Source organism: Littorina saxatilis, linkage group LG2 (genome assembly GCF_037325665.1).
Source record: "Littorina saxatilis isolate snail1 linkage group LG2, US_GU_Lsax_2.0, whole genome shotgun sequence".
Classification (NCBI taxonomy): Eukaryota; Metazoa; Mollusca; class Gastropoda; order Littorinimorpha; family Littorinidae; genus Littorina; species Littorina saxatilis.
Window position 1 is genome coordinate 93893599 of NC_090246.1, and position 144179 is coordinate 94037777.

Below are 144179 nucleotides of genomic sequence, written 5' to 3' on the forward strand. Positions count from 1 at the left end.
GCGAGCATGCCAATATGCGTGTGCTCTTGTGTTTATTGTCTATTTATCACGTGCTCAAAAGCAGTTTGTCACCTACGTCCAAGAAAAGCCAAACCCCACAACCAGAAGAGAGACAGAAGCATTACCCACAAAATCACACAATTGTCTCGCATTGAAACACGAAACACAGCCACAAGAGCAAATACATCCTGAAATAGCGTGACCAGATACATAAAAGACATTGAAACAACTCGGTTTGCGGGTGGAGAGAAAATAGACTAGACGCGAACAACGTCACTAAGGTCACCTCAATCTCCCCTGGTGAATGAACGGTGTTCTCATGTTTCCATTCTCCCCTAAAAATACATTGCTTTTCTTCCTACTCCGTCATTAATCAAATACTCACTCTGGAAATAATCCAGCGTAAGTTCTTTGTGATTTTGTTTAAGGCCGACATCGAATCACTCACACTCACAAATACTCGAGGCTCTGGAAATATACCAGTGTCAGTTCTTTGTGATGCTGTGTAATATGGCATTCCGTTTGTCAAATAATTATTTGGATACTTTTTCATGTTTTTTTCACCAGTTTTAGCTAAATAATCATTATTTAGAAGCTCATGTGCTAAATAAGTAATTGTTTATAAACAATGTAAAACAATTCTAAATAATTTTTTGTTTACGTAAACAATTCATTATTTACCTAAACAATTCATTGTTTACGTAAATAATTCATTGTTTACGTAAATAATGATTTATTTACGTAAACAATATATTATTTAGTCTTATATTACATTGTTTATAAAGAATCAGCAATGTTGCTAAATAAATCATTATTTACGTAAACAATGAATTATTTACGTAAACAATGAATTGTTTAGCCAACACATTTTCCATTATTTAGGGGTTTCTAGGATTCGCTTCTGAACTAAGTTTTATGTCTTTCAGTGATTACTATAATTGAATACAAGGTCTCTCCACACACTCTTATCTTAAAATAGCTGTTGTTTGGATATTATTTTATTTATTTTACAAGCCGAGTACGAAAATAACTGATCTCATACACAGTCAACGGTCAAGGTCAATTAAGGTGTTTCCCTGCCGGGAGTGTTTAGTGTTTGCATTTTCTTGCTTGAAGTTGTTGAAACACAGTTTTTTCCCCCTTATGTTCTCTGTTCTGTTTATGTCCCAACAACATGCCTGTCTTTCCATTTCTCTTCCTTTCATCGTTTCATTTCAAAGAGAAAAGTAAAAACAGCTGTGAACCGTCCGTTGAAAAACGGGAAACAATGCCTCCGACGCGTTCCGAGAAGACTCTGGAGTGACTTCCCTTGCCTCATGCACAGGCCTCATGCAAAACATTGCGATCGGGCGAGAAGCGAAAATATTCTGAGCGATTGTTACCAGAGGAGAGGCGGCGATACCACCAGAAGATTTTGGAGATTGACGGGAATGATCCGTATGACATTCTCAACCAGGTGCTGGTCAGCAAATCCGGACGATCTGCCAGAGCTGAGTTACATCAACATCGTAAATTATTTTGTGCTTGGCAAGAGTGCATACACTGTGAGCAGCTGAAAAGCTTACAACAGTTTGGATTCCTACCGACTTTTTGTCTCTGGCTGGGTGAGGGATGTCAAGTGCTACAGCCCAGAACTCTGTCATTTCTGCAAAGGTAAGAATGTGCTTTCAGTTTACAATGAATGAACGTGAGTGTTCTCTGTCTTGTGTTGCTGATATCACAAGTTGCAGTTCAGGATATTGTGTTGAGGCTTTGTCTTTGATATATTCTTCGCTTCAGTTTGTATTCTGGACTACGACAAAAGCTGTAGATAGTCTTGAATATATTTATATTTTGAAATAGCTTGCAAAATATTATATAAATTTATAATGAGCTTCATGTTCATATTCAGTTAAAAATCTGTTGTTTACTTTTCATTGTTAAGGTTATTGTAAAGCACGTTATGTGCGTCTTAGAGTTATATTCATTCGATTGACCTAGCTGAATGCTGATTTGTGCGACCTTCAATATATTTTTCAGATTCTTCATTCACAACGCCTTAATGAACCAGCACTTTCTCCTTGGATCATCGCCACTTCTGATGGCAACATACTGGCAGCACACTGTACCTGCATGGCCGGAGTTGGAGAAACCTGGCATGGCCGGAGTTGGAGAAACCTGCACACACGTCCCTTCACCTTCAAGGAGTCAGCTGTTGAGTGTGCTGTGGCAGACCGCCATTTCTGTTTGGAATCTAACAGTGAGGGGATGCTTTGTCTGCGCAAAGACCACCCATACTTTAGTCAAGTACAGTGCCAGATTGTTATGACCAGTTCCTCCTACTGCGATTTCATGGTGTGGACTACTGTGGATAAAGTTATTGTCCGAGTATTGCCTGACTGTGATTTTTGGGCAATGTGTGTGGAGAAAGCTTTGAAAGTGTTCAGACTCGCAGTTCTTCCAGAGCTAGTTGGAAACTGGCTGGACAGAGAAGCTGAGCCTCTACAAGCAGTGGATGTGAACCAGGAGCAGCTGCAAACACCAGCCGTGAAACGCAGCAAGAAACAGTGACAATGCCAGACTCGCTTGCTCATGTGTGTGGGAAAACAAACATCATGTATGACTGTACACATAGAAAGTGGCAGTAGTAAAGTTGTAGAGAGGGAGAGAATACATCGAACGCAGAAGAAGAAGAAGAAGAGAGGGAGAGAAAAGAGAGCATGTAATGTTTTAAATCACAGTTCACACTCACAGAGAAGTTATTAATTGTTCCATTCTTGTTTCATTTTATTCTTAAAGTAAAATCATGCACAGATGTACTCATGTAGACATACATTTTGTTTAGGATCACCGACCACAATACAAAATCAAGTGCTACAAGTATAAATTATGATGCATACAGGACCTTATTTTGTGATTGTTTTACATCCACTGCTGTGAATAACAAAGAATCATGAGCAGTTTGATTATCAACTTATTCAGCCAGGTATATTGTTCATTCTCCTTGTTCAATGTTTCCAGTGACACGGATTGGCTGCTTGATTTAGGGAACAAATAAGAGTGTGTGGTCCAGCGTAGTTCTGCATCAGTACAGTCAAGTAATACAGTGTTTAAATTGGCAGTGGAACTGAAAGTTAGTTTCTATTATCAACTAGTTCTGTTTTGATGACAACAAAATTGAACACATTTATTTCTGCAAAAAAGCGCACAGGTCTTTGATCATAATGAATAGTTAATGACTCACATACCCACAGTATGTTATTTCAATTTTGAACATTTAGTGAAAGTGTTCTCTTCACTTTGGCTTCATACCTGCAATACTGGTAGTGGTATGTTCAGTGTTGCTTGCAGTTGCATGTTATTGGTAGTTTAAATGTGTGCTCGCATTTCAAGTGTAGGCCATTTAATTTTTCAATGCTCCTTATCTTGTTTCCTGTGTAGCTCTTTTGAGGTTAATCAGCATAATTCAACCTTTGTCAGTTGTGTCAATACATGTCACATTTATGCAAAATGATTTCAAAGTGTACATGTTAAAGTGGTGTGTGTGTGTGTGTGTGTGTGTGTGTGTGTGTGTGTGTGTGTGTGTGTGATAGAAAGAGTGAAATCTGCTCTTGAATTGGAAGGAAATGGCAGCAGGTCAGATCATACACATGTATATTCAAATTCAAGATTCCATCCAGTGAAAACATGATAACAGACAAGAAGAGCAAACGCTCGATCGAGTCACTTTCGCAGTTCTGAATATTATATGAGGCATCAGATGGACAGGAAGAAATTGCTATTCACAACACAATACAGATGTAAATAATTTGATGTAAAGAATAATCCTATAAAGTTTGAATCAAATCCGATGAATAGTTTCAGAGATATGATATTTCAATTTTTTTCCTTCAAGACATACCTGTGACCTTGAAAAAGGTCAAAGGTCACCAAAGCAGACGTCAAAGTGTAGAGGTCACTGGGAGTCACGTTCACATAAAATTTGAGCCCGGTCACTTTTATAGTTTCCGAGAAAAGCCCAACGTTAAGTTGTGTGTTGCCGAACAGAAAAGGCTAGTTATCTCCCTTGTTTTTCTGATAACGTTCGTAAAAGGCTACAGATGTAAATACTTTGATGTAAAGAATAATCCTACAAAGTTTCAATCACATCCGATGAACTTTGTCAAAGATATAAAATGTCTAATTTTTCCTTTGACGCTGACCTGTGACCTTGAAAAAGGTCAAAGGTCAACGAAACCATCGTTAAAGTGTAGAGGTCATTGGAGGTCACGACTAAACAAAATATGAGCCGGATCGCTTTGATAGTTTCCGAGAAAAGTCCAACGTTAAGGTGGTGTCTACGGACGGCCGGCCGGACGGCCGGCCGGACGGCCGGCCGGACGGACGGCCGGCCGGACGGCCGGCCGGACAGACTAACACTGACCGATTACATAGAGTCACTTTTTCTCAAGTGACTCAAAAAACTGTTGCTACTGCTCATGTGAGACACCTGAATCAGATACATGTACAATACACCACAGTTTAATTAACACATTCTTTAAACAATGCCTTCATCTTCAAATTCAAGATTCCGTCCAGTGAAAACATAACAGAAAGACTATTGCTACTGCTCATGCTTGACATCAGAATCAGATACAATACACCACAGTTTAATTAACATATTCTCTAGTCTAAACAATGCCTTCAGTTCACGAGGCTGTGTTTATGCAGCGTCACAGCAAGAATCACATGATACCAGTGCAAACATTGACAAGCCCAGATGATACAGTGACTATTTTGTCCAGTGTTACCACTTCTTCCTCTTCCCTTGCAAACAAAAGATCAGTCAGAATATCAGAGTTCAGAATTTTGTACTTTCCACAAAGAATACCGATAACTCGTTCAACATAAATTCTCAGATTAGCTAGTTTGCGTGCTGTAAGCTGACTCTTCCCTCTTGTAAAGGCAGGGATTTTCACTTGTGCACCTCTCATAGCCACTAGTTCATTAATGTCAAATCCCCTGTCGGCCAAAATCACATCATTTTGTACAATATTGTCTAGATACCCACTATTTGCAGTGATGTGCTTGTCACTTGAAAGCCCACCCCACCCTTTAGAAATAAAAGAATTATGGCCTTGAGGTGTAATTGATATTAGGTATTTAATTGTATTGTTGTGCTTGTAGTTTGACCAGGTGAGTGCACTAGCATCAACACTGGAGGGTCTCTCAATGAATATATTTCAAAACAGTCAATAATGGACACTACTCTGCATCTTGAACACACACGGCCAGTACATGTACTGTGCAACTGACCTTGCCACGGAACGATCCAAGGGGGGCAATCTCAGTCATCTCAAAGAGGGAAATCCAAACGCAATCCGCTTTGTTCGATTTTACGGGCTTGGACGATAGAGAAAAATAAGAAAAGCAAAAGCTGGAGTCCAGTCTGGACGAAACTGCTATCAAGAACGCAGAATTAATTTCTTCTGAGTTTTTTTTTAGCCGTAAGCGCCATGTTAAACTGCTGTTCACAATGCGGCCGCAGTGAAACCAACAAAGGGGCCTCACTATGGAAGAGTTTCCTGCTCCGATAAACATGGTGCTTACGGCTAAAAAAAAACTCAGAAAAAGCAATTCTGCGTTCTTGATAGCAGTTTCGTCCAGACTGGACTCCAGCTTTTGCTTTTCTTATTTTTCTCTATCGTCCAAGCCCATAAAATCGAACAAAGCGGATTGCGTTTGGATTTCCCTCTTTGAGATGACTGAGATTGCCCCCCTTGGATCGTTCCGTGCCAAGGCCAGTTACACGGTACTGGCCGTGTGTGTTCAAGATGACTACTCTGTTCCATGGATAGGGAAGGAATTGTGGCGGTAGACTTGTCTTTATACTTCGCCTGTCTGTCCAGAAAACAAGTGGCTGCAGTCTGTGGTACATGATATGCACAGTCTCGTGAAAAACTTTGCTGGCAGTTGTTCTTGACACAGAAAAGATGTATGCCAGGTGTTGCAGAGGTGTGTTAAGGCGTATATATGCATGAATGAGAGCTTGAAACTGTGTCAGTGCTCTGCGCGAGTGTGTTGGCAAATGCCATGCAAGAAAATCAAATAATGTAACAAGTGTGAAGAAATTAGAAATCCCAGAAAAATATCGTACAGTATCGTCATTGTCCCTCAAAGAATCAAGTGTCATTTTTTTTCTTGGCAAGTTCGTCTTTAAGTTCCCGAGTTTCTAGCACCAGCCTGTTTAGTTCATCCCGTTGCTGCTTTTCTTCATCTTTAGAAATCCAGGCAAAATTGTCATAGGTTTCAGTCTGGCAGTAAGTACCGCCACAGTCACCTCTCTCGGGAAGAGGAGCAGCCAGTTCTGCTGTATCCGAAGTACCTTCACTTTCGCCATCAACAGCATCCTCTGCTAAATTAGGGTGAGAAGGAGTTGACTCACTCCCCACAAGCTTCTTCCTCTCCTTGAGTCTCTGGTACTGTCCTTGTTGGGCTGTCAGGCTGTGTCCCTGCACCGTACCCAAGTTTCAAAGTAGGTGTTTACTTCTCACAGATGGTTGCCCTGCAGAAAAAATCAAAGGCAAATGTATTGTAAATTATGGATTGGGAGTTATTTTAAAAATAAGTCACCCAAACAAAATGAATGAGTAAATCTAGACACAGATCTACCCTTTAAAACTGAACTATAAAGTTGTATCAACAATGACCATTTAGTGTTCAAATAAATTCTGATTATCAAATCCAAGTATTTCACACCTTCTCACAAGTCATGGTTTTGGGCAACCATGATAAGTTGTTATACTGAGAGTAAGTGTAAGACTGACTCACTCAGTCATAGACTGCACTCGGTGCATGGACTGACCGACTGTCTGCACACTACCATCACAACACAGCTTGCATAAAACACAGACTAACCAAGGCAGGTGAACAAAAGCATGAGTACTTACCATTGACAAAATGATCAGAGCACACGTATCTCCTAGCTGTTGATTCAAAGTTCAAATTCTTCAGCTGAAGCTGTGCCAACCATTCTCGCCCGCGTCGTGCAGTCAAATCCCTTGTCTCTTTGCCCTTTCCGTTGACAACAAATGGAACAGAAAAGAATCTTCTGTCCCTATCTCTATCTTGTCTGTTATGGCAATGTTTAACACTACAACTAGAGACCATGTCGATAAATGCGGAAGATTCAGAGTGCAGATTTCGCGTGTTGCCTTCTCGCGAGTTCCGCCGGAATGCCAGAGGCAAGGCCGGACAACTCTGCACACGACTGTGTGACGTCATCGCGTCAGAGCTCATACCAAGTTGTGTTGTGTTGTGTAACCTACAGATAAAAAAAAAAGTGTAATCATGCAGTAAGAGAAATGGAAAGAGAAAGTTTTTGTTGAGACAGAACAGAAAACTTAGGACGGAAAACTTTTTTTCAACAACTTCAAGGGAGAGAATGCAAACACTAAACACTCCCGGTTATGACCTTGACCTTTTGTTTGTTTTCGCATTCAGTTCTTTTCGTACGGCAATTTCAGCTTGTAAAATATACAAATTTACGAACATTTTCTGATAAATAATGTTTGGAGATACCTTGTATTAAATTATAGTATATACACAAAGAAAAAAAATGAAGCTTAGAAGTCAATTCTTGATTCCCCTAAATAATGAAAACTGCTTTCCCTAAACAATTCATTGTTTACGTAAATAATTCATTGTTTACGTAAATAATGATTTATTTAGCAACATTGCTGATTCTTTATAAACAATGTAATATAAGTCTAAATAATATATTGTTTACGTAAATAAATCATTATTTACGTAAACAATGAATTATTTACGTAAACAATGAATTGTTTAGGTAAATAATGAATTGTTTACGTAAACAAAAAAATATTTAGAATTGTTTTACATTGTTTATAAACAATTACTTATTTAGCACATGAGCTTCTAAATAATGATTATTTAGCTAAAACTGGCGAAAAAAACATGAAAAAGTATCCAAATAATTATTTGACAAACGGAATGCCATAGTGTAAGGCCGACATCGAATCATTCACTCTCACAAATACTCGCTCTTGAAATATAACAGCGTCAGTTATGTGTGATGCTGTTAACCCGTGATTTGTAAAAATGTAAAAACATTTTACAAATCACGTCGAACCTAAAACCGCGATTTGTAAAAATGTAAAAATATCGCATTCCACAAAGTAATGCATGCCTTTTATTATTATTATTTTTTCTTGTTTAGAGCCTCTACGCATGAGTGGTGGGGGTGGTTTTAGATCCACATCCCATTTTGGTGCAATCCCATTTTGCCACCGTCCCATTTTTTGCCCCATCCCATTTTTGCGACATTTCACAAGCCTAGCGTCATTTTACTAACATGTCACAACAATAGTGCGACATCCCATTTTGACACCATATCCCATTTGGCCGCCATGCCGTTTCACCGCCATTCCATTTTGCCCCCATCCCATTGTCGCGACATTTCACAAGCCAAGCGTCATTTTACTACCGTGTCATTACAATAGCGCGACATCCCATTTTGACACCATCCCATTGGCCGCCATCCCATTTTTGATTTATTCTTCTTGCCAAGCCTCACTATACTATTATACTGCGTTATTCAACTAGGAAGACATTCCGTTTACGCGAAATCACATTTTTGCCACAATCCAAAATGTCGCGAAATAGGGATGGCGGCGAAATGGGATGATGGCAAAACGGCATGGCGACAAAATGGAATGTGGCGCTAGTGGTATGACACGGTGGTAAAATGACACTTGGCCAGTGAAATGTCGCAAAAATGAGATGGGGGCGAAATGGGCTAACGGCTTCTTCTTCTTGGCGTTCGCAGAGGTTACACAATTACTCCAGCACTGGTGATAAATGTTGTCGTTTTCTCCAACTCCTGTCGACTGCCGTATAGTTTGGTCTGCAAGGGAGTTGGTGACGGCCACACTTCTTTTCGTTCCTCATCTAGTAAGGGACATCGCTGTAAGATGTGTTCCGCTGTTTGGTCTTCTTGACCGCAGGCACAGGTTGGTGATGGCGCCAGCTTGAACTTTCGGTTCATGTGAGCATTGAGCCTGTTGTGGCCAGTACGCAGCCTGATGAGTTTGACTTGCTGCTCTCTGGACAGTGTGTGGTAGTCATCTCTGTTTGTCCTTGGCCTCATCAATGCCTTGATGATTGTCTTCTGCTCACTAAAGCTGACACTGTTTTCAGGTTGGTCTTCCACGGCTCCTTCTTTCGCCAGCTCATCTGCCCTTTCATTTCCTGGTATCCCACAGTGTGCTGGTATCCACTGGAGGACAACTCTTCTGGTTTGTCTGACCATCTGTAATGCTTTGGCCAGCTGTGGGAGTTTGTCGTTCTCTAGGGCCTGAAGGACTGAAAGGGCGTCCGAGAGGAAGACAACTTGGTAGCAAGGGTCTGCGGAGTCCTGAACCAAGGAGGCGGCCTGCATGAGAGCTTCTGCTTCTGCTTTATAGTTTGTGCAGTGTTTGCCAGTGGCAACGCTGGAAGTAGCTGTATGTCCCCCAGGGAACTGGATGAGAATGCCTGCACCTCCATTGAGCACGGCGTTAGTTGCTGATCCATCGGTGTATACATGGATCCACGCCTCTTTTGGGTACTGTTCGTCGATCAGGGCTAAGGTGAGTGCCTGTCGAGCTGTGTCATTCTGATCTTCTCCTGAGGTAACATGTGGAACACTGGTGCAGATCTGGATGCCTGGTTTCTCTGTTGCCTTGGGGGTTTCCTCTTCTTCTTGGGTCAGAGGTAGAGTGTTCTGTGGGAGGACTTCCTTGTACTGTCGAGAAAGTCTCTTGCTCTCGTGTACAAAACTGCTCCGTTTGAGCCGGTTCTTGGTGAGGTTGCTCAGTCTGTGCTTCATGGGGTGGTCGGGTAGGCACTTGAGCTTCTCGGCCTGTACCATAGTCTTGGCTTCTCTTCTCTGACAGAGGGGTTGGATGGTGGTAAGCTTCTCCATTTCCTTGATGGGCGTGGATTTCATTGCACCAGTGATGAGTCGGAGGGCCTGGTTTTGCACACGGTCAAGGGTCTGCAGGTTTGTCTTGGCTGAGGTTGACCACGCTGTGGAGCCGTACTCGAGGTGGGGTCTGATTGTTCCCTGGTATACTGTCTTCAGTATCTTCTCGTTCGCTCCCCAGGTGGTACCTGCCAGCTTCCTGAGTATGGCTAGCTTGCGCCGGGCCTTCGTCTCTGCCTGTGCAATGTGTGGTTTCCAGGTCTGCCGTCTATCAAAGGTGACACCAAGGTACGTTGCTTCTTCATCCTCTCTCAGAGGAGTTCCACCAAGCCTAATGGTTCCGGCTTTCTGCTTTGGCGACAGTGTGAATAGGGTGGTGGAGGATTTCTCCTTGTTGATGGAGACGCACCAATCTTCTGCCCAAGCGTTCAGCCTATCTGCCGCTTGCTGCATTCTGTAGGTGGCAGTACTTGCGTGCTCCTCCTTGCACCAGATCACAAGGTCGTCTGCGTAGAGAGCAGCTTTGATCCCCTTGGGCATCTCAGACACCAGATCGTCGATGAAGAGAAGGAAGAGTGTGGGGGAGAGGACTCCGCCCTGAGGGACGCCATGACGAAGGAGGAACTTCTTGCTTTTGGTCTGGTCGACGTTAACTCTTGCCCTGCGGTTATAGAGGTAAGAGCGAATCCACTGGTACATGTTGCTGGACACGCCTTTCCTCAGCAGTTTTACAAGGAGTCCATCTTTCCAGACCTTGTCAAAGGCCTTCTGAAGATCTATCCAGGTGACGAAGACCAGCTTCTGTTCCTGAAAGGCATCTTCAACTTCTTGCGCCAGGTAAGTGACCTGATCTTCAGTGCTGCGGAACTGTCGGAATCCAGCTTGTTCAGGGGCGAGGAGGTTCCTGGATTCCAGGTACCACCTGAGGCGCTCGTTCACAATTCTCTCCAGGGTCTTCACAACACAGCTGGTGAGGCTGATTGGGCGATAGCTGGTGGCCTTCTTTGGATCCTTCCCTTTTTTTAAGATGGGGATCATGATCGCTTCTCGCCAGAGTTGTGGTAGCGATCCTTCTTGCCAGCTGCTGTTGAAGACCTCGAGTAGCTTGTTCTCTGCTGCACTACCAAGGTGGGTTAGCATCTCGTTGGTGATGCCGTCTGGGCCAGGGGACTTCTTCGCCTTTGACTTTTTCAGAGCTGAGTGCAGCTCGTGGAGTGTGAGTGGTTGACTCATGGCGTCCACTGTCGACTGTCTGGCAGGTCTCTCTCTTTTCTCTCTTCTTGCTTCTCTCTGTTTCTCGGGGCTAACATGGAGGTTGCTCTCAGCTGCATAGCTTTCAGCAAATTGGTTGGCAGCATGCTTTCCAGTTAGCACCTTCTCGTTCTCTTCTAATGTGATCTTTCCTCTGCTGGTGTTCTCATCATTCAACTGCTTGGTGAGCCTCCAGAGCTTTCTGCCATCCTTCTCAAGGTTCAGAGAGCTTGTTTTCTCTTGCCAGCTTCTCCGTCTTGCCTGTAGCTTCTTTTTGAGAAATTTGGCTTTGGCTTCCTGGAGGCGGATGTTGTTGTTTTGTGACGGGTTGACTTCTGCTTCCCTTCTGGCGTCTGCCAGATCATCATCCAGTTCCTGCAATTCATTGCTCCAGTAGGGCTTATAGTCTCTCCTGGCACCCCTGGGAATGGACTCACGCGCTGCTCTGAGGATGCTCATGTTGAAGTCCTTCGCCACCATGTTGATGTCTCGACCCTCGACTCTGATGTCTTTGGTGAGTTCGCTGGTGCGATGTCTAAAGAGGAACCAGTTCGCTCTTTTGTAGTTCCACCGTGGGAAGGAAGCTTCAGTGCAGGACTCCATGCCCAGGGTCAAAAAGACTGGCCGATGGTCACTTCCACCTAGCTGTTCTCCGACATCTCTGCTGGTTAGCTGGTGCATGTCTTCCGTGCAGAAGGCTAGGTCAGGGGTTGATGTAGTGTGCCATCTTCTGGAGTAGAATGTAGGGCAGTCAAAGGGACTGTTCAAAAGGATGAGACCTTTGTCGTCCTGCCAGTTCTCCACCTCTTCTCCTCTCCGATCCAGGTGGTCATATCCCCAACTCTGTGAATGACTGTTGAAGTCACCCACCACGATGAAGTTGGAGGCCTTTGCGGGGATCGTGTCAAGGGCGAGGTGTCTATCATTGGGGCAGTAGAAGTTGACAAGATGGAATTCTGATGTCTTCGTCTGGATTCGAATCACCTGATATTCGGAGTCCTCCATGTGCGTTTCTATCAAACAGGCATTGATGTTGTTCCTGATGAGGGTCAGGATTCCTCCTTTGCTTCGGTCTGTTCTGTCGGACCTAAGGCATTGGTAGCCTCTCACTTTGAAGGACTTTTGGGGTGTCAGGTGCGTCTCCTGAATACAGCAGATGTTGATGTTCTTCTCATGCAGGATATGCTCCAACTCTGTCTTCTTGTTCAGGATACTTTCTGCGTTCCAGTGCATGACCTGAAAAGGTCGCTGCTGACTGGGTTTCTTCCCGGTTGTGGTGGTGCCAGTCACTTTCCTCCCGCGTCCCCTGGCGTGACAAGACGGACGGGAGGGACCTCCAGTAGTTGGGGCTGGGTCCCTATGAGGCATGGGACCCGACGCTGCTCCACCCTGGGGGGTCCTCAATGGGCGAGCGCCATTTCCATCTGTGCTGGTTGATTGTGTCATCATTTGCGTAAGTGCGTGTACCCGTGGTTTGTTAGAATGCGCCGTGCGGCCCGGGTCCTCCGTCTTCAGCATTCGGGGTTTTCTGTCGGGGTTACCTCACCCTTAGCTCATGGCCCGTACGTCCTACCCTGAGAGCACAGGGGGATTTGCCGGGATCCCACCCGGAGCCAGTTTGGTCCGCGGCCGCAAGCGGCTGATCTCCATATCTGAAGACCGTTCCCCTATCCGCCACCCGGGGACGCGCTGGGTTGGGGGTGGTCGCCCCACTGAAAATCCCACACTGGGTTAAGAAAGATCAGCCTGTCCCAGTGGGCTAACGGCGAAACGGGTTGCGCCAAAATGGGATGTGGAGTTAATGGTACATGACATGGAGGTAAAATGACACTTGGCATGTAACCGGCCCCCGTGGCGCAGTGGTTAGCGCATCGGACCGCGGGCCGGGAGATCGTGGTACGAATCCCATAAGGGGTGCGTGGGTTTTTTCGAGCTTCGATCGGCTCCTACCCAGAGTGGAAGTGTTAAAGGTGGTCGTCTACATTTTTGCTTTTTTTTCAATAATCTTATGGTTAGATTTCGCTAAAAAGTTATGTCAGATGATGAATGAACCATGGGGAAAAAAGTTATAAAAAAAAATATAGAAAAAAAGATTTTATTTTTGGGTAGCGTGACTCACGCTTCCAATATTTTGTTTTCTGTTTGCTGAGAACATGTGCTTTGCCTAAAAATACTGACCAATCAAATTCATGTCACTATGCTTATTGCCACGCCCAAACAAGTGCAGCAACAGTTTGACACTGGAGCGTTGTCCACGCTTTTTTTTAAACGCACGAAATGCACGGGGTTTGAGAGGAGTTTTGCGCTTGGCATTTTCCAAATAAGGATATCCTACTATGAGTACTACGCTGGAATACTACAATGAATTTTCAAACGGCTACACTGGCTTCGTCTTTCCTGATCGAAAGGGGGTGTATTGTTGATATTTGTAGATAATAGACTCTGCATTTTAATGGTCAAATGGCGATTTCGGTATACAAATGTAGACAAGGACCTTTAAAGTTCCAATGGGAAGGCTGGGATCACACAGCCGAGTGTCATTCACTCCACGAATGCGATTGAAAAAAACTTGACTCGATTCTTGTGACCCTGCTCAGGGCTCTCATGGTGACCTTGGTCCCAGTGTTCCTGTTCCAGCCATCCCTGAATATTCTGCTGCCGGCCTGGGATGCTCCAGGGGGGTCGACGGAAGGACGCAGTGGCGGTCTGCTCTCTGAGGAGACGCTCGCTCAGTCTGGCTCCGCGACTTAACAGTCAGTGTCGTAAGTAGAGGGCTTAGTAGGTAGCGGTGCCTGTGTCCCTGGCCAGGAACAGGACCATACGGAACACCATCGAAGTGACTCAGCAGGAACAGTGCAGTGTCATCTTCCGAGGGTAGCCTACCGCAGCGGCCTGACATCCTTCCCTGGAGTGTCTGTAAAATTAATGATGGTGCCCAGGTGTCTGACCAACATGTGATGCTGTTAACCCGTGATTTGTAAAAATGTAAAAACATTTTACAAATCACGTCGAACCTAAAACCGCGATTTGTATGTATTTGCTCTTGATTCGACAAAGTCTGGCGGCGGAACGAAGTTCGGGGGCGGATGTTGCAGTGAGTGCTGGGACGGGGCGGCCTGGGAGCATACTGGGAGAGGGAACAAGCGTCGGGTTCAAGCAAAAGAGAATAAAAAAATAATAAAAAAAAATAAACAAACACTTGGCCTGTAAAATGTCGCGAAAATGGGATGGGGGCAAAATGGGCTAACGGCGAAACGGGATTACGCCAAAATGGGAAGTGGAGCTAATGGTACATCATACATGATATGGTGGTAAAATGTCACTTGGCCTGTGAAATGTCGCGAAATGGGATGGGGGTGAAATGGGATAACGGCGAAACGGGACTAATAGATCCCTTGATTTTGGGGTAGTGCGACTCTGTCACTGCTAGCTTTCCACTGGGAGGAAGCGACCGGAATTTCCCAACGATGGGACATCCTAGTAATGAAAAAATTTAAAATTAAAAAAAAAAAATCTTAAAATTAACAGTCATGGGATTTCGTTTTTGTCCCTTGACTTTGGAGATGGCAAGAAAATATCGGGCGCAAAAACGTGATTTGTAAAAATGTTTACAAATCACGGGGCGCGCCCCGCGATTTGTAATTTTTTTTTACACATTTTTACAAATCACGAGTTAACAGATGCTGTGTAAGGCCGACATCGAATCACTCACACTCACAATTACTCGCTCTGGAAATTTACCAGCGTCAGTTCTGTGTGATGTTGTTTGAGGTCGACATCGACTCCCTCAGACTCACACAATCCTCCCTGCGCCATCTGGCGTGAGGCCACGGCAGGGACCTCCATGTGGAGTCTGCCTGAGCTCTGATACGGCTGCGTCGCCAAAAATAACGGTCAACAAGGGATGTGTGAAAGAGAAGAAAGGACATGAGTGCCATGTAAAAGGAGCATTTCTACCAAACCCATATATTATATACAAAATGTGACACTACCAGCCTGTTTGAGGGTTTTGAGCTAGAATGTTTTGTTTTGGCATATTGACGTTGCAGTTTCGGAGCAAACGATCCAAGCAAATGTCTTTGCGATTTTGTATTCAAATGTGTTTTTTCTCGTAATCCAGCTCGAAAAAAATGGTCAAGAACAAATCTACGTTACTTCGAAGAAAGAAGCGTTGCACAGAACAAGCGCCCTTCTATCATGACGGTTGTCTCTTCTATTCTTAACGTCCCTCGCAACAGTTCGACTACTTCTGAGAAAAAAAAAAACCGTCCGCCATTGACATTGTAATCCTCAAAGAAATCTAAAAAGAGGGCGTCCAAATCATGGAGGACTAGTCTGTTTGACGGCTTGAAGGCTACCGGTCACGTGTACTGTTTGGCATTTAACCAATACGATTATATGACCAAAGATCTGAAATAGGCCAAAACAACACATTGTATGCGCAAATATTATTATTCATCATGGACCCATGGAGCAACGTGCTGAATGTGAGTGACAAAAACGGCCCGCCAGAGTAAAAATTGACATCCTCAATAACACCCAATAGACGGCCATTTTCAGCACGAGTGAACAGGGTTTGTAAAGTAACTGGATATTTCTCCACTTGGTCAGGAACTGATAGAAATGATAGTCCTGTTTTTGCCAAAACCAGAGATGTGGTTGTCCATTCTTGGTGGCACGTTGAGCTAGGTTCATTATAGACTGTTAACAATTTTTGAACGAATCTCAACGGCAACGTGTGATTTCAGTTTTGTGTTCGTGTTCCCGTGTGAATTTGTACTTACGTGCATGAAAAGTGCCTGAAAACGTCAGTAAAATAAAACATGTCGTGACTCGAACGTTGTTTTACTCCTGCTCATTTCGTCTACTTCTACGTTCGAGGGTGCAATCCCCACGTGCACTTTTTTTCAGTTAGAATATGCTATTACGTATAACCCCCCCTCTCGTCCCGCCGTTTCAGGCAGGCATACTCCGTTTTCAAGTGGCTGGAGGGGTGTTGCATGCTGGTTCTTTTCCACTAACATGGATAACAGGATCCCCCTCCTTGATTGAATGCTGTCTGACCTAAAGAGGAAAATAGCGACTCGTTTGCTATAAAACACAGAACGTTTAATGAACTGCCCACAGAAATTAATGAAAAACTAGAATAGGATGATGTTTTTGCCTCTGAACTAAATAAAGGAAGAAAGAAATTAATAGATTTGGTTTATTGAGACAAATTTTTCAGCCGTTAACGCCTTATGTTGTACTGTCATGCAGGAACACCACTATAAGCTTCTAGCTTGTTGCTGTTTCTGTGAACTTTGTATACATGTCATGATTGTAACCTTTGTTAAAATAAACTTATGTTGTACTGTCATGCAGGAACACCACTATAAGCTTCTAGCTTGTTGCTGTTTCTGTGAACTTTGTATACATGTCATGATTGTAACCTTTGTTAAAATAAACTTATGTTGTACTGTCATGCAGGAACACCACTATAAGCTTCTAGCTTGTTGCTGTTTCTGTGAACTTTGTATACATGTCATGATTGTAACCTTTGTTAAAATAAACTTATGTTGTACTGTCATGCAGGAACACCACTATAAGCTTCTAGCTTGTTGCTGTTTCTGTGAACTTTGTATACATGTCATGATTGTAACCTTTGTTAAAATAAACTTATGTTGTACTGTCATGCAGGAACACCACTATAAGCTTCTAGCTTGTTGCTGTTTCTGTGAACTTTGTATACATGTCATGATTGTAACCTTTGTTAAAATAAACTTATGTTGTACTGTCATGCAGGAACACCACTATAAGCTTCTAGCTTGTTGCTGTTTCTGTGAACTTTGTATACATGTCATGATTGTAACCTTTGTTAAAATAAACTTATGTTGTACTGTCATGCAGGAACACCACTATAAGCTTCTAGCTTGTTGCTGTTTCTGTGAACTTTGTATACATGTCATGATTGTAACCTTTGTTAAAATAAACTTATGTTGTACTGTCATGCAGGAACACCACTATAAGCTTCTAGCTTGTTGCTGTTTCTGTGAACTTTGTATACATGTCATGATTGTAACCTTTGTTAAAATAAACTTATGTTGTACTGTCATGCAGGAACACCACTATAAGCTTCTAGCTTGTTGCTGTTTCTGTGAACTTTGTATACATGTCATGATTGTAACCTTTGTTAAAATAAACTTATGTTGTACTGTCATGCAGGAACACCACTATAAGCTTCTAGCTTGTTGCTGTTTCTGTGAACTTTGTATACATGTCATGATTGTAACCTTTGTTAAAATAAACTTATGTTGTACTGTCATGCAGGAACACCACTATAAGCTTCTAGCTTGTTGCTGTTTCTGTGAACTTTGTATACATGTCATGATTGTAACCTTTGTTAAAATAAACTTATGTTGTACTGTCATGCAGGAACACCACTATAAGCTTCTAGCTTGTTGCTGTTTCTGTGAACTTTGTATACATGTCATGATTGTAACCTTTGTTAAAATAAACTTATGTTGTACTGTCATGCAGGAACACCACTATAAGCTTCTAGCTTGTTGCTGTTTCTGTGAACTTTGTATACATGTCATGATTGTAACCTTTGTTAAAATAAACTTATGTTGTACTGTCATGCAGGAACACCACTATAAGCTTCTAGCTTGTTGCTGTTTCTGTGAACTTTGTATACATGTCATGATTGTAACCTTTGTTAAAATAAACTTATGTTGTACTGTCATGCAGGAACACCACTATAAGCTTCTAGCTTGTTGCTGTTTCTGTGAACTTTGTATACATGTCATGATTGTAACCTTTGTTAAAATAAACTTATGTTGTACTGTCATGCAGGAACACCACTATAAGCTTCTAGCTTGTTGCTGTTTCTGTGAACTTTGTATACATGTCATGATTGTAACCTTTGTTAAAATAAACTTATGTTGTACTGTCATGCAGGAACACCACTATAAGCTTCTAGCTTGTTGCTGTTTCTGTGAACTTTGTATACATGTCATGATTGTAACCCTTGTTAAAATAAACTTATGTTGTACTGTCATGCAGGAACACCACTATAAGCTTCTAGCTTGTTGCTGTTTCTGTGAACTTTGTATACATGTCATGATTGTAACCCTTGTTAAAATAAACTTATGTTGTACTGTCATGCAGGAACACCACTATAAGCTTCTAGCTTGTTGCTGTTTCTGTGAACTTTGTATACATGTCATGATTGTAACCCTTGTTAAAATAAACTTATGTTGTACTGTCATGCAGGAACACCACTATAAGCTTCTAGCTTGTTGCTGTTTCTGTGAACTTTGTATACATGTCATGATTGTAACCCTTGTTAAAATAAACTTATGTTGTACTGTCATGCAGGAACACCACTATAAGCTTCTAGCTTGTTGCTGTTTCTGTGAACTTTGTATACATGTCATGATTGTAACCCTTGTTAAAATAAACTTATGTTGTACTGTCATGCAGGAACACCACTATAAGCTTCTAGCTTGTTGCTGTTTCTGTGAACTTTGTATACATGTCATGATTGTAACCCTTGTTAAAATAAACTTATGTTTAAACCAACTAAACATAGATTCCTACTGACAGCTCAGCAATATAATCTTTTGGAGCGTCAGGACAAAAAACCCATTTGTGTTCTAGTTGAGTGTGTAATCAGATGGAGTAAAAATAAAGTGTTCAAAGACTAGCATTGATTGCTAAAATAAATAATTATAATAGAGAAATAACGATTGTTGTTGTTGTTGTTGTTGTTGTTGTTGTTGTTGTTGTTGTTGTTGTTGATGTTGTTGTTGTCGTTGTTGTTGTTATTGAACGCACCCACGCTTTACACTTGCAATGCAGCTTGGTACAGAGAAGTTGACTCTTTCATCAAATGGGAAGATATCGTGCACGATCGTTTTCAAATCACTCCGTCATATTATATGAAGTCTTATATCGCGCGCGTATCTCCAGACTCGGACTCAAGGCGCAGGGATCTATTCATGCCGTGTGAGATGGATTTTTTTTACACAATACATCACGCATTCACATCGACCAGCAGATCGCAGCCATTTCGGCGCATATCCTACTTTTCACGGCCTATTATTCCAAGTCACACGGGTATTTTGGTGGACATTTTTTTTATCTATGCCTATACAATTTTGCCAGGAAAGACCCTTTTGTCAATCGTGGGATCTTTAACGTGCACACCCCAATGTAGTGTACACGGAGGGACCTCGGTTTTTCGTCTCATCCGAAAGACTAAGCACTTGAACCCACCACCTGGGTTAGGAAAGGGGGGAGAACATTGCTAACGCCCTGACCCAGGGTCGAACTCGCAACCTCTCGCTTCCGAGCGCAAGTGCGTTACCACTCGGCCACCCAGTCCACACATATATGCAGAACCACCGCTGTTTTGTTGCATACTTCATGGCATGGTAAGATGGTTAGTCTGCGTGGTACAAGACTCCATTTGGCTTCAAGTTTCCTTTTCTAAACACATTTAAAAACGCATATCCCTGCTAACTAAATCAATGAGTAATTTCCGTCAAAGAGATTTTGAGACAAAAAAGATATATTTTTGCCGGAAAATCCAAGGCATTTTTGAGCCCACAAAAATACCAGCCACCATGTCGTGTAACTGCTCTTGGCAGAGGCGCCCGTCCCAAGTGACACCCATCGCCTCTTGGTCAAAAATGTGGATCAATGTTGAGTTGTCTCTTAATCTCTGATCATCTTGAATCTGCACGAAATCGGTCCTTTTTGTTCGCAGAATGATTGTCTCTGATTAAGACGATTGACACCTTGGATATTGACTGTGCTGTTCGCTGTGTGGCCATGAGACGCGTTTCTTCGAGCTCTACAGAACGACGATGTAGTTTTCACTGGAACGGAATAAAAATCTGCTTTCGAAGTTAGAGATTCCTAAGAGCTGTTTGAGTCTTTCATAGAAAAATAGACGTTCGAATCTTTATTTCGCGTTGTTGTTGTGAACCTGAAGCTAATTTTTAGCATGATATTTTTGCTTTCATTTGAAACACACACACACACACACGCACGCACGCACGGACGCGCACACGCACGCACGCATGTACGCACACACACACACACGCACACACACACGCACGCACACACATACACATACACACGTACGCACGCTCACTTAGAACTCGATCGAAATCCATAGCACCCAAAAAGCAATCACAGAAATGTAATCATATTTTTATTTCACGAGTAAATACAAAACAAAACAAAATCTTGAAATTGTTAAACTGTTTTCCCCTTCTTGATTATTGTTATGAGTGAGGTCGAACCTGGAATAGAGAGTATGAGTAATTTGTGAGTACATCATAGATTTACAAAACCTATTCGTAACAGTTGTGAATACGTTTTTTTCTGACAATCATTTTCGTAAAGCTTATTTACTTTTGGCTTTATATGGCTTTGAAGATAACCCACAAAATGACAGTTTTACAAATACAACTAACTTTTTTAACTGCTTGCCAACCATACTAAAACTCAGAGAAACGCAGCACTGAGAAGCCTGGAAAGATAGCACACAAAATGACAACTTTTACAAACACAACTAGCTTTCTTTGTTGCTAGCCAACCATACTTACTCAAAGAAACGCAGCACTGAGAAGCCTGGAAAGACAGCAGTTTATTATCAATATAACTGCACGGGAGCCTGAGGACACAGCTGTCCCGCGTCTTTAGTGTGATGCTGATAATCATGGTTCGTCATGCTGACAACGTCTTATCTTGTCAGGGTCGTCTGCCGTCTCATTTCCTTGGCACCAGACATTGCGTTGGAGGTGAAATAGTACGGGGGCAAAGGCTACTTATTTGCGATGCGGAAAGCAGGCTAATTTCCACGAAATTTTAGCGAGGTGCGCGAAGGCAAAAGCAGGGTTATTCCCACGAAATCGTATTGAGTGCGTGAATGTAAAGGCTACTTATTTTCCCGACAGAAAGCAGGGTAATTTCCACAGTTGAAAGTTGACCTGCTCGTGTTAGCTGTGTGGAAAACGAGGAATAACTAAATACTACTCGCTAGGTCCGCAATTTGTATTGTTACCAGCAGACACAGCAAAGTGTCAATCACTGCTGTTGGTCAATTCTTCCCCAGGTGCGAGGGACACCAAGAAGATGAATGGTTGTACCTGGAAGTGACGTCAGCAAAAGAAACACAAATTGACCCCTTATTGTATAAATACTATGGGTTCGACGCCGCCTCCAATTTCATTCAGAAATGCACCCTGGGTGACCGGTAGAGGAATAATTTGTTTACCGCATCACGATGCTTTCCTATCCAAGGAACTAGCCTACATTCTCCTGAAATTGAAGTCAAGGACTTCAGTCCATGCCCAGGCGTTTGTCGTAATTCAGAAAGACTCAAATTGACGTGTAGCATGTACGGTAGCATCGCCCTGTGGCACTGTGTGGTCTAAGAAATAGTCGTTGGGCGTGATTTCAGTGATTAGGTGCGACTCTTTGGTCCGGGAAGCGGGAAATGTCTAGAGTCTCGGGATCGGGAGAAAAGAATTTCAGCGGTAAATGATGGCATGCCAGAGGGACAACTCTCATTGGTCAAGCGTGAAGTAATCATTGTCACTACGTCGACTCGCAGTCTGATTAGAAGTCACCGTTCCTTTCTGAATCATGTCTGAGTTGAATGATAAATAAAATCGCTATCTGCGACCCCCCCTCCCCCCCCCCCCCCCCCCCCAGTCACGTTATTCTAACGAGGATGTATTTACAGAATGTTTAATTTTAGCAACCTTCCTTTTCAAAAGAGAGATGCTTGACTTTGACTTCTGATACTGCTGGGCTCCAGCATATGACGTAACATGTCCGTCTTTTTGAAGTTTGCTCCATAAATCAAATGGCGGAAACGTGTATTCGTTTGATTTCTGTCATCAAAACTCTAGCTAGTTAATAATAGAAAAATTAAAAAAAGCCTCCAAAGAATTCAATTTCTGTCTTTTATTATTTAAACAAAATCATTGTCACATCCTCTGGTTTTCTATGCTATGCGAGTTAAAGGTTTATGGCGTCACGTGTCTCAATAGACACTCGTCAAGCCTCAAATAAACGGACAAATAACAACGGTTGTGAAAGATTTTCCCTTCTGTACTTTAGAAACTAGAAAATGGATGTGTAATGAGATCCGAAACGCTAGTCATTCAACTCTCAATGACCTTTGATTTTGAAAGTTTTCAGAGAGCACCTTTTGACATTGGCTCATATAAGAATAGACGTATTGAACACAATCCTAGTCTTGCAGCCTATTCTTGCGGCATCTGGAACACAAAAACAAATACTACTTATTTACGTATTTGACGTTATTGGCCTTGTCTTTTCCACCAAGAAAATTGCAAATGGCGACTGCTTCATGTCGCAGAAAATGCGCGAGACATGATTTTCCAACCAGACTGCGTAGTTCTCATTGACCTTGGCACAGGTATTTTCTGAAGGGTTTACTGCATCTTCTGCCATTCTGTAAGTAATCAGTATCTCGAGCCCGCAATCAGTCCACTACCGGCACGGTTAGCCTAGCCTAAGACTTTAAAATTGGCAATCTAGTGGCTGCTCCGCCTGGCGTCTGGCATTATGGGGTTAGTGCTAGGACTGGTTGGTCCGGTGTCAGAATAATGTGACTGGGTGAGACATAAAGCCTGTGCTGCGACTTCTGTCTTGTGTGTGGCGCACGTTATATGTCAAAGCAGCACCGCCCTGATATGGCCCTTCGTGGTCGGCTGGGCGTTAAGCAAATAAACAAACAAAAATCAGTCCACTGTCACTATTATGCTTCAAAATCAAAACTATTTCATAATACTTTTGCAGAGACTTTTCTTTCCGTCTTTTCTTTTCTGGCTCGTTAAGATAACGACAGTGTAACTTAGAGGGCCACCCTCCTATACAGGGTCTCTGCATGTCACGGTTTCAGTGACATGAGTGGGAAAAGAACTCTTTGTGGGGCGCCTTTCCCAAATTGCAATGCAATGCGCCTGTGCTGGCAGCCGCATTGCGGAAAGGTTCTGCTAAACGATCACGAAATTCACGTGGAAAGTGCCGGCGTGAAATCCGTGCGGGGAAAATGGGGTGATTCTTCGCTCACTATTAAAACACGTGTTCCTAGCATGCTATACCTGCGTATGGTAGGCGACCAGTGATTGGTCAGGGAGATCACTTGTTCTGGGACAGGCGATCGCTGATTGGTCGGGGAGATCACATGGGTTTTCTTTTCCCCGTCTTGCGCTTTTTTCGCTACATGCTTTGCAGACGGAGGTCTGGTTTGTTTCCGTTTGGCGCCAAAACCTCCACTACAACACCCTCCCCCCTCCCTCCTCGGTCGCTGTCGGTGCACGCCACTGGCTCCGCCGTTGCCGCCAGACTTCTTGATGGTTGGCGTAGCCCGCTCCCGAAGCACAACTGTCGCCAGGTGTGGTGCTTCGGTCCCCCAGGACAATTTGTCGGCCGCCTGACGCTGTCGATATTCGTCGTCGAAGATGAGCACAGACTGCCAGGTGAAACGGCAGCCTAACTCCCCCACCATCTCTGTGTAGCGTAGATAGGCCGCTACATCAAAGTCTTTATCCCCGGACAGGAGTGTGGCCATGATTCTGGCATTTGCCACAATCCAGGCGGAGGGTGACACCCGATCTAACTTCGGCTTTGTATTGGGTAACTTGATTGTCACCCCTCCGCCAAGAGACACCTCCTCCTCCACAGCCAACGAGAATGAAACAAAATCGATGATTTTTAATCCCTCACCTTTGGGTCTTGCCGGCGTCACTGGCGAACCGTCCATGTTGAGTCGCCCCAACAATTCCGCCAAACTACTGGCACCTCTGGCGGTGTCGTTGCTCATTATCATGGGGCCTCCCCCATCTTTTGCTTGCAGGGTTTTTATCCCTGCCCGAAGCAGGGCAAGATGCCCCCTTTTTATGTTGGCACTCAGGGAGTCCAAATCCTCCGGCTCGACACATTTGAGGGCCGCCAACGAATCGAACCCCTCTTTGACGAGGACGCTGGTCACCGCTGAAGGAAGGTTTGACTCCTTACACCATTGTTCTATTTCGGACATGATCACCAAATAATGTTCAATTTCCCACGCGCGCACTTCAATGCTGCTGCTGCTGCTGCCGCTGCTTTGCCGCTAATGCAAGAGCGTGTATCCTCTGGCACTCCCTTGCCAGAAAGTTTGGCGCCAAAACCTCCACTACAACACCCTCCCCCCTCCCTCCTTACTTCTAGGCCCCGCCCACATCCGCTATCTCCATTCCTTCCCCCTTCCTCACCATCCTTGTCCAGCCCTAAATACCATCGCCTCACCTTCAGTTTAAAAACAATTTATCGTTCCTCTAAACTGACACGTTGACTAAGATTTGGAGGATTCCAACGCGTTGCAAGACTGGGTTAGGTCTTCCAACGGGCTTCTAATGTTAGTGCAATACACAGAAGGCTTAGGGCGGAGGGATTTGGCTACATATTTTCGCTGACGAGCGGGAGCCAAATATTCAAGCGGTTTGCTTGGGGCGTGTTACAAGCTGTTGAGGTAATTAGCCGTTACTGTACGCTGGTGACCGGTCAATGTCTGTGAAATGTAAACTCTGTTTTTGTTTCTCCATGATAGCCTATAACTTGCTCATTATAACGCTAAATTTTAATCTGTATATGGTTTTTGCAGATATGGAGAGGAGGAGAAAATGTCTTGAGTTGTTATTAAAAGTCTATTCTTGCAGGTACCACGTGCTCGCTGAAAGGGGAAGTTAGATATGTTAAAAGGGGGGATTGTTGCCATGGTCACTGCACCAACTACTCTGTTTCAGCTTGCTACACGTTTGCTGGAGGTTTGCTACCTTGTTGCTACCTGGTTGCTGGAGACGTGCTACACTTTGGCTACACGTTTGCTGGAGACGTGCTACACTTTGGCTACACGTTTGCTGGAGACGGGCTACACACTCTTGCTGCACGGTTGCTGTTCTACGGCTGTTGCTGCGACTTTCACCTGTATGCGCCACTGCGTTTCATCGAATGGACCCTGGCTACACCGAGAGTTGAGTGCACCCATGCGTAAACGCCCCCCACCTTGTCATCTTTCTAACCCTTTATGAAGAACTTTGAGTTGTGAAAACGTGGAGTGTTAACGCCTGTACAGGCTAAGACTTTTTACAGAGCAGCTAAGTGTTTTCTAACTTTACACGGTTCAGCGTGTTCTTATTATTTCACAAACTTTAACTGGCTTTTGTCAGTTGTCTTTGTTTTACGACTTGGTCGTAAAAACACTTTTGACTTCACGAGAAGAGGGAGGTGGAGAGTTAGTGTATATAAACAGACGTCTAGTACTTTTGTTGATTCTAACTTTTTTGTGTGACTGCGAGAGTGGATCGTGGTGTGGTTAGTCAGTTAGCAGTAATTGACCGTTTTAGGTCATTCATTTGACTTCTAAAACGTGACACTGCACGTGTATTTCATAGGTATTATATGTATAAACTGAAAGTCTTTCATCTCTATGTTGCCTCAAGCTCATTTTCTGACGTGACATAGTCACTAATGTTTTGTAATGATATGATTCGTGGCTGCTGATTAACTAAACTTCAAAAGTTGGTCGGTGAGTAAGTTCGAGTTCAATTCCCAGTCGAGTTTAGAAGACTTGTTTTTTCCAAGTGGGGTGTGTGGCGTGGCATCAACGCCTGCGCCTTCCCGTTCGCAACACTTCGGTATAAGGGGCTCCGCTCACCTATGTAACTTCAGCAGGACCGACGACGCACTGCAGTTTATCCCAGCCCGCTACACGTTGCATGAAAGGAAAACAGGCCAAGAACTCGTCATAATCCCTATTGCGGCATAAATCATAGGCCGTGCGTCATCTGTGCCGCTGAAACTGCGCACCGTGGCACAACCTGTGCTGATTTGATAAATGGGTACATATGTTAACCCGTGATTTGTAAAAATGTAAAAACATTTGACAATATAGCGTCGAACCTAAAACCGCGATTTGTAAAAATGTAAAAACATCGCATACCACAAAGTAATCCATGCGTTTTATTATTACACTGTATTGATATTGTTGTTTAGAACCTCTATGCTAGGTGGTAGGGGGTGGGGTTTGGGCCGGATAGGTAAAATATTACGATTTTTAGCATAACAAAGGAAACAAATCCAGCCTGCCAGTTGGGGAGGGGGGGGGGATGCGGGGTGCTATCGCCCAAACGCCAAAAGTGTACCCGGGGGCCCGGTAGCTCAATTGGTAGAGCACTGGACTTGTGATCGTAAGGTCGCAGGTTCGAATCCAAGTTCCACCCCCGTGTCACCACTGTGGCACGTAAAAGACCTCGGTCATTCTGCCATAAGTGCAGGTAGCTGATTACACCTAAACACGCACACACCTGGGTAGCGCGGCTTTGTTGCTGCTAGCTTTCCACTTGGAGGAAGCAACCCGAACTTCCCAACGATGGGACAATAAAGAAATGAAAAAAAATCTAATAGATCCCTTGACTTTGGGGTCAATCAATCAATCAATATGAAGCTTATATAGCGCGTATTCCGTGGGTACAGTTCTAAGCGCTTGTCGAAGAGTTGTCAACACAGGACTAACAAAGAAACTAACATCTTCAGACGGACACGAACCCTATCACACACTAGCAAACCCTGGTAAACATACAACAAACAACTGTTTAACAACAATGTACACATCAATAGCTAGGTCCAAAAATAATATTAAGCACAAAGAAAACACCTCTCACAGAGCACAGCACAAGAATGTCTTTTGGGGCACAACACATCACGTCGAGCATGAAAGTCGCAGCCAGCTACGGGAAGAACTGAGTCTTCAACCTACTCTTGAACGCGTCAAGAGAGGGGCTTTGGCGAAGCTCAAGCGGCAGGGAGTTCCAGACGGAGGGGCCCGCGGAGGGAAATGCACGCTGACCAGCAGATGCGAGGGATGTGGAGACGGAGAGGGTCAGCAGCAGAACGAAGGGGACGGTCGGAGGGCTGGGTGTACAGGTCCAGGGAGGATTGAAGGTACTCGGGAGCAGAGTCGTTGAGACACTTGTAGACCAGAGTGGACAGTTTGTAGGAGATTCGGGTGTTGACAGGGAGCCAGTGCAAGGAGCGAAGTAGGGGGGTGATGTGGTCTCGCTTCGTCTTCCTCAACGTCAGCCTGGCAGCGGCGTTCTGGACTCGTTGTAGGCCATGAATGGATGAGGCGGGGAGGCCAGCCAGAAGGGAGTTGCAGTAGTCCAGACGACTGAAGATGAGGGAGACAACCAGCTTGACACAGGCGTCGTGGGTGAGGTAGCGACGGATGGAGGCGATGCGTCGTAGGTGGAAAAAGCAGGTCTTGATGATGAAGGAGATGTGTGTCTGCATCGAGAGAGTGGAGTCGAGAAAGACGCCAAGGCTCTTGACAGCAGGGGAGAATGAAACAGTCGCGTCATCCAGCTGGAGGTCGGTCACAGTGAGGGAAGCAATCTTCTGTCGTGTTCCAACGAGAAGGGCCTCCGTCTTCTCACTGTTCAGCTTCAGCTTGTTCTCAGTCATCCAGTTCTTGATGTCAGTGAAACAACTGGAGATGGATCCAAGGAGATCGTCAACGTCCTCCGGCTTGGCGCTGTTCTGGAGCTGCGTGTCATCGGCAAAGGAGTTGTAGTTCAGGCCGTGGCGTTCGATGACCAGGGAGAGGGGTTGGGTGTACAGGGTGAAAAGGACAGGGCCGAGGACAGATCCTTGTGGGACGCCGAAGCGGACAGGGACAGGCTGAGAAGAGAACGAATCAGTGGTGACAGTCTGAGAGCGGTTCTGGAGGTAGTTCCTAAACCAAGAGAGGGCGGTGTCGTGAATGCCGAACGTGGAACTGAGGCGATCGACGAGTAGCTGGTGGTCGATCGTGTCGAAGGCCGCGGAAAGGTCCAGCAGCACAAGGGCAGAGACGAGACCGCTATCTGTTGCGTTCAGGAGGTCCGTGGTGATTCGCAGGGGTAATGCGACTCTGTTGCTGCTAGCTTTTCACTGGGAGGTAGCGACCCGAATTTACCAGCGATGGGACAATCAAGTAATGAAAAATCCCCAAAAAATCTGATAGATCCCTTGACTTTAAAGGTGACAAGAAAATATCGGGCGCATTTACGTGATTTGTAAAACAGTTTACAAATCGCGGGGCGCTAATCACGGGGCGCACTCCGTGATTTGTAAAATGTTTTAAATTTTCACAAATCACGGGTTAACAACATAACATGTAATGCGTGAAACGCTGGATGTTTTCTCTCAAAAGCACAACCCAAAATAACATAAGGACTTATTTGATAGCACAAACCCAGCATGGCATACTATTTTTAATGTGGACTTGAAAGCACGAACCAAGCTTGATGATGTGGATATTTGTAGGCCCATGTGTCAAAATGGAGGAGTGCTCTCTCGTTCCATGTGTCAAAATGTAGGAGTGCTCTCTCGTCCCATGTGTCAAAATGGAGGAGTGCTCTCTCGTCCCATGTGTCAAAATGGAGGAGTGCTCTCTCGTCCCATGTGTCAAAATGGAGGAGTGCTCTCTCATCCCAACTGTGTGAATGGTGCTATACTGAATGAAAGAGTGTGACATGAAGTTCTTGTACATCATTGCAAAGAGTGTGAATGACGTTTTAGTTTAGATGTCAAGCGCTTAGAGCAAGCCTTTTTAACGAAAGTTTTTGATTTAGCGCTATATAAATGTTCTTCTTCTTCTTATTATTATCCCATGTGTCAAAATGGAGGAGTGCTCTCGTCCCATTTAAGACTCTGGCCAGATCTGAAATGTTGAGCCGAATCTCTTGAAGACATAAAACATAAAACATAAAATAAAAGACATAAGGGCCGGGAGGTCGTGGGTTCGAATTCCATCAGAGTTATGTGGCTTTTTCAGGCTACGGCCGGTGTAACACAAGAAAACTACTCCCACGAGATTTGTACTCCGGAGTAAAAATTTCTTACGAAAATGTTACTCCCTTTACGAAAACACTACTCCCCCAATACACGAGAAAATTACTCCCCAAGACAGATGAGTTCCGAGTAAACATTTCGTACAAAAATGTTACTCCCCTGACGAATAAATAACGAATAAATGACTTCACCCTAGCACGACCAATTTAACTTCCGGGCCATGCCAGGTGTACGAAATTTTTACTCCCTTGTCCCCTGTTAGTCTTGGTGGTGGAAGGGGTGGAAGGAGGGTAGCGCGACATTCGTGTGCGCGAGATCACTTATTGACATTATCCCTTCGCCCGCATCCCATTTTTGCATACGATATTTTTACTGGAAGTAAAAAAAATGGGGAGTAAAAATTTCGTGGAGAGAGTAATTTTTTCGTGCCGTGTGGAGTTCTTTTCTCGTACGAAAAGTGTACTCGGAGTAAGAATTTCGTACGAAATATTTACTCCGGAGTAAATTTTTCGTGGAGTAAAAGTTTCGTGTTACACCGGCTCCTACCCTAAGAGTGGAAGTGCTATGGTTCCTATTGGAAGGCTGGGATCACACAGCCGAGGGTCATTCACTTCACGAATGGGACTTCGATGGTGCTTAGGTTCTGTTTATCTGACCAGCACCGCAGGTGCAGCAGTTCTCGGGCCTGGTTGACACCAGGAACTATTATGAAAGTAAGCGTAGAGTGCTGCCCTGTCACGTAGTCTCAAGCCAAATCCGAAATACATAGCATCATCATTATAATCATCTTCATCTCATTGATCATCCAAAATTATAAATTGTCCTGGCTCTTGTGGCCCTTCATGTCCGGAGCTCTCATGGTGACCTTGGTCTGCGTGTTTCTCTTCCTTCCCTGAAAAGTTGTTTTGCACACACACACACACACACACACACACACAGTGACACACACACACACACATACGAACACACACGTACACACACACACACACACACACACACACACACACACATACAAACACACACACACACACACACACACTCACACACACACACACATACGAACACACACACACACATACGAACACACACACACACACACTCGCACACACACACATACGAACGAACACACACACACACACACACACTCACACACACACACACAACGGTGAAAAAACTGAGGAAATATCTAAACAAAGAAAACTTACATGTTCTTCATGCAAAAGCAAGATTCCATGGATGCACACCAAGTTACCAGTGTATCAGCTGTGCTTATTCGTAAGAACGCAGAGAAAGTTCACCTGCGAGGATTGTGCACAAGCGATGTTGGACGAAAAGATTGTGGAGGACGTCAGTGAAATCCTCACCGAAGAAGAAGAATCTCTTGATAACAATCATGCGATTAAAAACAACAATGTCATCCTGCTACATGAGTTGCAGCTCTTGAAACTGGAACAGTCTGAGGGCAAGAGAATGATACAGAACATGGAGAACGCGATTCTCAACTTGGCCGAACAAATCCAGCTGACAAATAGAAGTCACAAAGAAGAGATCAAGGAACTGACTGACATGTTGTCGACACACCCCAAGACGAGACAACAAGATGTGACAACTCAAACGACGTATTCAGATATCCTTACGTACAGCACATCCGTAAAAGAACAACTACATGAGAAAAAACAGAAGGTTCCAAAGACCACGTGCCAACCTCAAAAGAATGGAAGCATGAACCATGACATCAGCATCGAAATGACACCAGAAAAGTCGTGCACAAAACCAATGACGTCATCAGGAATAGAGGTGAATAAAAGGGTTGATCAAGTCAGAGATATAACATTGAAATCGCCATACGAGAAGATGGAAAACAAAGACCATGAAGCCGAAAAGGCAATGACGTCAACAACATCGAACAATCTGACGTCATCAAGAAATCCTCGTGTAAAAAAGAAAAACAAAAGCCCGATCAGCGTGTTGAAAAGACATCGCCGTGAAGATTCTTTTGACTTTGTTGATTCAACAGCGAGTGAGTCCAATTCAGATGAAGATCAGGAAGACGTTGTGTTTGAAAACCTGTCGCGACAAGAGCACAGAGAGGAAGAAAACTCTCTACCAACAGTCTACCTCATTCATGACAGTGTATTGAAACATGTCGATCCAGGCCGAATGCAAAAAACGTACGGTCTGAAGATAGTAAAAAAACATGTAGTGAACATCAAGGATTGCCAAGAAACAGTGGAGAACATTCACAAAACTCCAGATGCAATTATGTTTCATGTCGGGGTGAATGACATCAAGAAAGAAAAAGGTCAGAGAGCGGCAAAAATGATGACCAAATGTGTGGAGGCAGCCAAACAGCGATTCAAAGAAGCCAAGGTTGTCGTGAGTAAGATCATTCCAACTAACGTAATGGATCTGAACACTCAACGAGAGGTATTCAATGCTGTGTGCGCAGCAGACATGGCGGAGACAGGAATTTCCTTTGTCTCACATGAAAACGTATATTCGCTGTCGAACAGAGACGGAATACATCCAACGATGAAAGGCGCGGCAGTCCTGGCAAGAAACATTGGCCAACACCTTGACCATATTTTGTGGGAAAGGCAGGGAAACCATCACTCAGAACACCAAGCTGCCAGACCAATCCAACAACATACGGGTCATTATCATCGCCAATTTCATCACCAGTCTCGCCCACCACCATTTGAACGACGACACCAGCAAACGGGAAGACAGAGAACATGGGAGAGCAATGGAAGATGGAGTGGACATCATCATAGTCCACCAAAGAGAGATTCAGCCTTCATGCATCCTCACATGATGAGACCATGGAACTGGAGTCCACAACCACGACCACGCGATAGATATTTCTTTTAATAATATCGTGATAGATATTTTGTTCGTTAATAACGTATTCGATTCTTTCAAAAATGTTAGTGTTACGACGAAGGTAACTTTTCATACAAACCATACATGTTTGATAGTAGTACATTCAGTATTAATGTTTTGTCATGGAACCTAAAAGGGTATAAAGAAACAATCGACGGACAAACAACCAACAAATTGCAGGATGATAACGTTATACAATCTTTATGTGGATATGACATTATTATGCTGGAGGAGATGCACCTGGACGAGGACCATGCCGAAGAAGTATTTCTATCAGGATTTGTAAAACGTCACTTTTATAGAAAGAGAAGAACAAATGCAACCAGTGCTTCTGGGGGTATTAGTTTATTCATAAGAGAAAACATATCTTCAAACTTCCAAATCCTACAAAAAAGCAGCAGTGACATTATTTGGCTGAAAGTTCAAAAGGATAACAAAGAACACGACATTTATTTAGGGTGTGTATATATTCCGCCCGAATCGTCATCCTTTGGAAAAGATTTTACTGAGGAATTGTGGGACAAGTTAGAGAATGACTTAGATGAATTAATACCCAAAGGTAACGTGATCTTATGCGGAGACTTCAATGCAAGAACGGGTGAACTGATCGATTATCTAAAGTTAGATAGCGAAAGTCTTAGGTATTCTTTGCCATCAACTTATTGCTTTGACTATCTACATGAAAGACATTCTTCAGATAAGGTCATACAAAAACAAGGTAGAAGGTTGATAGATTTGTGCCATAATAATAACATGTATATACTTAATGGAAGGTCCTTGGGAGACTTAAGTGGGCGATACACATGTTATACACCCCAGGGTTGTAGTGTAGTAGACTATTTTCTTTGTTCTCAGGAACTAAGCAAGGATGTAATACATATGAAAGTAAAAGATTTAACTGTATATTCAGATCATTGTCCTTTAGAACTAAGAATTCGAATTCCGTTCAAAAACAAAAATGCCAATGTTAAACCTAACATCAATTGTAAACATAATAAATGTTCAATTAATAACCAAGGAAAAGCAGAAGATATAATATATCAGTGGGACAGCAATTCACAAGTTAAATTCAAACAGGAGTTAGACACACGAGACATGAAACATTTACTTCAGAACATAAACGACGAAATTGAAACAATGCATACATGTGAAGACAAATATTACTCAGACGAGTGTGTTAACAATTTAACAGACAAAATAACAGCAATGCTAAACACGGCTGCAAAAAAATGCTTGAACAAGAAAATCAAGAACCGCAATTTTACGAAAAAGAATAGAAAACATAAAAAATGGTTCGATAGTGACTGTTTTTTACAAAGGAGAGAATTAAAATCATTATTAAATGCTCTAAATAGATACCCTTATGATGTAAATTTATGTCAGAAATACTACTCAAAAAGAAAAAAATACAAAGCAATATTAAAAAAAAAGAAAAGGATTTTTAAAGATAATTTAGTAAAGAAATTGAATGACGAATTTAATAACGATCCAAGTGCTATGTGGAAAACTCTAAAAGATTTAAAGACGATGGGTGAAGTCAATACAACTAAAAAATGTGCAATCAATCCAATGAAATGGATTGATCATTTAGAGAAATTGATAGGAACAGAAACTAAAGTTTCTGATGAAAGAAAATACATAGTAAATGAGGAATTAAAGAAGATGCATACACATTGTTATACACCTATTTTAGATGACCCCATAACAGAGAAAGAATTAAAAAAAGAATGTAAAACGTTGAAAAATAAGAAGTCATCCGGAAAAGATAGAATAACCAATGAAATTATAAAAGCAAGTTTAGATCATATGACTAAAATATTAGTTAATCTATTCAACATTATTCTTACAAGTGGTAACTATCCTACAGAATGGAAGACTGGAATAAGTGTACCATTGCATAAAAAAGGAGATCCAATGAATCCGAGTAACTATAGAGGAATCACTCTTAGTAGTAATTTGGGAAAATTGTTTTGTAAAATCATAAATTCAAGAATCAACAACTTTTTAGAAAAAAAGAATATTTTGATAAAAGAACAAGCTGGGTTTCGAAAAGGATACCGAACGATGGATCAAATATTCATTCTGAAGAAAATTGTAGACGATATTATCAATACTAAAAATGGTAGATTATATGGATGTTTCGTAGATTTTCAAAAAGCTTTTGATAACGTTTGGCATGATGCACTTTTACTTAAGATATACAAAACTGGCATAAGAGGTAAATGCTACAATATAATCAAAAACATGTATATTAATACAAAGATATGCACACAAATGCAAGGTGGATATTCACCAGATGTATTGGTTAAAAAAGGAGTACATCAAGGAAATACATTAAGCCCAACTCTTTTTAATATTTTCATTAATGATATAACAGATGGAATGCCTAACGTTGATTCGCCATACATTAACCAGAATACAAAAATATCGTGTCTACTGTATGCAGATGATCTAGTACTTCTTTCAAAATCAAAAATAGGATTACAAAATAAGTTAGATTATCTAAATAACTATTGCCTACAGTGGGGTTTGAAAATTAACATAGAAAAAACAAAAATTATAGTATTTTGTCATATAAATCCAAAAATGCACACAATATTTAAATGTGGAACTGATGTAATCAAAGTAACAGATCAATATAAATATTTAGGGGTCATATTCAACAAGAATGGAAATTTTGATACAGCTCAAGATCATTTAAGTAAACAAGGTAATAAAGCAGCACATTCCCTCCGCAGAATTTTCAGCAATCAAAACGTGCAAATAGACACAATGATACATTTATTTGATTCACTTGTAAATCCGATATTAACATATGGCGCTGAAATCTGGTATCCGTTTACGTTTAATAATAAAATAAAACAAACAAATACTGATCATTTCTTTGGATCATGTTTATCTAGCAAAACTCCTCATGAATTTGTTCATATCAAATTTTGTCGATTCCTTCTTGGAGTTCATAGAAAAGCTATGTGGATACCTGTACTGGGGGAATTAGGAAGGTTCCCTTTAGGATTAAAAATGTTATCACAAACAATAGCATTCTGGGCGCATATTCTAGACTCCAAACAAGATTCGTATATACATCAATTATATGACTCAATGTTGCTCCATCCGACAGAAACGCCATGGCTACAATTTGTTAGACAATCTCTTTGTAACTTAGGTTTTAGTCACGTTTGGCATAACCAATCTACATTAAATGTACACAAATTAAAGTTTGCCATTGACAAAAAACAACAAGAGGAATATATAAGATACTGGACAAAAGAAAAATCAGATACATATTCCAGACTTAAGTTTTATTCTATGATCAGTAAATCTTACGAAATGCAGTCATACTTAATACAAATTAAGAATAATAAACACAGAAAGATGTTAAGCAGATTAAGGACTAGCACACATTGTCTAAAAATTGAAAGTGGAAGACATCAGAATATCCCTAAAGAAAATCGTCTTTGTATTGAATGCAATGTCATAGAAGATGAAATACATTTTCTAGATAAATGCAATAAATATGTTAAATTAAGGGATGAATTTAAAGAAGATGCTTCACATATCAATATGAAATATGCTAACAAAAATCCAAGTAACTTATTTTTAGAAGACGAAGTTCAAGTTCGTCTTGGCAAATTTGTTACGGATTGTTTTAGCATTGTATAATGCATTATTATTATTTGTTGTTTGTTGTGTCAATAACTTTACTGGTTCATGACAATAAACATTATTCTATTCTATATTCTATTCTATTCACACACACACACACACACACACACACACACACACACACACACACACACACACATGGTGGTGCTACTGATTAATCAGGACTAGAGGAACCCGCTGGCACTACAGGCGCTGATTGTACAGCCGGACGGCGGAGGGCAGGAAGGACTGCTGGAACCGGTTTGAACTGGCTTGGAAACTTCGCAGTCTCTTTGATGAGTCCCTTGAGGTCATTAAGGGGAAGGACTGTGCCTTTAAGAAAAATGTCAGCCTATGTGAGCGCGCTTGTGTGTGTGTGTGTGTGTGTGTATGTGTGTGTGCGTGTGTGTGTGTTGAGAGGGGGGGGGGAGCGTGCGTTTATTTTTCCGTGTCTGTGTGTTTTGGGTAATCCGTTTTAACACGGTTGTTATCTTTTTGGAGGGCTGGTATTTTTACTTTTTTTCCAGAGCATGTCTTTGACGCTTTGTATTGTTTGGTTCCACGTTGTCTTACTTTGCATCAGATAGGCTTACACGTTTTAATAATTTGTTCTGTCTCACAGGTTACACATGTGCAGATGTGTTTTTTCCCAATTTAAAATGTTTAGTCCTGCATTTGTGCTTTTGCTCCTGTGGGTGTACGATCGTTCAGAATACTTCTTTTTCTTCTGCGCTCAAGGACTGAAACTCCCTACGCATTATATGTAACTCGTGTTCTTTGCACGAGTGGGCATTCACGTGTATGGCCGTTTTTACCCCGAATACGAGTTTCATTTCATTTTAGTTATTTATGATACACCTTTTTATGAACGACAGGCTCATGAATACATGCATGGACGCACAGAAAGACAGACAGTCAGACAGTTCTTCAGCTTTCATGCGTTGTCGCTCTTTCTATCGCTGTCGTTCATTTTTCTCACTTTTCTTTCATTGCAAACTTTTGAAACTTTATTGGCAAAATCAGCATAAACATACCTATATACATAATATACATAATCTATATACATGTATATCAAGATACATTAAATTCCTAAAAAACAACAAGCAAACCAAATTAAGATGAATATGAACGCATATTTATTGAGATGAAATGATTCCAAAGTGATTTTTTTTGGTTACATCTTTGAGCATGACAAACCTAAAGACAAATTTATGTATGTATCAAATTTAGATATATTAAAGTTGAATTGAACTGACTTGACTTGACGTGTCTTGACTTGACATCGAATTAAATTACATTGAATTGAATTGAAATGAATTGAATTGAAATGAATTGAAATGAATTGTATTAAATTGAATTGAATTGAACCGAATTAAATTGAATTGAATTGGAGACTTGAAAAGTAAAATATTCTTTACACGAAGACATTAAAAAATAGTGTGTTTTTTAAAGTTTGTGCTGTCAGTAATGGTGGGAATCTGTGCCATGTTGATGACACGTAAAAAGATGAAGTATACTTAGGTCGGCGACTAAAGGTAAACAAATGAATAGATAAATAAACAATTGTTTGTGCTTTCGTTCTTCGCACGATGATGATTATTCTGAAGATAAAGTCTACTTAGGTCGGCGACTAAAGGTAAACAAATGAATAGATAAATAAACAATTGTTTGTGCTTTCGTTCTTCGGACGATGATGATTATTCTGAATATAAAGTCTTCTTAGGTCGACGAATGAAGTTAGACAAATAAATAGATCATAACCCGGCATTATTTCTGCTTTTGATCTTCTGACGATGTTGATTATATTATCCTGAGAGAAAAAAGTCAACTTCGCTCGACGACTCAGATTAATAAATACATATATTTATGAATGAACAACTTTGCGGTTGTTCTTCAGACGATGATGATTATTCTGAAAATAAATGCTACATTGTTCGACGACTAAAATGAATAAATCAATACATAAATGAAAAATTATGTGCTTCGTTCTTTTGCTCACACCGTTAAACTGGTGTTTTGTAAACGCTTGTTAGCAATCATCACATTACACATTCCTCCCGTCGAACCCCCCGAACGTTCACCCAATATCAAGGCTAATTGTAAAATCCCTATAGCCTCTCACTCTATCCTTTTATGAGGAAAACTTGCGTAATGCCTAGTTAGTATCACATTATGATCAATTTCACAACGATAATCTTTTTTTCTTTCGAAAAAAGCGACTCCATTTAGCTTCAAAGGTGGGTTAGTCTTTTTTTTCGTGTAGAGTGTGTTTCGTTGATTGTCCCTCTCAAAACGAAAAACGATTTCACTCAGCATCGAATGTAAGCTACAGTAGTCGGAGTGGGTTTTTTAATTTTTAATTTTTAAAAATTTTTTTTTTTTACCTCAGTTGCATACAGGCTGCTTCAACCCTTCCTTTAACTGTTTCCTTCTCTCTTTTTTTTCCTTTTTTTTCTCCTTGTAAAATAGGCGGTGAGCATCCTTCTTCATTGGCTCACGTAAGTGTAGCCTATGCGATGATAAACTTTGTCTGTCTGTGCGTGCGTGCGTGCGTGCGTGCGTGCGTATGTATGTATGTGTGTATGTCTGTGGTAGAAACTTTAACATTTCCGAGTCTATGGATTACGTCAGTCTCGGTCAAAAGTGTTCGACGTGTGTGATAGAAACTATTTGAAGACGTCACATTATGACGTAAGAGGGTTAGACGTCACGCAAAGGAATTACTGAAAGTCTCGGTCATTGTTATTGTGAGCGGGCCGAGACTTCTTGGCAGATCCAGGGTCTCGCTTTCTTGCATAGTTTCACCTATGCTTACTGTGTGTGTGTGTGTGTGTGTGTGTGTGTGTGTGTGTGTGTGTGTGTGTGTGTGTGTGTGTGTGTGTGTGTGTGTGTGTGTGTGTGTGTGTGTGTGTGTGTGTGTATGTGTGACGGAGTGATTGAGTTTGTGTTACTGTTTGTCGATTTCTTACGTGAGCCTTGAAGGCTTCGCCTCTTGTTGGTCTTTTTTTCTTCTTCTTTTTTCTTTTTAACTCCAACATAGAGTATATTACACTCACGAAACATGGACATTTTCTATTTACAAAGGAAATATTCCTCATAATATTTACAATTCAATTTTTCTACTTAATATTTGAAACTCAAAATTTACAAACAATGATCCCTGACAAGTTGTCTTTCTAAAAATACTAACACACATTTTAGTTGGAGTGTTGGCTGGGTGGGCTCATACCATTTTGCCCCTTTCATGTTTGGTGTAGAAAATAGAGCAATGACGGGAGCCTGTCTGTTTTGCGCCACTGGTTCCTATAGAATGGTTGCTCTTTATTTGTTGACTCAGTATTTACACCCCCGGTATAGGGGTGTGTATAGGTTTCGGTCGATGTGTTTGTTTGTTTGTTTGTGTGTTTGTGTTCGCATATAGATCTCAAGAATGAACGGACCGATCGTCACCAAACTTGGTGAACAGGTTCTATACATTCCTGAGACGGTCCTTACAAAAATTGGGACCAGTCAAACACACGGTTAGGGAGTTATTGGTGGATTAAGATTCTACAAGGACTTATAGAGAAACATATTAATGGTCAAAGGGAAATAACCTTCTCAGTTGGTGGCAGTGAGAATGGGTGCAGTGAGAATGGTTATTTCCCTTTGACCAACGGGGGTGTTTTTCCTACCTCGGAGGAATTTCTTGTTTATCTAAAGATTTTGAATAGGACTACTTTCTCTGCATGCTTCTCGTCGGTCTTTTGGACTTTTCTCTATCTCCCTTTTGCAAACACTACTTGACAAAAAAGTGTCTTTCCCTTGTGGGTCCTTCTCCTCTCTTCCGTTGTTTCCTCCATGGTCCTATCTTCTTTACAGTTTTGCCTTCTTCTCTCTTCCGTTGTTTCCTCCATGGTCCTATCTTCTTTACAGTTTTGCCTTCTTCTCTCTTCCGTTGTTTCCTCCATGGTCCTATCTTCTTTACAGTTTTGCCTTCTTCTCTCTTCCGTTGTTTCCTCCATGGTCCTATCTTCTTTACAGTTTTGCCTTCTTCTCTCTTCCGTTGTTTCCTCTATGGTCCTATCTTCTTTACAGTTTTGCCTTCTTCTCTCTCCGTTGTTTCCTCCATGGTCCTATCTTCTGTACAGTTTTGCCTTCTTCTCTCTCCGTTGTTTCCTCCATGGTCCTATCTTCTGTACAGTTTTGCCTTCTTCTCTCTCCGTTGTTTTCTCCATGGTCCTATCTTCTTTACAGTTTTGCCTTCTTCTCTCTCCGTTGTTTCCTCCATGGTCCTATCTTCTGTACAGTTTTGCCTTCTTCTCTCTTCCGTTGTTTCCTCCATGGTCCTATCTTCTTTACAGTTTTGCCTTCTTCTCTCTTCCGTTGTTTCCTCCATGGTCCTATCTTCTTTACAGTTTTGCCTTCTTCTCTCTTCCGTTGTTTCCTCCATGGTCCTATCTTCTTTACAGTTTGGCCTTCTTCTCCTTTGGACACATTACTGTAAGCTGTCGTTTATTTTCTGCACGTGCCTGTCTCCTTTACAATCTTAACAATCTTGTCTTCTTCTCTCTTTGGACACATAACTGTAACTCTCTTTGGACACATAACTGTAACTCTCTTTGGACACATAACTGTAAGAATACTAAGATGTCGGTGGTTTTCTTCGTTGTCCTATGTTCTTGACAGTTTTGTCTTCTCCTTTCTTTGGACAAGTTACAGTAAGATGTCGGTTGCTTTCTTCGTGGGCCTATTTTCTTTACAGTTTTGTTTTCTCCCACTCTCTTCTTTATTGTTTTGTTTTCTCCCACTCTCTTCTTTATAGTTTTGTTTTCTCCCACTCTCTTCTTTACAGTTTTGTTTTCTCCCACTCTCTTCTTTATTGTTATGTCTCCTCCTCCCTTTGGACTCATTACTGTCACATATCGCTTGTTTTCCTCATGGGCCTATCTTCTGTACAGTTTAGTCTTCTCCTCTCTTTGGACACATTACTGTTTACTTCATGGGCCTATCTTCTGTACAGTTTAGTCTTCTCCTCTCTTTGGACACATTACTGTTTACTTCATGGGCCTATCTTCTGTACAGTTTAGTCTTCTCCTCTCTTTGGACACATTACTGTTTACTTCATGGGCCTATCTTCTGTACAGTTTTGTCTTCTCCTCTCTTTGGACACATTACTGTTTACTTCAAGGGCCTATCTTCTGTACAGTTTTGTCTTCTCCTCTCGTTGGACACATTACTGTTTACTTCATGGGCCTATCTTCTGTACAGTTTTGTCTTCTCCCTTTCGAGCTCATCACTGTATCATTTCGAATGTTTCCTTTTTGGGCTTTTCTTCCTTACAGACTTCTTCTGTTCCTTTTGAAACCAAACCTTTAACAGTACAGTCTATCACGCCGCTGTCTACATTCTTCGTTCAAATAGTAATGTCCCCGGGTTTGGCGCTCAGTCTCACCATCAAGTTCTCTTGCAATTTATTCAAGTGGTGTTGACAACCAACTCTTCGCGTTCGCCAGGCTGGGTTTCGGCTGCTGCGGGCTGCCCGTGCTCTTGCTGTCCATACTTGATGACGTCAAGGTCGTCGACACTGCCGTCGTCTCTCTGGGGGGCCCTCGTGTACGCCAACAGTCTTGTCTTTATGCAGTAGATGGCCACAGCCACGAGGGTGAGCGTGACCGCAGCGAAGACGGTTAGCAGAACGATCAGGGACACAGATGACGTTAGGTGATGACCTTCAGAGTGCGATGGCGTATTCTCAGGCTGCACCGGTAGTGGTGTGTTCTCCGGGCTGTTGCCAAGGTTGACTTTTGTCGTGTAGCCTGTGATTAAGACGAAAATTTGAATGTAAGTGTTCATGAAGAATTTCCGGCCATTTTCGTCTGCACAAAGGCCGACTTGAAGGTATTACCTTTCACCTATGACCTGTGAGCATCGACAATGTTTACAGGCTTCCTTGTGGATTATACAACATTCACCTCAACTGGTTATAATGCAAGCACAGATGACCAGTGTCAAACGAAAAACATTTAAACTTTCAGTCAAATGTGTGTACAAATCAGTCTCCTTTTCTCCGCGACAAAAACCCTTCTACGTTTCATACATGTGCTATGTAATTTTGAACAAAGTGAATTGTCATCAACTCTTTGTTAACGTATAACTTGTCGTTTAAATCTGAAGTTCTCTTGTGCACAGTGGTTGTCAGATGGGAGAAAAAGTTTTGAATGGGCCCCATGCAGTAAGCAAATCAGTAAGTACACGGCAATATTGAACAAGTCGCGTAAGGCGAAATTACTACATTTAGTCAAGCTGTCAAACTCACGGAATGAAACTGAACGCACTGCATTTTTTCACCAAGACAAAAAGCTTCGTCAATCCCCTCGAGAAGGAAATCGCTCACTTCTCGCGTGCAAAACGCAGTGAAATTGACAAGCCAGATTAGCGCGGTAGTGTATTGCGCTAAGCATGAAAGCCTGCTTTTCTGTATTCTTGTTAACTTTCTGAGCATGTTTTGAATACAACGTATCATATCTATATGTTTTTGGAATCGGGAAAAGATAAAGAATAATATGAAATCATTTTGGATCGATTTCTTAAATTTTATTCGTAGTACTTATTACTCTATTTTCGTTAATTCTGATCACACTGTAAGAGTAAACATAACATATATGTATATATTTTTAGATTCAGAATTTGACGAAAAATACGATGCAATCAATTTTAAATTTGTTTGCAAAAATTCGATTTTATTAACAACTTTAATGAGCAAACTCATCAATTAATTTTTAAGCCTCCACGCTGAAATACAATCCCAAAGTCCGGGCTTTGTCGAAGATTACTTGACCAAAATTTCAATTTGGTTGACAAATGAGAGCGTGACAGTGCCGCCTCAACTTTTACAAAAAGCCGGATATGACGTCATCAAAGACATTAATCGAAAAAAAGAACAAACTGTCTGGGGATATTATACCCAGGAACTCTCATGTGAAATTTCATGAAGACCGGTCCAGTACTTTTTTTTAGTGAATCGCTCTACACGCACATACATACATATTTACATACATACATACTTACATACACCAGACCCTCATCTCGATTCCCGGTCAACGTTAAAACATTTAGTCAAAACTTGATTAAATGTAAAAAGGAAAGAATACGAAACACACCTTGACACTTGTTGTTGCATTGCTCTACTGTGCCACGAGCTTCTTGGTGTTCGCAGAGCTCGGCGCAAGGGCTGCAATTCATAACCTGCTCGTCATAGTACTGCTCGGGTGTGCAACGCTTTGCTGTCAGGTAATCTGCAACACAAAGACACATGCATGCACGCACGCACGCACTCACGCACACAAAAATGCACACGCATGCACAAAAATACGGACAGACATACACACAAGGCATACAACAGACAGACACACAGACACTGACGCACACACACACACACACACGGCACATACACACACACACACACACACGGCACACACGGCACACACACACACACACACACACACACATTTCGGTTAGAAATGAAGACATTACGATGGATAGAGAAGATAATGAAGATAAGGTTAGTCGTCACCCTTGTTTTTTCGGGGATTTCCCTTGTAGGCTTAGGCCTTCACCTGTATCAGTTAATGTGAAACTCTACGCATTGGCCATTGTAACGCTATTGTTCAGCCAAGTAGTCATCGAGTCATAAGTTGACTACGTAAGGGGGTTCCCCCTGTCATAATCACGAGACTGAATGTTAACGTGGCACACTTTCATTGGAGTCATTGGAGTGTCTTGTGATTCTGACGTGACGCCGATACCTCGTGAGAACAAGGAATTATAAACTTTGATTTACTTTCATGGATTAAATTGCCAACACTGATTGACGCATTGAAACTGGTTCGTTACCACTCCTCACAAGCTGTTATTTTACGTGCAGGTTACTCAATGAAACCTAAAGAGCTGTTTGGTTAATCGATCGTATTTAGAAAATAGTCTCCCTGGTCTGATTTAGTCATGTGGCCTGTGACAGTGGTTTGTTTTCTGCCATTTTCATAAACGTTCCCTGAGTCATTGCTTATTACTCATTCTAACAAAGTATTTAAATCGCGCACACGACTGGTTTCCTTTTAGTCAAAGACTGCAACAAGCACTGACCAAGGATTTGGTGAAATGGGCCTGTGAAGGCTTGAAGCTTCGTAGTATTTGTTTAATTTGTGCATTCTTGAGATGGCAATGAAGAAATAGTAAAACAAAACAGGGCAATAGGATGACTGACGAATCAGCGTCAACCGAAAACAAAATGCTCAGTTTCAGCTAGAACCAAGCCATGAGAATATAATATCAAAATCAAAAATAGTGAAATACATGTACTTAAAAAATATCATTGATTGCAACTTTAACTACAACTACAATTCTGGTGTAGATTCCTTTGACGCGACAAATTCAATAATACCTACTAAATAAAAAAGCGTTTTGTAAAAAAAAAAAAAAAAAAAATTAAACAAAAAGAAGAAAAAAGGACAATCATTTTAAGTGAGTAGCTCGCGTTAAATCCGCAAAGTTACTATTTCAACACAAATAGGGAAAAGCCTTTCAAATGTAATTTACGAAATTAACAATAAATATGCTTCAAAACGACTTCAGTGGTGCGAGTAAAAGTGAGACATTTGAATTAGTAGGTAAGACTCAGTGAGAGGCAATGCTCACCAGAACAAGAGGTCCTGCACTCTTCTTCTGTTCCTTGTCTTTCAGAATAATCACAGATGTCCCCGCAGTGTTCACACATCTCCGTCCCATGGTCATAATAGGAGAAGAGTTCACATTGTTTTTCCTCGGATTTCAAAGACTTTCCTTCTATGTAGTACAATTGTATGAACAAAACCAAGAAGGCAATAGCAAGAAGGTAATGTTTATGTTCCATGTTCTTTCTCGACCGGATTAGTCAGCTCAGCAGGTCAAGTCACGGTGAACGTAACGACAGATTGAGTGGCCGGTTTGAAGTCAGCAGTTGAAACACTGAATGATCAAATCGAAGACGTCTGTCCCGTCCGAGTTAATACAGAATAATAACTATATCAGTTTTGTTATTCAGGTTTGTTTGTGCGACAATACAGGTAGTGAGCGCAGTCAGTTGATCCGCAGAGGAGGCGTCCAGGCGAGTTTGTTTACAAACATATACTGAATGATGCAATATGTTACTTTTACGCAGGTATATGGGTACGGGTAGGTCACGTGGATATACCCGGATTTCAACAGCGTGATCGCGTCGTGACTGTTATCGGTGTACATAGATGTAACACCCATTTTAGAAGTGATTCAATTTGGGGAAAGAATAAGCATTCCATCCAGTGAAATTTGACCATTAAGTGACCGTCAGCCAGAACACTGATTGTTCATATTTTGTTCATTTGCTTGCTTTGTTGTTTGTTTGGTGCTTCCTAACCAAATATGGGGGTCGGGTTTATCATAATGGGGAAAATCCGATCTATATATATTACATAAGAGGGAAAGGGCACAGTCTGGAATGAAGTGACATCATATGATAAACACATTTACTTTTAAAAAGGATACCTAAAGAGGGCGCGGCCTGTTACACAGACCTACAATTGGCTGAGAGACATAACACCACACAGCAAGGACTGATCGAGCAGAAGAGATGGGCTTACGGAGAGAGCTAGTACACTCTTCAAAAAAAGTTAAGGATCGGTTGAAAAAACGGATCTAATTATAAAACAATGCCAAAAAATTAAACATCGACATAATTGTGCGGACAGCCTCCAAGGTCGCGGGCTGTGACTTCCCTTCCGTTGCCTCTATTTTTGAGTTGCGCTCAGGTCGAAAAGCAGGAAAGATTGTTCGCGACCCCTCCACCCGGCAAACCACTTCTTCTTCTTCTTCTTCTTTCTTGATGTGGACTGGGTTCATCCGAACGTCTGTAGTCCAGCGGCGGAGTACTGAGTAATTGGTTACTGGTGGTGGGTGACCCAATAACTCCGAGAAGATGGTTAAAAGTATAAAACTATTTACACGAAGAGCTGCAGGGTTACTGTGTCAGCGAGGCAAGTCCGTGGGTACGACCCAGACCAGCTTGGAAGGACTCCAGTGAAGGAGCAACTGTGGTCTTAGGGTCGAGCTTGTTCCACTGACGCAGTGTTCGGGGGAAAAAGGAGTTGAAGAGAACAGGATGGGATGCCCTCTCCTGGAACAGTCTCTGGGCTCCTCTGGTGCGGCTGTCGCCAGAGGTGTAGAACTCGGCCTTGTTGATGTCGACTATGCCGTTGTTGATCTTGTAGAGCATAGTGAGGCGGTTGGCGAGTCTTCTGTCGGCGAGTGGTTCCCATTGGAGGGTCTTCAGCATGCTGGTCACACAGCCTGGGGTCCGATCGCTGTAGTTGTTGTGGACGTAACGGGCTGCTCTGCGTTGGACTTTTTCAAGCTCCGTGACGTCTTTCTGAGAGATCGGGTCCCAGACTGGCGAGGCGTAGTCAAGGACCGGTCTGACCATGGCCTTGTACGTAGCAGCTCTGACGGTGGTGGTGCACTCCCGGAAGTTCCGCCGCAAGAAGCCCACAGTTCTGTTGCCCTTGTTGACAGTCGCTTGCACGTGGCTGCTCCAGGACAGGTCATCGGAGATTAAGACCCCTAGGTACTTGCTGGATGGTGTTGTTTCCAGAGTCTGTCCATGGAGGCTGTAGGAAGTTGGCAGGATGGGCTTCTTCTTGTTCGGGGCAATGCGGATGACGGTGCACTTGCTGGGGTTGAACTCCATCTGCCATGTTGATTCCCACTGTTCGAGGCTGGATAGGTCCTGTTGGAGCTGCAGACTGTCCGCTGGAGAGGATATACGTTTGAAGAGTAGGGAGTCGTCTGCAAAGAGTTTGACGCTGCTGAACTGAACGGATTCAGGGAGGTCCAGCAGCGTCAAACTCTTTGCAGACTTCTTCGAGCCTCTTCCATCTGGTAGGCGCTACAGAGCTTTGAAAGCCAGAACTAGTCGCTTTCGCTCTAGCTTCATCCCCCATGCTGTACTGACAACTCCTGTAGAGAAGACGTTGTAATATACTGTAGTTATAGGATTGGGGGGGGGGGGGTTCTTTTGTTACTTAGTCCTTTCACTGCATTCCATTACTGTTCTCATAACTTGTGATAGTGGAAGTATATGCAATGTGGAATGGTCCTTATTTTTTTTTAGGTGCTTCAGTAGTTCTGTGATGGTAGTAGTTTTGTGCAATGTGACTCTAGGTTCAGGTGCTTGAGTAGATCTGTGATAGTCTGTTAATACTGTTGTTTTAAACTGTCTAACTGGCTAGATTACGATTATATAATTTTATGTGATGATCTGACTAAATGATAATAATTACGTGTACTACTTACTTTTAAATGGATTATAATTTTTAGGTATTGTTCTAGTATTCACTAATGTTGCATTGATATTACTGGCACCCCTTTTAAACTGATATGGTTTTTACCTTTACAAGGCGACGATGTGAATTTGTGATGTAGATATGTGGCTGGTTATGTGTGAGTATGTAAATAATTGTGTGTGTGTGTGTGTGTGTGAGTTGTGGCTGTGTGTGCATGACAGTGTAATGTACGTATGTATGCATGCATGGTGATGTGTGTCTGCATATGTGTCTGGTTGGTTTTTATTTTATTTTTACCGTGCCGTGCCAAGATGAAATCCTTTTGCAAAATTGGTGAATAAATATCTTGTATCTTGTATCTTGTATCTTGTAATAATTAAAAGATTAATGTGTTTGAATTAAGAAATGAACAATGAGTCTTGACCCTAGAATTTTGTTTGGCAGGCAGAGTTATTTCCCTTTGTGGGACTTCTCAAAAGCTTCTGCATTTTGGAAGAAAAAGGGTGTTTTTTATAGCCCCATGAAATTTACGGAACGCATGCCAGGGCAAAAGGTAGTGATGCACGTGCTACAACAGGGTCCTGGCTATGAACATCGCTCACCAGCTTGTGCTTAAAGGTTGACACGCTGACACAATTATGCACAGTAGCAACATGCCCCCTTCAAGAAAACTGAGCGATTTGGGTAGAGGAAGGGCAATAGGATGGCTACAAGACGGCACGTGTTGCTGCCAGGCAAGTGGCCCAGAGGCTTGCAGTGGCTCCCTCTGTCATCATCAGACTTATTATTGACTAAAACAGAGATTCCACGCAACTGGAAGAGTGCAGGAGCGACAACGTTCTGGGTCGGCCCAGAGTCACCACACAAAGAGAGGATCGCTTCATTCAGAGGCAGGCCATGCAACAAAGAATGGCTACGGCAAAGAACATTAGGCAACGCATACAAGCTACCACCAACACTGTTGTTAGTGGTCAGACGATCCAAAACCTCTTACACAACTTTGGCTTGCGTGCAAGTCGTCCAGTCGGCCGAGGAACAACCCTGACTGCTAATCACCGAGCAGCTCGCCGAGCCTGGTGCACTCAACATGTGAGGTGGCAACGTCAGCAGTGGGCTCAGGTGTTGTTTACAGATGAGTCCCGCTTTTGCTTGGAACCTGCTGATGCCGTGATGGTCGCATCCGAGTGTGGGGGCGTCGTGGAGAGCGCTTCGGAGAAGGCGCTGTTCTGGATTGACAGCGTTTTGACGGAGGCTCTGTGATGGTCTGGGGAGGGATCAGCACACGTCTAAGGACACCTCTGTACCATGTAGTGGGCAACTTGTCCGCTACCAGAATGAGATCCTGGTCGTTCCAGCCCTCCAAGCGATCGGCCCTCGTGCGATTCTTCAGGATGACAACGCACCTCCCCATCGCTCTGCAGCGGTAAACACCTTCATCCAGCAGGCCAGGGTCAACAGGATGCTGTGGCCAGCCAACAGCCCGGACCTGAACCCCATAGAGCACATGTGGGACGAGCTTTGTCATCGGGTACAGCAACATCACCCTCCTCCTGCCAATCTGGGTCAACTGCTGCAATGGCTCCAGCAGGAGTGGAATGGAGTTCCCAGAGCATTCATATGCAACCTGATCCACTCCATGCGCCAACGATGTGTTGAATGCCTGGCACACAACGGAGGGCACACACGTTATTGACACTGATTCACATTGTTGTGAATTCCATTTTCGAGGGTTGTCACGTTTGACACACTCTAGCTAAATTGTCGCTGCCGCGTTCGATCTTTGCTTTGTTTGTCATTACTCCTTGGTTGTTCAATTATATAATTTTTAAAAAATGAAAGAATTCGGTCTTGTCTGTTTTGTGTGGCGTGCTTGTAAAAAAGTGATCCTTAACTTTTTTTGAAGAGTGTATAGTGCATGGGATATTCAAGAAGTTATTATTGCTTACACAGAAAAGGATTTTTTTGTCTGCGTTTGACAGGAAGAAGCAGAAGAATTCGACCTACGGAAACAACCCAGGGACAGTAAAGAAGCAAACGTCACTTGTTGGGATTTTTTTCTCTCACAGGGATAAAGATGTTTACTGTATTTAAAAATGAAGCCCTACTTTCTGCCAACCGCCATGCTGTTTACTCCTCGTTTCCCTTACTTTACAGTGGAACCGCCCTTTAGGACTCCAATGTAAGACCCTCTCGGCTTTTTTTAAAGATCAGTTTTTTAAGATTTTCTTATCATGCATATGCTCTGCATATTTACCTCCATTTTACGACTCCCTCTCTTTTGAGACCCGTTTTCTCAGATTGTTGGTGGTCCTAACACGGGGGAACCGCTGTACAGGCCTTGATCCTACATGGCTTTATTTGTCATCACTTTTTGGAAGAAAGCAGAATATAAGTGTTCACTGCCTTGTATATTGCATCAGGCTGGGTTCATCATTGCAGATCTTATTTAACAAATATCATTTATGCTTTCTATGTTGTGTGAGGTGAACGTTTGTTTTGTGTATCTGTAGTTTTGTCTTTGCAGCACACACACACACACACACACACACACACACACACACACAGATCTGCACAAACATGCAGAGAGAAACATCACTCATAGTTTGACTTTCTATTTTATTAATCACCTCAGTAACAGCAAATTCCCACAATAAAATGTGAATACAAATCAGTCTTCAACACATTCACAATAACCTTGAGAGAAACAAACCTCAAACATACAAAAATAACCAAATTTGTTAATAACCATATATATACTTTCATAAAAATTATTCCACAAAACTTCAAATGTTTGCATAATACAGTTTTATCCACTTTAATATGAAAAGAGCTGAAGCTGAATAAATATAAACAAACCAACAATGAGCAGAAAAAAATAAGAAAAAAACAACCCCACATTCATTCAGTAGAATTACATATGTATAACATGTAACCCAAAATAGCAGAAACAAAACTTGCATAAAAAACCCAACTTATTTTGAAAAAAACCAACACTTTTGTGACAGTACTTTTTAAGTTTCAGATTTACCATGTGTCATGCTCTGAGAAGCATAAACCCTTTTCAGAGACACCCACACCGAATATAAGAGTAATAAGCACCAAAAGAGTTTAATTTCCACTGAAAAACACAGAATTTTCGATCATAAAATTATCAGTGCTTAAGTGATAAATAAATTAATATATTCTGCTCAAATTGATGCAAGACTGTTTTGTCAATTGAAACAACAAGGTTTATATTATGCAAAACTCAAAATAAGCAATTAATCAATACAACAAAGTTCATGTTAAAATCATCATGTTAAGGTAAGTTCTTCAAACTGGTGGAACATTTGCACACACATCCCTGTCAAAACCGCCACAAGATTACATGACTTTATCAACCAGGTACATGTACATTTCAAAAAGCGTTCATTGAACCATGTGTACACATTGTTCTCAAACCAATTCAAAACAGTGTTAACATAAACCCACAATGTGAATAAATACGTACGTTTAGAAAAGTTGATGCAACAAATATTGCAACTGATAATGCAAACACCAAATTGAATGGTTTTGATCTTCTGAAGTTCACAACACATTTTTAAAAGACAGAAATAAGCTTCAAAAGAAATCATTTGACCAAAGCAAGGGAAAAAGAATAATACACACCAACCTATGCTATTCCCAATAAAAAAACATGCAGAATCTGCTTGCGATAGCAAAGCACAAGGAAAAGAAAAAACCCTTGGAAAGTCAAAACACCACAATGTTAAAACATTGTTAATACACCACACTGAAATATACTCTGTGATAGTAGCTCACTGTAAAATGGCTTTTCTGTATGGCAGCATTATGCCCAGTTTTGATTGAATGGAATAATAAAGAAATGTCATACCCTTTGAAACAATTCAGAAATGTTGCATACCCTGTAATAATCTAAAGCTTGTTTTTCCAACATTTTTCTACTAACCACATTCCCGCAGTGGGGCACTGCGGTTATGAAATTAAAAGCCCCTCCTGTTTTTGGAACCGCAGGAGCTTTCTAGTTTGCTGTTAGGTAGATTTTTGGTTCCTCTTTCCTGTCATGCTCTCTTTTTCTTCATGAATTCTTTTCTTTTTTCTGCCTTCTTGCTCATTCACCTGTATTTTTTCCAAAAATCTCTTCTCTTGCCGCTTGTCTCGCGATTCATGTATAGTTTAATCTGTTAGTGTTCTGATGTAAGTCCAGCAGTAGATAGGTTAAGCCTATTTTAACATACTGGAAACTGGTAATCTTCCAGTAGGTATTAATTTAGTTTTACTAAAGCCTGCTGGGACACAAGTAATGGGTTAGTGCATTTGTAAACAGGAATCGCTTGACAAGTGGCCCCCTTCATCCCCCCCTTCCTCGTCCTGATATGGCTCTGCGTAGTCGGCTGGACGTTAAGCAACAAATAAACAAACAAACAAACAAACAAACAAAATACTAACCACATGTCAATTCCATTTTGAGTGTCAGATTGAACTACTGTAAAAACACAAGAAAAAGAGAGAAATATAAATATTTGTAAGTAAGACGGGACAGACGGATCTTTAGGATTGTTCAAGCATAAATAACATGGACAGGGAGGTTAAGCAAAAGAAACAAATAAAAATGATTAACAATTATCACTTTCCAGAGAAAACAAGTTCTGCTCCTAGCAACATCACAGCAAACACTGTACCCAAATACAGGCGATTAAATTAAACTCCACTTTGTCTCACTGTTTGAGAAAACATCATGTGCTCTTGCATGTCTGTCTATGTGTGCATGCATGTATGTGTCGGCATATGTAAAGGATTGTACTGATAAGATCTGCCAAGCCAAAACGTGTTCCACAGAAATCTTAACATAAGAGGAAAAAAAAGTTTCCACATCACAAAACTACCTTAACCATAATAATCTGACAAGTTTTTACCCACTGTATTTGCAAACAACAAACAGTGTAACATTACAGTAAAGAGAAACATATATAAGCATGCAAACACTGGCAGTGATGTCTGATTTTAGCAATCAACTTTGCTGCAAACAACTAGCTTCAAATTGTTCTGTTTTCTGCTTTTGTGTAAAAACCTGATTTCAAGAACATGCTTGAATCAAGCTAGTCTAAACAATCAGTGCTAAGAAGAAAGTGTCCCATTTATTTGAAAAATATTCCCCCCACAAAAACAAAAAAAGTTAAAACTACTCCTGATCACATATCAAAACAGTAGGATGTTTTTAGTCACAGACAATAACACTAAGTACAAGCTTACATGCTGTTCTACTACACTGTCCAACATAAATCTTATCTTTTTTTAGGCTGGCAAAAGTAAACCTCTGTCAACAAATGTTTTACATGGCACATAACTGAAAGGGTGAAAGAAAATTTAATAAAATGGAACCATCATTTCTATTCTAAAATTCTGCAACAACTACAAACTTCTGCATATTCATCTTTGCTGAGCAAGATGAAAAGAAACTTTATTAAATGATCACATGTAATATCACTTAACAGATATAGCAAAGAGGGTTTAAAAATACACAGAGACATCACAGTTAAGTACAATTTTTATCAAAGAAGCATACAAAAATCCTGTTTTTACATGTAACATCCAGTGCATTGCAAGATCACACAAACATACCCCCATATCAGCACACACACACACACACACACACACACACACACACACACACACACACACACACACACACACACACACACACACACACACACACACACACACACACACACACACACACATTCTTCTATTTCCAAAAACGTTTTTTTCACAAGTAATTAACACATCAGAAACTTAAAAACTTCAAACAATCTACAACATAACTAAAAGCCAAATCAAAGCAGATGCTGACATTGACATTTTTGTGTTAAACCTTAAAACACAATTAGAGAAACCAAAACAATCAAACACACAAGAACAGAAAGGACACCAGAAAGACAATAAAAGAGAGAGAAAAAAAAACCACCCACCCACACACACAAGAAACCCGACAACAAAAGCACAAACAGAAGGGTGATCAAAAGCGACATTTGAATTCTTCCCTGCAAAATGATTTGTTTAAAGGCACATTCCTTCTTGTTGTGGCTTTTAAAGCGCTAAGAGCATCATTCCACTTGGGCACATAGCAGGTGATACAATATCTGTGTATACCAGCCAAAACAAACATTTCTGTTTGTCTCACATTAAAGGCACAATACGCCTCCCGTAAACCATCACAGATACTGTCAGGCTTTTACACACAGTACAAACACCCTTCCATTTGAATGCTCACCAAACGGGAACATACTAGGTGCCCTACGTAAAGAGCGAGCAATTTTCAAAGAATTAATTTTGCGGTTTGTCTGATAACAAAATCGGACCGTGGTGCGTTTTGGCGCTAGACCTAACTTTTAAAATCTAAATAATAAATTGACAGCTTGTTATACAAACATTCTTAAATCATAAAAGAATTCTTTTATCATCAAGACAAGATCAGTAGAATTCGACGTTTTGAAAGTTTAAAAAAAGAAAAGCCCGGAAGCAGGGTCACGCAAGGTCGTGGTTCGCGTAGCAGACGACGGTTTATGCCTATCGCCAGTTCCTCTGAACAGTCAAAAGCCATTGCTAGAGTTCTTGTGAATCACAGCCGTTTGTTTTGTGTAGATTCAGAGGTACATAATAACCTGCTGTTGCAGATAAGCTTACAGCGAGTCGCATTCAAATTACAAACTGACGACTACATTGTGAAAAAAGGAAACTGGATCACACGGGTTCACGGATGGCTCAGGGGCATTAAGATAAACCACGCAAACATAAATTCTTTGAAAATTGCTCACTCTTTACGGAGGGCACTGAGGATGTTCTCAAGCGGTGAGTGTTTAAATGAAAGGGTATTTGTACTGTGTGTAAAAACCTGACAGTATTTGTGATGGTTTACTGTGCCTTTAAGATAATAAAGTTGTATTGAATTGAATTGAATTGAATTGAATATCTCACGCTTCCCGTATAGAGTAAAAATATTATGTATTTGGTGAATTGACATAGGTGCCGCTTATGAAGTTAAATCGGCAAAATGTTTTCACTGTGCACAGAAGGCAGCCAGGCTGTAAACTTGAAGTCTATTTCACTGTGGAAGGATGTTCTTACTCCATGTAAAAGCCTTGAGAAAGGATGCTTTTATTCTGTGTAAAAGCCTTGAAAAAGGATGCTTTTATTCTGTGTAAAAGCCTTGAGAAAGGATGCTTTTATTCTGTGTAAAAGCCTTCCACTTCTGTGGCAGTGAACCTGATCATGTACACATGAAAGAAGGACTGGGTGGCCGAGTGGTAACGCACTTGCGCTCGGAAGCGAGAGGTTGCGAGTTCGACCCTGGGTCAGGGCGTTAGCAATTTTCTCCCCTTTCCTAACCTAGGTTGTGGGTTCAAGTGCTAGTCTTTCAGATGAGACGAAAAACCGAGGTCCCTTCGTGTACACTACATTGGGGTGTGCACGTTAAAGATCCCACGATTGACAAAAGGGTCTTTCCTGGCAAAATTGTATAGGCATAGATAAAAATGTCCACCAAAATACCCGTGTGACTTGGAATAAAAGGCCGTGAAAAGTAGGATATGCGCCAAAATGGCTGCGATCTGCTGGCCGATGTGAATGCGTGATGCATTGTGTAAAAAAATTCCATCTCACACGGCATAAATAAATCCCTGCGCCTTGAATATGTGCGCGATATAAATTGCATAAAAAAAATATTAAAAAAAACAACAACCTGCGCTTAGAACTGTACCCACAGAATACGCGAGATATAAGCCTCATATTGATTGATTGATTGATTGATCTTTAAATATTCCGGTCATAAAATACATAACCCCCCCAAAAAATAAGAAAGGAAACACCAACGTAAGCTGTTGTTTCAAAGTTTCTCCAGAGCTGACCTTATTATATATGAAGCCTGTTAAGAATTTGCATAGGAGAGATTCATCACAAACCGCGAAATTGCATCTGACATAAAATAAAAATTGTATGTATCATTGTTTATCAATACAACTGTGTGTCTACAGCAAAAAGTGCACCTCCATAATCTAAGTGCTGTTGCATTTTAGAAGATCATGCAAAAAATGATGTGTTGCACAACATTTGTAACTTTTCAAAACGATGTCATTTTTACTTGCATGAAAACCTATGTTCTAATAATGAGCCACAATAAAGAAAAGAACTAAAGGGCCACAATAACATAAAAAAAATCAACAACAAAAATCAGGAGAAATTATGGAGAAAGGAATACTAATAATAAACTAAACCTGCATGCTGAGTATTCTCCCTGTTAAAGGTTGCAAATGATATAACACAGTGATACACTGAACTGTCATTAAAATAATGTAAGTTGTTGATTAGAAGGAAAAATATATTATGCAGTGCAGAGAATGAATTTTCAAGGTAAATGATGTCAGGTAAGTGACAGGCATTGTGAAATAATTAAACTGGATATAATCTATATAATGTATTGCAGAAGGTACGCCCCGAAGAAATGAATTGTAATGTACTTAGTGTTTGGCAAAAACTCAAAAGCTGCATATGCAGTAACAAGGAAAAGCAAGGCTCAAATGGTGAATTTTGATATAGTTTTTCCCCCCAAATGGATCACTTTTAAAGTAACCATTCTGTGTTTATTTCACGGGTCCAACTGAGTTGAAGCAAGCACATTTTTTTAATAGGACTAAAAAACAAAAAACAAACACAACAAGAAGAGCAAACGCTCGATCGAGTCACTTTCGCAGTTCTGAATATTATATGAGGCATCAGATGGACAGGAAGAAATTGCTATTCACAACACAATGAGTCACGTTCACATAAAATTTGAGCCCGGTCACTTTTATAGTTTCCGAGAAAAGCCCAACGTTAAGTTGTGTGTTGCCGAACAGAAAAGGCTAGTTATCTCCCTTGTTTTTCTGATAACGTTCGTAAAAGGCTACAGATGTAAATACTTTGATGTAAAGAATAATCCTACAAAGTTTCAATCACATCCGATGAACTTTGTCAAAGATATAAAATGTCTAATTTTTCCTTTGACGCTGACCTGTGACCTTGAAAAAGGTCAAAGGTCAACGAAACCATCGTTAAAGTGTAGAGGTCATTGGAGGTCACGACTAAACAAAATATGAGCCCGATCGCTTTGATAGTTTCTGAGAAAAGTCCAACGTTAAGGTGGTGTCTACGGACGGCCGGCCGGACAGACTAACACTGACCGATTACATAGAGTCACTTTTTCTCAAGTGACTCAAAAACAAATAAAGAATCCTCGTTAAATATCACAAAATACCTTGTGTCTTTTACTTTGAATTTGATATATATATTGCACACAGAATATTCAAATAAAGTGCAACTTGCAAACTTTTCCATCCTTCTTTTGCATGAGAAGTTTGAATGCGCAAATCATTTCTTAAGTACAATGTACCTGATGAACTGACTCAAAATCAAAGTTAAAGCCAAAGGCAGTGCTATTACTTGTATCCTAATGCAAAAACTGTGATTTCTAGCTTTCAAATATATACGTTTTGACCACGCTTGTCAGTTTCACAGACGCACAACCACAACACCCATCATCACATATAGTAACCTTTCTTCAAGTGAACCCCCAAAGTGTAACATGTTCACCTGATAATACAATTTCCCTCAATCACAAAAGAACATCCCACGTTGAAGAGCCCAAGCAAGACCTCTCTATTGCACTTTGCGCTCTTGCCCTTCGCAAAATGATGGATTTCTCTTGTAACATTGAATGTCATCACAGACGTGCGCATACGTTTGGTGTAATGTGTGCACAGAAGGCATGCATGTCAACTGGTTTTGAACCCCACGGTATGTACAAGCTGGAATGTGGCAACGGTGATGGAATGACGATCTACAGCTAACTGCTTGCTGGAGGGGTTCTCGCTTGTGCTCTGCAAGAATAACGATCTACAGCTAACTGCTTGCTGGAGGGGTTCTCGCTTGAGCTCTGCAAGAAGGAAATGAGAATAAAGAGAAAACGAATCAGTATACTAAGGCATAGACGGCATGGATTAAAGCGTTGTCTTTACATGAGAGCTTTGAACTATCACCACCCCCTCCCAACCTGTCTTCCATTGGGTCCCTTTTAAATCTCATCACTCTCTTGTTTTGCTCACTCCACCACTTACTCATTCACACACTCCGCAACCAACTCACCTATTAACTCACTCAATTATTCACTCATCATCTTACTCCATCACTCCCCTGCCCATGCACCGATTCACAGACTCCTTTGCCCACTGTCATTTACCCACCCCCTCCCTCACCACCACTCTCACTCACCAACTCCCTTCCTCACTCACAATCGAAAATTTCTTAATAAATTTTCATTTAATTAATATACTTACCAACTCACATAAATAGCATTAACTTCAGTTTGATGCGTAAGACATTGAAGTACTAACCCTGGAAACAGGGGGAGGTAACCCCCAAATCAAAACAAAACCTTAACAAGGCCCTGGTAGTTACCTCCCCTCACCGGTACCCCGCGCATGCGCGGCACATATCACCGGCAAACTCATTCCCAATGAAACACCACCTTCAACCATTAACAAAAAAACGATTGCGGGGTAGGATGGGAGGGCATTAACTATGTGAGTTGGTAAGTATATTAATTAAATGAAAATTTATTAAGAAATTTTCGATTAAATAACATATTCTTACTACAACTCACATAAATAGCAGATTGCTACATAAGGTGGCGGGAATCTCACTTAACATGATAAGAAACCAGCCTGCTTCAACCATAATTGGTAAGCAACTACTACCATTGCAGTGGGTACTAAAACACGCACAAAAGTAGTAAAGAAAGACGTCTAAACATGACGTCCAAACACCACTGAGGTGCCATACGAGAATTGTCTGGCAGCAGAACCACCGGATAAAGGGTCCAAGCTCAGGCCCCATGAATTCTAGACAACCCAGAGGAAGAAAGAAAGCTCCCCTCCATTTGACTGCCGCACTCATAAGCCTGTTAATGAGTGTAAAAGCCCATCTAGTCAGGGCTGCCTAGCAATAATTTGGTTCTATCCGTTGAAACGCAAGAACCAAAAGGAGCCATGCAAGACAAGTAGTCAAATATTCAAAACCTTGAGCGAGACCCAGAAGTATGTAAAACGCTACACCCTTAAGGGGAAGTGAACACTGACAAAAAGGAGTCTGAGAGCCTTCCTATAAAGAAAGGCTAGCATGTCTCCAAATCTATGGCTCTTAAAAAAGAGCTTAAAAACAAAAAGAAATCCCAAGTTGGAATTAATTTCAAAAGACAAAAGCTTGGACGCAGGGCCCTACCACGCAGGGCGTAGAAAGAGAAAAGTCTTGTCAAGACCTGACGACGTTCCTCCAGAATAACGAAACATAGACTTCCTACGATAACAACAGTTCGTGGAAAGTCTTAACATCCTCCTGAACTGGAGAATGCTAAAGCCTATGCCCAGAATCTAGAACTTGCACTAATGCAGGTGCTGGAGGAAGGGCTGACTGCCCCCCCCCCCCCCCTTTTATTTGCACTCATAGAAAGTTAATGATGGCAAAGAAACCACCAGAAAAAATCAACCTAGATAAATAACCCCTTTCACGTAAAGCCTGTTGAGACCTAAGCTAAGTGAAAAGGCCTAAAATACGCTGTCTTGGTCGTGACTGACGAAAAGAGAGAACAATCTCTTACAAACGGCTAGACCAGAAAGACAGCTCTTAACTCAAAAGAGAGCCGTGCAAGTTCGGAAGACAAACAGATATGTCCTCCGAGGCGAGCGAGTAATAAAAAACGAACCTTTGCGTCTCCCCTCGAAGAGAACAAGAAGTTCCAAACGACCACAAGTGAAACACCCTCCACGGAGTGAAGCACTAAAAGATTAAGGCTTGAGTAAACCACAGCACCATAGTCCAAGAGGAAACGCTAAATGTTCGCAATGAACCAGAGACAATAACTTGCCCCTTGTTCAAAGGATAGAGCAAGACAAATGTCGGAAAACATCTGGCCTTGCTAGACTCTCCCACAAAAGAATCAAATGACTTAAAGCCGAAAACAAAGGCAACAATTTGCAGGTCGGCGAGAATGCAACCTCTCATCAAGAGATGAACCGAGATTGCTCATCAAAACCAAAGCGACTTTAATCGAAAGAGGCAAAAGTCTAACTCAATACTCACTAGCAATAAGCTATGAAATTTAATCGACAAGAAAGGAAGCAAGCATACAGTGGGAGCTAGCTGTAGTGCCGAACGTGGAACGATCAGAGCCTAAGTTTGTCAACACAGAACTGAATAGGACAAACCCTGTAGCGACCGTTAAAACATAATGTCGCTATGTTACACCCTGGGAGGGTGTGAAGCCCGCCAGGCCTAGGAGATGACGTCAGTTCGTGACCGATCTCCTACCGAAAACAAGTGATACCTGAGAAAAAGATATCAAGCCCTCATCGGTGAGAAAAATCTCAAGAACGAGCAAACGTGTTCCTGAAGTACCCAAACTACCAGAACACTCACCCTCTAATGAACCAAGCTGTGAACCCAACATGATCCAAACGGTTAGCCAAAAGTAGGCTACTGCTGGTGCATGACCTGCTTGAGCAACTACCCAATCAAGACCGAGCGAATGACGCAGTAAAACTTCCTGCGTTAAGAGTCCAAGTCTAGCAAAGACAAGCACTCATAACTTCGTGGGTCGTGGCAGAAAGCACCAATGAATGACTATGACTATGAACTGGACCGTCGCTACCCGTAGGTAAGACAAAGTCGCCGAAACCGGCCGTCATGTTGCCCCCAAACTGACTTCAGACGCTTCTTGTCAAAACAGAGGAAGTCACAAGAAAGTCCGAACAACCTCCTCGAGAGGACAAAAAACGATGAACGCTCAAAAACCGACAGCTGTCGTGAACTAAGGAGCATCCTTAAGAAAAATCCGGAATAAATTTCGCCGCCAATCAAGAAACACCCTGAATATGGCCGAAAACCCAGAACGCGTCTGATCCGCTGAGAGACTAAAAGTCAGACGCGGGGACCTACGCAAACAGTAATCATAGATGCCAAAGTGCTACGATTACCTGGAACGTCAAAAAAAACGAACCAGAAAAAGGCAAAATCCCTAGTACAAAACACCCGCAACACCTTGACAGTGTGGGTTGATGCTAATGCGTACAGTCCTTCACTCCGAAAACAGAAGTGAGAGACGGGATACCAAAACCACCAACAACCTGAAACCCAAAGGGTTGACATTGGAAGCCTACTAGGCAAAGAGTCCTTGTTCCCAGAACCATCATTGGCCGAAGCCGTAAATGATTGTCCCCCAACGCAGGAGTGACCTGAAGCGGGGAACTCGGAAGTGCAAAAGGATCAAAAGAATGATTGGGCTTCCCGTTCAGCTTTGGTTACGAAGCATGAAAGACGACGTGCGAGAACAATTGCTCGGAGAAGCCAGCCATGGCTGAACAGACTCCGACACATCCCCATGAGCAGTGAACAGAGGAAAGATGCTAACAGCACCGGAACTCAACACCTTAGCCATCTCATAGGCTACAGAGGGCGACTCCCGAAACCGGAAGTGAACGCTAGTCTCATTGTCACCCTGGAAATCGCCAAATGCGAAAGGTGGTGCCGCTAAACGAGAAGACGAAGTTGTCACCCCTTCTGCAAAGTATCGAGAGGTAACCTCAGCGGCGGCAAACAGCGCGCGCAAGAACCTCCTCTCAACTCGAAAGTTGTGTTCCGCCTCGGAAGAGTCATCACAATCCTCGACAACATCCACATCATCAACAAAGATGTCTGATGAAGCCCGATCATGACCGGAACCATCATTGCCCCGCAACGGAACTGATGAACTCGCCGTAACGGAACCCTGTGTAACCACACCAAGGAGGACCGGCAAAGCCGAGCTGCTACCATTGCCCGGAACCAGAGGTAGCTGGCAATTCGGAAGGGAAGGCGACCGGAAACACACCTGTGCTCCGCCCGGAAGCTGACCCATCCTGTCCCCACCGTACGCAACCGCCTGAGCGGAAGCGTAGGCAGGAAACGGATTGCCGTTACCACCAACGACCGGAACCCCCGTAGGCTGTGAACCGGAAGTCGATGGTAACGATTTGAAAGTGCCACGATCTCCCGAAAGAAACCCTGTGGCCGGAAATCCCTTTGCCGAAGCAGTTGAACCCGAGTACGAGGGACCGGACGTACCAGCCCCAGCGTCAAGGGTGGAATAACCGTCGAGACAAACAACACGCTCGTGTGCTGAGTGCCCCGAACTTCCAAAAGTCTACCCCGGAACCGGCGGACCGGAACCAGCGGTAGCTGGCAATCCGGAAGGGAAGGCGACCGGAACACACCTGTGCTTTACCCGGAAGCTGACCCAACCTGTCCCCCACCGTCCGCAACCGCCTCAGCGGAAGCGTAGGCAGGAAACGGATTGCCGTTACCACCAACGACCGGAACCCCCGTAGGCTGTGAACCGGAAGTCGATGGTAACAAAATGAAAGTGCCACGATCTCTCGGAAGAAATCCTGTGGCCGGAAATCCCTTTGCCGAAGCAGTTGAACCCGAGTACGAGGGACCGGACGTACCGGCCCCAGCGTCAAGGGTGGAATAACCGTCGAGATGAGCAGCACGCATTTGCGCCGAACACCCCGAACTTCCATGAACACGTACCTGATCGGCCGAAGCCGAAAGCTGAGGAACAGCAACGTCCGCCGACGTAATCGTAGCGGAAAGAACAATCCTCGACAAAGAGGAAGCGTTGCCAACCCCTGGAGGCAAAGCTGGAATGGTGGAGGAAGACACACCCCTGTCAGTTGCCAGCATCTCCCTCATTTGATCCTTGAAAGTAGAAAAAAAGAGCAAACAATTCATCGCGCGAGACCGCCTGGGTCTCTTCTCCTGCGGCGACAAAACGGGCAAGCTAGCAGGAGGATCAAACGAAACACGCAACGACTCCTTGCTCACAGGATCGAAAATTTCGCAAAAATAATTGCAAAATACTAAAATGCAAATGGCGGCATGCACCCGTAACACCGGGCACTGCCTACACTAGGTTGAAGCAACAAAAAACTCCAGAAAACGGAGCCAAAAGTTCAACAACCGGCAGAAAAAATAATGCAAATGGCGGCACGTCACAACGCAAGTCCGCCATGTTGACGACTAGAACTCCGTCAAGACGGAGACATGTAGTAAAAAACAGAATACCAACACACAAAGGTCGGCACAGGTAAAGACAAAATAATCTGTAAAAGATAAGTCATAAGACCTAAGCTTACACAACAGATCAAACTGCTCAGCAGGTAACAAAGTACCCTGCCCGACAGAGCTAACGCTAAAGACCGCCATGTTGAAACTACAACTCCGAGAACGGAGAACAAGCTTTAACATAACACGAACAAAGGCGGCGCAAGCTCAACCAAGCCTGTAAGGAGTAAGTCACTAGACTTAAGCTTAACGAAAGAACACACTGCTCAGCAGGGAAACGAAAGTCGCCTGTCTGGCAGCACTACAGTAATAGTCGCCGAGTTAAAAGTACAACTCCGTAAGACGGAGCACGAAGTACAAAGCCATTTACCAACAAATGCAAATGGCGGCACAAGCTATAACAAGAAAACGTTACAGATAAGTCACTAGACTAAGCTTGAACAACAAAATAACTGCTAGGCGGGAAAACGAAAGTCCCCCGCCTGGCAACACTACAGTAAAATCCGTGTAAACAGAACGACTCCGTAAGACGGAGCACAAAGTACGACGCCATTTACCAACAAATGCAAATGGCGGCACAAGCTATAACAAGAAAACGTTACAGATAAGTCACTAGACTAGGCTTGAACAACAAAATAACTGCTCAGCGGGAGAGACAAAACATGTCTGAGAGAGCAACAGCTCTCTCCCGCCCAAGTGAAAACCAAAACAAACTCCGAGAAACGGAGAAAGACATTTTCACAAGTGAACAGTTACCATAAACAAACGTAAACCAGAAAGATCTCACCAACAGCTAGCAAGATGAACCAGGGTCAAAAGGTCGTCCTCACAGGAGACCCAAGGCTGAAAAGCCCAGCAAGTACCAACACGTCTGTACAGCACGGTGTTGAAGAAGGGAATGAGTTTGCCGGTGATATGTGCCGCGCATGCGCGGGCTACCGGTGAGGGGAGGTAACTACCAGGGCCTTGTTGTCAAGGTTTTGTTTTGATTTGGGGGTTACCTCCCCCTGTTTCCAGGGTTAGTACTTCAATGTCTTACGCATCAAACTGAAGTTAATGCTATTTATGTGAGTTGTAGTAAGAATATGTTATTTAATCTCTCTTCTTCATCGACTTACCTTGCCGCTTTTCCTCACTGATTCACACGCTCCCTTCCTCACTCACAATCTCTCTTCCTCATCGACTTACCTTGCCGCTTTTCCTCCCTGATTCACACGCTCCCTTGCTCACTCTGTCATCTACCCACCCCCTCCCCCACCACTTGTTGCACTCTCACTCACCAACTCCCTTCCTCAACTACTCACCCTGTTTCTGCTCCTATCTCATTCACACACTCCCCTGCTCACACTTACCAACACCCACTCTCTTCCTCACCCACTCACCCTGCCTCTGTTTCTAGCTGATTCACACACTCCCTCGCTCACTCTGTCATTTACCTCCTTCACCCCCTCTCTCACTCACAAACTCCCTCCTTCACCCCCTCTCTCACTCACAAACTCCCTCCTTCACCCCCTCTCTCACTCACAAACTCCCTCCTTCACCCCCTCTCTCACTCACAAACTCCCTCCTTCGCCCCCTCTCTCACTCACAAACTCCCTCCTTCACCCCCTCTCTCACTCACAAACTCCCTCCTTCACCCCCTCTCTCACTCACAAACTCCCTCCTTCACCCCCTCTCTCACTCATCAACTCCTTTCCTCACCAACTCACCCTGTCAGTGCTCCTAGCTGCAGGCCTGGGCCGGCCATGGGCAGGGGGGTGGAGGGTGGGGTCTGACTGATCAGCTGAGCTTTCACCTGACCGGCAGTCGTGCTGCCCCCCTCTCCCCCCTCAGACTGACCCCCACTAGAGGTAGACGTTCGGGGAGTCCTAGGAGTCCGTTGGGCACCTTGGGAATAGGGGTTCGAATCTTCCTGGATCTGCATGTGGTACTTGTAGGTGTCCTGTGTGGGGTGGATCTTGCCGGATGTGAGGTTGAAACTCTGGCCTTGGATTTCTTCCTTGATGGGCGACAGCCAGTTCATCACCGAGCTGACCATTGGAATCTGCCTCAGCACACCCTGGGTTGGAGATCAAAGTAACGGTCAAGCATCTTGTCATGAGACCCATGTTCAAGACTTCACACTTCTTAAAACTAAAAACGTTTGTAAAGTACTTTCTGTGTGTTTTTGTGTGTGTGTGAGTGTGTGTGTGTGTGTGTGTGTGTGTGTGTGTGTGTGTGTGTGTGTGTGTGTGTGATAGTGTGTGCGTGCGTGTGTGTGTGTGTGTGTGTGTGTGTGTGTGTGTGTGTGTGTATGATAGTGTGTGCGTGCATGTGTGTGTGTGTGCCTGCCCGCGCATGCGTGTAAGCATCAGATAGGGATAGAGCCAAAGAATCAACAAGTACTAATTCTTATAACAGATGCAAAAATAACAAAACAAATAAAACATAAAACACACCCAGACACGGACACTAACAGACACACACAACATATCCTTATTCATCCAAAGTTTACTGACCTCATGCTGTAGCTTGGTCACGAAGCCCTTTTGCAATTCCTTGTTGGCCTCATCAATGCCTTTACGCACCATCTCGGACATGAACTCCAAGAACTGTGCACACAAAACGTCCACAATCATTTCACACTGCTATTTACCAGGCTGGTTCCACAAAAATAAAGCTGCGACAAAGCTCACAAGATCTGTGCTCGCTCCGCTGACCATGTGGTGCTCATTGTAAAATAATTTTAAGAATCTGAACAAAGTACAAGTTGGTCACTTCAGCAATTTATCATATAACTAGTGGGGCATTTTAAGGATCAATGAGTTGTTGTTTTGTTGTTGAATAGCATTGTGGCTAAATCAATCTGTGTTGAAAGGCAAAGTTTACCCCTCCTCCTAAAAACAACAATAACAACAACAAAACAACAACTATCCCACAGGAAAAACTATCTTCTTCTTCTTGGGAGAGACGGCAAACCGTTTTTCACACCACACCATTATTTACTTGCCATGTAGACAGCAACACGCTGCCTTTAAGGTTGAAAAAAGTACCCATAAGACTCACCTTTGATGATTCCTCCACTTCTTTGCCAGTAGACTGGACCATCTCCACCAGTTCTTCAAGGTCAGTGTCCTCTGTGATCAGCCCGAACTTCATGCACACACTCCCGTCGTCAGTGTGACCTGTGGACAGCGCTACACACTGTTAACTGTCATTGACTTTGCTGGTCATTCAGTACTAACTTCATGCACACACTCCCGTCGTCAGTGTGACCTGTGGACAGCGCTACACACTGTTAACTGTCATTGACTTTGCTGGTCATTCAGTACTAACTTCATGCACACACTCGCGTCATCAGTGTGACCTGTGGACAGCGCTACACACTGTTAACTGTCATTGACTTTGCTGGTCATTCAGTACTAACTTCATGCACACACTCCCGTCGTCAGTGTGACCTGTGGACAGCGCTACACACTGTTAACTGTCATTGACTTTGCTGGTCATTCAGTACTAACTTCATGCACACTCTCCCGTCATCAGTGTGACCTGTGGACAGCGCTACACACTGTTAACTGTCATTGACTTTGCTGGTCATTCAGTACTAACTTCATGCACACTCTCCCGTCATCAGTGTGACCTGTGGACAGCACTACACACTGTTAACTGTCTTTGACTTTGCTGGTCATTCAGTTCTAACTTCATGCACACTCTCCCGTCGTCAGTGTGACCTGTGGACAGGCCTACACACTGTTAACTGTCATTGACTTTGCTGGTCATTTAGTACTAACTTCATGCACACTCTCCCGTCATCAGTGTGACCTGTGGACAGCACTACACACTGTTAACTGTCAGTGACTTTGCTGGTCATTCAGTACTAACTTCATGCACACTCTGCCGTCGTCAGTGTGACCTGTGGACAGCGCTACACACTGTTAACTGTCATTGACTTTGCTGGTCATTCAGTACTAACTTCATGCACACTCTCCCGTCATCAGTGTGACCTGTGGACAGCACTACACACTGTTAACTGTCTTTGACTTTGCTGGTCATTCAGTACTAACTTCATGCACACTCTCCCGTCGTCAGTGTGACCTGTGGACAGCACTACACACTGTGAACTGTCACTGACTTTGCTGGTCATTCAGTACTAACTTCATGCACACTCTCCCGTCATCAGTGTGACCTGTGGACAGCACTACACACTGTTAACTGTCTTTGACTTTGCTGGTCATTCAGTTCTAACTTCATGCACACTCTCCCGTCGTCAGTGTGACCTGTGGACAGCGCTACACACTGTTAACTGTCATTGACTTTGCTGGTCATTCAGTACTAACTTCATGCACACACTCGCGTCATCAGTGTGACCTGTGGACAGCGCTACACACTGTTAACTGTCATTGACTTTGCTGGTCATTCAGTACTAACTTCATGCACACACTCCCGTCATCAGTGTGACCTGTGGACAGTGCTACACACTGTTAACTGTCTTTGACTTTGCTGGTCATTCAGTACTAACTTCATGCACACTCTCCAATCCTGATCTTTTTAAGACCACAAACAATCCGAGAAAAGCAGGTCTTAAAGCGAGGGAGCATTCAAATGAAGGTAAATTGACAGACGTTAAGAACAGACAATATTTGAAAGCAAGCAAGGCCTTAAAAAAGGGGGAAGTCTTAAACGGGGAGGTCTGAAAAGGGGGGTTCAGACCTGGGAACCCCTGTTTTGCACTTGGAGTATTCTCAAAAAAAGTTGGTGTATTTTCAGAAAAAGTTAGCGTACTCCACACAACATTTCCACATCCATGATTTAAACATGCTTCACACGCATCCGTCGCACTGTTAATTAAGTTTACCAATACATTTGAAACAAATGCTTCTTTCAATGGTTACTGACAAAAACTGTAATCATGTGTCATAATTACTGGATCAGCTTCGGGATGCGCTTGTGAAGAAAAGTAGTCTAGGAATTATTCTCGTCATATTTTGGGTCCACTGACCGTATTCTTGACAATCATGTGTACTTTTTCTTCTTCTTCTGCGTTCGTAGGCTGAAACCCCCACGTACACTCGTGTTTTTGCACGAATGGAATTTTACGTGTATGACCGTTTTTACCCTGCCATTTAGGCAGCCATACGCCGCTTTCGAAGGAAGCATGCTGGGTATTTTCGTGTTTCTATAACCCACCAAACTCTGACATGGATTACAGGATCTTTTCCGTGCGCACTTGGTCTTGTGCTTGCGTGTACACACGAAGGGGGTTAAGTCATTAAGCAGGTCTGCACATAAGTTGACCTGGGAGATCGGAAAAATCTCCACTCTTAACCCACCAGGCGGCAGCGACTGGGATTCGAACTCACGACCTCCCGATTAGGAGGCCGACGTCTTACCACCACGCCACTGCGCCCGTCATGTGTACAAAATACGCCAAAATGGTATGGGTTCCCAGGTGTGGGGGTTCCCAGGTGTGGGGGTTCCCAGGTGTGGGGGTTCCTCTGTAGCTGGTCACGTACCCATGGAGAAAGCGGTGTCTTGTGCCTTGAGGCGGTGCAGGACCTCGGCGTTGAGACTGTTGATCTGGATCAAGTCTGCGGGCCCTAGGTCGTCCCTCCCCACATAGACATCAGGCACGTAGCTGCAAGCACCAGTTAGGACCAAGTCAAGTTCCATGGAATCATGATTATAATACAGGCCTGAAAGTGGCGAGTATTTTACTTGCCATGGCGAGTAGAAACATGTAGAAATGTTAATCTACTCGCCAAATGCGAGTAAAGTTGCTGAAACCAAGGGTTTTGGCGAGTAAAATTTGCTCTCTGGCTAGTAAAATAAGAGAAGTACTTAGCCAAAGGCCAGTGCACCATTTTGTGGACTTTCAGCACCGTAATACTAGACAAAGTGCCTTATTCTGGGCCATGGGATATCCTGCTCAAAGCTCAGTACAGGTACGATCAAAGTAAAAGAAAACCAACAAAACAACACACAACAGACCCAACAAAACAACACACAACAGACCCAACAAAACAACACACAACAGACAACAACAAAAAAACACACACAACGCAGCAGCAGCAATATCAATGGTGCACTGATCCAGCAAACTTACAAAGAAGTGCTATCTACATTTAAAAATACAAGAAAAATAACACACACACACACACACACACACACACACACACACACACACACAGAGAAGCAACCAACAAAGAAAACCACTACAGACAGACTGGGGCCAGGAATGGTGTGAAGGAGAAGACACACACTGTGATCCTGGTTTTGTCACTTTCTTCACACAGACCCAAAGACTTTCAAAACTTTCTACCGGTAGTTTGCCAACACTCAAGATGGAAGGGAAGCAACTATCCCAAGAACACACAGACTGTGGACCAAAGATAGCTGAAGTTACAGTTTGCCAACACTCAAGATGGAAGGGAAGCAACTATCCCAAGAACACACAGATTGTGGACCAAAGACAGCTGAAGTTACAGTTTGCCAACACTCAAGATGGAAGGGAAGCAACTATCCCAAGAACACACAGATTGTGGACCAAAGACAGCTGAAGTTACAGTTTGCCAACACTCACGATGAAAGGGAAGCAACTATCCCAAGAACACATAGATTGTGGACCAAAGACAGCAACTATCCCAAGAACACACAGATTGTGGACCAAAGACAGCTGAAGTTACAGTTTGCCAACACTCACGATGAAAGGGAAGCAACTATCCCAAGAACACACAGATTGTGGACCAAAGACAGCTGAAGTTACAGTTTGCCAACACTCACGATGAAAGGGAAGCAACTATCCCAAGAACACACAGATTGTGGACCAAAGACAGCTGAAGTTACAGTTTGCCAACACTCACGATGAAAGGGAAGCAACTATCCCAAGAACACACAGATTGTGGACCAAAGACAGCTGAAGTTACAGTTTGCCAACACTCACGATGAAAGGGAAGCAACTATCCCAAGAACACACAGATTGTGGACCAAAGACAGCTGAAGTTACAGTTTGCCAACACTCACGATGAAAGGGAAGCAACTATCCCAAGAACGCACAGACTGAGAACAAAAGAAAGCTGAAGTTTTAGTTTGCCAACACTCACGATGAAAGGGAAGCAACTTTACCAAGAACACACAGATTGTGGAAAGACCTGAAAAAATACTGTTTGCCTGTGGATGACAGAAGCCTGCTTCAACACAACTACATTCACCAGGTCAAGGAAAATAATTGCTTGTACAAATGAAAGGCATTCAAAACCAACAATATAACGTTTCAGGCTTTTGCAGACACAGTCAAAAGGGAATTCTCAGAACTTATCTGATGTCCTGGACATGCAACTTTTCTCCAAGATGAAAATGAAAGTACTGTGTACGTTTGTTATACAATGCTGGTCACACACATACATAAAATCATATCATCAGGGAAATCAAAGCCGAAATTGACTTAACTAAAAATTCAGTGCTATTGCAAAGTCTCTTTATTGAAAATTCAGAGTCAAAGCTTTGTGCAGCAAGCTTCGTGAAGTAGACTTTGCGAAGACGTCTTCGCCCAAATAGTATCAGGCTTTTGTAACACTCTGCACTCTGACCATGGTGATAACAAATAGTATCAGGCTTTTGTAACACTCTGCACTCTGACCATGGTGATAACAAATAGTATCAGGCTTTTGTAACACTCTGCACTCTGACCATGGTGATAACAAATAGTATCAGGCTTTTGTAACACTCTGCACTCTGACCATGGTGATAACAAATAGTATCAGGCTTTTGTAACACTCTGCACTCTGACCATGGTCATAACAAATAGTATCAGGCTTTTGTAACACTCTGCACTCTGACCATGGTGATAACAAATAGTATCAGGCTTTTGTAACACTCTGCACTCTGACCATGGTGATAACAAATAGTATCAGGCTTTTGTAACACTCTGCACTCTGACCATGGTGATAACAAATAGTATCAGGCTTTTGTAACACTCTGCACTCTGACCATGGTGATAACAAATAGTATCAGGCTTTTGTAACACTCTGCACTCTGACCATGGTGATAACAAATGGAAGGAGCAGAACAAGAAGACAAGCATGCTCACCTGACGGCACCAAGGCCGGCCCAGTTCTCCAGGTGGATGAGTTTGAGGTTGGGCTGTGATTCCACCATGGCCTGGAACCGCTTTCTCTGTCTGGTAGAGGCGTTCAGGACAGACTGAAACATGCAGGAGAACAATCGAAATAAATAAATGCAGCCATCAAACATTTCTAAATCAACACTGCATATGGTTAACATTCACAAATCTTTGGAATACAAAATGGATAGATTTCACATTTACAAATCAATATTATACAGTACTTTTTCAAAGTTGTAAGACAGGTACCACTCTGTCAACATCCATAAAGCCATACAATGCAGAAAGTTCTGATGTAACATTAATAAGTCAATATCATACAACCTACCATGTGCGAGACCTATCACAAATAATATTATTTTGTGTTCGAACAGTGATTTTTCACGTAATCTAACCAAGGTGTGTACCACCCGCGGGTTCGGGAGAGTCCCATATTGGTTGGGACGAGAAAGAATTTACCCGATGCTACCCAGCATGTCGTAAGAGGCGACTAACGGTTCTGTTTCTCCTTTTACCCTTGTTAAGTGTTTCTTGTATAGAATATAGTCAATGTTTGTAAAGATTTTAGTCAAGCAGTATGTAAGAAATGTTAAGTCCTTTGTACTGGAAACTTGCATTCTCCCAGTAAGGTCATATATTGTACAACGTTGCAAGCCCCTGGAGCAATTTTTTGATTAGTGCTTTTGTGAACAAGAAACAATTAACAAGTGGCTCTATCCCATCTCCCCCCCTTTCCCCTATCCCATCTCCCCCTTCCTCCGTCGCGATATAACCTTGAATGGTTGAAAACGACGTTAAACACCAAATAAAGAAAGAACCAAGGTGTGTGCATACAGCTGATAAAGAATTTTTGTGTTTTTATCAAAGTAAATAATCTTTTACCTTGCATCTTTCTGACCTCAAATTCAAATGTTAAATAAAAAAAATGAAAACACAAAAATAAGAAAACAAGATTCTTGTTCACACATAAAAAATATATGCGTTCATATATGCCGAAAAGAAACTTAAGCACAGGTTCCAACAAAATGGTGATCCCAAAAGAAACAACGTACCAAATTTGATGTCAGATTTGTCACAAACTGCTCCATGTCTTCTTTTGTTGTTCCTTTGGCTTAAATAAAACAATAATGATTATTCAATAGTAAGGTTAACAGAGTAAACAAATGCTACAAGGTAAAAAGCAACCATTACAATGTAACTAAAAACAAAAGAAATCTATGTACAAAAATAAGAGCACATGTATTTACACCAGAAAGATAACAACTATCACTCACTCACAAGATATAGTTGGGGAAACTGTGACGTCAAGGACTGCTGAAAACTAATAATACTTAATTTTCTGGCCATTTCTGTACAGTTGCTGTAGAAATAAATCTTAGCAACATTGCTGGTTGCAGGAAAGAGAAAAGACCAAAGATAGTTGTTTTTGTGCTTGTTCTGTAAAGGATATATAGTGCCAAAAGAAAAATATCCATGTTTATGCATAATGAAAATGGACATTAAAGTTGTCTTTTCTTATCTCATTGTATGACTTACCTTGAGCATTCTCCAGTGGACAGTATCTGATGCACAGACCCTCCTTGTCCACATCCACTGTCTCCACGGGAACCTTGGGGTCGCTGCTCCGCATACTTTCTGCCAACTGTGCATGAACAACACCCTGCATTAGCCTGGATGAATGTTGAAGTGTAAACAGAATTCATTTCATCAGCATGTATGTATGTACTAGATGATTACCCGCTTCGCCGGGAAGAAGTAGAGCCGAATACCCGGCCGTCGCCGGGGACCCGGCTTTGCCGGGTGTACGCCGGCGATGCCGGCGCACGAAGGAAGGGAGATCTAAAAATAGTAACGTGCAGTGACCTTCTAAATATAGTAACGTACAAACGGGAATATGGATTGACGCCGGCGCACGAAGGAAGGGAGATCTAAAAATAGTAACGTGCAGTGAAAAACGAAAATCGGTTCAGCGCTGCGCGCTGGGAGCACGTGTTGAAATATCTCATCGATCAGGTTGTGTCCGGGGTCTCTGTGAATAAGCCCACCAAATTTGAAGCAGATCCATCGAGAACTTTGGCCGTGCATCGCGAAGACACAGACAGACAGACACACACACAGACACAAGTCGTATATATATATAGATGATGAAAATTAAACAACTGATCCCATAGCCTGAATGTATGATGAAAGTAAACAGAATTGATCTTATTAGTCTGTATGCATGATGAAAAGTAAAACAGAATTGATCTCACCAGCTTGTAAATATAATAAAATTGATCTCATCGACCTGAACTTGCGATAAAATGTGCATAGAATTGATCTCATTAGCCTGAATATATGATGAATAATAAACAGACAGAATTAATCTAATTAGCTTGTATAAACAAAATTAAACGCACAGAATAGATTAATCAAAAGAATGAATTACCTTACATTCTTATTCTTTTATCTAGCGCCTCTATCTTGCACTGTAATTCCTGTGAGTATGTCTAATTGCATGCGTTTGTGTGTGTCTGGTGCATGTGCGTGGTGCGTGTGTGTGTGTATGTGTACACTACATTGGGGTGTGCACGTTAAAGATAGCACGATTGACAAAAGGGTCTTTTCTGGCAAAATTGTATTGGCATAGATAAAAATGTCCACCAAAATACCTGTGTGACTTGAAATAATAGGCCGTGAAAAGTAGAATATGCGCCGAAATGGCTGCGATCTGCTGGCCGATGTGAATGCGTGATGTATTGAGTAAAAAAAATTCCATCTCACACGGCATAAATAAATCCCTGCGCCTTGAATATGTGCGCGATATAAATTGCATAAAAAAATAAAAAAATCCCTGCGCTTAGAACTGTACCCACGGAATACGCGCGATATAAGCCTCATATTGATTGATTGATTGATTGTATGTGTGCATGCTGTATGTGTGTGACAGCTGAGCTCAGTTTTGCACTTTTCACCTAATGTTTATTTTTGTCTTACCCATATGTTTAGAGAATCATAGTAGATGCTGTCTTCACTTCTGCTGTTTTGATCATCATCATTGTTCACAGCATAGGGAGCAACAATGGCACCTGAAGGAAAGAAGGAAGAAATATATTAAATACTATAAATAGCTCAGTTGGCGGGAAAATAGCTCAGTCAGTAGCAGCGCTGGCTTCAAAACCAGTTGTCTCTATCGACGTGGGTTTGATCCTTAAGTTCGCCAAAGTGATTTATTTCCCACGGTCAACTTTGTGCAGACTCTCCTCGGTGTCCAAACACCCCTGTGTGCACACATGCAGAACCCAAGAACCCAAGTTCACAGCAAAAGTCTCAGGGCTTGAAAACATGAATACAAACATGCAGGAAAGAAAAAAAAAGGCTGCACCGTACTGTATTGCAGCTTTCTTTCCCCAGTGAGAAAGCAGCCCAAATTTCCATGAGGGTGACCTCAAATGACGATAGAAAATCTTAAAATGTTATCCTTATCCTATGTTAAACCATTTACACGGTCTTTAAAAAATGTGTGCATACAAGTGTACATGCGGGTATGTATATTTGTGCGCCAGAACATGTCCTCTAATGAATGCATGAGCACATCCACAACCACACACCACCTTCAAACATTCAACCCCCTGCACACACTCACACATCCACAACCACACACCACCTTCAAACATTCAACCCCCTGCACACACTCACACATCCACAACCACACACCACCTTCAACCCCCTGCACACACTCACACATCCACAACCACACACCACCTTCAAACATTCAACCCCCTGCACACACTCACACATTCACAACCACACACCACCTTCAAACATTCACCCCCCTGCACACACTCACACATCCACAACCACACACCACCTTCAAACATTCAACCCCCTGCACACACTCACACATCCACAACCACACACCACCTTCAAACATTCAACCCCCTGCACACACTCACACATTCACATCATTCAAATAAGAAGACACACACACAAAGGCAGACAGATTAACGTGAATACTAACCAGGGCCGGCTGTGTCCTCAGCATAGCGGAATACAACGGTAGGACTGGCCATCTCAAACACCAGCTAAAACAGGCAGATTACACACAACAGTTTAGAGTCATGCAATTCCAAGTTCATTTTTAATGGTGAACAGAAAACAAAGTGAGTGGGCAAGGGAACACAGGGGGGAGGGTGTGTGTGTATGTGTGTGTGTGTGGGTGTGTGTGTGAGTGTGAGTGTGAGTGTGTGAGTGTGTGTGCGTGAATGCGTGTGTGAAAGCAAAAAAGCTTACCAGTGCGCTTATGGCCTTGGACAGCAACTCAAGAAGTGACTTGTACTCTTTCTTTTTTGCAGACTCTTTCTTGTCACGACTCTGGAAAAGACAGTTCAGATACAAGTGTCAATGGACAAATTCCAAAAACAGTTCTCTCTCGGGTTTTTATGGGTTTCGGAAGAGTTGCTTTTCCTTGGATATACTGAGGCAAACAAACCAACAAGATACAGTGGTACTCCCCATGTAAGACCTCCAAAAATCTAACAAATTTAGGTCTTAAAAGGGGGGGGGGGGGGGTCTTACATGGGGGGTGAGGTCAGGTCATAAAAAGACAGTGAGAGAGAAAAAGTCAGTGATAGAGAGAAGCGGTAAAATCGTCATGTCCAAGAATCACTGACTCCATCACGGCTTTTTCTTGGATGAGTCTTCCTGTGATGGGTACCGTACTTTTCGGACTATAAGGCGCTGCCGTGTATAGGGCGCACCCCCTACTTTTTAAAAAAAAAATGAAACAAGAAGGGCAAAGCCCATACGACTCACATGCTTTACACATTTTTCCTACCAAAATACATGTGACCTTGACCCAAGGTCAAGGTCATCCAAGGTCATGCAACACAAAGCTGTTAATTCAAGACATAGGAAGTACAATGGTGCTTATTGGCTCTTTCTACCATGAGATATGGTCACTTTTAGTGGTTCACTACCTTATTTTGGTCACATTTCATAAGGGTCAAAGTGACCTTGACCTTGATCATATGTGACCGAATGTGTCTCATGATGAAAGCATAACATGTGCCCCACATAATTTTTAAGTTTGAAACAGTTATCTTCCATAGTTCAGGGTCAAGGTCACTTCAAAATATGTATACAATCCAACTTTGAAGAGCTCCTGTGACCTTGACCTTGAAGCAAGGTAAACCAAACTGGTATCAAAAGATGGGGCTTACTTTGCCCTATATATCATATATAGGTGAGGTATTGAATCTCAAAAACTTCAGAGAAAATGGGAAAAATATGAAAAATAGCTGTTTTTTAGGCAACATTTATGGCCCCTGCGACCTTGACCTTGAAGCAAGGTCAAGATGCTATGTATGTTTTTTGGGGCCTTGTCATCATACACCATCTTGCCAAATTTGGTACTGATAGACTGAATAGTGTCCAAGAAATATCCAACGTTAAAGTTTTCCGGACGGACGGACGGACGTCCGGACGGACGACTCGGGTGAGTACATAGACTCACTTTTGCTTCGCATGTGAGTCAAAAAGCCTAGAATAAGGCGATGCCATGGATAAGGCGATGGTGTCGTGCATAAGGCGATGGCATGAAAGAAAAAAATGAAGAAAAACATCGTACATAGAAAAAAAAAACAACAACATCAATGATCAAACATGGTGACCGCTCAAAATCGGCAGGAAACACTGTTTCAAACAGAAAGTCCAGTCGTATCGCAAGATCGATGGCTTTAATCTTGAAGGCAGCATCGTATGAAGCTCTCTTCGTTTTCGGCATCTTGACAGTGACAAAGTGGAAGTGCAAGTTGAAGCAGTACCCAGTTGAAGTGTCAAGAGACCGACTGTCGACTGTCGTGTTTCAACGCAACTAGTGTTCAGGTAATTTTTTCGGCGATCAACATTGCTTGAATTGTGTTCACTTAAATGGTTGTTAGTTGCTCATTGATTTCAAGTTCACAGTGCTCGTGAAACCTATTTTATCCGAGAATAAGGCGACGTCGTGTATAAGGCGACCCCACGATTTTAAGTAAAAAAAAAAAAAAAAAGTATCGCCTTATAGTCCGAAAAGTACGGTATGTTGCGTCGACGTGCATCACAAAACCAACTCCAAACGCGTTCGTTGAGGTCACCATAAATACATTTCCTTGCCTTGGAGTATTTGCGGTCACAATTTTCGCCGGTCTCCCATCGATTGACCACGTTTTCTTGGTCGCTGACGATCGATTGAATCTGAGTTTTTCCTACCTCAAACGACCGCGCGATCGAAATTGCCGTTTCGCCCTTACGGCTCCGTTTCACCACTTCCATCCTCTGTTCCAGAGTCAAAATTTTCCTCTTCTTTCCGCGCGATTGAGCGTTTGAAGTTGAAGGAGAGTTCGAGTCGAAGAAGAAGATCGTTGATGCTCGCACACGTGTGTTTGTTGATTTTTCGAAAGGAAGTGGACAAAGAAAAGGGCATGTTGGGATCGTAAAATTGTGAACGCCGGACATGCGCAATCGAGACCTAAACGCGTCGTCTGTTATATTTCCGGCCGAGTGATTTTTGCGATCTTTTTTCAGAGATTCAAGCAAAACGTTACGATTGTTTGTTAGGTTTTGATTTGAAAATGTCGTTACAAGGTCGCAAATTGTAACAACTAGTCGGTCGCAAATCGGGTTCTGGGGGGAGTCGGCCATGGGGGGTGATTTATATAGCAAAACTAATCCGTCAGCAAAAATGAGGTCTGAGAAGGGAGAGGGTCTCTGATGGGGGGGTCGTTCGTCGGGAGTACCACTGTACTGTCGGTCAATCACAAGCGACTGATGCTAATATATGATTATACATTGAATAAGTAAAAGAACTTAGGTATTTTTTATCAGAATTGTCAACTGCCTACATGTATAAGTATAAAAAACAAAGAAACATAAGAGAAAAGGGAGACAATTTCACGATTCAAATGCTCTTACCACCAAATTTCTTGCTAGCTTTAACAAGAAGAGCAAACGCTCGATCGAGTCACTTTCGCAGTTCTGAATATTATATGAGGCATCAGATGGACAGGAAGAAATTGCTATTCACAACACAATGAGTCACGTTCACATAAAATTTGAGCCCGGTCACTTTTATAGTTTCCGAGAAAAGCCCAACGTTAAGTTGTGTGTTGCCGAACAGAAAAGGCTAGTTATCTCCCTTGTTTTTCTGATAACGTTCGTAAAAGGCTACAGATGTAAATACTTTGATGTAAAGAATAATCCTACAAAGTTTCAATCACATCCGATGAACTTTGTCAAAGATATAAAATGTCTAATTTTTCCTTTGACGCTGACCTGTGACCTTGAAAAGGTCAAAGGTCAACGAAACCATCGTTAAAGTGTAGAGGTCATTGGAGGTCACGACTAAACAAAATATGAGCCCGATCGCTTTGATAGTTTCCGAGAAAAGTTTGTCAAAGATATAAAATGTCTAATTTTTCCTTTGACGCTGACCTGTGACCTTGAAAAAGGTCAAAGGTCAACGAAACCATCGTTAAAGTGTAGAGGTCATTGGAGGTCACGACTAAACAAAATATGAGCCCGATCGCTTTGATAGTTTCCGAGAAAAGTCCAACGTTAAGGTGGTGTCTACGGACGGCCGGCCGGCCGGCCGGCCGGCCAGCCAGACGGCCGGCCGGACAGACTAACACTGACCGATTACATCGAGTCACTTTTTCTCAAGTGACTCAATAAAACAATGTGAAAGAAACATGCAATGATTGTGAAAAATGCGGAGCAGAGCAATATTTGTGCATACTGAATTTTGCACGTTTGAACAACCTTTTGTTTTCATTGCCCAAGATGCAATAATGAAAGAACAGAGGCTAAGTACTTGATATGTTTAATAGCCAACGGTATGATGTTTTCCAAACAGGATTAGCATTGGAGAAAAAGAGGCACATTATTTTGCATTGCAATGGGAAAAACACAGCAGCAAGTTTGAAATGCATAAAATATAAAAATAAATCGTGCATCAACGCAATTGCTCACAACAAATCTTGCTGGTATGTGCAACAATTAATTGTCAAAAAAATCCTGCATATGTACATCTACTTACGATTTGTTTGATTGTGGTGATTGGATCCAGTTTGTCGTAGAGACTTTTAGCCTGAAACACACACACAAATAAATATCTATTACTTCAAACAGAAGCTACTAATGTGTCTACAACTTACAGACTGCGTGTGAAAAGTGTGTTAGCCAATCATGGCCTTCAAACAGCAGAGAGAGAGAGAGAGAGAGAGAGAGAGAGAGAGAGAGAGAGAGAGAGAGAGAGAGAGAGAGAGAGAGAGAGAGCGAGAGAGAGAGAGAGAGAGAGAGAGAGAGAGAGAGAGAGAGAGAGAGAGAGAGACAGAGAGAGAGAGAGAGAGAGAGAGAGAGAGAGAGGAGAGGAGAGGAGAGAGAGACCGAGAGAGAGAGAGAGAGAGAGAGAGAGAGAGAGAGAGAGAGCGAGAGAGAGAGAGAGGAGAGAGAGAGCGAGAGAGAGCGAGAGAGTGAGAGAGAAAGAGAGAGCGAGAGAGAGAGAGAGAGAGAGAGAGAGAGAGAGAGAGAGAGAGAGAGAGAGCGAGAGAGAGAGAGCGAACGAGCGAGGGGAAGGGTTGGAGAAGAGGGAGAGAAAGAGAGGGGGAGATGGAGAAAGACAGACAAACAGATATTTGAAAGATTGTTTAAGTTGGGAGTGGGTGTAGGGCCACTCATTTGACTGACAAAACTTTTGTGTGTGGTGTGAATAGAAGGTTCAAGACCATGTCCCTGTCTTCCCACCTGACTTTGGAGCCAGAGAAATATAAGAGAGAAGCAAAGAGATCACTAGGATGAAAGATTCACGTATAAACATATTCAATTTGTATGCTCAGCAAATGATATTTCAAACTAAACTCAGACACTCACCAGATCACAAGCGTGTGTGATGCGAGAAATGAGCCCTTGATGTCCGAGAGTGAGCAGACACATCCAGTAGGGGAGACAATTCAGCTTCAGCGCTGTGTTGAAGGTGTTCAGACCTGCTGCATGCATCAAATTTGGGTCTGATGTTTTAAACAAAGTCTGTTTGCCGGTTAAGAAAACAATGGACTGAAGTGGGACATAAACGTCAAGTTATAAAATAATGTGTAATAAGACACGCTAAGTGGTAAGTAATAACTTTACATGCAATGAAAATTAATGTGCATCAAATTCATAGCTGACAAGAAAGAGACAAAGAGATAATTACAATAAAAATGGAAATGAAAACGAAACATAAAGGATACAGCATTTGGCAGGCCAGGTATTCCCAGCCATGTTCCAGGCGTGATGGTGATACTGTCCCCTGACTTGGCAGACGACACATCGGATGGTACTGAGAACAATGTCAAGGTCGCCAGGTAGCACCTGCAGTGGATAAAAATATGTTTGAATGTTTTTGTTGATGAAAATTTCCTACAATGTGGACAATAAAATCCAGAATCTTGAGCCAAGCCTTGCACTCTTCATGGAAGTCGTTACCCAGAAATGTTCAACATTTGACCAATTTTTGTGTGAAAAGACCGTCAAAGAAATAATCAGCTGGTCATTCCTACCAGGCTCGGTTGCATTTGACAAGTTATTGCATCAAAAGAAAGTTGTCGCTTTGTCATTTCAACTTAGATTGACCCCTTGCTGTGACCAAGTGACCCATGTTTGTTGGCTACACTTGTCTTGCAGTGAGGTTAATAATGATTTACGACTGATCTAGATTGATCACTGACTTGAGTTCACTCCCTATAGGTAGCTCTAAAGCATGGTTTCTCAAATGAACAGATCAAACAAAAGCCAGCGAGCAAAACACTGCCATAAACTCACCCTTCGACATGAAGCCAGATCTCGTTGGTTTTGCAGACCTCCTGAAGGCGCTGCAAGTTGTCCACGTGGCCAACAGAGGGAGTGCCTGCACAGTGAAGACACCACAAAGATCATACAACAGTTGACACGATCTCCAGAGACACATCATAAATGGCCTTCATGTTCACAGCATAAGAAATAAATGGCTTGATGGATTCTCCATGTCACATGAATTACACGTAGAATTCTGGTGCATCTTTGCATACATGCAATGGTAACTTATCTTTAACAACAACACAATGGCTAAAGCTGTTTTGTACTTTAATCCGATACATTATTATCTATTACAATACAATACAAAACAATGCATCTTTATTACTCTCATAGAGAATGGTTGCTTTTCGATTGTGTTTTTCATGAACTGTGCACATCTGTTGTTTGCGTAATAGTCCTTGTTTCAAAGAACTATGGATTGTGCCAATAGTGGAATACGAAATTCAGTGTACGGCATCAGACCAGACCGCTTCTAAAAGTAATGACAGTCACTGGTATTACCTGCATAGGCCACAAGAAGAACGGGAGTCTTAGCCGCAGCAAGGTCATCTTGAATCAGCTTCTCCAGCATTGCCACATCCTGCACAGAACAACACTCACTGATTTCACTTTCTGACAAAAATGTTACATAATCTTCCTCTCGTCCCTTCCATAAACTCTGTAGATTCATCAATGTTATGGTTAGAAAAAACATCAACAACAAAAATCAATATACTGGTGCAGCAGTACATGTAATGCTACTGATAACACGTGCTAGTAAAAGTAACGTTGTCGTCCTCTGAACCGTTACATAAGCTCTGCATGATGGCAGGGATGTTTAAATTAATAGATAGACATGTAGAGGTTACATGCCGAGTCTCAGTGATTATTAAAAATAATGGTCTCAGTTCGCGGTCATGAAAAAGCTCGCTGAAGCTCGCATTTTTCATGATCCGCTAACTGAGACCGTTTGAACATCCCTGCCATCAAAGGGTGCACTTAATGGAAGGGAATTTTTGTCTGGCTCAAACAACATCTCATAACAGGCATCTTTGTACTGACAGCTGTGTACATTCTGGATCAGCTTAGACATAACAGAAAATATTGCCTTTGGAAACTTACCATCTTACTGCTAGCGCCAAACACAGTGTTGCAAGGGACTGTACATATACAGGACAGCGGCAGACCAAGCTTCAGAGAACAAAATAAAGAAAGAACAAATCAAATTCCTTCCATGCTAAATGTGTACATAAATACCACCAAAAATCATTTTCACAGCATTGTTATCAAGACAGAAAGGTGATACAGAAACCGGTTAAAGAAAAATACTCTCCTAAAAAAAAAAAAATCAACCAGTTTTAAGCGAATAAATGCAAAAATGATCAAAGAAAAAACCCTATCTCATTACTTTCTGTAACTGAGTCATGCCAAAAGTGATGAAGTGTTTCTTTGCTGGTGTGTTTGTGTGTGTGTGTGTGCATGTTTGTGTGTGTGTGTGTGTGTATACACATTCACAATACACATATTTACACATGCGTGTGTGTATTATTTAAAGATCTAAAATCTAGTTATCAAAATAGTCAAGATTCAGCCCATTACCTGTTGACAGATGTATGCGCCCAGCCCAGGTTTGGCGGCAGCGCTCAGGTAGATGACAGGGGGGCGGGAATACAGGGCGTCAAACCCATCTGTGGCATACTTGGGGTAGCGGGTGTAGAGAGCCAGGCGACAGATGCGTACCAGGCCCTCCCGTTCATCATCATGATACATCACACAAGAATCCTGGAACCTGCACAACACAGTCCATACACAAGTTATTTCTCCACAGCACAAACAACAACAAAGATTCTTTACTCAGACAACCTCATAATTTGACATAACATTTGCAATCACACTGTCTGCGGATACTGAAGATGAATCCATTTCTTCATTTCATTGATAAGAAGAATGTAGTTAACCAAAAATAGAAACACTGGAAATGTGTACGATTGTTGTCGAATAAAACGCACTACAATTGCATGATTTAATAATTCCCCTCTAATAAAAATAAGACCTTGCCTTTTCACACTCTCAGTTCATAACGTACACATGAAACTCTACCTCCATTTTAAGACTCCCTCTCATTTCTCAGATCTTAAAAGGCGGGGGGTTGGAGGGGGGGGGGGGGGGGGGGGGGGGGTGGTGTGTCCACTGTACATGAGATTGGCAAAGTTGACACACCTAAAAAGTCTGGACAACCACAACTGGCAGTCAGAGTTGATTTTGGTGACGACTCTCTTGAGAGCGTCTTCGGGCAGTGTGGTGAGGTAGGCCTTCAAACTGTTGGCCAGCAGTGCAGTCTTGGCCACTGGGTCCAGGTCCTGCAGGCGTACATGCTCCCTGTCCACGAGAGGGTAAGAAAAGATGATGAGTCATTTCACTACAAATTACTTTTAGACTGTGCATAGAATCTGTTTCACATTCATGATAATTCATTTCACTACAAATTACTTTTAGACTGTGCATGGAATCTGATTCACATTCATGATAATTCATTTCACTACAAAATACTTTTAGACTGTGCATAGAATCTGATTCACATTCATGATAATTCATTTCACTACAAATTACTTTTAGACTGTGCATAGAATCTGTTTCACATTCATGATAATTCATTTCACTACAAATTACTTTTAGACTGTGCATAGAATCTGTTTCACATTCATGATAATTCATTTCACCACAAATTACTTTTAGACTGTGCATAGAATCTGTTTCACATTCATGATATTTCATTTCACTACAAATTACTTTTAGACTGTGCATAGAATTTGATTCACATTCAGAATATTACTGTAGAGTTCAATCAATATCAATATGAGGCTTATATCGCGCGTATTCCGTGGGTACAGTTCTAAGCGCAGGGATTTTTTATTTAATTTTTTTTTTTAATGCAATTTATATCGCGCACATATTCAAGGCGCAGGGATTTAATTATGCCGTGTGAGATGGATTTTTACACATAATACATCACGCATTCACATCGGCCAGCAGATCGCAGCCATTTTGGTGCATATCCTACTTTTCATGGCCTATTATTCCAAGTCACACGGGTATTTGGTGGACATTTTTATCTATGCCTATACAATTTTGCCAGGAAAGACCCTTTTGTAAATCGTGGGATCTTTAACATGCACACCCCAATGTAGTGTACACGAAGGGACCTCGATTTTTCGTCTCATCCGAAAGACTAGCACTTGAACCCACCACCAAGGTTAGGAAAGGGGGGAGAAAATTGCTAACGCCCTGACCCAGGGTCGAACTCGCAACCTCTCGCTTCCGAGCGCAAGTGCGTTACCACTCGGCCACCCAGTTGCTCAGTCTGTGCATGTACAAGTGGTGTTTTTACATTTAGTCAAGTTTTGACTAAATGTTTTAACATAGAGGGGGAATCGAGACGAGGGTCGTGGTGTATGTGTGTGTGTGTGTGTAGAGCGATTCAGACTAAACTACTGGACCGATCTTTATGAAATTTGACATGAGAGTTCCTGGGAATGATATCCCCGGACGTTTTTTTCTTTTTTTCGATAAATGTCTTTGATGACGTCATATCCGGCTTTTTGTAAAAGTTGAGGCAGCACTGTCACACCCTCATTTTTCAATCAAATTGATTGAAAGTTTGGCCAAGCAATCTTCGACGAAGGCCGGACTTCGGTATTGCATTTCAGCTTGGTGGCTTAAAAATTAATGAATGACTTTGGTCATTAAAAATCTGAAAATTGTAAAAAAAATTTTTTTTTTATAAAACGATCCAAATGTACGTTCATCTTATTCTTCATCATTTCTTGATTCCAAAAACATATAAATATGTTATATTTGGATTAAAAACAAGCTCTGAAAATTAAAAATATAAAAATTATGATGAAAATTAATTTTTCGAAATCAATTTAAAAACACTCTCATCTTATTCCTTGTCATTTCCTGATTCCAAAAACATAGAGATAAGATATGTTTGGATTAAAAACACGCTCAGAAAGTTAAAACGAAGAGAGGTACAGTAAAGCGTGCTATGCCTATGCAGCACAGCGCAACCGCACCAAACAGGCTCGTCACTTTCACTGCCTTTTGCACTACCGGCGGACTACGTTCAGTTTCATTCTGTGAGTTCCACAGCTTGACTAAATGTAGTAATTTCGCCTTACGCGACTTGTTTTTTTCTAAACTAATCCCGCTTAAAGATTTGGATTAAAAGCTGCCAATTCCTACTGATTTTAAAGCAACTGTCCATCTATACTTTGTAAGGACCAAGTACACATGAGTGTCTTATGATAATATGACTTACAAGTAAGCTGACTAAAAAAAATGTAAGGGGATACTGCATCAACTGAGCCATGTAGTATTATGGTTGCTTGTTTAAACCAAGATAAAACGCACACACAAAAGCAAAACAGAGAGAGAGAGAGAGGGGGGGAGGGAGGGAGGGAGGGAGAGAGGGGGAGAGAGAGAGAGAGAGAGAGAGAGAGAGAGAGAGAGAGAGAGAGAGAGAGAGAAGTAGAGGAAACATAAAAGCAAAATACTTACTGCAGCTGTACTTCATCAGTACCCTCAATTTCTGCAAAAAATATCAACTGCTCCACTTTTTGTAGTACTGATTCGGGGCTTTCTCCTCTGTAAGAAAAGAAAGATTTTTTGCTATGAACTTGTTTCAGGCAGTTTCACAGCAGATCACATTTTCATTTGTGACTTATGCCTTTCTGCACACACACACACTCACCCACAGTGATATAATCAGTTCAAGTTTGCGTTTAACAACTTAAATTACAAAGTACAAGAAGGACACAATATCAAATGTCAAAACAAAACTCACCCTCCTTGTAAAGCCTCAGGGACATGAGACGTCAGCCTTTTCTTCATTCGTTCTTTTCTCTCCAAGTCCATCTGTCTGCAAACCGATATCAGTTAGCAAAATTAATGAAAAAGATGCGAGAACAGGTCTGAAGATACTTTCTGATTAAAAGAAGAGAAAAAAATCTGGCAAATTCAAACACTCCACTGTAAAATGAAAATGGCTTCCTTCAAATTCAATAAAAATACATATTTTCTGTTTATCACAACCGCATTCACTGAGCATAGAACAGAGAAAAAACACTCTCAAGCCTATCTTGATATAAACAGATCCACATACAAGCACATATCAACAGACTACACCGAATAACTAAATCACAACTGCATTCACCCAGCAAAGCAAAGATTAAAATCAATGTTAAAATTCCATCTGTAAAATAAATGTTAAAATTCCATCTGTAAAATCAATGTTAAATTCCATTTTTAATATCAATGTTAAAATTCCATCTTGATACACACAGATGACAGATCGTCATGCGTGCACCCATCTACACTTACTTGTTGATTCTGTCCAAAATCACCGTAGACTGCGACACCCTCTTTTCCATATCGTCGAGCATAGGATTCAGCATTTTCTGTGAATGAAAAAAAAAGACATTTGTCAACAGGCTTGCATGGCAGCATGCTGAACTCACTTCATGGACATGACTGGGCTTTCACCCAGCTGTTGTCAAGACCACCTCCAGACTGTTGTTGAGGTTGTCTTAATACCTGTTCCTTGTCCCGGTGTGCTCTCACACCGCCCCGTCCCTGCATTCACGGCTCCATCCACATCTGAATTTCGTTCCGCTGCCAGACTTAGCGATTTTACAGACACTCCAGGGAGGGATGTTGGGTTGCTGCGGTAGGCTACCCTCGGAAGATGACACTACACTACTGCTGAGTCACTTTGACGGTGTTCAGTAGTGGGTCTGTCCCGAGCCAACGGACGCAGTCCACTATCTACTATGCCCCCTACTAACGACATTGACTGTTAAGTCGCGGAGCCAGACTGATTGAGCGTCCCCTCTAGAGAGCAGACCGCCACTACGTCCCTCCGTCCACCCCCAAGAATGTCACACGTTGAAGACTGACAGCAGAACTACTATTCAGAGAAGGATGAAACAGGAACACTGAGACCAAGGTCACCATGAGAGCTCCGAGCATGAAGGGCCACTGAAGAGCCAGGACAATTTATAATTTTGGATGATTAATAAGATGAAGATGATTATAACATTTGATGATGCTATTACTATTGCTATGGATTTCCAATTTGGTTTGAGACTACGTCAGGCTATGATGCTCCAAGCAATTGGAAAATGTTTTTTTTCTTCTTGTTTTTGCTGTGCTTTGAACAACACTGACTGACTGAGTGGGAACCACCAAACAGAAGCTAGCTACCAAACAAGATTTGTAAAAACTGAGGGCAGATATTAAATCTGTCACCAATGTGACAGCACTGGGCGGAGGACACCCACGGACAGCAAAGTTTAGACAACTTAAGAATGTTCAGAAAAATGTCACATCAAAATACTGTCACAAAGCCAGAAAATGTCCATAGAAAAACACAAATCGAAAATTTTTAAGTAAATTTTCATTTCATTAATATACTTACCCGAATCACATAAAAGCATTGACGCAGTCTAACATGCTAAGATCTGAAAAGGCTACCCGTCTTAAAGAATTTTAAAGGGAAGCAACCCAACACAAAAAGTGTAAACACAGGCAAGGTAATGACTGTCTACCCGGGGAGTTACCTCCCATCCGGGGTTACATGACGTCACTTCCCCTGTAAACACCACGTGTAGCTCATACGACTTAATAGACTAAAAAATCATATGCGGGGTTGGCGGGAGGGAATACACTATGTGATTCGGGTAAGTATATTAATGAAATGAAAATTTACTTAAAAATTTTCGATTAAATTACATATTCTTACTCCGAATCACATAAAAGCAGATAGCTTCAACAAGGCGGTGGGAATGAAATAAAAATCCAAACTCACCTCAAACCCTTGCAAGGAACTGACCCCCTGCTATGAGCGCGGGGAAAGTTCTAGAGCCATCTTGCCTCACGGAGGAGACGTCCCTGAGGTAATAGTTGAGAAACACGTCCTCGGAACGCCAGTACGCCGTGCGTAGGACTTCGTCCAGCTTGTGAGACCGAAGGACGGCCAAAGAGGACGCCCAAGCCCTGGTTTCATGGGCCCGGGCCGAGTCCATGGGGAAGGCAGGCAGCCCCCCCCCTTTGTTTTCCAGGCTCCACACGTAAGCTTGCTTGATGAGCATGGACACCCAACGAGCCATTGTGGTTTTGGCAATATCCCTATTTCGTAACGTGTTCATAGAGATGAACAGAAGCTTTTGAAATTTGGACCTAAGCGGCTGAGCGCGGGCCAGGTAGATGCCAAGAGCTCGGACCGGGCAATTAACCGCGTCCGGGTCTCCGGGAGCCAGAATGGAAGTCAAAGGCTTGACGCAGACCAGCGGAGAGGCCTGGTCAGGGGCCTGATTCTTTGCCAGGAAGTTAGGCCGGAAACGCAAGCTAATAGAGCCGTCGGGCTCGTTAGAGATGTCCGCCGGGTCCCCTGACAGGGCGTGAATCTCACTTCCCCTGCGAGCCGTAGCTACAAGCAGGAGAAAAAGCGTTTTGCGCGTAAGGCTAGCGAAACTAGCCGCGGCCAAAGGTTCAAATTCTGCGGAACGAAGAAATTCGAGTACCAGAAAGAGATCCCACTTCGGGAGGGAAGAACGAGAAGCGGACTCTTTGAGAGCAGCGCCCTTGATCACCCTTGAGATGACGCCAGTGACGTCGATCGAGCGTCCCAGCTGCCGTAGCGTGACGGCGATGGCGGATCTTCGCACCCTCAAGGAGGAAGCAGACGCTCCTTGAGAGGAAAGAAACGCAAGGTGGTTCGCGACGTGCATGGAACGAGGAGCCAGCGCGTCCAAACCACGGGCCTGACACCAGGTCGCCCAGGCCTTCCAGTGAGACGAGTACACCGACGAAGTGGAAGCCCTATGAGAGCGTTCCACCAGGTCCAATGTCTGCTCAGAAGCACCGGAACGCCTCAGTGAAGACCGGACAACTTCCACACGTGAAGTTTCAGGATTGAGGGATCCTCGTGTGGAATGCCGGTGCGAGGCTGAACCAACTCTCCTCTTGCGAGAGCGAGAGGGATTGGTGGGCCGTGAGCGAGCCTCAGAAGGTCCGGGAACCACGCCTGTGAGGGCCACAGGGGCGCAACCAGGAGAAGATCCGGACCCTCCATTTCCGCCTTCCGGATCACTCGGCCGAGTAACTGGAAGGGAGGAAAGGCGTAGGCCTGGAGCCTTGTCCACGGAAAGGCCAATGCATCCGTCTGCCAAGCCTCGGGGTCCGGGAATGGCGAGACGAAGATCGGCAGCCTCTTCGAAAAGCGGGTGGCAAAGAGGTCCACCAGAGGCTTTGGGACAAGGGCCCAGAGACGAAGCAGTGCCCCGTGAGTGATCGTCCACTCTGATTGAAGCACTCTGTCGGAGCGACTGAGCGCGTCCGCCAGAGTGTTCAAACTCCCCGGGAGGTACCTGGCCGAGAGAGTGATCTGGTGTTGCCAGCACCAGGTCAGAATCTCGCAGGTCCTGCCCGAGAGAGACGGGGACCGCGACCCTCCCTGCTTGTTCAGATAAGCTGCCACAGTCGTGTTGTCTGTGAACAGACGAACATGCTTGGCGTGAAGGGAGGGCCGAAACTCCGCCAGAGCCAGGGCCACGGCCTCTAGCTCCAGCAAGTTTATGTGCCAATGGCTCTGCTCTGCCGACCACAGGCCCGACGCAGTCTGTCGGTCTGTGTGTGCACCCCAGCCCATCAGAGACGCATCCGTAAAGAGGTCTGTGTCTGGGGGGGGCAGGACAATCGGCACGCCCCTGCAGACCCATGCCGTGTCCAACCACGGAAGGGTCGCTGACTGGAACCATCCCTGCAAAGGGATGAGGACGTCCCAGTCCACGCAGGCAGAGTCCACATACGGTTTCAGTGCAAGCTGAAACGGGCGTTTGTGTACCCTGCCCAGAGGCACCAAGAGAGCCATGGACTCCATCTGTCCCAAGATGGAGGCCAGCGTCCGGAGGGAAGCCCTCGGGAGAGACAAAGTGGCGCGGATAATGGTTTGGAGCTTGTCCACCCTCCTCTGAGAAGGCTGGACCGTCCATGTAACCGTGCAGAAAGACATTCCCAGATAAGTGAACGTCTGTGACGGCACCAACTCCGACTTTGTCCGGTTGATCGAAAAACCCAGCTGGTGGGCTTGACGAAGAACCGCCTGGGTATGACTGGAGCACCCAGACTGGCTTTGGTTCAGAACCAGCCAATCGTCCAGGTATGCTCTCAGCCGTATACCCTGCGACCTCACCAGTGCGCATAACTGTCTCACGACCATGGTGAAGACCCAAGGTGCGAGAGACAGCCCGAAAGGCAGAGCGCGGAACTGGTAGACCTGATCGTCCCACCGGAAACGGAGCCATTTCCGGTCGGACGGATGCACCAGAATATGGAAGTATGCATCCGTCAGGTCTATGGAGGTCGCCCAGTCTCCCGGGCGGAGGGAGTCTCTGACCGACGCGGGCGTCTCCATCTTGAACCGTATCGTTCTCAGGAAAGTATTGAGATGCGATAGGTCCAGGACGGGACGCCACGCCCCCGAGGCCTTTGGGACGGCAAACAGCCGCCCGTAAAAGCCGAGGGACGTGTGGTCTAAGACCCTCTCCACCGCGCCCTTCTGCACCAGAGCAACGATTTCCGCCTGGAGGACGGACCTTGCTTCTGGCGAGGAGGGAGGCTTGAAGCCCGGCAGACGCCGCGACAGAGGTGCCTTTCTTTCGCCCCAAAGCAGACGAAAGCCCGATCCCACGACGCCCACGATCCACTGGCTGTGCACTAGGGCCGCCCAGTGAGAAAGTGCCCTTGAAGGGCCCCCCGCCATCACCAGAGTGGAGGGCGGGGGGGTGGTGGGACCGGGAGCACTTCATTGGGGGTGAGGCTTGCTACCAGAGCCGCCTCGCCCCTTGCCAGGCGCCGATCTTTTTCTCGAGCCACGAGAAGCCGATCTGGCCTTCTTCTGTCCGGCAGGCCTGGAAGAACCAGAGGCCTGAGGCTGTTTAGGCGGAGCGGGCTGAGCCTGTGAAGGCTTGGCCTGCTTGAACGCCTGCAGAGAGAAATCAGAGAACTGAGAATCCCTGTTCATCTGTATTTCAGTCTTCCTGGCGTCGAACGCCAGACGGCCAAACAGAGAGCCCTCTGTCATGGGAGACGCCCGCAGTGTGTCACAAGTGGACTGGTCCGTGAACTGAGAGTGACCCAGAAAAAGATCTCTCCTGCTCATGACCGTATGTGCGTACTGCATCGCTGACAACCTCATTTGCTCTTCATTGACTCTAGCCAGAGCCGAAAGAAGAGTTGAGATGTCATCAGCGTCCTGCTCGACCGCGAGGACAAAGGGGTCCAGCGTCTCGGTCATAGCCCTGGTAAGGGAACGCAGGAGCGTCTCGGAGATCGAAGCCAACTCTAAAAGCTGGCGACTAATCTCCTCCGATGCCATGTTCGGGGAGAACAATCCCCGAATCACTCTTGATAGGCTTTGCCAGCAACGAAGCCAACTCCGGCGTGACCGGAAGCGGTGCACGCGGAAGGGCAAAAGGAGCAAGCCAAGAGCGACCTGTCTTCGGTAAAGCAAACTTCTTGTGATGTGTGGGCACAAAAGAAGACGCTTGCGTATCCGAAGCCAGCCAAGCCCGAGCCAGTTCCGGAGCCGGTCCGTAAGGTACCAGCAGAGGAACAGCGATGCCCGGCTGCGACCGTCCCGCAGGAGAGGGTCGCGCCAGCACCTGAGAAAGCTGGTAGGCGACTGATGGGGATTCGGCAAAACGAAAGCGGGAAGCATCCTCCTTCTCGTACCGAAAATCCGCCATCGCGGAGGGAGCGGCAGAAGCCGACGTAGGCAAAGCCACTGCCCCCTCTGCAAAGTATCTGGATGTAACTTCCGCCGCGTCCTCAAGCGCCAGTCGAAGCTGAGACGGAAATCCAGAACGAGCAGCTTCACTGACTACAGACTGCGTGTCTGCATAGTCGAGCGAAGCGTCCCGATCATAGCCCAATGAACCAGCAGCAGTATGGTGTGCAGGAAAACCGGAAACCGGAGAACCGGTAAGCCGGAAATCATCCTGGCTCATATCCTGATCAACAGGAAACGCAGAGCCGGAAGACGCAGTCACCATTGCCGCCGGAACTGAACCGGAAGTCGACATCGCACTAGACAAGTGCTGTGAAGACTGTCCCGGAAGCTCAAAGGACGTACCCGGTCTCTCACCCACTGACATTCGTGTAGGAGCAGTGTGCAAGAGACTAGGAAAACCGGGCGGAGCCGGAAGCGCTGCCGACGGAGCCGCGTACAGCGGAAACGTCTGCTGCGAGGACTGGGGCCGGAAGCCCGGTGGCCGAAAGGCCAGTCCACAGTCGACACCAGCAGGGACCTTCGTGGGTGTGCCAGATTGACCTTCGTTTCCGGGAAAACCCGGAAACGCGACTTCCGCAAGCGGAAGCCGCCCTTGCTCCGTCATAGCCCTACTCGCTGTACGATCGGAACTAGACGGAGCAGCATATCCTGACTGGCAGGAAGTTTGCAGGTAGCGAGCCTGCGACCAAGAACTGTTGCTCAAAAGAGAGCGTCCGGTGGCTTCGCGAAAGCCGGCGGAGCAGTTCGACTTACCGTCTGAGCTCCAAGCAAGAGCAGTAGAAGACGAGAGTGAACCAACATCACGGGCGGGCGTCTCCGACAGGCACACAAAAGAAGCCAAGGAGTGAACGCCACCCACTGCCGATGAAAGCGGAGCGCTGAGAGCCGGCGTGGCTCGGTGTAATTCGTCACGCACCAGGGTACGAATTTCTGGAACCAGCGAACGCAAAATCGACGAAACCATGTCAGCTTGCCCCGCGCTAGAAACTGCGACCGGGCGAGCCGACACAGACACAGTTGTAACGGGAATGCTAGGCTGCCCCCCAGCATTAAGGCTAACGGGGGCAGAAATGGGAACCGACAAGAGTACGTTTTTATCTTTGTCAGAAACCAAAACGAGCGGAGAACTTTTAGGCAGAGGTTTATCTGAGGAAGACTTTGCCTTAATCCGGCCCTTGGCATCACCCTTACCGCGTTTCTTATCGCTATCAGCCATAATGACTAACGCGCAAAACACAGCACAACACAAAGTTACTGAGCAAAAATTTTAACAAGTCCAAACAAGGACGAAAACTTGTCAATAACAATGAAAATTCCTGTCAACAATAAGACAAAATTGGAAAGAGCTCACCAAAAACGTAGTGGCAAGCCAAAAGACGGGTTAGGTGACCGGTGGGTGCCCAAAAAACACCTGCAAGCAGTCACTCACGGAGCCAAAATTTTCACGACCTTCCAAGTGTAGGCTGAAATGTCGTATGGGCTACACGTGGTGTTTACAGGGGAAGTGACGTCATGTAACCCCGGATGGGAGGTAACTCCCCGGGTAGACAGTCATTACCTTGCCTGTGTTTACACTTTTTGTGTTGGGTTGCTTCCCTTTAAAATTCTTTAAGACGGGTAGCCTTTTCAGATCTTAGCATGTTAGACTGCGTCAATGCTTTTATGTGATTCGGAGTAAGAATATGTAATTTAATCTAATTGTCCAAATTTCTAAGGACATTTTCTGGCTTTGTGACAGTATTTTGATGTGACGTTTTTGTGACACAAATGCCCTCTGGATTACTGGGAAACACGATAGGATGGACAATACCTAAGCCATAAGAGAGGCATGTTTTGGACAGTATAGAATCTTTGTGTGCTAATGAACGGATTGTCATCTCAAAAATGTCCTTTTTGTTGACAAGGATGGTGACAGCAACATGCAAAGTAGACACTAGACAGAAAACATCACATGCGAACCATTGCAAAGACTCTTGACATCCAAATATGAACGTGCATAAATATTAAGTTTTGTTGTCCTAGTAAAGTAGTATACGAGTATGAATTGAATATGATGACAAAATCTCAAGTAAGTGAGTTACATTACGCTTGAGGAACATGCCACAATTTTAGGCCTAAAAAAAAAATAGGTGTGGTTACGGTAACCCGACCTACCCTATTTTTAGGGGCCGACCCTATAACTTTTTATTACATTTGTCAAAAAAACAAAAAACACACAAGAAAACGAGTGCAGAAAACGCTATGAAAGCGAAAGCGCCCGAGTCGCACACTTATTTCCCTGTCAAGTAGGTTTAATTTGTACACATTAGAAAAAAAAAGTTTAAAAAAAAAAAGTGTTTGCCTACCTTCCTACCCTATTTTTTTTGGCTATGTTACCGTAACCACACCTATTATTTTTTTTGGCCTTACATGAAAACACGAAAAAGAATGTTAACACTAGTAGGGAGCTTAGTACTGTTTAACAACACGAATGCAAGAGAGTTAAATGCATTTTTGTTCTCACTCTGTGATATATATGTAGCCTAGGCAAAGGCAATATCAAAATCAAAAATCACTGGAAATGAAGGTGTTCGGAAAAGGTTGAAACTTAAATTCAACATAGTGCAATCTGATGCAAAACTGAGTACATGTATACTCATAGATTTATTTATGTGTTACATCCTTTCACATTTCCAGGAAATTCATGAACTATTCTTTGAAAAGTGGGAGTCCTGATAGTTCCCTGACAGTTCGGCTGATATATATATATATATATGGAAAGTAATGCTATATTTTACACAGATACACTACATGTCCTAATCTAGCACCTTACAGAAAAACTGAACAAAATTAACTTGAAGTTGATATGAGCGTTTGCTGTGCTGCCTAAGCTTCCTGTAAGTGACACTTCGTGCAGCGACGCTGTCTACTTTTAGACTGTGCATTTTTACCGTTTGGTAATTTTCCTGGAAGCTTGGTACTGCAACTTCTCCTGCGGGTGGTTTCATCTTAGTTTGATCTTGTTCACTAGCACCGTTCTGCATGGTCAAACTGGAAGATAGAGGTGCAGTTTCGCCTGAAGTCGCTCCACCGGCTTCGCTTGGTGACGGGGCAGCCATTTTCGTGTCTTTACACGCTGGCAGATGTCGTCAAATGTTGTTGTCGTAAATATAAACTGTCGGTTTCGGTAAAATCGACTTGCATTTAAAAAGTCACTGATTCAAACAGAAACTTATTTAGCCTACTTAATGTGAAAAGGAGAATTCTTTGATGTTTTTATCCGTGAAAATGGTCGTTTTAACGAAGTTTTTATGTCGCACTTTCACTTTCCGGCAGCAGCGTGCAGCCGACAAAAGACAGAATGCGCAACAGGCCCTCCACGTAAGGTTTGTGTTTACATTGTCATTTCACTGTCATTAACAAGTTTTTACTGTTTTAAGGAATTTCAGCGTCTCTGCAGCAGAGCTATGCCGACTTTAAACTGTTGCTAAATCTTCAGTGCTGAAATATGATCAGCTCTGAGGGCCGGGAGCTGTTGTGTACTTCGTGTCCATTCTGCAAGTGTAACTGCTTCGTCAACTATCTGGAACGAAGTTATAGTACTGGTTGTAGAAGTAGCTGTGGAAGTAGCTGTGGAACTGATTGTTCACTTACGTCTCGCGGCCTGTACGAGGGTCCATTTTGTAATATGATTTTGGTTTGCGTAGAGCTATGAGTTGTATTTTCTTTGTTTTTCGCCAAATTGAAATTTGAATACATTTTTCGACTAACTTTGTAGACTTGTTCATGGGAATGTGGTATAGTCACCCTCATTAAAGAAACATATAATACTCATTGAAAGTGTTCAGCAGCGTTTCTCGAAAAAAAATTGCTGGCACCCAGGGGCTAAGCTATGAACAGAGATTGAAATTTCTTAATATATATATATATTGGATAGCCTATAGATCTCGAGTACAGGAGGTTGCGAGGCGAAATGATCGAGACAGGGCCGGATTAGGGGGGGTTACAGGGGTTCCGGAACACACCCCCCCCCCCCGGGCTGTCAAAAAAAATAAAAATAATACTAACTTTAAAAGAAATAATGAGTGCATGGCTGCTGACACCAGTTGATCATGTTTAAAATCAAGAATAAGCCATAAATTGTTCATAAAATAGCTAACACTCTTCAGCTTCTGGGGGGCAAACCTCCCAACGGGGCCTTGCCCATGTACCCCACAAGGGGTCTACCCCTGGACCCCAAGTTGTAACCCCCCCTCTGGCTTAACTGCTCCGCCCCTGCGCATAGTCTTTATGATATACGCGCTACTAATTCACTACTCCTGTTACATGAGGGTTCGAACACAAGAGGTCATGATTTTAAATTAACAAAACAAACTGTTACAACTAATCTGTATGCAAACTTCTTTACTAATTGTGTTGTAAATAACTGGAACAATTTGCCACCCAACATTGTGTCAGCAGGAACACTAACACGTTCCAAAACTTACTTGACAAGCACTGGAGACAACTTATGTTCTCAACAAATTTAACCCAATTGAGATCGTTCTAGGACGTACGCAGCGCACAAATATAAACAACGATAATTATTTCAAATCACTAGTTGAAATACGTCCATAGCAGGCAAAAGGCTGAAAAGCCTGTCAGGCCGCTTATGTTATGATATATGTTAAGATATTTTAAAAATTGTTAGCAGATCCTAAGATCAAAACATTGATAACAACAAAACGAACATCATGCAACAAAAAAACCCCAGAAAATCCTATTCACCAACCAAAACAGATCAAATCTCACACACGCACCAAAAACACATACAGTTACACACACACGCACGCATGCACGCACGCACGCACACACACACATACACACACACATACACCACACACACAGACAGACAGACAGACAGACAGACAGACACACACACACACACACACACACACACACACACACACACACACACACACACACACACACCCCAAACATATAAAGAAACAACAACAACAAACCTTGCTCAGCTTGCCTCATCTAGGGTTTGAACAGGTTACTGCAGTCTTATTGAACACTGTTTGGCTCCACCCCTGTTCTACAGACATGGTGAAGTGAGTGTGCATTTACCAAAGTGACAACTTAAATATTCTGCGGGCCATGTGCAGCTCCCGTAGGAAGTGTTATTCGGCAGAAAATTCAGTAAAAGTAAAAATGTATCATGTTTGTAATAAAATAGTGTTAAAAATGGAAGAAATAACAGTTCAGTTGAAGAAGCACTTGTCGGGGACAGTTTTAATCTCTTATCATCGAATCAATTCTTTGTGCTTTTTGCAAAAGGAGTACACGGCTTGAAATTCAGATGTTTTAAACTACTGGTCTTTTCAACCAAAGCATTATCACTTGATGAACTGTAGCAACAAGGTTGTACAGTATTATTGTTTGATAACAGGAAAAAAGTTCAATTGGCAGATATTGAACTATAAGTGGGAGATCGAGCTCACATGCATATTTGGGAATGCTTCACATGAGCATGACGTAGCCTATGCTATTATACTGGAGTGTAAAATTTTTGTAATTGAATTAACCACATGATGCATGTCTGTCATTAAACAAGTTACCAGGGTAGATCGCATTGGGTTTGACAGGAACACGTACAAAACCCATGCTATAACTAGAGCATAATTTGTACTAAAACTTGTAATTTGATTATGTGGGTATGTCTGTCATTGTTTAAGCCCAGGGTAGATAGCAGCTAGACCACAGTATGCGGGACATAATATGAAACAATCTGGTTCAACACACTGCCTTGTGTGTATGAGTCAGCAGCTGTGAAAGTTGTGCTTGTCCCCAGGCACAAACATCTGTTGCCCTCATTTGCATACTGCCGGCCTTTCAATCTCTTTTCTGCTGTACAGGGTGTACACACAATAGGGGACCTCATATGTACCTGTTGAGTCAGTATTGATGTACACCTGAATGTTCGGCAAGTTTACATCATGGGATTAATGATCTCTCTGTTCCTTGCTTGATGTACAGATTTGATTTTGTCACTGATCGATCAATACTCCATATCTTTTTTGCCTGCATGTGGCAATTATTGCCTGGTAGGTATATTATTTTGTTGTACATGTTCCTTTATTGAAAACTGAGAGGTGAGGTAGAGATAAGATCCGGTAGTGTAATGTTAGTGTGTATGTTCATGTACAGGACATCCTATTCATTACATTTATTTTTGCCTTCTAGAGTTGTTATCAATGTGTGCTAGTAGAACTTAATTCCTGTGTGCTGTGTTACTTACTTGTCTGTGCTGTAAACTCATGTATGGCCAGTTGCATTCGTTGTTTTTGTTAGTTTTTAATTTTATAAATGTTTGGGGCCGAGTAAATTCATGATTTTTAATGGAACGGTAGTTCTTTAGATTTTGCTGTCGACTATAGTTGCAATAGAAGTAACTGCTTTAGAAACCTTTTCAGGCTTCCTGATGCTTGTGTGTGTGTGTGTGTGTGTGTGTGTGTGTGTGTGTGTGTGTGTGTGTGTGTGTGTGTGAACCTTTACATTTTCATGGTGTACCACCTGCATGATAACTCAATCCTGCTGAAAAAAAGGTCTTTGGAGTACAGGATTTATTATGATCTTTAATGAGAGTCCTGAAAAAAGAACAGCTCAATGATATGTGACAGTTGATGACCCTCCCAGTCCCCCCCTCCCTTACCCTATACACACTGTAACGTGTACACAGGTATGTTTCTTTTGCAGCGGGATTGACCCCTTGTTGATTGAATTAGGCATTGACTGTGTCAATTCAATGTGACAATTCAGGCGTGAAATCAGTATTCAGTATTTCCGCTTGATCAATTGAGCCCACCTTGCTGTTAAGGAGGGCGGCTTTGGAGGACATGCCTACCAGATCGAGCTATATAATTATACAGTATAGTGCTTTATCTAAATATCTCTGTCAGAAGAAGCTTGCAACATTTCTATTCCTGAGCCTTTGCAATTAGTGTTTTGTGTACATGTATTTTGAAGGGAAAGAAGAAAGAGAGAAGCCCATAAAATGGAACGAAAATAATTTTGGCATAATGTTTATGGAGCTATAATTGGATGGGCGATAAACTGATGGTTTTAAACACGCAGAGAGTAGTAGCTGGACTGTGGTATTTTGGTGGCTTGACTTGAACCTTGAATACTTAGCAGTCTGGTCTTGAGTTTTATATTATAGACACCTTATTTTGTTGTTTGAAGATATAAAAAGTTAAGAGAGAGAGTGATCGAGTTGCATGCATTGTATGCTTAAACAAACCAAGAAAGGTCATTTTAGGTCAGCGCGTGTGTGTGTGTGTTTGTTTGTATGTGTGTGCATGTGTGTGTGTGTGTGTGTGTGTGTGTGCTTGCGCACAGTTTTGTGGAAGTCAAGGCCCAGTTTATATTTACCTGCGGTCGGTTAAATAATAAAGTTTCAGCAGGGCTCCCCCTAGCGCGCGTCCCTGCGTCCTAGAAGCCGAAAACACGTACTAGAAATATACCTGGACGCACTAGATTTTAAAAGAGCGGGTCCGAGGACGCACTTGATTTCCTTTATCGTGCGTACCGTACATACCATTTTCAGACTATAATCAACACTTCACAGTACACTATACGTGACCACAATGTTTTATAAGTACACTGGGACTTTTCGGCTTTTGGACCCTTGGGACCCTCTAAAATACTGCAGTGGGCTTGGATCCTCTAAAATTTAAAAGTGGGGGTCCCGGGACGCACTAGGAGGGGCGTGCGTGGGGAGCCCTGTTCTAGTCACTATCCAAGCTCTAATCATTTCAAGGAGATATGAGAAGGGGAATAGACTTTTGCTGTTCAGAATAATTTGAAAGAGTTTACCTTTGGATTAATGATGCCTATTCATTCCTGTATCACTCAGCTTGCAAAAAAACACTTTCGCATACTCTGCATTTGGAAGTACAGTGCTACCTTCTGTAAAAAGACATCCTTTGGACCAGCCGAAAGTGTCCCTAGATTGCAGGTGGCTTGTCATGACAATTATATTTTGCTGAAAATGATAGACAATTGAACTACAGAAGTTGTCCCCCATTGGGAGGTGTCCTCTCATCAGGGGGGGGGGGGGGGGGGGTGGGGATCAATTCACAGGTACCACTGTAGTAATAGCAGGACTCTTCCTCTAAACCTGTTCAGTCAGCAAGTGGCCATGACTTATTTCAAGATCAAGATTGTTGCTTCAAGTTTTTGTATTCAAATGCAGTTGAATTGACAGTTATAATGCATTGTACTATGTCACAAACACAAAGCTCACAGCTATAGTACTCTAAACATCTTCTTTCTAGATATTCAACAGGTTACCAGATCAATTGCACAAATGTTTGTATAGTTTAAAAATCAATATTGATCAACACCGAACAGGGAGTTACACATTACAAGTTATTTTTGTCAAGGACTGTTGTTTGTATTATATATTATGTGATCATGGGGTGTATGCACATGCACACACATGCTCATTAAATGTCAGTGTGTTTGTGTGTGTGTGTGTGTGTGTGTGTGTGTGTGTGTGTGTGTGTGTGTGTGTGTGTGTGTGTGTGTGTGTTAAAAACCGTGTACATTTATTTACAGCATGTGTGAATTATTTTATATTATTTCATTCCCATTATTGTAAGACTTTGCTTTTTAAGATTTTCTTTTCAATTTTATCGCATCTGTAAATTTACCTCCATTTTAAAACTCCCTCCTTTTAAGAACTAGCTGATTTCCTTAGATAATTGTATACATGTCATCAAAGGGGGGGGGGGGGGGGGGGGGCTACAAGTATTTATAGGTACTGGGTCATTCACCTGTTACAAAAATGTCTGCCATGGGAGACCTCTAAGCTAAGCAACTGAATTTAAATTGAATACAGTGTACAGTCTATTTTCTTGCTAGAGAGAGCATAAATGAGTTTTGCGGCAAAGATCTGGGGTAGCTACATTTACAACAGTCATGTCCATCTGCTGTAGACTTGTGTGTCAGTTAAGCAACAGCTGTGAAAGTAATGTCTGTTCTCGTTTTGTACATTGATTTGTAGCTTTATATTGCGCAGTATAATCCTGCAGTAACTCTGTCTGACTCTCTCTGCCCTACTGTTCACTCATTACCTGTAATATCTTGGCTTTTGTTGTTGTTGTTTCAACTAAAGTTCATTTTAAAAGAGGAGAAACAAATGAATGTGTGAAAATAATCGATTGTGACTGATGCTTCCTGGTTGCATATGATAGGATGTAGGAATTTCCATGATCAATCAAGGCGTGTACGTAATATATCGACCAGTCTGGCCTTTATTTTAGGAATTTGCTGGCGTTTACTTAAATGCATAAACATACAATTATATATTCCTTGGGTTGTGTTTGTAATTGAGCAACACGTGTACTTTTATTGAAAAAGGTTCCCGCAGTGGGGCACTGCGGTTATGAAATTAAAGGCCCCTCCTGTTTTTGGAACCGCAGGAGCTTTCTAGTTTGCTGTTAGGTAGATTTTGGGGTCCTCTTTCCTGTCATGCTCTCTTTTTCTTCATGAATTCTTTTCTTTTTTCTGCCTTCTTGCTCATTCACCTGTATTTTTTCCAAAAAATCTCTTCTCTTGCCGCTTGTCTCGCGATTCATGTATAGTTTAATCTGTTAGTGTTCTGATGTAAGCCCAGCAGTAGATAGGTTAAGCCTATTTTAACATACTGGAAACTGGTAATCTTCCAGTAGGTATTAATTTAGTTTTACTAAAGCCTGCTGGGACACAAGTAATGGGTTAGTGCATTTGTAAACAGGAATCGCTTGACAAGTGGCCCCCTTCATCCCCCCCCCTTCCTCGTCCTGATATGGCTCTACGTAGTCGGCTGGACGTTAAGCAACAAATAAACAAACAAACAAAATTGAAAAAGGTAGATTTTCATAGCAGACTGGTGCGAGTCGATCTTTTTCCCAAATTCCCAGCAGGAGTATGTTTTAATAACAGCTTTAGTGCATCTGTCATTTCTTTTCTGCATCCGTCACAGTATCATGTAACTTTTTTATGCCACCATATGATATGGCCCATGGTTGCAGCAGTCATGGTAAAATATTGTTGTGTGAAATTTATTTTATGTTTTATACAGTTTGATGGACTAGCTGCTGTCTGCAGTGCTGTGTAGGTTAGTCGATCTTCAATCCAGTTTTATATTTGTTATCATGAAGAGAACAAGCACTGGATTTACAAGGGGAGAAGATGTAATAATAATAAGGTGACGCCAGAAACATTCTGACGTTTGCTGAAACACTGTGTGATATGTAGAAATGTTTGTCATATTGTCCTTGCATGATGGAGAAATATATTGTCACGCAGTTAATGAGCTATGATTTTGTCTCCTGTATTAGAATTGGATAGGATTGGATTGGATGGATTGGATAATAAGATTTACAGTCCAGTGAGGTTACCCTGGACATACTGCAGCTGACAAACATTTTAATGTACAATTGTCACCACACTTGAACATTTGTCCTCTTTTGTTACAGGCAAGGATCATGCAAACCAGGATAAAGGAATGACTGCTACTCTCAGTGAAAGGTGTCCATCACATGGAAAGCAAGCATCACATGCCTGACCCAACTACACACAACATCATCTTTCACAAAAACAGCACCAGGCATTAAAACTAAGGGAAGTAAACTCACCTTAAATGAGAACCCCCAGCACCACCACCAGCATGGATAGACCTGTCAACCTCCTGCGGGCTACCACAACATGCAACACCTTCTATGTCTTCCTCTCGGCCGCCAAGGCCGCCCTCCTCCCTTTCCTCACCCTCTTCTTCCGTCTCATTGGTCTTTCTGCTTTGGAGACGGGCATCGTCATGGCGGCCAAGACCCTCACGGGTTTTGTGTGGGCCCCGCTGTGGGCCCGCTGCGCCGTAGCCTACAACAAGCGTCGTGTGGTACTGGTGTTCTCGCTCCTCATGATGGGCGTGATGTACATGTCCTTCACCGCTGTTTACTACAAGGTGGGCAATCTGCAGTCCTGCCAGGTCGGAGAGCTTGACGGCCATCATGATGGGAACGTCACTGGAAGTAACGCCAGTCTTGCCGCCGATGCCACTAGCCACTCTGCATCTGGCCCTGTAGCTGCTCTTCAAGATCTGATCACGCCGGTTCATACCAGTGGGCATAGCAGTGAAAAGTCTGGGGGTGTTGATACTTCTTCCACAGCCCAGCCAGACAGAGGGCCAGAGACAACGCGGCACCCAGCAATTATAGCTCCGCCTGCTACAAAGACCCCAAAGCCTGGTACATCAAAACCAGTGACACCAGAGCCTGTCACACCAAACTCTCATACTAGTGACAGTGCTGAAGCTCACAATACGCCTGCAGAACCCGCAGCTTTAGAGAAAGAAGAACATCACGGCATTGATCTTCAACCTGCTCCTCCCCCAGACAAATCACACCAGACCTCTGGTAACCCCACTACACCCGATGCAGCACACAAACCCCACTCTCTTTCCCCAGTAGAGATTGACAAGCTTGAAAAACACATGATAGAGTCCACAGGCTACACTTTCAAGGACATCCAAAACCTGGGTCTCTCAGCACATCAGATATTCGAAGGTATGAAAAAGAATGCGCCATCCATGAACCTCAGCGAAGCAGATATTCAGCAGATCTTAGATGCCAGGTCCACAGCAAGACCACCTACCATAGATCGCTCACACAGGGTGAGAAGAAATTTGAACATGACCTTCTTCAACAACCTTAAGGACAAGGTGGGCGTCCTGGCTGCGACTCTGGAAGAAAAGAAACTACTGCTGTTCCTTGTGGTCTTACTGATCATCATTTTTGGGGAGTTCTTCAGCTCTCCTGTGGAGAAAATAGCCGACGATGCCTGGTTTGATTTCTTGGAGAGGATCGACGATATGGAGAAGTACGGTCGTCAGCGCTACTGGGGATCTCTGACGTTCGCCCTCGTTCCGATCGTGGTGGCCGCCGTGGTGGATTACACGCCGTGCAAGATGCTGTTCAACATGCACCACTTCCTCATGCATTTCTACGTGTTTGGGGTCTTCATGATCTTCACGCTTTTCCTGGCCTTCTACTTCCCCATGCCCCCGCCGGTCAAGCAGAAGTACAGCAGCAAGGTGGGGAAAGGCCTGCGCGCCATTTGCTGTGACGGGCGGGGGTTCCTTTTCGTCATTACCCTGCTGGTGGCCGGCATGGTCTACGCCTCCTTCAACAACTTCCTCTTCTGGCGCCTGCAGGATCTGGGAGGGTCTGAGGTGGTCATGGGGCTGTGTGTGGCTATCGGCGCCTTCGCTGAGACCCCCATGCTGATCTTCAGCAACAAGCTGGTGATGAAGCTGGGAAACGGTGGAGTGGTCTCCCTCGCCCTGTTTGCGCTTGCGATGCGAGTGCTTTTCTACGGCTTTCTGTGGACTCCCTGGGCCGTGCTCCCAGCTGAGCTCACCAACGCCTTCACCCACACTGCCATGTGGTATGCCGTGCTGAGCTACGACGAGTTTAACGTTGGCTCAGCCATAGACCGCAGCATCCGATCCATCCTGTCTTCCATTTACTTTGGGCTGGGTTTCTCTTTGGGCTCCTTTTTGTCGGGCTTGGTGTACCACGTGTATGGTGCCTCTGTTCTCTTCTGGGGCGCCAGTGTGGTGTCCGGTGCCTGGTGCCTTCTGTACTCTCTCATCCAGCTGTGTCTTCCAAAGAAGGAGCGGGTCAAGTACATCAAACTGCTGAGAAACGAGGAAGACGAGTCGTCAGACGGGGAAGATGACTGGTTGGAGATGGCACTCAAGGACCAATGATTTTGATTCTCCGTTAGGTTGTTGTTAATGAGAATGGATTAGTGTTGTCCATGATGTGAGTGCAAGCGGTGGTAAGTAATAATTACCGTACATTCACAATTATATAAGGAAAGTGCGAGTCACACATGTATACACAAGTCAGCTTTCTATTGCATGAATAAAACTGTTGCCCCTCCTGTCTAAAGCTGAAACAGCATGTTGGAAGAAGAACAGTAGTATAGCTTACAAAAATACTGCTGTAGTTTTCATACATTCGTGTTTCCTTTCTCAGTTTACCTCGTGGGAATCAAATCTGTCTTGCATTAAGTTAATTTGTTTACAAGAGCAGCTGTAGTCCAACTACCTGTTCAAATTAAGCCCTGCCTGACAGGCACTTATGGATCTGAAAGAGCTCTTGTAATAAATGCAGCGCCCTAGGGTTGATAATGGAGTAATCTGAATCACCACAGAAGCACTGCCTCCCCCACCCCACCCCACCCCCCCCCCTCTTCTGCAACTTTGACATATGTGCAATGTTCTGAAAGTGGTGAATAATGAATTGAGATTTATTGTCAGCAAGATAATACCAACAGAGCCTTTATTATTGTCATATAGATATATATATATATGTTTCTTTTTCTCTCTCTTTTTTTTGTCTGTTTTTGATTAGGTGTGTAACAGGGATCATCCTCTGAAGCATGTATTGATCGAAAAGTGTTATTCTGAATTGACTACACAAATACTTTGCATTTGTTTTATGTTTTTTCCCCTTTTGTTTTATTTAAACATATATGCACATCCTCACTGTCTTTTTTTGCATGGGCAACATATGACTTCTTTCCAGTTGCATAATGCTTGACTTTGAACATTGGAGAAAGATTTTTGTGAATGTTTGACATATTTTATACTCGGTTTACTTGACGAATTTTTTTGACTTGTGATATTTTGTTGTGAAATCCAGTTTTACCTTTGGCGTAATAGTTGACAGGTAATGCATTTACTTTTTGACACATTATTGCTGAATACGGTTGTATATGCTGAGAGGACACATTTCTTTGATTTACATTAAAATATATGCAAAATTCTGAGTGCAATGATTTTTTTCGTATACGACCCACACTTTCAAAAGTAGGATTCAACGTAAAAAGTATGGGTCGTACATGACCCACACCATCCGAATAGGGATAAACGTTTTACCGCCTCTTTGCAGAGTATAGGTCGTACACTACCAACGCCATCCGAATAAGGAAAAACAACGTACAATTCCTTACGTAGTCCACAACCCACATCATTCGGATCCCCCCGCGGGTTAGGGGGAAGAATTTACCCGATGCTCCCCAGCATGTCGTAAGAGGCGACTAACAGATTCTGTTTCTCCTTTTACCCTTGTTAAGTGTTTCTTGTATAGAATATAGTCTATTTTTCTAAAGATTTTAGTCAAGCAGAATGTAAGAAATGTTAAGTCCTTTGTACTGGAAACTTGCATTCTCCCAGTAAGGTAATATATTGTACTACGTTGCAAGCCCCTGAAGCAAATTTTTGATTAGTGCTTTTGTGAACAAGAAACAATTGACAAGTGGCTCTATCCCATCTCCCCCCTTTCTCCATGGCGATATAACCTTCGTGGTTGAAAACGACGTTAAACACCAAATAAAGAAAGAAAGAAACATCATTCGGACTGTCTAGTTCAAATTATGTCATCGTTTATTTGTTTGTTTACAAAGATAATCTTTTTAAAGTTGGGCAATGGGATGGTTGTATGGTGATTGGAGATTACATGATTACAATCAAAAACTCAAAATATTTTCAGAGATGAAGACAATTTTGTGAGGCTCTGGGTCGTCCACGACCCACGAAGCATGGTGCAGGTTAATGCTCGATACATGAAAATAAAAATGGGGAAAATTGCTGGAAACGAGCACTTTCAGGAGAGTTGTCCCAATCATTGTAGTTGGGTCATATCCAAGGATTCCGTGACCGTTGAGAGCAAAGGTCCGTTTCTCGATGGATTTGACTTCTGTGAAGGTTAAATAAAATTTTTAGAATGGGTGCCCCTCGCGAAAGTGTGGGCATAACTTTTGAGAGCCCCAAATTCAAAATGGCCACCAACGGCCAGTATGAAAATTAACTTTTTACTGGTTTGGCTTAGAATGCTGCACAAAACATGTTTTCTAGGATAGTTTGGCATGGGGAATTCATATTTGGTATTATTTATATGATTTGGCCTATTTTTGATGTCCAAAACCAAGATGGCCGCCAATTTTCATGTCCGAACGGTCACTTTTGCAAAGTCTTGAAAGGTCCTTCCTAGTAGGCTGTAATGTCCGTTTCTCAGTTGATTTGGCTTCCTTGAAGGTTAAATAATGTTTTTATCCTGGATGCCTTTTGCAAAAATGTAGACACGAAGGTACAAATTAAAGCCCCAAATCCAAAATGGCTTCCAACGACCATTTTGAAAATGAACATTTTATTATCTAGTTGATGGAGCATACACCGATTAGGTCTGTGTCTAGTGGGGTCTCTACACATCTTCTGTATCTGTTGAATCTCCAGGCTCGCTCCTCTCATCATCACTTCCACTTTCATCCGAATAATCGCGAAGTGTGAGCTGTTGGGGCAATGGGGGTTGGTTGTAGCGTACTGGTCGGCACTTCCCATCCACAAGTTCCCAGCCGTGCCCAATTGGGGATGGATGGTCAAACAGGTTGTAATGAAGTTGGCAATATGTGATATAATTTGTCCTCTCCACATGGAGATTCAAGGAGTCGTCATCGGGTGGGAGGCGGAATGTACTTTTCCTCTTCATCTTGTGCCACTTGGAAGCTCTGGCCTGCCCGCAGGTAGCATCTGCACTTTCACCATAGATGCTGGAGAGAACAAAGGACTTCATGTCAGCTTTTACACTGTTCTCTAAGTCGGGGCTTTCGCCGACTCGTTCCAGGAGTTCCCTTGCCTCAGGATTAGTCATCGCCGTCTCCATGACAGTCCTCTTCCCATGGCCATAGAATCCTGAGGTATGATCACTTCCAGTGATCACATGGAGAGGTATGATGATCTGTGAGACTTCGTTGGACAGCATGTCACTGCAGTTGATAAAGGCATCTTTGCGTTTAATCAGCAGATCACCAGGAAGTTGTGAGAGATATGCTGCTTGAACATATACGTCAGTGTCCTCGCTGTCAAGTACAACTGTCCCCCTGTAGTTTTCTGTCCTGAGCTTGGCATAGGCAGAGAGCAGCATTGTATCAGCCTCTGGATGTCTAAAGACATAGTCCCCATTTGCCACCCCAGTGGACAGGTTCACTGCTGTTTCACCCTGTATCGACTTTGAAGTCATCGTTGTCAACGATGACAATGACTGGCCAATCATTTGCTATCTCTGGTGGGCAGGTTTCTGACACCTCACATCTTTCAGGAAGCCAAATCAACTGAGAAACGGACATTACAGCCTAATAGGAAGGACCTTTTAAGACTTTGCAATTTAAGTGACCGTTCGGACATGAAAATTGGCGGCCATCTTGGTTTTGGACATCAAAAATAGGCCAAATCATATAAATAATACCAAATATGAATTCCCCATGCCAAACTATCCTAGAAAACATGTTTTATGCAGCATTCTAAGCCAAACCAGTAAAAAGTTAATTTTCATACTGGCCGTTGGTGGCCATTTTGAATTTGGGGCTCTCAAAAGTTATGCCCACACTTTCGCGAGGGGCACCCATTCTAAAAAATTTATTTTACCTTCACAGAAGTCAAATCCATCGAGAAACGAACCTTTGCTCTCAATCAACGGTCACGGAATCCTTGGATATGACCCTATTATGTGTGATTGTTTTGTGAAGGAAACTTTCTTTCCGTTTATTCAATTTCAGTTTGTTTGTTTGATATATATCATTAAATTATTGAGAGTGTCTGCATACCTGAGAATGCAGAATAAATTGTTTATGCGTTAATAACTTGCATGTTGCCATGATTCTGTTTAGATAATATTCACACAGAAATCTTTGGTGAATGAACAGCCTAAAGTGCCTTGAGCAATGTTTAATGAAGACCTGAACTCTAAAATACAATCACCTATTGAATTGAAGTACATGTATTGCACATTACACTTGGATTACATGTATTCCCATATTGGTTGGGACAAGAAAGAATTTACCCGATGCTCCCCAGCTTGTCGTAAGAGGTGACTAACGGATTCTGTTTCTCCTTTTACCCTTGTTAAGTGTTTCTTGTATAGAATATAGTCAATTTTTGTAAAGATTTTAGTCAAGCAGTATGTAAGAAATGTAAAGTCCTTTGTACTGGAAACTTGCATTCTCCCAGTAAGGTAATATATTGTACTACGTTGCAAGCCCCTGGAGCAAATTTTTGATTAGTGCTTTTGTGAACAAGAAACAATTGACAAGTGGCTCTATCCCATCTTCCCCCTTCCCCCGTCGCGATATAACCTTCGTGGTCGAAAACGACGTTAAACACCAAATAAAGAATGAAAGAAAAAGATTTACTTTAAAACTTTTAAGATTGAAAGACATTGCTGTAGTCCTCGTAGTTCAGCGTTTCCATGACATTTTTATTTGTTTGTTCGTGTGTGTGTGTGTGTGTGTGTGTGTGTGTGTGTGTGTGAATTAGCTTTGAATAAAAAGCTTACTATGGCTGCTGTGTAAAAAAAATTATCTAGTTTATTTTTATTCTGCATGCAGTATGTGTCCGGATCCGTGCTTTTTTGTTTTTCTCATAAATACTCTGTGATTACAAAGTTTACTGCCGTGTTACATAAACATTTGCAATATTTATTTTCTTTTTTTATCTCCTTTTTGTTCGTTACAACCTCTTTTTCATTTAGGTTTGTTTTTCTCCATATATGCAATTTATTGAAAGTGTATTAGCTCTGAAGATGCAGATGAGAAGTTGTTTTTATATTTGTATGTGCAATCTTGTGTGTGTGTGTGTGTGATTTTTAAAACTGAAACAGTAACCACAGGAATGATCTACTGTTTCATTTTGGATTTTCATTTCCCCCCGCGGGTTAGTGGGAAGAATTGACCCGATGCTCCCCAGCATGTCGTAAGAGGCGACTAACGGATTCTGTTTCTCTTTTTACCCTTGTTAAGTGTTTCTTGTATAGAATATATTCAATTTTTGTAAAGATTTTAGTCAAGCAGTATGTAAGAAATGTTAAGTCCTTTGTACTGGAAACTTGCATTCTCCCAGTAAGGTACATACATTGTACTACGTTGCAAGCCCCTGGAGCAAATTTTTGATTAGTGCTTTTGTGAACAAGAAACAATTGATAAGTGGCTCTATGCCATCTCCCCCCTTTCCCCGTCGCGATATAACCTTTGTGGTTGAAAATGACGTAAACAGCAAATTACAAATCTATACACGCTTTTGTTGAAAGTTTATGGAACATCAATATACCTACCACTTGTGTAAACCTAGCTGTTGTCTAAAAAAAAAGTAAGAAAAGAAGAAAAGAGCTGGTTACTTTACCCTTATTTTCTTCTCGTAACAGGTGCAACTGAACCGAGTTTCAGCGAGACATAGCTATCTCCCTCTTTAGGAAGTATTTCATAGTTGTGTTTTTATATCTTGGTATCCCTCTGTCCAACATCTGAGATTAATTTGAAGTTGTGTGTGTCTAAGGTTTTGTTTTGTTTTGTGGTTATTTTGTCGAATTTGAGAGAAATATAACAGGTGTATATCGAGTCAGGCATGAAAACAGATGAATACCAAAAAAGAGGAAAAGCATTGAGTGTACGTTACAAGATGGCTATACTGTCACTTGCAGAAGACAAATCTCAAAACCGATCATGATCATGTACATGCAAAAAGGATGTCGGACACCTTCCAAATCTTGGTGCTCCAAATTATTTTGGTGGGTATTCATTCAATACGCTGTTGAAGACTTCTGCTACCCCCCGCGGGCTAGGGGGAGTCCCATATTGGTTGGGACGAGAAAGAATTTACCCGATGCTCCCCAGCATGTCATAAGAGGCGACTAACGGATTCTGTTTCTCCTTTTACCCTTGTTAAGTGTTTCTTGTATAGAATATAGTCAATTTTTGTAAAGATTTTAGTCAAGCAGTATGTAAGAAATGTTAAGTTCTTTGTACTGGAAACTTGCATTCTCCCAGTAAGGTAATATATTGTACTACGTTGCAAGCCCCTGGAGCAAATTTTTGATTAGTGCTTTTGTGAACAAGAAACAATTGACAAGTGGCTTTATCGCATTTTTACTGATCACATGACAAAACATGCTGTTGTCATTGGTCAACTAGGAACTGTATATCAATTGACATCGCGCAGGAAGTTCCCAGCGAATTTGATATCGCGCAGGAAGTAGTTCATCAATTTTAATTTTGAAGAATAAGATCTCACCTGAAGAAAACAAATGTCTCCCTTTTTTTTAAATCACAAATTTATAAAAGGAAAGTAATTGAATCAGAAAGATTAAGCTGTGCAATGAATAAAATCAAACTGTTCCCACCCAGCTTTAACAGAGAAGTAGTAGAAAAGAATGTTACAATCTTACCGACTGAGGTAGTTGGAACAGCCATAAACAAAGCTGACCTTGAAAGTACCAGTAGTGGCAGTACTTACTGAGAAAACTGTGAGATCTCTTGCAGTGTTTCAGCGCACATCACTCACAAAAAGGCAGGAAATGAGCAGCCGATTTAAACAGTTCGCACCTGCATGAACCATTGTCCACCTTTCTTAGTCGTAGCCATACAACATCAACCGAACAACTTTCAGCATCTATCACAGTCACAGCGCCGTCGGAGGACGCCATTTTGGATGAGTCGTAAGCGAGACTGAGCTTCGACAACATTATTATGCAATCCGCCGATACCGACAAATACCTGGAAGCTTTCTTGAGCACAGAAAATGAGCCAGAGGACTTTGCTGATACTGCCTGGCGCACTTCAGTTCCTGCCATCGTTCAGAATTGCCAAATCAAACAGTCAAAAAGAGTACGACTGAGGAAGTAACTGGGACATTCTTCGCTGTTCCTTCGAACTGGCAACTCCACTGAACTTGTTAGCCTTTGATGGTGATCTGTTTCAACCGTATATTTTTGTTCTTTTTTTCATTATACATGCCTTATTTTGTCTGAGAAAAAGAACCAGTTACTGAAAAATAAAAGTAAGAGCAGCAAAGTTACGCGGAAAGCAGGAAAAGACAAGGTCAAGGTCAAGAAAAAACGCCAGGCGTTCAAAAGATACCTGGAAACACAAGAGGGGAAGGACTACCAAGAGTTTGCAAAATGCAGAAACCAGGCTAAGTGGGAAGTCAGGAAGGCAAAGAGAGAATTCGAAAAGCTGATAGCGCAACAGGCAAGAACCAACCCCAAAGCCTTCTACGCATACGCCAACTCAAAGCTAAAAACCAAAGCAGGAGTGGCCGACCTCAAGAGGGAGGATGGAACTTATACAGAAAGCGACGCAGAAAAGGCTGAAGTCCTCAACAATTTCTTCGCCAGTGTCTTCACAAAAGAAGATTTGACCCAGTTACCAAGCTTTGACAGGAGAGAGGGGTTGGGGATATTGGAGAACCTGACGATCACTGAGAAAATGGTACAAGAGCAGTTTAAAAAACTGAAAGCTACCAAGTCCCCAGGGCCAGATGGGATGCACCCTCGAGTGCTAAAAGAAGCGCAGGAGGAGCTGCTTAGACCATTCACAATCCTCTTCAACCAGTCCATGGCAGACGGCAAGATTCCTGCCGATTGGAAGATAGCCCAAGTCAGCCCCATTTTCAAGAAAGGGAGCAAGTCACAGGCAGGAAACTACAGGCCGGTGAGCCTAACGTCAATACCATGCAAGATGATGGAGGGCATCATCAGAACAGCACTACTGGAACACATGGAGCCAGCTTTCACTGACTGCCAGCACGGCTTCTTGAGCGGCCGCTCATGTATGACACAGCTTTTGGACACTATCAACATCTGGACGAGTCTCCTGGACGAGGGCAATGCAGTGGACGCGGTCTACTTGGATTTTGCCAAGGCTTTTGACAGCGTTCCCCACCAGCGGCTTCTCTTGAAATTGGAGAAATACGGCGTCCAGGGCAGTGTACATAGCTGGGTCACTGACTTATTAAGCGAAAGACAGCAACGAGTGACTCTGAATGGCGCATCATCAGGTTGGACCACAGTCTCCAGCGGTATCCCCCAGGGGAGTGTCCTCGGTCCGATCCTCTTCGTCTGCTACGTGAACGATATGCCTGATGCAGTGGAGGGCCTACTCCGGATTTTTGCCGACGATACCAAGGTCTTCTCCACAGCAAACGACCAGAATGACTGTCAGGGACTTCAGAGGGACCTAACAGCTCTACAACAGTGGGCCAACGACTGGCAGTTACGTTTCAACGCTGGGAAGTGCAAGGTCATGCACCTGGGCAAAAAGAACGAAGAACATGATTACCACATGCAGGATGGAGCTAACCTGACGACCCTCGAAGCAACGACATGTGAAAAGGACCTTGGCGTGCATGTTGACCCTACATTGAAATTCTCACAGCACGTCAGGAAGACGACAAACAAAGCAAACAGCATCCTTGGAATGATAAGGAGAACCTTTGACTACATGGACAAAAGCATGATGAACCAACTCTTCAAAGGCCTGATCAGACCCATACTGGAATACGGCAATATCATCTGGTCGCCCTCCCTGAAGAAAGACGCCATGCTCATCGAGAGCATTCAAAGAAGAGCCACAAAAATGGTCCCTGAACTCAAGGAGAAGGAGTACGAAGACCGCCTGAGGGCCCTGAACCTCCCAAGCCTGACGTATAGAAGACTGAGAGGGGACCTCATTGAGGCGTACAAACTGACCCACGGAATGTACAACGTGGACAGCGAAACTCTGCTCCCAAAGTGCAAGAACGACCGAACAAGAGGCCATCAATACAAGCTGGAAAAAAGAGCATCCCGCCTGGATATCAGGAAAAACTTTTTTGGGCTGAGAGTAGTCGGGAACTGGAACAGCTTACCAGAGTATGTAGTCAACGCCCCGTCCGTGAACAGTTTCAAAGGAAGGCTTGATGGAAACCTGAGAGAGCACCAATATAGCATTGAATTCCCGCTGACTACCTCCAGTCAAGACACCCAAGAAGTGGGTGGAACGAATACCCAAGAGCTGCGACACAAAGACCCACTATAGGCCTTTGGCCTCGGATGGAAAAACAAGTGTATCCAAGTGTAAGTGTAAGTGACAACCCAACATTTCCAACATTAAATACAAGGCAGTAGCCTCCCTTGCGTTTGTCTGACTTCTTAGGTAGGTTTATGATTCCTACTGTTCCGAAATCGAATGCGATAAAATCGTTATCGTTAGATTTGACTGTGATATCAACATTTATCAGTCTGAATGTCTCGAAAGGCTGAATCATATCAGATCTCGGCTTACGCCTCGATCTGATATGAGTTCAACTTCTTCTTCTTTCTTTGGACTGCCGCCTTCATCAAAGTGAAGATTCTGCAGACTGATAAATGTTGATATCACAGTCAAATCTAACGATAACTAATACTATCCCATCTTCCCCCTTTCCCCGTCGCGATATAACCCTTTGTGGTTGAAAATGACGTTAAACACCAAATAAAGAAAGAAAAAGAAAGAAAGACTTCTGCTAATAATGTCTTGCATGAAGAACCCAAAGGACTGATGCTACAAATACACGTTTTTTTGTGTATGACTCAAATTGATCGGAAACAAAACATTCATAAATGAATTTCTTATATATTGATGAGACGTGTTAAAGTATTTCATTATTGTATTTTGTAGTTGTTTGTTCAGGTCGTACACAAACAGTGCAATTACACTCAATACTGGTGTTGCACATGTATTGTTATGAAATTAAGTATTGCTTTTGTTCTTTTTCTAAAACAGGTTGTTATGCTGCATTTATGTGTCCGGCCAGAAACCTGCATTTGTTTAACATTCATTCAGCGACATCTTTACTTTTGGTTGTGATGGATGGCATTCCTTGAAGTATGCTGTATGGTTTATATTCAGTTGCAATCCACTTATCTCTACAAAAAACATTCCAGTATGTGTTCTTTACTTTTGGTTGTGATGGATGGCATTCCTTGAAGTATGCTGTATGGTTTATATTCAGTTGCAATCCACTTATCTCTACAAAAAACATTCCAGTATGTGTTTCGTTGTTCTGTTACCTTTTGTCTTGATTTTTAATGATAAATAAACATAATGAAGTTTACCAAATATCTTTTTTGCATCTTCTGTGTGAGCATGCATGTATGTGTGTGTGTGCATGTGTGCAGGAGCGCGCGCGTGTGTGTGCAATTGTAGAAAGACGTCCCTTGTAGGGTATGATGTACTTGCGCATCCACTAAATATTTCATATGTAAGAGACATTTTACCAACCTAGATAATTATAAGTGTTTGTAAACTTTTGCACTTGCATGGGATCACACCATTACAGTCATGTAACTTCAACGAAAGTAGCACGTGCAATCCATTCGCCGATTCTTCGCACAGTAAGTTCTCCAGGTTGAAGCAATCTTCCATGTCGTAATTACATTTTGTTTTTTGGTTGCCACACACAAGCATGCATGCTCATGAATGGATGCAAACAAGCACGCAAACACACACTAGGCACACACACACACAAACACAGAGGAATTAAGTGGGTAGGGTAGTACAAAAGTCTGAAAAGAATCGGCGTTGATTTCCTGCACATTGGTACGCCACAAGTAATTTGTGCGGTAAAGTAGTGCTTGTCAGAAATCATTTGTTTTACAATTTTGCTTCCTCTTCAATTGGTGAAGTTGAAAAACACCCAAACAGAGACAGGCGAACATACACTGCACACGCATTTCCTCTTTTTCCGCACTCTCAAAAAAGCTTCATTGCATAACAAATATGTATCACAGTGCCTCTTTATTTTGGCATTTGTCTATTGAAAATTATAATCATTAATAAAACAGTCTATTATTCCAGTCTTTGTTGTAAATAAAGAGATTAAAGGGAAGAACGAAATAAAAACCATCATAAAAAAAAACACTCAGGAAAGGACCAGCCTTAATTCAGTTTAATTAAAAAATATCTATAAGTGTAATAATTAAAAGAGATAAAAAATAGGTGTGCAATTGAATTTTTTTTTTAAATTGCATGTTCTCTTAAAAAAACAGTCAGAGGAAAGTCATGCAGTTGCAGCAATGTGCAACACGAAAAAGCACTCCATTCAAGTTCAAACACCTGTGGATCTGCTCGAAATAAGTTGTGCATGTATTGCATGAGCGTTTCCCTTCAAATCGTATTTAAAGAAAACGTACCCCTCCCATCTACTCCCGTGTAAATGACACTTACGCCCCCCCCCCGACACTGAAAATCATCACACCATTCCTCAGAATATTGATGGATAGTCTTGAAGGTTTGGTATACTTTTATTTTATATAAAGCACCGTTACACGAGTGAGGCAAAAAACAAAAAGGTGTAAAGCAGAGCTCTGACCAGACATATTTTGATACGGACATGCCTTGGGAAAAAGAAAATATGTGTTGGAGTGGGGGTGTAGAGAGGGAACTGCAGCAGTTAACCAATTGTTTTGTTTTCACTCATTAAAACGCAGGAGTGCTTTGGAAATATGGCAGAAATGGAATAGAGCATTAAGCTGAGCTGGTAATTCAGATTTCATTTGTTTTAATCGGTAGTTGATACGAGGTATGTTTTGCAGAAAAGGGCGTAACAAAAGGAAATGGAGATTCTAATCCAGTGTTTTTAATAGGTGGTCGAGTTAGGAGATGTCCTCAGAAAACAGGCGAAAGGGTGTTTTTCTGATTGGTATGGGAAGAATGGAAAAACACAAATCAATGAGCTATTGATCAAATCAGACAGTCAAGAAGTAAAGAAACATTTTTGGAAGGAGGGCGGAGAAGAGAGAAAGGAAGACAGCGAGACAGAAATAAATGAAGAAGAGCTTAGCCCTTAATACAATGTTATCAGAGCATGAGAAAGAGAGAGAGAGAGAGAGAGAGAGAGAGAGAGAGAGAGAGAGAGAGAGAGAGAGAGAGAGAGAGAGAAAGAGAGAGAGAGAGAGAGAGAGAGAGAAAGAGAGAGAGAGAGAGAGAGAGAGAGAGAGAGAGAGAGGGAGGGGGGGGGGGGGGGGTGGGTGGGGTGGCTGAACGTAAAGAAAGGAAGAAAAGGAAAAAGGGAGGAGGCTGTCAATCTAAGGTCCGACAGATATAGCAAATAAAAAAAAAATAAAAAAAAGTGTGTAGCTACCTTTAAATTCAAAGCTTTGACCTCTATTTTTTCAAGCTAAAGTATGGGAGATGAAGGATTTTGTACACACAAAAAAAGCAGGAAAAGATGACAGAGGAAAGAGTGTAGCTTGCATCCAACATTCTGACGGTTAGCCAATCTAAGGTCTGGGAGATGAAGGACTTCGACCGGTCATCCCGAGAGGCCCGCGTCTCTCCGGACTGCACGAGGACCCTCGATCACCTCGCGTGGCCGCCTCGAACATTCTCACGTTAGCCTTCACCTTGGAATCAATGGGCGTGACCCCACCGGTGGCGGCAGCTTGCTCAAAGAGGTGCACGTTGGCTTTGAACTTAGACGGAGGCATTCCCTCTTGGATGTGGCTTCTGATGGCGGCCCGGTCCACCTCCGCCTTCTCCTTCTCTCTCTCCAGCTGAGCTTTGGGGTCGAAGACGGATGCCGCCTTGCTGGGCGTCAGAGACTTCTCCACACAGATTTCCACGTTTTGAGGGGGTCCCTTGTCCTTGATCACGCCTAACTCTCCGGCCGCCGCTAGATCCATGTTCTTCTCCTTGACGAAGGTCCTGGGTACTGGCCTGGGGGACAACACTGGTTTTTCTGGCGCGGGGGCTTTCTCCTGGAATGCTCTAGGTGTGTTGTCCGAGCTCTCCCTCAGTTCCCAAGGTTTGCTTTTAGGCTGGTACTGGATAGGCGCATTCGCAGCGTTGATTTCCTGAATGGTGCTCCACACCTGAGAAGCGTTGTTATCCATGAGGTCGTCCAGGCGTGTCAGCTTAGGAAGAACGGGTGGTGGGACTTTCTGCCGGTCGTCCCCATCTGCTCGCTGCCTCTCCACTCTCTCTGCCTGCCGCCTCCACCTCACCCTCCGGCGAGCCGAGCTTTCTCTCTCTCCTGCAAAGAGTGGGTCAAAGACAGGCCTCCACAGTCTTTCTGGCGAGGTTTTCGTTTCCGTGGTGGAGCTTGGCTTCTTGGGCTGAACCTCAGGCTCCTCATACTTCAGGTAGCCAAGAGTTCGCTTGGACACGTAGGGACTAATGTCCAGGTCACTGATCATAGGTGACTGATCGTCTCCAGTCTGACCGGAGTACTGACTGGTATCCTCTTCTGCGCAATTGTCCTCAGCCTTCGCCCTGGGAGGCAAAGTTACGGGTGCTTTGACGTAGGGTGTCCCGTTTATGATGATAGATGACGGCTTGGAGTCCTTAATCTCAGTCCTCTGAATACGGGCTTCCATCCTGTCAGCAGAACTGCGTCGCTGCCCGGGACCTTGGCCGAGGACGACTTGAGGTTTGGGAGCTCCTGTGCTTGCCGCTTGAACCGCATTGTCCTCGCATGCCGATGCGCTCTCAGATCGTGTCATCTTTGGTGTTATGGAGTCCTCTTCAGCAGCAGGGCTTCTCTTTCTTTGCCTCAGGACTTCTCTCCGTTTGCATTGGCGTTCAATGATTTCATCAAGACTGTTTGCATCCAGAACCCTCCCGCTTCTCGTTATGATTTTTTCCGGCTCTCCGGCTCTGATTGGCTTTTCATTTACTGACGAATCTCTTGACCTTCGAGCTGGTGAGGTATTGTCTCCATCGGCATCCTGGCTGTCAACATGGACCTTTGCTCTGCCGGACATATCTTTCTCATTTGTGTGCGGCTGTTTCTCCAACTGTCTAGGCCTCACATTGTCGCCATCTTTGGTCGCATCGTCTTCAAGCTTTTGTGGTGCTCTTTCGTGATCTACCTGGGAAGCATATTCCGTGACTTTAGTGCTGATCTGTGTGACACTGTTTTCTTGCCTCTCCACTCCATTTTCTGTGCTGTACGCGCTAACAAATTTGGAAATATTGTAAGATTCTTGCTTCGTAGAACACCGAGGTTCGTCATCAGCACCTTTAGCTGCACTAATGTCATCAGCTTTTACTGATTTCTTTGCAGCTTGCTTCAACATAGGGTCTGCATTTGCTGTTGGTTTTGCATTGGCTTTCATCTCCTCCCTGGATTTAGCTATGCAGGTGAGTGTTTCCAGTTCCAGGATGTCGTCCTTCATGAAGGTCAGCTTCTCCAGCTCCTCTCTGCGCTGTCTCATCTTTGAGCAGCGAGCTTTCTCCGCGAGCTCCTTGTCGAGGCCAGGCTGCTTCTGAATGAGCTCCAGAGAGTCCTCCAGCCGCTTTCTGAGCTTGGCCAGACGCTTGCCGGCTTCGTGGGGTGCGATGCGATCTTGCTCCCCGTCCCCTCCCGCTTGCTTCGGGTTCTTCTCTCTGTCGCCTAGAGAACCTCCAGGCTTGGAAGAACCGCAGGTACTGCCCTTGGATTTATCGCTTTTCTTACATTCGTCTTCTGCTTTGATGGCGCGAAGTACAGCGGAGTCGTACTGTTCTTCATTCGTTCGTGAGCTTCTCTTGGATCTTGAACCTTTGGAGCCGGTCGAACCTCTGGAATCTGATTTGTGCAGGGTTTTGGATCGCTTTTTGCACACGCGCGTGTCAGAAGTCTTCTTGGCCAGGTGGGACACCTTGGTCTTGGAACGCTTAACTGCCGGTAACGGGGCGTCACAGGGCCCGTGGCTGTTTCTGGAGTGTTCCAGCTCACGGTCCACGTTTCGCTGTCGCCGGGCAGCCTCCTTGTGTACCTTGGACTGGGGCTCAGCCGCTGTGTCCAGCACGCTGGAGGAAAGCTTGTAGCTCGTGACCTCGGGGTGAAGCAGCTCCTGTTTCAGACGCTCCACGATCTTGCCCTGGGAGTCTGCTTCTGCCATGAGATGTACAGGTGTGTTAGCTGTATCTGGATGTACGGGTTGCTCTTCCTTGCTTTCCAATGCAGCAACGGCAGCGAGAGTTTTGGTTTGCTTCTCCTGTTCGGACGGACGACTGCTGTCTTGCATCTTCCTCTCGCTGAGAAGCAGCTCTTTGACTGCGTTCACGTACGTCGTGGTAACATCTGTGATGACGGCCTCAGGTTCACCTCTTTTATGTAGGACAACGCGTTCCTTCTTGTGATGATTACTGGCACTCTTGACGTTGTTGCCATGGGTCACCTTCTGTGTCTCGCCGTCCACTCCTTTGGCTTGTTGCTCCGGGTGCGCGAGGAGTGTGTCCTTGCGGGGCTTGACCGGCGGAGGAGTCTTGGGCTCTCGCGCTGCAGGCACAGGGTACTCTTGTCTAAAGCGAGGAGAGGGTGTTCTGTATCGCCTCGGAAGATTGCCGGCACTTTGGCGGACTAGTTCTGCGTTGTCTTTGGCCTCATTGAAGCTGGAAGTATGCTTCTGCTTCTGTTGCTGCTGCTGCATCATTTGCTGGTGGACCTTCTGCAGTTGTATCTGCTGCTGATGCTGATGGTGGATACTTTGGGTGTGGGAGTAAGGATAGTGCTGCGACCTGACGTCCTTCACGTCCTTACTCTCTTGCCTGGGGAAGACACAGAAACGAGCACATTCAGTTTAGTTGATGTATTATCGTTTTATGTTTATTGTCAGTAGGAATAAGGATTGCGCTTTGCATTGCCGTCTTTGGCAATAGTACCCCTCGCCTTTCAATGTCGTTGTTTTGCTGCTGTCGTTGCTGTTGGGTTTGTTGTTCACTGTTAGACTTAGGCTAGGAGCATGTAAGCGCCCTTTATCTCCCAACAGAACAAGCCCTATAGCCTAGACCATGTGTACTAACCTGTTTGATCCGCTGTTTCGCTTGTAGCCGGGTGCGGAGGCGAAGGAGGGGTAGACTGGCATAGCCTGGATGTTGTTCCAGGGTCCCACTGAGCCCGTGTCGCAGTCCCATAGGGACTGGATGGGCGTGCGCTCGATTTCCAGCCCAGAGCTGTGTCGCTTCCACACTGCCCGGGGAACAACGCGGTGGCGGTACGGGGGCGGGTTGTTGTACCTATGCAAACAACAAAATACCAAAATATGAAAGATTCGGTTGGTTGGTTGGTTATGCCTTTGACCCCGTCCGGGGCATAGGCCGCCAACAAGAGCTTTTATCTCTTGTTGACGTTTCGAAAGATTCGGGGAAAGAACAAAATACCAAACTGTCAAAGATTCCAGGAAAGAACAAAATACCAAAATATCAAAGATTCGGGCAAAGAACAAAATACCAAACTGTGAAAGATTCGGGGAAAGAACAAAATACCAAAATGTCAAAGATTCGGTCTGCACGCGATGTGTAACAAGTGAGGGACGTGTGCAGGGTGATACAAAACTGATAACACTCACTGCTCACACGAGTGCAAGCAAGAGCTTATGCTGGCATCAGCGCACACTGGTTCACAGTTGCACGGGGTAAATTTGGGCGAAAGTCGTTATTGACCATTTGTTTGTGAGTAGATCGCCAAAAAACGCGAAGAGTCGCTAGTTGGAGGTCAGGTATTGCGTGAAAGGCAAAGAAAACCGGTCAGATAACGCGATTTGTTGTTATTAAGAGGGATCCCAATTTTGTTGGTATACTTTGCTCTTCAGTACACGAAAAGGAAGGTACAATATTGCGATACCTATTAATAAAGACATATCCCGTTTGACGACCTATTTTCTTTGCCTTTAAAAAGCAATATTCTGCTTGATAACACAGATTGCCACTGGTGCCTGTCAAGAACTGAATTCAGCAATATATTTATTTCCATTGTATACAGGAATTTTTATTTTATTTTAATTTTATTTTTTTACGTTTTTATTTCTTTTTTGTACACGACATCAACATCAGACAGCAACATCAAACAACATCAACCATACAAAACTATGCATCTTAAAAAAAAAAAAATTAAAAAAAAACCATTAAAAAAAATAAAAAAATAACGAAAACAACGGGAAAACACACTAAAGCATACAAACACACAGCCCATATTCAATACATTTCTAAACAAGAAGAGCAAACGCTCGATCGAGTCACTTTCGCAGTTCTGAATATTATATGAGGCATCAGATGGACAGGAAGAAATTGCTATTCACAACACAATGAGTCACGTTCACATAAAATTTGAGCCCGGTCACTTTTATAGTTTCCGAGAAAAGCCCAACGGTGTTGCCGAACAGAAAAGGCTAGTTATCTCCCTTGTTTTTCTGATAACGTTCGTAAAAGGCTACAGATGTAAATACTTTGATGTAAAGAATAATCCTACAAAGTTTCAATCACATCCGATGAACTTTGTCAAAGATATAAAATGTCTAATTTTTCCTTTGACGCTGACCTGTGACCTTGAAAAAGGTCAAAGGTCAACGAAACCATCGTTAAAGTGTAGAGGTCATTGGAGGTCACGACTATGAGCCCGATCGCTTTGATAGTTTCCGAGAAAAGTCCAACGTTAAGGTGGTGTCTACGGACGGCCGGCCGGCCGGCCGGCCGGACAGACTAACACTGACCGATTACATAGAGTCACTTTTTCTCAAGTGACTCAATTATATATATATTATGTAAACAGTCATTGTACACGGGAATTAGTCAGAATGTTGATTGTGTTAATATGTGTCCAGATGTAGGGATAGTCTAATTCAATCAAGCTTGACCAGATCTGAGAAAGACCGGCACGGTTGGCCTAGTGGTCAGTAAGGCGTCCGCCCCGTGATCGGGAGGTCGTGGGTTCGAACCCCGGCCGGGTCATACCTAAGACTTTAAAATTGGCAATCTAGTGGCTGCTCCGCCTGGCGTCTGGTATTATGGGGTTAGTGCTAGGACTGGTTGGTCCGGTGTCAGAATAATGTGACTGGGTAAGACATGAAGCCTGTGCTGCGACTTCTGTCTTGTGTGTGGCGCACGTTATATATATGTCAAAGCAGCACCGCCCTGATATGGCCCTTCGTGGTCGGCTGGGCGTTAAGCAAACAAACAAACAAACAAACAATCTGAGAAAGTAGTGAGTGAAACTGTACTCAAGAGAAGGATTGTGCCTTGACAGTTACTTTGGTTCCTTCTGGTGTAAATGATAGAATATACCATCACTACGGATCTGTTCAGACTTTTACGTGGGATGAGAACATCCTTCACTGATTGAGCACACATCGGAAACAAACCGAAGGCCACTTCTTGTGTGAAACGAGATTTTTGTGTGGTGCTAAATTAAATGTGCAGGTTTATATATGTGCGTGCGTGCGCGCGCGTGTCAGTGTGTGTGTGTGTGTGTGTGCATGCTCGCTTGTGTGACTCCCTGTCAGGGCTTGGCATAAGAATCTTTAGAAACACAGTTTGGTCAGTCTCAGGGAAACGGAAAAGAAAGATAACTGGTTCAGGATTTCAGGCAAGATAAAAGGGGGAGTTGTTGTTCTTACTGTCGTCGATGTTTTACATTTAACCTTCAGAACGACAAGGACGATAACTGCACAAGTCTTAGATGGAGATAAACATACGCGAGTTGTTCTTCGTTGACCTTTACTTTAATCAGTTAATGACATCAAGGTGCTTGCTTATTTTGTGGCATCGGCGATATTGACACCGATACGGTAATTAGCCTATTTTTTATTTAGGTCTGTCGGCGTCGCGGCTGCGTGGGTAGCTTTCGAACACGCAATATCACACCGGTGACACTGTGACGGTTCCCCTACGCTTTGTGTCCGGTGCCCTGACCCTTTGTGTTCGGTTCCCACTCGGTTCCCACACGCCAAAATTCGCGGACAAAACATCCATTTATGGTAGTATTACGCAATGTTGCTCTCTGAGAATGGTCTTGTTAGATCTGTGAGTGTTTACACTACATGCCTAGGTGCTGTTGGATTGAAGGTTTTTGATATTTTAGCCGTTATTAGGTAGAATGCCTTCCACTTTACTGCAAAACTGCATAATTCGTAGCATCGGCAAGAAATATCCTACCAAAAAATGCCTGCTTGGAACTGTCGTTGGTCCAGCAAAAAGTTCAACATGTCTGTAGCAGACAGCCCAAGTTTCAAGATTGTAGGGCCATCCAAACAGCCGTAATAATAAAAACAACAAAAGTAGTCAGTGAAATTGGCTGTGTTCGGTCCCCACACACTTTTGTGACGTAGGCGTGACGGTTCCCATAATTCATTGTGTCGGTCCCCACTTTCTGTGTCGGACCCCACTTTCGACCTAATTTCTCTGTGACGGACCCCACAACCAGCCTATTTTGTGTCGGTCCCCACACCTTCTTGGATTTATGACTTGCCGGTTACTTGTATCATTGTATTCATTGAATCTAATTGTCTCGGAGTTATTTTTCAGCAAAAACCGGCAAGGCAGCACCTTTTGTGATACCAAGTAAGTCAGATGACATCAGTATGTGTGTGTATGTGTGTGTGAGAGAGAGAGAGAGAGAGAGAGAGAGAGAGAGAGAGAGAGAGAGAGAGAGAGAGAGAGAGAGAGAGAGAGAGAGAGAGAGAGAGACTAACTTTATTAGTTTATGCCACAAATAATATATAACATTATTTATCTCTGGGACGGTTCCCAGTATACCAGCAAATTATGTGTTGATCCACCCACACCTTCTTGAACTGGCCTTCCCAATATCTACTCTTAGTCTTAAGGCCTTGGAGATAGGCAATTTGGCACATTTTTAAAATAATTGATCCACCTGTCGTATGTGAGATTCAGTTTTCAGAGCAAAATGCTGCCCAGGGACTTCTAGTGGTGATTGAAAAAAAAAAAGAGTACTTGCCTGTGTCAAGTATGTGTCTTTATCCACGCTTGTTGTAAGAGGCAACTTTTCCCAGCTCCTTGTGTTCATGACTGCTTTCTCTTAAAATTAATCCAAGCGGAGCGCGGGCGGAGCCCGCGCGTTGCGAGGTAGTTTTTTTTTTCATCTCCCAGCACTGAAAATTTTTTTGCCAAGTGGTGTCTGTCTGTGAACATTGTTCTAGAATTCATCTTTTAGCACAATATTAGCGACACTGTTTGGACAATTCTATTAAAATTAGGCGTACAAACTGATTTTGTTTCGGGGAATCCTCTCAGAGGATCAGAATTTTCATATAATATCATCGGAAGCTGTTACAACGGGAAAATGTGAAACTTTTGTCACTTTTTAACATGGAATTTCATCTTTGAGCGTTTCAAGCGGACTTTAATAAAATAGTTATTTGCGAATTAAGCAGCGGAAGACACTCACCGGTTCAACATGTGTATGGTCATTAAACCTCAAAACATTTCAGTAAGTGGTTTAGACAAACACCTCCGACATGTGAGGGTGACTGGTTTGTAGCTGAAGAGTTTTTTTTCTAAAGTGTGTTCTAAATACAAATGACGTACTGGTAATGATGTAATGAGTTGTTCTAATCTTGTTCTTGGAACTCTTGCTGTTCCAAGCTTGTTCTTAGCAAGTCTTGGTGACGAGAACAAAGACTATCAATGAAATCTTTAGAAATAACCTCTGACAACGACGACGATGACGACGACGACGACGATAACAACAACAACAACAAATGACATCGACGACGACGACGACAACAACAACAACAACAACAACAACAACAACAACAACAACAAAAACAACAACACGAGAACAACAACAATCACGACAACGAACATGACAACAACAACACCAACAACTACGACGACAACTACAACGACTGGGTTATGATGACATCACCAATGATTTAAAGGCCGTTAAAAAATCGTTAAATCCTATTTCTTCACTGATTCTTATGAAATGTTAAAGGTAGGTTTGTTGTCCCCAACTTATTTTCACTCCATACTTTTCCAGAAGAAAAACATAATTTTGGCAGTTAAAAACCGTTAAATTTTAATTCTTCATCGATATTTATGAAATTTTGTGGGTAGGTTCGTTGTCCCCAACTGATTTTCACTCTATACTTTTCCAGAAGAAAGACATAATTTTGGCAGTTAAAAAACGTTAAATTTCAATTCTTCACCTATCTTTATGAAATTTAGTGGGTGGGTCCGTTGTCCCAAACTGAATTTTAAGACATACTTTTCCAGACAAAAAACCTTATTTTTGGCAGTTAAAAACCGTTAAATCTCAATTCTTCATCGATATTTATGAAATTTTGTGGGTAGGTTCGTTGTCCCCAACTGATTTTCACTCCATACTTTTCCAGAAGAAAAACATAATTTTGGCAGTTAAAAACCGTTACATTTAAATTTTCACCTATCTTTATGAAATTTAGTGGGTGGGTCCGTTGTCCCAAACTGAATTTCAAGACAAACTATTCCAGTCAAAAAAACTTATTTTTGGCAGTTAAAAACCGTTAAGTCTCAATTCTACACCGATATTTATGACATTTTGTGGGTAGGTTTGTTGTCAGATTTGACATGATGGCAGAATTGAAAGTGTGAGATATCCTGATGTTTCACAATTTATGCTGCATAATTCAGCCCCATAGGCGCTTGAATTTTAGGTGGAGTTGGGTTTTTTTTCAGCCCAAACTAGTAACCCCCACATGGTTTTCATGTCCCTTTCTGAGAGACTTCAAGAAGTTTCAATTTGACGTCATGATTAGCCTGCCGCATTAGCAAGTATGAAAACACGTCATCGATGACACATTTTAAGACAGAGAGAGAGAGAGAGAGAGAGAGAGAGAGAGAGAGAGAGAGAATCATGTACACACAGATGGACGACTTCGCTTGGGGTATGTACTGCCCGGCAGTACACATCTACTTTATTACTTTATGACAGTCAGAATACAATGGAACAAGGCTACATAAACCCTGACAGCCTACGACAACGGCCCGACTAAGGCTCAACACCGCGCCAATAAATTCAGCATTGGGCCAATGTTGGGCCATGATTGCTCCGTTTTCGTAGGCTATCAGGGTCAAAGATACATATTGGTAAACTAGTAAAATACATGTTCAGCATCATCAGCAATACCACAAAAGGATTAAAACAAGAAATTCCTCCGATAGGAACTACACCCCCGTCAAAGGGAAATAACCTTCTCAGTTGGTGGCAGTGAGAATGGTTATTTCCCTTTGACCAACGGGGGTGTCCGTCTATACCAGGCCTTGTATAATTTTAATCCACCAATAACTCCCTAACCGTGTGTTTGACTGGTCCCAATTTTTGTAAGGACCGTCTCAGGAATGTATAGAACCTGTTCACCAAGTTTGGTGACGATCGGTCCGTTCATTCTTGAGATCTACTTGCGAACACAAACACATCGAGTGAAACCTATACACACCCCTATACCGGGGGTGTAAAAATCCTATTAGCTGTATGTCAGCGGCACAATGCAACCAGAACCAGCGTTTATGTGGAGTGATCGGGTACTGGTCACTACCGCGAGCGTCACTACCGCGAGTACCACTACCGCGTCTCACACTAAAGTTGTGTTTCCGTACCCGCGATAGCGTTTTTCCAGCGGTGCGACGAAAATCAAGCACATAGAAAATGACCAGGAGTGTTTCCACACGCGCGACGCGTTAGCGGCGCGACAAGCGGCAAGCGACGCGATTTTTTTGAAAGGGTCCTGGAGCGATTTTTTCGCGTTGTCGCGCGGCAACGCGGGAGTTTACAGATTTTACCGCATGTTTAAAACGCAAGTACGGAAACACGTCACGCGTTTGCGCGCGTTTTCTTTTGTCGCTGCCGCTGTCGCGGGTACGGAAACAGAACTTACCGCGAGTACGACACTACCGCGAGTACGACACTACCGCGAGTATAACACTACCGCGTGTCACACTACCGCGAGTATAACATTACCGCGTGTCATTTTATGACTTCCATGGCTGAAGGCAAAGGTTGAAATGTTTCCTTGAAATATAAAACAAAAAGGCCTGGTCTGTTCTCTGAACACTAATTCAATGTTTGTCATGCTAACCAAGAACTCAAAACGATCAGAACACACTATCAGAATACATATAGAATGGGTTGCTTCCAATCAAAGCCGTTAGAACACAAACTCACAAGAAGTAAGTTTGCATGCGTTCTCTCTACGGTTATGGTACTCGCGGTTGTGGTACGCGCGGTAGTGTGACACGCGGCAGTGTTATACTCGCGGTAGTGTCGTACTCGCGGTAGTGTGACACGCGGTAGTGTTACACGCGGTAGTGTCGTACTCGCCGTAGTGTGACACGCGGTAGTGACGCTCGCGGTAGTGTCGCATAACCGGAGTGATCTGGAAAGGTGTCAATCTCTCTCTCTCTCTCTCTCTCACTCTCTCTCTCTCTCTCTCTCTCTCTCTCTCTCTCTCTCTCTCTCTCTCACATACACACACACACACACACACACATACTGATGTCATCTGACTTACTTGGTATCACAAAAGGTGCTGCCTTGCCGGTTTTTGCTGAAAAATAACTCCGAGACAATTAGATTCAATGAATACAATGATACAAGTAACCGGCAAGTCATAAATCCAAGAAGGTGTGGGGACCGACACAAAATAGGCTGGTTGTGGGGTCCGTCACAGAGAAATTAGGTCGAAAGTGGGGTCCGACACAGAAAGTGGGGACCGACACAATGAATTATGGGAACCGTCACGCCTACGTCACAAAAGTGTGTGGGGACCGAACACAGCCAATTTCACTGACTACTTTTGTTGTTTTTATTATTACGGCTGTTTGGATGGCCCTACAATCTTGAAACTTGGGCTGTCTGCTACAGACATGTTGAACTTTTTGCTGGACCAACGACAGTTCCAAGCAGGCATTTTTTGGTAGGATATTTCTTGCCGATGCTACGAATTATGCAGTTTTGCAGTAAAGTGGAAGGCATTCTACCTAATAACGGCTAAAATATCAAAAACCTTCAATCCAACAGCACCTAGGCATGTAGTGTAAACACTCACAGATCTAACAAGACCATTCTCAGAGAGCAACATTGCGTAATACTACCATAAATGGATGTTTTGTCCGCGAATTTTGGCGTGTGGGAACCGAGTGGGAACCGAACACAAAGGGTCAGGGCACCGAACACAAAGCGTAGGGGAACCGTCACAGTGTCACCGGTGTGAATATGTGGGTGTTATTGCTGCATTCGTATCCGTCTACCGGAGTGCAAGCGCGCTCGTGTCAGTGTGTGTTTGCGTGTGACGTGCCTAGCGTGTTTGCGTGCGTGCGTGTGTTCATGCTTTTTGTGGGTGTGTATTACCTTTAATTTTTTTTAAAATATATATCATCTGCCACAGACGGGCACAAAATATGCAGCGCTTGTCAAAACATGTTGCAATGATCGCGCCTCCCACAAAAACAAAAAACAAAAAAACCGACAGCTTTTGAACACACACAGATACCATTCTGATCATCATCGCTCCACGGCTGTCGCCGAACTCATTATTTTGACCTGAGGTCAGGATGACACAGATACGTACATGCAGGTCGACAGGCAGAGAGCGAGGTTCACTCATGTGAGTGATCGCACACACACGCACGCACGCACGCACGGAAGCACAATATCCCACACAATGGTACGCACGCATCCACCACACACACACACACACACACACACACAAATCTTCGTTGCAAAACACATGGTCAGACATTTTTATGTCGTACATTTTCTACAAAGAGAAAACGACACTGCAAAAGCCTGCGGTAATATTTTTACCATTGCAAAAAATGGAGGCTATATTTGTTCGTGTTTTGTGGTGTTATGGACAAGCGAGAGAGCGCAGACTGCTTCCGTGTACTGAAAAAGAGACAAGTCCATAAAACGATGTGTAGTGTCAGATTTGAGGGCGGTTTGTCATTTCCCGGCCTTTAAACGAAGCACCCTTTTCATTGCGTAATACCGTTTTGGCAGTAAAGAGAAGTAGAGCAAACGCGCCAGTGAGGGATGGCTCCTATTGTTCTGTCTGTCGGTAGTTTTGTAACTTTTATATATATCATCTGCCACAGACGGGCACAGACGGCCTTGTGTTTATTGCGTGAGTTTGTTTGTTTGCACTGTTCTGGTTGAAATGTCATCCGTTTTTGTATCCTGCCTTAAGTTGCACGGAGCTTGAATCTCTGTCTCTCTGTCTGAGCCATGAATGTGGGTTTTGTGGTGTGTGTGTGTGTGTGTGTGTGTATGTTTGTGTGTTGTGTTGTGTTGTGTTGTGTGTGTGCGTGTGTGAGATTTCTTGCTTTCCTTGATCAGTTCATACGCATCACTCTCTGCTTCAGTCGCCCCCTTCTGTGCATCTGTGATCTCATGTACGTGTTTACACCATTGATTACCCTCTCTCTCTTAACCGTCATCCGGAGAATTCATTCCCACTCAACATCATTCTGCGTCAGTGCTTAGTGTTAGTAGGCACCAAGATGTTTTTGAAAAGACAATCACCTTGGTGACGAACGCAACTAAAGCAGTCACCCGACACTGGTTGTTTTCGAGTTATTCATGAATCATGTTCGCTGTGACATTTTAAGAAGCAGCCTTTGACTTTGATACTTACTGATGTTGTTGAGCTCCTCAAAACCTTGACCGCTCTCGAGTGACATAGAGAATACTAATAATAATACGAGAATATATAAGGCGAACATATCTCACCACAAGGCGACTCAAGGCGCACAATATATAGCGCGAACCACAATTGACTGTGCTCTCCGCGCTTTACATATTAATGTCTGCCGTGCGAGATGGATTTTTTTTGCACAATATATCACGCATTCACATCGGCCAGTAAATCTCAAGCCATTATGGCGAATATTTACTTGTCACGGCCTATTATTCCAAGTCACACGGGTATTTGGTGGACTTTTCAAAATTTGTATCTATGCCTATACATTTTTGCCAGGAAGGACCCTTTTGTCAATCGTGGGATCTTTAACGTGCACACCCCAATAGAGAATACTACATGGCTTGCTGTGTGATACCAGGTTTATACGATTTAAAAACCCCGAATTAAAATGCTACCGAAAGCGAGCTTTTTGATATTTGAATAAAAAACACCCACCAACAACGATTGTCAACCAACTATCACACAGCAAGCCATGCATTCTGTTTTTCTTACACTGTGTAGGGGAAGGGAGGGCAAGTCGACCCCCTCGGGTATGTCGTCCCCCCTCGATTTTGAGAACATGACACTGCAGGGGTGATTATCATCGATTTCATAAGCCCGAGTTACCCAACCTGAATCAGTTGAAGAATAAAAATGTCGAAAAAAACGGGCCCAGCAAAGCGGTAAGTCTTTGTCAATTTTGATGGTTTCCACTCTAAAATTGTTGCACGAAAAAAAACACAGTCAGTGGAGGGAGCCGCTGATTTGTAAAATGCACCAGATCTGCAAAAAAGCTTTGGCTTTCATAACAACTAGTCGAAAGTTATAGATCTCAGGCTATCCCAGGAACAATGGTAAATAGCAATGTTCAGCGAGTACCATGATCGGGTAATTCGTCCCGCCCTAGTGGTAGGCCTATTAAACTATTTCACGTTCACGCAACCAGAAATGGGCGACACAAATCAATTAGAAGTCCAATTTGTAAATATATTTTCCCATTTGCTTCGCTTTGAACCAGAGCAACTAATAAGTATAGATGTTTGAACATCTATTCCTTCAAATACTCACCCTCCCTGCATAGCCAAGACGTCGATCGACTTCTGACGTAGGCCGACTCATTATGACGTCATTCTCACTTCCGATTAACAAAACTGACACAGAAAAGTTACTTCAGTCAATTTCATATGTCGAGGTGATGCTATTGGGTAATATGAACAACCTTTTCCACCTGGACGAATTACCCGCCCCCCATGGACGAGTTGCCCTCCATGGAGGGCAAGTCGTCCATGCTTCAGGATTTTTTTCTTTTATATTTTATTTAAAAACCGTGCCAGTTGGATCGTTCATATTCCACACAACGCTTATAGTGGGGCTCGTATGTTACAGAATCAATCAACAATTAATCACATCTTGTGACAAACATCATACTTGGTGATATTGTTCCTTATGATGTTTTTAATGATTTCAGATACAGAGCCACTTCAGAAATTGATTTTTTGTGTTTATGATAATGAATAAAAGGCTGCACCTACAGCAGACGATTTTCATACCAAAAGCCATCAGCAGTAAATATTTCCAACTCAGAAAATGTAAAATTCAATTGTTAACCATGCACCAGAAGTTGTCTGCAGATAATATATACATGAAATAAATATTATTATTGGTACTTTTGTGTTCTGTCATTTTGTTTTATATTTTTTAGAAAAGTATATATCCGCAGCATGAAAATTCAAGATGGCGGCCTCCGTAGAAATGCGTGTTTTGATTTGAGCGAAAACAACGTTTAGGAAGGTAAGTTTTCAAGATTACGCTTTCATTCACCAATTTCACGTCATTATAATCTTTATTTGTCCGGCCTCGGGTCTGTTTTTGATCACCTGAAGCGCTGGAATGCTGCACACTTTCAGATCTTGCTGTAACTGGATTGTCATCTAGATCTATCTGTTGATTGAATGAAAGGAAACCATGCTCGCCACCCACATGATTTTGGACAAGTTAAAAGAACTTTGAATAAAAGGCAAGGAGAACGAGATTGTTCAAGGCATGATAATTAGTCCTGCCTTTCATAAAAGACTTCCATAAGTCTCTAAAAGACCGAGGAGGGAGGGGTACTGACTTAGACTTAGAGTGAGTAGGCCACATGTACTAACTAGTAGGAGGGCCAGCTTGGGGAAAAAAACATTCCCTAGGTCTCTACGGTCTTGTGATCAAACTTTCAAAGATGATAGCTAAAACACAAAAGTATGCAATATGTGCTAATGAAATGAGAAATGAGTGGTTTTAAAAACAGTGGTACCTCTCTCTGAGTCTGAGTCTCAACACTGTTACAATTTTGGTTTGTTACTTTTTTTCTCTCAACCTTTTACTTATTTTAGGTTGACCTTGCATTGATGTGCATTTTCTTTTAACAGGATATATACAACTGAGGGTTACACCACACACCGGTTCCTGAGAACAAGAGTGCTGCGTGAATACATTATGAGCAATTCTGCTGGTGCCACACAAACGAGCTGATTTCACCATTACTATCAAGGTTGGTGTTAGGTAGCTCAACAGTTAGCATCTTTTTTTGATAATTAACTGGAACATGTGTGCACACATATGCGTAAGCTACCTCTATGAATTTGGTGGGTTTACCATACCATCACAAGGGTCAACATTCTGTAAGCGACTGTTAGAATTCTAGAGAATGTAGCGGCCAGCAAGATTTTGGAATCAGTTGGGTCACTGGAAAAAGTTTTTTGTATTGACCTTAAATAGTAAGAATTATACAAATAATTAAAATACAATTCTTGCATTTTATCTTTTGTGTGAAGGCTTTGGCTAACTCTCTGAGATAGTAAACATTATAATTTATTCAAATAAAATTGTTACTTTTCAGCTTTTGTGTGAAGGGTACCCCAGGTGGATTTTCTACACCATGGACACAGAGGAGGCCAGAAATCTAAGACAGTCTGCTTCTCATCCCAGCTGACATCCGTTTTTCTGCCTATGAAGTGTGCATCGCTATGGAAAAGGATTCAGCCATTTTTTGCTCACCACATTGCCAAAGCCATTGGCCTAGAGAAGTCACCCTGCCTGTCCATGTTTCACAGTTTTACAGACTGTGATACTGTGTTGTTCTTCAGTGGTATTCGGGGAACAGAAGGCTTGACAAGTATGGCATGCATTAGTAGACGTCACTCAATCTTTCCTCATGTTGTCTGCTCTTCTTTGATAGCTGAGTACTACTGACAGGTCAGTACAAGAGCTTTTTGTTGTACTTCTGCAGGACAAAACCAAACGTCTTGGGTGTGAACAGTGCTAGAAGGTACCTCTTCAGTCAAAAGCGCTGCCAAATTGACCAAAATACCCTTACAAGTAACGTGCTGCTGCAGGACATGAGTTTGAGAAGAGCCATCTACCAATTAGACTTCATCAGTAAATATACAATCAAGCAAACAACCCAACACCAATTGTGGGGCTGGCAGTCCAAGGCTGGAAAGTGGGAGTTATTTTGGACGAGCCTTCAAGAGGTATCCAGCATGTGCCGAGAACGCATGAAGTGTGGAAGTGCTGCACAACAAAACGCTGCAAATGCTGCAAAGAAGGACTGAAGAGCTCTGCTCTCTGCAGCTGTGCTTGCATGCCTGTGAAAATCAGCAATTAAACTGTGTAAAAATATTATTGCACCCATGTTCGTACCTCAACTCAAACATTCATTCCCGTGTCATTTTATTCAAACTATCTATGCCATTAATGGCACATTTTTAGATAAAAGAAAATTTAGTTACAGGGGTCACATGACCGCCGCCCAAATAAGGGTACCCTTGGCGTGACAAAGGGGATGTGACTACAACAAAAAGTCAAGAAAAATTCATGAGGCACAACTGGGAAACTGTTGCATACGAAGAGAAAGACAACTTGACTATCTATCCAGAACAGGATGAATACTTTTTAGTGTTATGCCATTATTCCTACTGATGTATGTGTTTATCTCATTAATAAGTTAGAGTTTTTGTATTGTTAATTGTGAGGGATACCCTACTAAAAGCCATGTATTTTAGCAATGACCAAGTTGATTGCTTCAAAACTTTCAGGAATGTATGTCTACATATGAGACGTAGTTCGAGTACTGTTTTGAATCTTCCAAAAAATGTTTTAATAACAGTCACAGGTTTTTTGACTTACATCAAAAAGATGTTTGACTTCGCATATATTATGATTGTTTCAAGTACTTTCACAGTTTACTTTGTGTATGGCCACTGGCGGAAATGTGCATGTCCTGTAAACGCATGAGAACGAAAGCAACGTTCAGACTTTGTTCTACCCACAGCAGTTATCGCTCAGTGCCTCTCAATATCACGCACGAAGGGGCATCGCTGTAGGACAGCAATCATCCAAAAGACGTTAATCAGGTTTACAGGACTAGCAAATTTACACTTATAGTCATAATGAAATGACACTGTGGCAGAATTTATATCAATCCTTTGTCTGTATGAGTGTATGCGTGCGAAGAAGAACAATTGATTTAATGTAAGCCGACAGGCATATGAATTGTAGTTCTGAAAGAATGCATTACATATGTAAATAAATGTTCTTTTTATAACGATACAAAAGTTGACCCAAAGTACGTCTTGTATATGATGCTGAAAGTTTAAAAGCAATCCACCAAGTCATTGCTGAAATGTAGTGCTTTCTGTTATGATACCCTTTCAAGTTTGACTTGGTGTTAGCTTTGAAGTTGATGTAGAAACCTCCGGTTTTTACCGCTCATGTGATCAAGAACAATGGCACACCACTATAGAAATATGGAAGATATGACAATAAAACACCTTGTTCTGAATAGATAATCAATTTGATGTTGCCAAGTTATGCCTATTATGCATTTTCGTTGACTTTTGAACTGATACCTTTCATTTTTATCAATTTGATTTTTGGGGGTACCCTTATTTAGGCGGTGGTCACATAACCCATGTAAATACAATCTTTTATATTAAGAGAGTTCCAGATAGCCAAGTTGTGTGCCCTTAATAGCATGGACAAATGGAATACAATAGCACAGGAATAAATGTTTTCGTTTTGGTACGAACATTTGTGCGACAGTTTCTTGCTGGCACAGGTTAGGTAAGCCAACGATTCTTTAAGCCTGCCACCCACCCCGTCCAACCAATCGCTGCACCATTGATCATGTATACATGTATTGTTATGTTTTAACAATTGTTTCTGTTAGTTTCTATTGCAAGAGAATGACTTGTAGCATCAAATACGCCTAAATACCTTTTTCACTGACGGCCATTTTTATATTTTTTTTAAACAACTGATTTTTAAATTTTTCTTGGTTGCTTTGTGTCAGGTTTTGTTAAGCACATAAAACCATACATTCATACCAAATTTGGTGTTTGTCACATGAAATGAAATATGCCTAACAAACCCGAACCATTTTTACTGGCGGCCATTTTGAATTTTGTTTGAAAACTACCGATTTTTTAATTTTTCGCGGTGGCTCTGTATCAGGTTTTGTTAAGCACATTAAACTATACATGTATGCCAAATTTGGTGTTTGTCACATGAAATGATTGATTTTGCAACGTACAAGCCCCACTATTACACGAAAGAGAACACACCAGGTTTTACAACAAAAACAATATTTTTTTTAAAAAGACGAGAGGTATAAGCTGCATTCGTTAGAGGGGTCGACTTGCCCTCCCTTCCCCTACTTAAGCGCCTTCTAGACAGCTCCGTCGCTTTCCTTGGTCTTCTTGAACCTCTCTTCGAAAGTGGCATATCTTCCGTCAAAAGCGAAAGAGAAAGCAAAACGACGCCATGGTAGGAATTATAACTTAGATTAGAATTTAGAATTTGAAATTGACTAGAAATCTTTTCCTTTATGTTTCCCTGCATCTTGTAACCCCCTTTTTGGCTCACGTAAGTGTAGCCTATGCGATGCTAACTTTTGTCTGTCTGTGCGTGCGTGCGTATGTATGTATGCATGTATGTCTGTGGTAGAAACTTTACATTTGAAGACGTCACAACATTTGAAGACGTCACATTATGACGTAAGAGGGTTAGACGTCACGCGAAGGAATTACTGAAAGTCTCGGTCATTGTTATTTTGAGCGGGCCGAGACTAGTTTTTTCTTCGAAATCGGCCATTCAGATCTAGATCTAGTGTCTCGCTTTCTTGCAGTGTCACCTATGCCGCTTACTGTGTGTGTGTGTGTGTGTGTGTGTGTGTGTGTGTGTGTGTGTGTGTGTGTGTGTATGTGTGACGAAGTGATTGAGTTTGTGTTACTGTTTGTCGATTTCTTACGTGAGCCTTGAAGGCTTCGCCTCTTGTTGGTTTTGTGCTGCTTTTACTTTTGCTTTCCTTTGTATTTGTTGTCCCGAAGAAGTCTCCATAGGCGAAAATTGGACTCTGTCCTTGTCTGACACGGCTGTCCTTGTGTTGGTGAGTACCGATTTGTTAACTTTTTAACTTAGAGAAAACAACAAAGAGTTTTGAGAATGAAGTTTGTCTCGGTGATTTTGTCATCCTGAGCAGTGGAAAATTACTTCTGGGGTTCAGAATAATGTGACTGGGTGAGACATGAAGCCTGTGCTGCGACTTCTGTCTTGTGTGTGGCGCACGTTAAATGTCAAAGCAGCACCGCCCTGATATCACCCTTCGTGGTGGACTGGGCGTTAAGCAAGCAAACAAACAAACAAACTTCTGGGGTCCCTGGCAGTCTGTAGTTTGACCCGACCTCATTTACATGATATACACACGTGTGAAGATATGGTTTAGTTATGACATGGTTGGTTTCCCTTACTTATGTAGAATAAAGTGCCGCTGCACACTCCTGAGAAACCAAAATGAGTCACGGTCGTATTTAACTGATTTATACTCATTGATAGCTTAAAGCCATATGTACTCGATGACTATACACGCTAATTGCTTTACCAACAGCTGGAGACATGCTAAATTAAGTTCCCTGCAAAATATTGTGGTCTAGGACCCCTTCAATGTTGAGATATGTTAATTTTCATTTTGATCTGGATCGTCCTATTTATAGATTTGCCAACAGAGGTAGCGTTGACGCAAGGGAAATAACTCCGCGTCTTTGTTTACATCCAAAGTTTTTGAGACTCTAAAACAAGCTGTAATGCATGTATATGGTCCGCGCATGGCGACATATCGTCATTACATGGTCTTATGGTGCGTTTGACATCGATTATGGGCAAACTACACTTTGTAAACACGGGAGCGCGTACATATGCCTTTAAGGCGATGTGAGGTACTAAAATTAAACTTGGAGAATACACGGAATAACCTAGTTTTCTGGGTAGTTATTGAAGTGACTTATACAAATGAATGAACAAATTGTGAAAATGAATGGCCACAGATTCCTGTTGCTATGGAAACAGCCACCATATTGGATTTTTAGAAAACGGTTTTACAGTGACATCATGCATAAGAAATGCATGATATTTGACACAAAGATACACAAGACTTTTATCTACAATCATGTAGATCGATTTTTTGACAAAAGACTATAATGATTTATAATAATTTTTGTAATAAGGATTAATGAATTTTTAACCGCGTATTCATGAATCCTTACTTCAACAAGAGGCGAAGCCTTCAAGGCTCACGTAAGAAATCGACAAACAGTAACACAAACTCAATCACTCCGTCACACACACACACACACACACACACACACACACACACACACACACACACACACACACACACACACACACACACACACACACACACACACACACAGAAAGAGCATAGGTGAAACTGTGCAAGAAAGCGAGACACTAGATCTAGATCTGTCTGTCTGCATGTTGCCTACTTACATGGACACGACTGCCAAATAGTCTCGGCCCGCTCAAAATAACAATCACCGAGACTTTCAGTAATTCCATCGCGTGACGTCTAACCCTCGTACGTCATAATGTGACGTCAATGTAATATGACGTCTTCAAATGTTAAAGTTTCTACCACAGACATACATACATACATACATACATACATACGCACGCACGCACGCACAGACAGACAAAAGTTAGCATCGCATAGGCTACACTTCGTGAGCCAAAAATGAGTATAAATTCAACTGTAGTCTTTTGTCACAAAATCGTTCTACATGATTGTAGATAAAAGTCTTGTGTATCTTTGTGCCAAATATTAAGCATTTCTAATGTATAATGTTGCTGTAAAACCGTTTCCTAGAAATCCAATATGGCGCTGTTTATGCCAGTTTCCATAGTGACGGCAATCTATGTCCTTTAGTTTTCGCAAAGTTTTCATTTTTTTTTATAAGTCACTGTTGAAGGATGAAAGAAAATATATTGTGAGTGGACGGATGCATGTTATTCAATAAAAGCCCCACAATGATGTGGTTGGCAAAAAACAAAACAAAAAACAAAACAAAAAACAAGTCACTTCAAGTTCAATAACTACGCAGAAAACTAAGTTACTCCATGTATTTTTCAAGTTTTATTTTGGTCATTTTAGTGCCGCTCATTGCCTTAATTAAAGGTATCTATAATGTTCACCGACACAAAAAACAATAGGTCAGTTTGACCTGGATGAAAACAAATATATATTGGTCAACATGTCCCGGCTGCAAAAGATATAGTTGTGTCAGAAGACATCCTACGTGTCAAAGTTGTCGGAAAATTGGACCAGTGTAACGATGTCAGCTTTCTGCCTCTGTCACCTTTCTGACTCGATATATATACTCGAGACTGAAATGTTGTTTCCTGGTCAAATCAAAGAAGTGACATTATTTAAGGGCGAAAAGCATGTCAGTTTCTTTCATGTAAAGAACAATGATTCAGATAGAAAATAAAAGAATGCGTGTAAATGGCCGAAGACTGAGGCCTTGGAACAACAATGTCTATAATGTACCTTTCCTTGCAGACCCTCTTGCGAAATACCAGAGATCTACCTGTCCAGGCATGTGGTACACATACGTAAGACCGTCCATCTTCATTGACGTATATATATATAATAAACACCTACTACCTGGTTATATTCTTTGCAGAGCGGGACTTTTGACGAATAAATGTTTTTATGAACACCAGTGAAAATCTGTGAAATTCGTTAATTAAAATAAGTTCTCACAATGCACACGATGTAGTCTGATGATGATTTTTGGTATTTGTTCAAGTGGAGGGATTTTCTTATCTGATATAAAAGCCTGGATGATCGAACTATTTTCAAGCGAAGAACCTTGCCTTTAAGCGAGAGAGTATACATGTCCGTAGAAGTAGTAGCGGTAACACCAGCAAGGGTACCAAGACAAAGAGATTGAATAGCTATGTGTAATGAAAATAGATGCGATATAATCAAAACGAATGATTGTACTTAAGGCCTCTTGACAGCTTTCAGACACACATTTCAGACTGATTATTGGGTCAGTCGGTGCAGCACAGGGTTTATGAAATGAAATTAACTGGCTGTGCGCGCGCGTGTGTGTGTGTGTGTGTGTGTGTGTGTGTGTGTGTGTGTGTGTGTGTGTGTGTGTGTGTGTGTGTGTGTGTGTAACTCGTGTGTGTGTGTGTGTGTGTGTGTGTAACGCGCGCGCGCGCGCGTGTGTGTGTGTGTGTGTGTGTGTGTGTGTGTGTGTGTTTGTGTGTCTGTGTGTGTGTCTGTGTGTGAGTATGTATATGAGTGCATGCCTGTGTGCGACATTAGTTTGCTTTGTGTTGTGATGTTCAAGTTTTGTACTGACCCAAATAACAACAGTTAATCGTTTTGTTTATCTGCTGAGTGTTCTATTCAGTTTATTGAAATACTAAAGTGACGACAAACAGTGTATTATTGATTAAGACTGAGACGGTTTGTTCATAAATGTCATCATGGGCAGGTCGCCTAAGGGCAAAACCAATGGTCTCCTCTTTGCTGTTTTGCTTTGCTCTGGTTAATGTGACCTTCAACAAAATCTAGACCATAACTATTGATAACATACGTCATTCAAATATCAAACGGCTGCTGATCTTGTTTATGCGATACTGCAGAGGAAAGGAAAAAAACAAGAGATAGAGTAATCTTGATTTTGCGTCTCTTTGAGCAAGAGCTTCACAGAACCCGACCAGCATGTCATGTTTTAATTAACGTCGATTTTTCCAGCTAGAAAAACCAAGCACCGAGAAGATATCTTATGGTGAACAAGGACTGGGTGGCCGAGTGGTAACGCACTTGCGCTCGGAAGCGAGAGGTTGCGAGTTCGACCCTGGGTCAAGGCGTTAGCAATTTTCTCCCCCCTTTCCTAACCTAGGTGGTGGGTTCAAGTGCTAGTCTTTCGGATGAGACGAAAACCCGAGGTCCCTTCGTGTACACTACATTGGGGTGTGCACGTTAAAGATCCCACGATTGACAAAAGGGTCTTTCCTGGCAAAATTGTATAGGCATAGATAAAAAAATGTCCACCAAAATACCCGTGTGACTTGGAATAATAGGCCGTGAAAAGTAGGATATGCGCCGAAATGGCTGCGATCTGCTGGTCGATGTGAGTGCGTGATGTATTGTGTAAAAAATTCCATCTCACACGGCATAAATAGATCCCTGCGCCTTGAGTCCGAGTCTGGAGATACGCGCGCGATATGACTTCATATAATAATAACAACAATTTTGTTTTTGTTTATTCCATTTCTTTCTTATCAAATTGCTTTTTCTGCCTGTGGTTGCGAAGATACGGAAGGCTCGAAAGGTCACAGTTATTGTGAAATAAGGTTTCATTGTCTGGTTTTCTGTTTTATCATTTTGTTATTGTTGTTCCGCCTCTGATTTGTTTTCGTTCATTCAAACCATCGGTGTAAGCACGTTCAATACTGGCTATTCTGCTTTTAAACAACTACTTATGTTTGTTTTTTCAAACATATTTGTCCCTTTTTATTTCATTTCATTTACTCTATTATCACAATGCTGGGAACCGCCCTGATATGGCCCTTCGTGGTCGGCAGGGCGTTAAGCAAACAAACAAACAAACAAACAATGCTGGGAAATTCGGGTCGCTTCCTCCAAGTGGAAAGCTAGCAGCAACAAGAGTGGCGCTACCCAGGTGTGTGCATGTTTAGGTGTAATCAGCCACCTGCACTTATGGCACAATGACCGAGGTCTTTTACGTGCCACCGTGATGACACGGGGGTGGGACATGGATACCCGATCCCCCCCGTTAACACCAGACAAGCGGAAACCCACGGGAAAAGCTTTGCGAGGCTTTTCTTTTCATCACTATCACAGTATCAGTGGAAGGCACAGTTCATCTTTTGAAACCGGTGTAGGATCCGGTCCGGTCCCCCCTCTGAAGTAGTCCCCCGGGGGACCAATTCGTGGCAAAAACTGCTCTATAATGGTCCCCCCTTAGACATCCAGCCTCGTTTTTCTTAGGCATTCAAGCCATTTTCAATCTATATCTTCGTCCGGTATTATGTAGTGCACAGACAGCAATCTCTTTGTTTGACTATAGTTTGCAGAAAATAAAATAGATCTGATTTATAATGCCGTTCAACAGAAAAATCACATGAAATAAAATGAATAATAAATAAATACTGATAAGAAGAAATGAAACCAGTCTCTGATTCTTTTGCTTTCTTTTCTCTGAAATTGCTGGTAACATTACTAACATTGTAACAAGAAAAACGAGGCTGGATGTCTAAGGGGGGACCATTATAGAGCAGTTTTTGCCACGAATTGGTCCCCCGGGGGACTACTTCAGAGGGGGGACCGGACCGGATCCTACACCGGTTTTGCTCGCATTCTCAGGATGTGCCCATCAGGCGTTGACATGGGATTAGACCAGCCCTCCACGTGGACTCATACCAATAATCAACATCCCGACTGCTTCCGGTGCGGAGTGGGACATTTTGTCATGAATGAATTTCACAGATTGATACACAATGCGTAATGTCAGTTAGAAAATTGTGACCCTCCACGACGGAATGAGTCGCATGTCACCTTTGCATGATTTTCATATTTTTACATTTTCCTACAGAGTTTTTAATGCTCTATCCAGTGGTGAAAACCGTTTTTAGAAAAGAGCGAAAACTGTTTGAGTTATAAGCCTGTGACTTAGGTTATCCTCACACTGTTACCAGACACTCCCCGGACTTTTATTAAGTCTAGCGCAGAACCGCACGAGATGACATGCGACTCATTTCGTGGTGGAGGGTCACAATTAGTTAATAAAACACACAAATCCACACTGTCTAGAAAGCACCCTTGTTAATTTTGGGTATATAATAATGATGTCTAAGCGGACGGAGGATCTTATCCCATGTGGCATGTAAAAGCCTGGCAAGACCTGAGATGGTCAGCCGAATCGTTTACACGGTAAGGAAAGAGGTCTGTGTATGATCATAGACCAAATAGCCAAATGGTCTATGGTATATATGATACAAGATTTACAGCGACAAGTGCATGCATGGCCACTGAATCAAGGACTTGACATTGAAACCTGCAATCCTTTTTCTTTACGTGCACTGTCATCGCAAACGCCTGATTATCTCCGATAAGACACATGCAGGCCTTGTCAGCTGGGGTAGTTTTTTTTTCTGGCAGAAAACTGCTGACAGACACATTTAGTTCTATGTCCTGATGTGCTTTGACATGCTCAGAAGCATGACAAAGACGTAATGATTATTTCAAGGACCAGCGGACTAAACAGTATTTTCTAAATATGTGCTAAGAGGGGCAAAAATTGTGTTGGGGCAGGTGTACTGTGCATGTTATTTGTAGCAGAGTATCCTTGAATGTGATGGGGTGGGTTTTTTTCGAAGACATTTTCGCCACACGAAGAATGTGAATTTGTGTAGAGGTGAAGATGGTGTGTATGACTATGACACACGTGCAATACTACCAATACAGAGAGCCTAGAGTGTCAAGGAGCTTGATATGTACATTAAGAATATCATGAGCTCCCAAAACGAGAGAGAGAGAGAGAGAGAGAGAGAGAGAGAGAGAGAGAGAGAGAGAGAGAGAGCGAGCGAGCGAGCGAGAGAGAGAGAGAGCGAGAGAGAGAGAGAGAGAGAGAGAGAGAGAGAGAGAGAGAGAGAGAGAAAGACAGAACAGAAAGAGAGAGAAAGAGAGAGAGAGAGGTGTGAGAGAGAGAGAGAGAGAGAGAGAGAGAGAGATGATGATGATGATGATGGAACTTTATTTTTCAAGGATAGAGGTTTAAGGCGACGCCTTTTCTTACAACCGGTCCTTACTTCTAATACAAATATCTAATAAATGATAAACAAGTAAAGCAACATGACAAATAAACAAAGTAAACGAACGAACCAGCAAACAATCGACAAGTAAGCAAACAAGCAAATAAACATAAACAATAAAATGGCAAAGTAAGCAACATACAAATCGAAAGCGAAACATGCAACATGTTAACACATGTAAAGTGATCGACGGTAAATTTTACACGATACCAACGTTTACACTAATGCTAATAATGATTATATGGTGTAAATGATAATGATGATGATGATGATGATGATGATGATGATGATGATGATGAAGTGATGATGGAAAATCGCAACATAAATTCCACATAATACATATAATAAAGAACATATTTGTGTAATTCATAAAGCTTTGCCAATTGTTGACAGCTACTTGCACGTGTTAATTAACTTTTTCACGACATAGCACCATAAAATCAAATGCATACTATGCAAGTAATTATAAATACAAACTGGTAGCAATCGAACATGATTGTAGAAATAGTGTAACAAAAATATGTTCAGAATATACAATGCACAGCATATCTTTGACGTAATACTAAGTGTGGTAAGTCAAAAGGCGTTAAACTACTTAGACATTAAGTGGTTTTTAACACATTTTTTAAAACGTTTTAATGACTTTAAGTGCTTAAAGGATGATGGAAGTGAATTCCAGGGAGAGAGAGAGAGACAGGCAGACAGACAGACAGAGACGGAGAGTATGATAGAGACTGAGACAGACAGAGAGGCAGACAGAAAGCGACAGAGAGGGAGGTACTTACGTGTGCAGGATATCATACCCAACAGCGTTTACACGTTCTTCCTCTGCAAAGCAACGTAGGAAAGTAACATTAATTTGACACAACCACAACGGACAAGTTCTAACATATATCTCTCCCCATATTAATAGTTTTTTTCCCATTCTAATCCACTGCCTTGTTCACAATTTAGGAAATGATTTCAACTTCGATCTAAAAAGTTAAGGCTGTACGGTGTACCAAAAAGCCGCAACCACTTTTTTTGTGGGGGGGGGGGGGGGGGGGGGGGAGAGGGAGGGGGAGCACAAACTTGAATACTGTTTCAACAAGGGTTGACCATGACGGGTCAACACGCCGCCATGTGGTGAAACGGGGTGGGACATGGATACAGTCAAACAGTTGACCCGTGTCCGTCCCTGGCCGGATTCCAAACCGCCCGCGACCTTAAGTCACGCAAAACTGTTTCAAACCATATTCAGAGAGAGAGAGAGCGTTTGAGAGAGAGAGAGAGAGAGAGAGAGAGAGAGAGAGAGAGAGAGAGAGAGAGAGAGAGAGAGAGAGAGAGAGAGAGAAGAGAGACAGAGACAGAGAGAGAGAGAGAGCGAGAGAGAGAGAGAGAACGCAGGAACGCAGGAACGCAGGAACGCAGGAACGCAGGAAATTTAATGCGAGGCCACCGGCATATGCGCATGGGGGTTTACAAAAGACACAGGAAAAAATAGGAATAAAAATCAACAACAAAATTTCATGGTTGTACAGAAACAAAAAAATATATATCGTGGCACGAAAATTTTACAAATTTTGTCTCAAAGTATCAGTCATAGCAACAATTGCCTGTTTGAAATTTCTTCATCACGTGTTTTCATGGCATAATAACAATACATGGCTACAGCTCTATTAATGTATATACTCTCATTTTGTAGCAGAAAAATCAAGGGTGGTACATGTACATTGTCAGTGAAATATTTCAAAATATATTTTACACGTAGATCCTGGTATTT

At 42.9% G+C, this 144179-nt stretch overlaps 4 protein-coding genes and 1 long non-coding RNA gene across 7 annotated transcripts in view; 1 reads left to right on the forward strand and 4 right to left on the reverse strand.

Annotated features, from left to right (window-relative positions):
- Positions 1-3201: 3201 nt before the first annotated feature.
- LOC138960211 (uncharacterized) lies at positions 3202-7455 on the reverse strand. Its single transcript, XR_011453910.1, has 2 exons — positions 6909-7455; positions 3202-6523 (listed from the first exon to the last, which is right to left on the reverse strand). It is a non-coding gene; the product is annotated as an uncharacterized lncRNA (long non-coding RNA).
- Positions 7456-36616: 29161 nt separating this feature from the next.
- On the reverse strand, positions 36617-44952 carry LOC138960212 (uncharacterized). The gene is made up of 3 exons (XM_070331993.1): positions 44300-44952; positions 42766-42900; positions 36617-41421 (listed from the first exon to the last, which is right to left on the reverse strand). Exons 1-3 carry the CDS (start codon positions 44511-44513, stop codon positions 41081-41083), a joined length of 690 nt encoding a protein of 229 aa, XP_070188094.1. The 5' UTR covers positions 44514-44952; the 3' UTR covers positions 36617-41080.
- Positions 44953-49552: 4600 nt separating this feature from the next.
- On the reverse strand, positions 49553-94034 carry LOC138960216 (putative pyridoxal-dependent decarboxylase domain-containing protein 2). Of its 2 annotated transcripts, none has more exons than XM_070332000.1 (23): positions 93857-94034; positions 85457-85533; positions 84921-84995; positions 84635-84721; positions 82295-82453; positions 81674-81863; positions 81197-81265; positions 80597-80675; positions 80063-80147; positions 79492-79612; positions 79133-79288; positions 78300-78350; positions 74516-74596; positions 74244-74307; positions 73220-73311; positions 71780-71885; positions 71296-71354; positions 70211-70323; positions 67638-67759; positions 65191-65309; positions 64644-64736; positions 63855-64204; positions 49553-56867 (listed from the first exon to the last, which is right to left on the reverse strand). In XM_070332000.1, the coding sequence occupies exons 1-23, from the start codon at positions 94022-94024 to the stop codon at positions 56834-56836; spliced, it is 2550 nt and encodes an 849-aa protein (XP_070188101.1). In that variant the 5' UTR covers positions 94025-94034; the 3' UTR covers positions 49553-56833. The 2 variants fall into 2 exon arrangements, with proteins under 2 accessions (XP_070188101.1, XP_070188100.1); XM_070331999.1 differs by having other exon boundaries at positions 49553-56923.
- A 208-nt stretch (positions 94035-94242) lies between these two features.
- Positions 94243-104768, forward strand: LOC138960218 (major facilitator superfamily domain-containing protein 6-like protein A). Of its 2 annotated transcripts, none has more exons than XM_070332002.1 (2): positions 94243-94291; positions 101414-104768. In XM_070332002.1, the coding sequence occupies exon 2, from the start codon at positions 101578-101580 to the stop codon at positions 103702-103704; it is 2127 nt and encodes a 708-aa protein (XP_070188103.1). In that variant the 5' UTR covers positions 94243-94291; positions 101414-101577; the 3' UTR covers positions 103705-104768. The 2 variants fall into 2 exon arrangements, with proteins under 2 accessions (XP_070188103.1, XP_070188104.1); XM_070332003.1 differs by lacking the exon at positions 94243-94291 and adding an exon at positions 96825-96994.
- An 11031-nt stretch (positions 104769-115799) lies between these two features.
- Positions 115800-144179, reverse strand: part of LOC138960213 (titin homolog) — a 40231-nt gene continuing 11851 nt past the window's right edge. Inside the window, exons 5-7 of the mRNA XM_070331995.1 lie at positions 143203-143245; positions 119577-119789; positions 115800-119321 (exon numbers count right to left, since the gene is read on the reverse strand). Of these exons, the coding sequence (XP_070188096.1) occupies positions 116069-119321; positions 119577-119789; positions 143203-143245 (3509 nt within the window). The 3' untranslated portion in view covers positions 115800-116068. The remainder of the gene's footprint in view (positions 119322-119576; positions 119790-143202; positions 143246-144179) is intronic.

Coding starts and splice junctions, on each gene's coding strand:
- LOC138960212 (XM_070331993.1), bottom strand. CDS start 44,513: ATGGAACATAAACATTACCTTCTTGCTATTGCCTTCTTGGTTTTGTTC. Junction 42,901..44,299: donor GTGCAGGACCTCTTGTTCTG/GTGAGCATTGCC, acceptor TTTGTGTTGCAG/ATTACCTGACAGCAAAGCGT. Junction 41,422..42,765: donor ATGCAACAACAAGTGTCAAG/GTGTGTTTCGTA, acceptor TCTTAATCACAG/GCTACACGACAAAAGTCAAC.
- LOC138960216 (XM_070332000.1), bottom strand. CDS start 94,024: ATGGCTGCCCCGTCACCAAGCGAAGCCGGTGGAGCGACTTCAGGCGAA. Junction 80,148..80,596: donor TCTTCTTGTGGCCTATGCAG/GTAATACCAGTG, acceptor TTCACTGTGCAG/GCACTCCCTCTGTTGGCCAC. Junction 73,312..74,243: donor TGAGGACACAGCCGGCCCTG/GTTAGTATTCAC, acceptor TCTTTCCTTCAG/GTGCCATTGTTGCTCCCTAT.
- LOC138960218 (XM_070332002.1), top strand. CDS start 101,578: ATGAGAACCCCCAGCACCACCACCAGCATGGATAGACCTGTCAACCTC.